Below are 144,179 nucleotides of genomic sequence, written 5' to 3' on the forward strand. Positions count from 1 at the left end.
CTTAGCTATTATTCAAGAAAATCGGTTGAGCCGTTCGGTATCAGCTCGTTTCTAGTTACTGTAACCTTCACTTGTCGAGGGTGTTATAAATTCAAATTTACACTTGTTAAACAAATAGAATAGTAACAAGTGTAAATTAAAAATTTATAACACCCCCGACGATCCAAAATATTTGAGTTTTCCAAAACATCATTTTCAAATAAATAATTATCTTGACACTTGTCAATTGACATAATATTAAGAACCTAACGGTTATCTAACCTTCTTTTCTACAAGAAAACTAGAAAAGAGCTGATAACTCTTAAACGGCTGAACAAATTTTTTTGGATTATAGCTAAGAACACTCTCGATCAAGCCACCTTTCAAACAAAAAAAACTAAATTAAAATCGGTTCATTCGTTTAGGCGCTACGATGCCACAGACAGATACACAGATACACAGATACACAGACACACAGATAAACACGTCAAACTTATAACACCCCTCTTTTTGGGTCGGGGGTTAGTAAAAATAATTTTAAAACAAATCATACCTAAAGGAAGAAATAAAGGGAGGATAAAACATATAAATATTTCACACCTGTCTAGTAAATACCTACTGTTTGAATTTAGCTTAACAGCCCTTTTGCAAAACTACTTTTTCTGACTAACTAATTAATTAACCATCTGTTCATGGAAACAACTACCCCAACTGACGTAACTTAGGTGAGTACAAAGTAGTTGGTTACCCGATTCCCAACTTTCTATTACATTGATAGAATAGTTGAAGTAACTCAATTCACGAGGGTCTTAAATGGAATAACTGTTTTGTGGAATGTTCAAATTCATTGTTGGGAACTATGTATTATGTCACACGTATCTAATGTTAAATTGAATCTAATAAATTTTACATAACGAATACGAACTATATGTTAACCCTAATATTATGTTGTGATAAACTTTATATGGAACTAGTATGCTCGCGACTTCGTCCGCGTGGATTTAGGTTTTTGAAGATCCCGTGGGAACTGTATGATTTTCTGGGATAAAAAGAAGCCTATGTCCGTCTTCGGGATATAAGCTAACTCTGTACCAAATTTCAACTGATGGGCCGTGAAATGGTAACAGACAGACAGACAGACACACTTTCACATTAATAAAATTAGTATGGACTAGCTACCCGTCCTGGCTTCGCACGGGTTGCTTATTACAATTTTCGAGATCTTTTAGAAATCTTTATTTTATCGAAAATAAAATATAGCCTATGTTACTCAAGAATAATGTAGCTTTCTACTGGTGAACGAATTTTCATAATCGATTTTGTAGTTCCAGAGATAATCCCCTACAAACAAACTTAGAAACTTTACCTCTTTATAATAAAAAAAAAATATAGAAAGACATGGCAGTTGTCCAACCGCCCGACATTTTTTTAAATTTTTATTCAGATACAAAGCGAGAAACGACGAACAATTTGGCGAGCATTGAGTAGCGAGTGTAGGGATAGTAATGTAGCTGAGAGATGAGCGAGTGTGCGAGTACAAATTAGGAATTAGGAATGCTAGATTAGAAATGAAGTTTTCCGGCCATTAAGTTAAAGTTTTCTATTGATATTAGATAAATCCGAATGCCTTTTGTAGTTTAAAGATGACCCTATATCTTTTAATTCATACTTAACTATTGCTTTGTAAAACTTGTCGCAGTCGTTCGCAACTAGCAATTTAAGTCTTGTAAAGCCAGACGATCGTTTCTCTTAAAGTGAGGGACTTCCAAGTAAATTAATAGCATCGCTTTATTAACTTCTGCTGTCTTGCCGACACTACGATTTGAAATGCTCCCCAGCGAGAGATTCCGATTTCCGACAACTATTTTCCGAGGTGTAAAGCTATGAGCCAATTTAACGTTATTGAATTTTAGTACGTAGACCCGGAAAATATTTACGTGTTCAATATTGAATGATAGCCATCGAGCTCATTTGACATTTATTTTAATCTATTGAAGGATTTCTACGAATTTATAACACCCCCGACAAGTGAAGGTTACTGTAACTAGAAAAGAGCGGATAACTTTCAAACGGTTGAACCGATTTTCGTGGATTATACCTAAGAACACTCTCGATCAAGCCACCTTTCAAACAAAAATGTTTTTAATGTGTCTGGCACAAACAAGTTAAAAACAAGTTAAAGTTTGTGATAAAGGTTTCATAGACAAGTTTGACCAAAAGGGCTAGACCGAGACAAAATTTTTGATTTAAGTACATGTGTATTCAAAAAAGCTTGTAATATAAATAAATAAACATGAAATTCATGTAAACAGTTACTTACTTTGATAAACGATAATATAAACATAATAGAAAAGTTTCTAGCATAATCCTTTAACAAGTGTAAATTAAAAATTTATAACACCCCCGACGATCCAAAGTATTTGAGTTTTCCATCGATGTATATTTCCAAAACATCATTTTCAAATAAATAATTATGTATTTAGGCAACGTCCATCTTGACAGCTTGACATTTGTCAATTGACATAATATTAAGAACCTAACGGTTATCTAATCTTCTTTTCAATAAGAAAACTAGAAAAGAGCTGATAACTCTTAAACCGCTGAACCAATTTTTTTGGATTATAGCTAAGAACACTCTCGATCAAGCCACCTTTCAAACAAAAAAAACTAAATTAAAATCGGTTCATTCGTTTAGGCGCTACAATGCCACAGACAGATACACAGATACACAGATACACAGATACACAGATACACAGACACACAGATACACAGATACACACGTCGAACTTATAACACCCCTCTTTTTGGGTCGGGGGTTAAAAATACCGAAAAATATATATTATTCATAGATTCGTAGAGACGCTCAGAAAGATGTAAGTATTGAATATCAAAAGAATCAAAGAACACCATGCGATGAATGATGATCGCATACTTAGACATTTCGCACATTTTATATTAACCTTTAATAAAATTGGTATAATGAAACAAAATACGGAGAGGACCCAAAACGCGCGTTGCCACGCTGTGCCAAAGTAAACAAAGCTTAGTTTGAGTTATTATCGTCTCCATTTCGCTATGCAAGTGTGCGCTGCTAACAGGGCTCTCTCCGTCACTTACTCCATCCAATCGTAGTCCCAATTTCATTCGAATATTAAGCAACCAAAGTCCATGAAATTTCGCAGACATATTCTAGAAACTAATATCTGTGCCTGTGGTGTTTTAGATTTTTTTTTTTTTTTTCTTTATTTATTTAAGGGCTTTGATACATTTAAAAGTACATGTCAGCCCTATTATAATCTAATTAAATACAACAATACAACAAAATTCTTAATCTAACAAAATAAGTCTTTCTCACTATCCATAATTTGATTTAGAAAGCTGCCATGTGCAGATGTCATTATCCCCAAACCAAACCGAAATATACTTCATAATCTCCTCAATAATTAAACCAATAAATGCTTTAATCTTTTCTTCGAAAGTGCAGTCCGACAAATATATCTCTTTCAATTTTTGAATTAATTTCATATAATTTATGCTACCTTTTTTTCTCTCGAATTTGTTCTTCTCATTGCCTTTGTTTTCATCATCACAATCATCCATGTACATGCCTGTATTACTTTCTTTCTTCTCTTCACCACTGCTTCCTGTTTTCGTATTATTCTTATTTCGTTTCCTAATCTTCTTATTTCGTTTTACACGCTGCTTCGTTTCCATTCTATCTTTTTCTTGTTGACTCTCTTCATCTGTGGATTCTTGCTTTTCTGTGTCCACCAGACCAGGCTGTCTTATTAACACATCTTTGTATGATCTTCCGAGACTTCGATTTTCAGTTACAATTTTAGTCGCAGAAATTTTTTCTTTTTTCAAATGCTCATTATCAGTCTTTTCATTCTCGCTAAGGTACACTGATAAAGCTTTTTTATATGTGTAATTAAAATCTCGCATTATTATTCTAATGTTCTTCTCTTTCAAAAACACTGGACAAGATTTATCTAAGGCCATATGGTTTCCCTTACAATTAACACACTTATATACGGCTATTTCGCAATTTGTATGGTATTCTGTACATTTTCTATGTGTTTTAGATTTTTCTAAAAATATGTAGTTTTAAAATTACAGGGGCTCCAAAATTTGTATGTGAATTTTTAAGACCGCGTAACTTTGAAACCGTATATTTTAACGGAAACCTGGAAAACCACAGGCTCAATTCTTAGTTCCCGGAACGTTTCTACAAAATTCCATTGAGCATGATTGGTTAGTATTCCAATGAGAGACGACCTACGTTTGTATGGAACGAGTGACAGAGAGACCCCTCTTAAGTCACACCCCATACCGCATCAGGTAAGTAAAAGAAAGTTGGATCACGCAAGTTGGATACGTCATGCATATTTTTAGTATCACATCACGCTATCACACTAATATTATAAAGGCGAAAGTTTGCGTGTATGTATGTGTGTATGTGTGTGTGTGTGTGTGTGTGTGTGTTTGTTACTCCTTCACGCAAAAACTACTGGACGGATTGGGCTGGAATTCGGAATGGAGATAGATTATACCCTGGATTAGCACATAGGCTACTTTTTATCCCGGAAAATAAAAGAGTTCGAGAGACAGAGAGATTTTTAAAAAACCTACATCCACGCGAACGAAGTCGCGGGCATCAGCTTGTTCTTGATAAGTCTCTTGCAGCTCCTGCGTCTTTGACTCTTGCAGTTCGTCTAGGATAAGCAGCACGTACGGCCCTGACGTAGTGTGTGACGAGCTTTACTTTCTTTCAAATGCTAAGTGGTAAAGGCTTTCCGGATCAGTCGCTCATACAGTCTACTCCAAAGTCTAAATCCCTCAAAGAACTGCTCTTAAAGATTCTTAATATAGAAACATAGTCTACAAATCTCATAAGATCTAAAATGAAATATAAAAAATGGTAAATAAATATTTCTTTTGATCGACAGAGGTCTCATATTTCTTTTATTCAAAATATTACAGTAAAACCTAAAGCTAGCCTTATACTATACAAATCATGCCCGCGTGGAATGGTGCCAAGAATACTGGCTGCATTTTCGCGCTGCATGTCTTCATTTTATATTATTTTTATAAGAAAATAAAGTATCACCGTCGTTGCGTGTTTTTACAAAACCGGACATATAAGTCGACAACCTGTATTCGGGTACCCGAATGAGTTCACCCGAAATTGGACACCCAATACGATATTTAACCTGACAGCTATGACCATTAACTCGCTATGTTTGACCGGGATTTGAGCTTGTTTGAACTATATTATGTGTCCCGGACCGAACTTTGGCCACACTACGAATCTCTATGGGGATTACTAGCCGAACAGGAGATATTATGGACATATATTATACTCTCTGTTCTCTTACTATCATAGTCCGAATAATATCATAGTTGGAACGGTAATCTAACACGACCGGAGAGAAGTAGGTGCAAGAAAAGCTAATTTACGTGCTCTGCGAGACAAAGGCATGTTACCCCGCCAACTTTCCAACATCGAGCTGTTATTGAGAATTTTTTGACCATAAAACTCAATAACTTCTATTTTTGACCCGACCTGGTACTCAAACCACTGTTAAAACTCGTTCGTTAATTTACAAATGTATATAAATTCAGCACGACATAAAAGTAAATCATGTAAACGACTAAATGTAATGCCGCCATAACGATTGCAATTCAAATATCTATCTCATTAAACGCAACGCATGACATCATATCACTTGTTAATATTCGTGTCGACACCAATATCCCTCCTGTGACGCGAACAGTAATTGCGTCCACAAAGTCAATGCAAAGGGACGAGAGCTAGTAGAAATGTTTGGAGAGGTGCTTGAAAACGCTGATAGACTGTACATGGTCAAAACATGTATCTCATTAAACGCAACGCATGACATCATATCACTTGTTAATATTCGTGTTAACATCGCGCCATTGATTGAATGGGAACAGTAATTGCATTTTGAAAGCTCTTTAAGAGGCCTTTGTTCAGCATGGACAACCATTGGTAAGACCATGAGCCATGTATAGTTTGCGACAGTCCGACATGGCAATCGGGGTACTAGGCGGGGGATGCCCTGCACACCCGTACGTCCCCCGTGGGTTAGCGCGGGAGCTGTGCGTGTGTGTGAGGCGTCCCCACTCCGATTTCCATATCAACCTGTCGCCTACTATACAGCCAGCCTATGGATAATTCATTATTTATGACTATAACATAAAAATACTATAACTCTTTCATACCATGTAGGTAAATATAAGTAGAAGTATACGTAGAACCAGGTAACGGAGAATTACAAACTTCAGCTTTGATCAAGCACCTCCTCAAAATTTCCCACTAACTCTCGAGCTACATTAAAATGATGAGGTGAATTATTTCAGGACCTATTAATAATTCTGCCTATCGTTTTTAATTAAGTATTCTTAATCGCTTTTGATCTGAATTAATTTCCTTTTGAACGAATTTTACATTTTGATTGAATATTTCTAGTCATCACAGAAGTAATTGACGTTTACAGCTAGAAATATTATATGTCTCTTGTAGGGATTTCCACACGCCATGCTCTTGTGCCGCCTAAATCCAGCGGCACCTTGAGACTCGTTTGATGTCGCCTGTCTTTTTAGGGGTCTTTCAGGTGTGGGTCATCATTCCAACACCTTGGGTCCCGTCTCCTTAGGACCCCAATGTCAAGTAGTTAGTTACTAGTTCTAGTAGTAGTGTAAAAATGGTGCGTATTAATTTTGGTAATCAAAATCAGTTGTTCCGGTAAAGCCCTGCCTGTTTCGTAGCTGGTCTACGACGCTCTACGCCGTAGTATCATGTACCCGTATACTCTACGATTTCAATGAAATAGTAGGTATCGAGTATCGAAGACGATGGCAAGCGGCCAATTAGGCGGTTCAGCTAATGGCTCTGGCGCACAGCCAAGAGTCCAAGATGGACATTTGTTACACAATTTAGCAACCATACAGTTGAGTAGACCATTTAATTACGCAGGACCAGTACTGTTTTTTTTTTTTTTTGGAAAGATTGTGTGATAAATGTCGCAAATAGTTAATCTGTATGTAATAACGTAATTTAATTTTGTTATTTAGTTGTAAGATTACTTGTCACTCTCTATTTGCATGCTGATTACCTATAATTAGCTTATTATTTTGCTAAAGTGTTTTACAAAATAAAAAATGTGATTGATAGATGTAAATGTTACAAGCTGTTGGTAAACATAATAAAGAAAATAAAAATACCGCAATAACGCCTATCTTTTTTTCCATGTAGGTATGTGGAAGGGAAGACATGGATCGATTTTCTTCTGCGATGTTCCCACTAAGTTTGATATAAGATAGGAATGATTCAAGAGGCGAAAAGACCAATTTTCAAAAATCGATTATTATTCCCTTTTTTGCATAGCATAAAATAATGATTGTTAAACGGTGGTAGTACCATTTTGTGACGTCATTAAAAAGCTTCGATTCCCTTTTGTGGGGTTGTATGTACTTTAATGGACGGTCGTAAATCCTGTGTAGTCTTAATACAAGATTTACGCCTAATTGATCAATTTTGTTGCATAATTGCACAATTTGAAAAAATTCTCTGCTAATGCTACAGAGTTTAGTAGGGTAGTTTGTAAGTAAATCGCTACCCATATTATTATAAAATGGGAAAGTGTGTTTGTTAGTTCGTTCGTCCTTCAAATAAGTTTGAGAGTTTCAAACTAAGTCTATGACGTAGATCAGCGCTATGGTTGGAATCGATATTCAGCCAGTTTGAAAAATATAATATAGTGGCCGTTTCAAACTACGGAATAGTCGCTGAGATGTAATATATATTACACCTGAGTGTGAACAGTTACATTTCAAAGTAGGGTGAGCGATATTTATATATTATATTATATTTCCGTAGTTTGAAATGAGTTTAACGTATAATTTCAACGGACAACTGTGAGCAGTCTCACTTTGAGCCCCAGTGTGAATATGAAGTCAGACTTTTAAGTGGATAGTTTTCGTTCACAATTGCGCTGTAACAACGCAGCCATTGCGTATTAGAATCAAGGAAAGGAATCGATTCATACGAGCCCGTGGAATTTCAACTATGTATATTGTATACTTACCCATACAGTACACCCTTCTCTTCCCGCATAAGATTTCAACTCCAGTTTTAATAGGTACCTTCAAGTCAAGAGTGAAAAGGCATCTTCTAGTCAAGCGCGCTCCATCTTAGGCTGCATCATCATTTGCCAGCAGATCTGATCTCAGCCAAGCACTAGTCTGTATATTAAAGTAAAATGCGTGCAGAAGTTTACTAGATTTTAAATGTAGGGTTTGGACGGAACTTTATGGTATTTTGTTATGAGATGAGCCCCAAAAATAGCTGTTATCATTCCAATCTAAATAACACGTAGTATTTTAGGCGTGGAATGGTAAAGGTCAGATTTAGTCTGGACGCAAATAGCATCGTATATTCGCGGGAATGACGCGGACGGTTTCATATCGAAATGGCGATCTGGGCTCGCGGCAAATGGAAATATATGCTTTATTTGTGCTTTGTCGTTATTTTTAATCGACCCTGAAATAAACGAAAGCTTCTGCCAAAAGTTTTTAGGATTCCGTACCTCAAAAGGAAAAACGGAACCCTTACAGGATCACTTAGTTGTCTGTCTGTCCGTCCGTCATATCTGTCAAGAAACCTATAGGGTATTTCCCGTTGACCTAGAATCATGAAATTTGGCAAGTAGGTATGTCTTATAGCACTAGTACATGAATAAATCTGAAAACCGCGAATTTGTGGTCACATCATTTAAAGAAATATTAATATATGTTTCAATTTTCAAAGTAATCAGATCAAAGTGGGGTATCATATGAAAGGGCTTTACCTGTACATTCTAAAACAGATTTTTATAAATTTTTATGCATAATAGTTTTTGATTTATCGTGGAAAATGTTGGAAAAAATGGAGTACGGAATCCTCAGTGCGCGAGTCTGACTCGCACTTGGCCGGTTTTATTCAGCTGAACTTCTCCATAATCGTCTTTTTACCGACTTCTCTGGGGCAGTTGTCTTATGAGTTTTTAATACCTGGCAGAGCCTGTTTATTGTTGTCATCAACCGATAGTGTCCACATTCCACAGCTGGATATCTGTCTCAAAGGAGACTTTCAAAGGGACATAATCCTACTAATATTATAAACGCGAAAGTTTGTATGTGTGGATGTTTGTTACTCTTTGACGCAAAAACTACTGAATAGATACGATTGAAATTTGAAATGGAGATAGATTATACCCTGGATTACCACATAGGCTACTTTTTATTCCAGAAACTGAATGAATTCCCACGGGATTTTTAAAAACTATAGGTACCCACGAGATTGAAGTCGCAGGTATCAGCTAGTATGATATACATATACATATTTAACACATCGCACCAAATGATGAAATGCTTTTAGACTTTAAAAGTTAAATGGATTTCATACCGGTGTAGAAACGTAAAATTGTTAATTCCACCCGCGTCTTACCGGGAAGTCGTTACTCCTCCAGTAACTCAATAAAACTGGAAGGCAGCCTAGAACTCTCCCAACGATTACTTTGAAAACACTTGTTCAACTATAAAAATACAAGTGCTAAAATGTCTGTAATTATCTGTTTAAGAATATCTTGTAGAAGAAAGAAAGAGTCCATACATAGACGTATTGCAGATAGACAGTCAATCAGACAGACGGACAGGTTTTCTTCTCACAACCCATCAGCTTAAGCTATTTTGTCAAAATATGGCACAGAAATAGCTTGCCTCCTGGAGACCGATACAAGCTACTTTTATCCTAGAAAATCAGCTATTCACGGGATTTTTAAGGACCCTAATTCCATGCGGACGAAATCGCGGGCATCATCACTAGATGATGCCTGCGGTTTCGTCCGCATTAAAAATTCAAAAAATTGTTTAGAAAATTATTATTTTTGTTCATATATTGACTATAGAATAGGCAGAGAATAGTCACCCGTGCAAAGTATTATGTTGACGTCATAAACTCTGTCAGTTTTTAAAAAGAGGGGTGTTATAAGTTTGACGTGTGTATTTGTGTATCTGTGTATCTGTCTGTGGCATCGTAGCTCCTAAACTAATGAACCGATTTTAATTTAGTTTTTTTTGTTTGAAAGGTGGCTTCATCAAGTGTTCTTACCTATAATCCAAGAGTTACTGTAACCTTCACTTGTCGGGGGTGTTATAAATTTTTAATTTACACTTGTATAAAGTAACAATCTGTTAAACCGCTTAGACATATTTTAATCTATTAACTTTTGTATCTTTTCCCTAAAAGTATCTAGGTCAATTCAAGGGCGATGTATTTTCTTTTATGCGAAAACAATAATATAATAAATTGTAAGAAGATTGTCTGTGGTAACTTTTAAAAGCCCATGCCGCTAATGATTGATGGTTTGCGAGTTGTAAGGAGATTTTGTTAGAGCTTACTAATGGAATGTCTGGGAAAGATAATAATTTATTATGATGGAAACGAAGGAGGGAACAAATTAATTAGATTCTTTTCATTAAGGCTCGTTTTTAGGGTTCCGTACCTCAAAAGGAAAAACGGAACCTTTATAGGATCACTTTGTTGTCTGTCTGTCTGTCTGACAGTCCGTCCGTCGTGTCTCTCAAAAAAACCTATAGGCGTTGACCTAGAATCATGAATTTGGCAAGTAGATAGGTCTTATAGCACAAGTAAAGGAATAAATGTGAAAACCGTGAATTCGTGGTTACATCACAGAAAAAAAATTTAAATGTGTTTTTATTTTCAAAGTAAGGTAACTACTAACTGGGGTATTATATGAAAGGGACTTACTTGTACATTTAAAAACAGATTTTATTTATTTTTATGCATAATAGTATTTGATTTATCGTGCCAAATGTTGGAAGAAATACCCGAGTACGGGACGCTAAATGCGCGAGTCTGACTCGCACTTGGCCGGTTTTTATTCAATGTTAAAGAATGTTAAAATCGGTACATTTAAATCAATCACGGGCCGTGAAAACGTAGCAGATGGACAGACTTTCGTATTTATAATATTAGTTGATTTGCCAGGGATTTCATTAAAAAGAGCTAGAACTTCAATGTAGTACAAGTTTAAATAAAAAAAAATTATAACACCGCCGACAAGTGGAGGTTACAGTAACTAGAAAAGAGCTGATAACTTTCAAACGGCAGAACCGATTTTCTTAGATTATAGCTAAGAACACTGTCGATCAAGCCACCTTTTGAACAAAAAAAACTAAATTAAAATCGGTTCATTAGCTTAGGAGCTACGATGCCACAGACAGATACACAGATACACACGTCAAACTTATAACACCCCTCTTTTTGGGTCGGTTTAAAAGGTCAACTTAACTTCATTGTAGCTTTATTGTTGCGTTGTGGACGATGCACTGTAGGATTTTTTGGAATGCCTTTGTACGGTGTGAACTCATGAATAGGAAAGGTTCATGCAAAGAAACTACTTGAAAATTCATAGAGAGAGTAAAAGGGGCAACGGAATGAAACAAATGCATATGTAATTTTTAGCTACCACCTTCTATTTAATTTTTTGAGAGCTTTGTAGTGGGCGGGCTATTTTTTTTTCGCTCTCGTCTGGCTTTACAAAGATTAGCCAATGTCAAGTTTGTAGTTATTCACAAGTAAGGGAAACTATATAAGTATGGACTTCGCTGTACCAGCGCTCGGCGACACACGCGCGGCGCCCGTTTAGAGCGCTTCCCAGTCAGTTCCACCACCAAAAACACCAGTAAAACACAAAACCCGGCCACTATTAACAAAAAAACACCCCAAAAAGGCAGAGCACGCGCGCCAGCAAACACCAACACAGGCGAAGTCTTTTACATAATTATATGGTCCGTTCCAAAAAATGTTCCTATTATATATATTTTATATATATTATATATTTTATATGCTTAAAAAACATCGGATATATGTTTTTTATATTTTTTTTATTAAATATTAGTAAAATTGTTTTGATATGGATTATGTACCTACTTCACGTAAGGTTTTGTATAAAGAACTGGTTAAACCGTGGAAATTTTAAAAATACTGCCTTAGTCTACGTTATAGAGTAAGCCTCTTTGAAAAATCTCATTTTCTGTGTGTACATTTAGAATGTGTAATACTCGTAGAGGCTCTACGCCTTTTTAAACTCTACGCTTTACTGCTACGCCGTTGCTACGTAATTTAACGTAGGTTAGCTTGGTCGCTGACTGAATTATTAAAAATATAAATGACTATCAACGTTTGAAAACGGATTTCACTTGTTTGAAAATTATGTGAGAGACTCACATAATTCTCAAACAAGTGAAAATACTAAAACTTAAAACTAGCAGTATAAAAATATTCACGTATATTTTTTATTACTAGTACTCTCTGAATTTAGGCACAGCCAGCAGGCCAAGCACGATCGGTGACAATTTTGTCGCAGTTTTTTATATCGATAGCTTTTGGCAAATTCACTGCTGCAACGATGAGCCCCCTAGTCATATAGTTGGATCCTAGTTCAATTACCGGCAGTGGCAATTTGGGAAGTTATTATTATTTCGTAATTTGTTACCTATTGAATATTATTAGAAAGAAGAAAGAAGAAAGAAAAACTGTTTATTTGGTACCAACAATAACTTAAAATAAATAAAATATAAAATGGGACGCGTGGTGTGTGGTGCCAAAATGGACTCCACTCAGCATTTGCTGCGCCTGTGTCGGGAACGCAGGCACAGCGCTGGTCTTCCGTGAAGCCAGAAGTTTCGGACGGTAACTACCTATAGAATGCAATATACAAAATACAAATACAATACAAAATAAATAATGTGGTTAGTAGATATAGGGTTAGTACAATAATTTAATGATAAAGTAGGTATATAATAAAATAAAGTAGAATTATAAAGATGTGGGAGGACCTGAACTAAGCGCCTTCCTCACCCTTTTGCTGACGCAATAACAAAATTCTTAAATTTGATTTGAACCATGTTTTTGATTTGCTTACATCGCGCAGGGGAGGAGGCAAGTTGTTCCAGCATTTCGTAGCGGCATATTTAAAGCTACCACGAAATGCTGCGGTTACATGATGAGGAGTTTTTAGAGTCCAGACTCTGTTGGAGCGAGTGTTGGTCTTTTTGGCCCATTCGATCTTATTAAAGAGGTAGTGAGGCTTTTGAGACTGTATCACCCCAAACAGTAACGAGGCCAAGTGCAACTCCCTTCTGGTTTTCATATTGAGCAGGTTTCCTTTATTGATGTAGGGCGAGATGTGCGATCTTGGAGGAACATTATAGCAGAATCGTATACAGGCGTTTTGAATTCGCTGAACAAGCCGTTGAGTGCGACTTAACAACCTGGGACCATACAGGGCGTCGGCGTAGTTCAATCTGGAGAGAATTAATGCTTCGCAAACCTTGAGGCGAGTGTCAGTGGTAAGAAATTTACGTACGCGGTAAAGAATTTTAAGTTTATAGAAACAGGTTCGGGCTACTTGAAGTATGTGGTTCTCAAATCGAAGTTCGCTGTCAATCAGAACTCCCAGATTTCTAGCTTCTGTGGTCCGTTCCAGCACTTCACCTCTGACGCACACTGGAGGAGCATTGAGAGGAATTTTTGCTATACTCTGACGAGTTCCGAGAAACATGTATTTCGTCTTACTACAGTTTAGAACGAGCTGGTTTGAATCCGACCAGTCTGCAATACTTTCCAAGTCTTCATTAATTAAAGTTACAGCTTGAGAGATATTACTTAGTTTAAAGGATGTATATATTTGTGTATCATCAGCATACATATGGTAATTACAGTTATTTATACTCTTAATGATATCTGCTGTGTATATAATAAACAAAAGGGGTCCTAATATAGATCCTTGCGGAACGCCGTTAGTCACTGGTTTGAGTGTCGAATCTACAGTATGGCCATTAGAATGTCGCAACTGTACAAACTGAGAGCGGTCATTGAGATAACTTGCAAACCATTGCAAGGAATTAGAGTCCAAGCCATAGAACGACAGCTTAGCGAGCAATAAGGTTGTATTGATGGTGTCAAAGGCACGCGAGAAATCTAGTAGTACAAGCAAACTCACTTCACCGGAATCTTGTGACGCTAGTATATTATCGACAACATCAATCAGAGCGGTGGCAGTCCCACAATTTTTTCTGAAACCAGATTGTCGCTCAGGCAGAATATCATGCTTCTCTACGTACTTAGTCAGCTGCTCACAGATTACTTTTTCAAGAATCTTTGATAGGCAGGGAAGAATACTGATAGGACGTAATTCTTTGAGAGTAGTGACATTCGCTTTTTTTGGAATCGGTCTGACTATTGCAGTTTTCCAGGCTTTCGGAAAAACACCCGTTTCAATTGACCGATTTATAATTGCAGTTATAACGCTTAGGGTTGTGGGTAAGGTTAATAAAATCATATCTAATGATATCGCGTCGATCCCAGTAGCGTTCGATCTCAGAGAACTTATGATTTTTCTTACTTCACCTTCTGTAACACAGTGAAGCTTAAACTTAAAATTGCCAAAAGTATTCGTTTTATAATAAACAATATCAGTTTCTTTGACATTTTTATGCACTTGTATGTCTAGGAAATGATTATTTATAATGTTTGGATCTTTGAATGTATTTATTATATCCTCATCAGAAGTATTGCTTTTTGGAACAACGTATTTTCTGAGGTTTTTCCATAATAGTTTTGAATCATTTATGTATTTATTTATATAATGATTATGAAAGGCCTCCTTTTCCCTATAGAGAGCGGTATTAACTATATGCTTAAGATCTTTATAATACTTCTTGCTAACTTCACAGCTAGCGTCTAGACGTGACTTTGCATGTGCATCATTACGTAATTTCATCATTTGTACAATAGTAGGAGTGATCCATGGGTAAGATTCCTCTTTAATAGTAATAGTTCTCAGTGGTGCATGGACATCAAATAACAATAAAATGTATGAATTAAAGGTCTCAAGCATGGTATTTACATCTTGCATGCCAATAATGAGATCCCATTCTATTTGGTTAAGATGTACATCAAATAAGTCCTTGTCTATATTTTTTAATGAACGAAAAGTGAGTTTCTTGGGTACTCGTTTGGTATTTACGACATCAACTTCACACTTCACAAATGCATGCCTACTCAAGTCGGGGATAAAATCAATGTGGATATTTGAGATGCTAATATCTGCACAAATGAGATCCAAAAGGGTTGAGCTATGGTCTGTAAAATGTGTCGGATCCGTGACATACTGCGTAAGATTCAAGTATCTTAAAAAGTCACTCAGCTTCTTGAAATTTGCAGTGTCGGGCTGTAACATGTCAATATTGAAATCACCCAGTAGAATAGTATGATCATAGTTCGAAAACGAACTTACCGAAGCAGTCAAAGCATCTATGAAAATAGTTGCATCGAGCCAAGGCGGACGGTATGCCGTACCAATGATAAGCTTTAAACCTTTAAACTGACACGCCAGCCACATCTGTTCCACCGGAGGGCTTTCCGGGTGAGCACAAAGTTTAACATTCACACCTCGCCGAACATAAAAACCTACTCCGCCTCCGCGCATGCGCACGCTAGACGGCCGCGGGATATGACATAACTTGTAACCAGGTACCTTTGGCGCGCGACAGTCTTCGCCCTCCTTTAACCACGTCTCATTAATAGCCATTATGTCCACTCCGTGAGTCTGCATTGCAACGATAAACTCGTCATGAGATGTACCTAAAGATCCTGGATTTAGTAAACCCACTAATAACTTATTAGTTTTGTTATTACCTTTTAATAATATAAAAATAATAAAATAAAACATTTAAATAGTTTTCTTTTAATATTATTATTACCATAAGTCTGTATAAAATATAAAATAAATTATTATTAGCATATAATATTATATAGTATAATAATATTGTATAGTATATAATAGTCATTATTGTATTAGTAATAAGTAGTAAACAGCTGCAAGGAAATATCATAATATTGGTTAATATTATTTGAATGTTCCATTTTGGTACCACAACACACAGGCTATAATGAGTCACAGTAATACATAATACACAAGTTAGTTTACAGCAATAAAGTAAGAAGTAAAAAAGTAATAGATTAAGTATAGTAGAACAGATTATTATAGTGTAGTGAGCTATTAACAGAAGTAATATTTCTAAAATTATAATATTATAGTATTTTAAGTGGTAACACAATTTTGAACATATCAATAATAAAAAAGTGATTTTCGGTTTAATGAAGTGTAACAATATTACAGTACAGAAAAAGGTACAGCCCTTCTGATTTATTTTATAGACTAAATATAGTTTAGAGAATTTTATAATTTTACATAGTAATCGCATGTGATATAAGGCCATAACGTTAATAAAAATAAATTGGGAAAGTGTTAATATTTTGTCATAAACAAACCTAAAGACAACTATGCAAGACATAAAGTAGAATAGTTTTGGTACATTATTTATAAAAATATTCCAAACATAACATATTTTTAAGTTATTTATAATAATGGTTGTTAGATTACGATGCGGTTTTAAAAATTGCTTCCAAGTTAACAAATTTTCTAAGATAAAATAATAACTTCTTATATTAGACACTTTGGTATGCAAATGTAAGTAGTATAACATCAAAGTTAGCACATAAAAACATAGGCTACTGGCAAGATCATTATTTACCCACTTCATTTCGTAGAATGTATCTATTAATGTCTTCCTCTGATTTGATATGACACACCGACGATTCTTCATCGCGGCGAGCAAAAATTCGACCTCGTTTTGTCCAGACAAACCTCCAGCTATGACCGCGGCCAGCATCACGGGCTTGCCGAAATAAAGCACGATTTTGTTTTGTGAGACGCTCGTTGATGTAAAACCTCCGTGGTGCAGTAGACAGACCCAAGTCCGCGGTGGTCGCGCCGCGGCGGACGCGCGCGCTCTGCAGCAGCTCAGCCTTGAGAGCCGGGTTGGCCAGGCGAGCTGCGATGGGGCGCGGACGGACCGGCACGGGGCCCTGGGGGCTGTCCGCGCGCAGGTGCCCACCGACACGAGATACGCTGACCACATCCCGCTCCTCTAGTTTTACACTAATCTTATTTGCGACCGTTAATAGTATATGCATAAGATTTTCCCCGGGCATCTCCGCTACATTTGTTATTTCTATGTCATTTGCCAGTAAATCCTGATCGCGATCGTTGATGTCGCTTTTTAGCTGGGACACCATGCTCTCCAGCTTAGAGAAGTCTGCAGCTGATTGATTGTTATTTGTCATGTTTTTTTCAAGTAATTCTACTTTTGATTCTACACTATTTAATCTATGTGTACATAGTAGTAGGGAAGCCTTAATATCGCTCATATCCTTACGACAGGCCCGAAATTCGTCACGCATAGCCCGCATTTCCTCACGGAACAAACGCAGCTCCATTTCTAACCCACTTTCCATTGGCGCATCACTCGCGGGCCCAGGATTGAGCTGGTCCGTGCTGCCTGCGTCCGGCATGGGACTGAATCCTTTTACGGGCGTCTCCGATCCTCTAATCTGCCTCAGACCCTTCCTGCACTCCGGGCAGCTCCAGGCAGGATCGACGTCGGCGCCGGGAGCCAGCGCGACACAGGCTCGATGGTAACTTGAAGTACATTTGCAAGAGACTGCATCCGAAGCTGTCGCTGATAAAAATCGTCCACAGGCCCCGCATTTTACCATGTTGAAATATTTGTTCACTATTTTTTATTTTTTCTTGTTGTTGGCGGTAGATTTAGAAACTGCACTCGACTAGCACAACTGGATGAGGAGGTTTTAACCTTGTTTAATTTGATTTAGCACAGTTTAAAACACAGTATAACGTTTATTGGGGTTTATTGTGACATAAAATTTTAGATTTTTTGTTTAACAGAAGTGAAACATAATTCAAACATTAATTTTAACCACTATTGTACTCGCGATAAAACGTGCGTACGCACCGCCCGAAACCGGAATGACTACTTATTACTTATTGTAAATTGAACAATTGAAAAGAGCAACCGCCGAGTTTCTTGCTGGTTCTTCTCGGTAGGAACGGCATTCCGAACCAGTGGTAAATTATTTGACGATTCAAAAGCACTTGTAAAAGTTTATTTGAATAAAAATCTATTCTATTCTATTCTACTCCTACCATTTTGCTGCCAAAAATATATTGCCAAGAGAAAAGATACCACTAGAGTTGGAGTATGGGTTTTATTAACACTATAACACCCTTCCAAGTTACCCTGCTGTAGGACTAAGGCTACATCACCTACATCACCACCAGATGATAGGCTCTGATAAGATGTCATGTAAAAGGCGATCACTGGCATGGGTTTAATAAAAAATGTCATACTGCCATAATGCCAGGGTAAACCATATCTATCTAAGGCTTCACTATCACTTATCGCAATTAAGGACTAACTTGTCATCGAGTAAAAAAAATAACAAAACGTCAAACTGATTGTGCTTGGGTTCCAAAGCAAACGAACCGTGAATTCCCCAGGGATGAAATTAAGGTCCTAAAAGTAATACGAAACGGCCTCTAATTTGTAACTTCTGTAAATCTCAAGTTATCTGGGGTAAGTTATGACTTTTTAGCCAATTTCGGTAGAGATGTTCGCACTTAATCTGCATGTCTCACTCCTTTGGGACACGATATCAAGCTTAATATAAAGAGCATGCCTAGGTCAAGCACAGACAAAATGTAAAGAGCTCTGTACATAATAACAAACGCATTCTGTCAAAGCACTCGGGTCATGTGTATAGAGTCCCTTATACACTATTTTGCCGTGTAAAGAGGTATGGTTTTAATAAAAACAGCCATACCTTTTCCAGGTTAGCCTGCTTTCAACTTAACTGCATCATCACTCACCACCGGGTAGATGGCAGTTAAGGGCTAACTTGTATAAATGTAAAAAGGCCAATTTTGGCATAGATGTTCGCACCTAAAACTTTGTGCCTCGCATCTTGGGACATGATAGCAAGCATAATATAGGGGGCACGCCTAGGTCAGACAGAGACAAAATGTAAAGAACTTTGTACTAAACACTCTATAAAACCATTCAGGTAACGTGTGCAGGGTACTTTATATTCTACAGATATAGCGATACTAGATAATGCCCGAGATTTTGTCCGCATAAGTTTTGGTTTTTAAAAATTCCATGGAATATGATGGGATGTCTTTAATTTTCCGGGATAAAGTAGTCTATATCCATTTCTGGGATGCAAGTTATCTTTGTACCAAATAGACGATGCTCGCGTCGTCTTCTGTGTGGTTTAAGATTTTAAAAATCCCGTAAGAATTCTTTGATTTTCGGGAAAATAACTAACCTATGTCCATTCCCGGGATGCAAGTTATCCTTGTACCACGTCAATTTCGTCATACGCCATAATATGGGCCATGAAAAGCTAGCTGACAGATAGGCATACTATTTATAGCATTAATATGGACTTATTCTTGGCATATGTTAATATCTATAGGTTTTTATTCAATCATCAAAGAATTTTGGCGAAATTCGCAAGCAGAAAACCAAACGAAAAGGATTTTCACGGCAACTTTTTCACGGTTCAAGTAGGTACTAAACCGATCTTGACATTTGTTATAGAAATAGGCTTCCATTCTGAAGATGGATCAAACGGAAATAGATTGTTAGCATTCCGGTAAAATAACAGTTGCCTGTGTATGTATTTGGATTAACAAGTGTAAGTTTTATTACATCCCGACAAGTGAAGGTTACAGTAACTAGAAATGAGCTGATAAATTTCAAACGGCTGAACCGATTTTCTTGGATTATAGCTAAGAACACTCTCGATCAAGCCACCTTTCGAACAAAAAAAAAAAACTAAATTAAAATCGGTTCATTAGTTTAGGAGCTACGATGCCACAGACAGATACACAAGCACACAGATACACACGTCAAACTTATAACACCCCTCTTTTGGGTCGGGGGTTAATATCGACAAGCAAAAGTTGAGTCTCAATAGCTCAACGGTTGAGAAGTAGACTGAATTCCGAAAGGTCGGTGGTTCAAAACCCACCCGTTGCACTATTGTTGTACCTACTCCTGGCACAAGCTTTACGCTTTATTGGAGAGGAAAGGGGAGTATTAGCACAGAGGAATTTTCCTCTGTGGTATTAGTCATGATTAGCATGGTTAATATTCTTAAAAAAAAAAGTTGATTCGGTTTATTTACAACAATTTCTTGGCAATCTATTTCTGCATATTGGTACATTCACTCAAAGTGTCTGTAAGATTTCACCAGCGAGTACTATAAGCGTCGATCAGACAAGAATGTCCTAAAATTGGATTTCCATGCTGAAATGGAATTCGTGGTATGGCGCGGGTATAGCTACCTACTTTCATGTTATTGGATTTCAAGAAACTCGACTTTCCTTTCAATCTATTTTTGTGCTCAATGTAACATGCAATTTCAAGATTAAAGCCTGGTTTTTTTTTTATAAATGTGAAAGTGTGTTGGTTTTTTGCTTTATCCTTCAATTATAAAGGGGTATTATATTTTTTTTTAAAAAGAATATTCGCCATGTTAAATGACTAATATTCCCCTTTCCTCTCCAACTAAGCGTCAGGTTTGTGCTAGGAGTAGGTACGACAATAGTGCTACGGGCGGGGTTTGAACCGTCGACCTTTCGGTTTTCAGTCCACTCCTTTACCGGTTGAGATATTGAGGCTTAATAATTGAAGCTTTAGTGCTAAAAAAATTTTACGAGACATTTCACTGCGTTTAATAGCCTCATCGGGTGACAGAAGGGCTGGCTCTTTTTTTGCGAAACGGTTCAGCCTGGCTGTCCAGCGTGGAAATGCAGCCAGTATTATTGGCACCATTCCACGCGACCATGATTTGTATATAATTAGATAAGGCTAGCTTTAAGTTTTAACATTGTATTAAATTATCATTAAAAAAAAAGGTTTGTTTCAATAAAAATGTATTCTATTCTATTCTATTTTATTCTAGCCCAACAGAGCTACGGATCGGTGATTTTTTGCATGGGTATAGTTGAAAACTTGGAGAGTGGCATATGCTACTCTTTAACTTGGAAAACAAAGAATTCCCATAGCATTTTAAAAAAAACCTTTAAAGAAATAATCAGTAGTCGGTAGTTCAATGATAATAATTCAACCCTTAATTATGATTTTTTCTTTATGATCAAACTATTAGCAAGCTGAAGTGGCAGTGGGCAGGCCATGCTTGTCGTAGAGGCGATGGCCGTTGGAGCCGGAAAGTCCTAGAGTGAAGACCGCGTTTAAGCAAACGTATTGTGGGACGCCCTCCAGCACGATGGACCGATGATATTAAGCGGCTGGCGGGAAGTGGCTGGATGAGGACGGCTGAGGACCGGGTGTGGTGGCGTTCTTTAGGGAAGGCCTATGTCCAGCAGTGGACATCCACAGGCTGATGATGATGATGAATTATGATCTTTACACATTTTAAAATTAGGAAAGTAAAGTAGGCGAAAAAGTTACCACTAAAACCTGAAAATCATTATGCCAATGGGCATTAAAGTTTTATCTCTACCCCTATAATACGCAGTTTAGGATAAAACAAACATCGAACGGCGTTTCTGATTTCGCATCGTACGCATTTTTAGGCACGTTTTCATTACAAATACGTAATTAACTGTGTCACTACCATCTACTCTCTAAATGGTATAAAACAGGTAATAAAATTAATCCGCGTGTTTTTTTCTTTCACCTTTCTTTTTCCTCACTTTTTCCTTTCACCTTTTCCTTTTATATAATTAGATTAAAATAGGACTTTTCTCTTAAAAACACAATACCCAAAGAAAAGCGACTACGTTAATCAATTACTTAGCCTTGATTTGGGCCATAATGCTGGCTATAAATATCACATTTCGTTGCGAAACGAGAGACATAGCATATTTTAATCCAATATCTATCCTACCTTTCAGCTTAATTAACTCGATAGAAGCTTTTTAATTACTGAATGTATAGTAGTCTATATTTATATTACTAGCTGATGCCAGCGACTTCGTTCGCGTGTATATAGGTTTTTAAAAAATCCCGTGGGAACTCTGTGATTTTCCGGGGTAAAAACTAACCTATGTGTTAATCCATGCTATATTATCTACCTCCATTCTTTTCAGCCAAATCCGTCCAGTAGTTTTGCGTGAAAGAGTAACAAACATACACACATACATACACACAAACTTTCGTCTTTATAATACTAGTGTGAAGCGTGATAAATAAAGAAGATTTTGTAATTTTGTTCGAACTGTTTAATTTTTGATACTCTCATCATCTCAACTCAATGCCAGCCCACTACTTAGCCAGATCTCTTCTTAGGATGAAAACGGCTTAGACCATAGTCCACGACGCTAGCGAGGTGCAGATCGGTAGACTGCAGAGAACTCTTAAACATGCAATTATAGATATTAGTTTCTAGAATATGCCTGCAAAATTTCATGGACTTTGGTTGCTTAATATTCAAATGAACTTGGAACTACGATTGTATGAAGTGAGTGACGGAGAGAGCCCTGTTAAATAACTGTTTAATCTGCTTAACAGTTTATATAAAGTTTCGTGGATGTTGTTACTGTGAATGCTGGCTCCTTGACATTACGTGATAACATAACATTCACATGCAGTACTAGTTATAGTACCGATCGAGTATTTGACAACTTCCTACGTAAACCTTCCCACCCACTGATCTCTAATACAAGTACCTACGCTGGACTTGCGATTGCCAACCTGTTTTTGAAGCAACTTGATTTGCGCCATTTCGCCGCTGATGGCAGCAGTGAATGTCATGTAAGCGTATTTGGAAATAATTGTTAATGATTTTCAAGAGTGCAACACGATGACCACCATGTTCAATCCTTCGCCGGCTCACTACTGAGAACGGGTCTCCTCTCAGAATACGAAGCGCCTCCACGCTGGCAAAATACGGATTGGCAGACTTTACACACTTTTGAGTACATTGTGGAGCACTCTCAAGTATATTTTTTTCACGATAGTTTCCTTTACCGTTAAATCATAAATTTCATAAAACGCACATTACTCCATTAGCTGTGATAGCCTAGTGGTTAGAACGTCCGCCTCGTAATCGGGGGTCGGGGGTTCGATCCCGGGCACGCACCACTAACTTTTCAGTTATGTGCGTTTTAAGCAGTTAAATATCACTTGCTTTAACGGTGAAGGAAAACATCGTGAGGAAACCTGCATGCCTGAGAGTTCTCCATGTTCTCAAAGGTGTGTGAAGTCTGCCAATCCGCATTGGGCCAGCGTGGCATACTATGGCCTAAACCCTTCTCATTCTGAGAGGAGACCCGTACTCAGTAGTGGGGCGGAAATGGGTTGATCATGATGACATTACTCCAACACGTTAGAGGTGCAGGTCTGGGATCGAACCCCAACCTTCCGAAAGGAGGCGGACGTCATAACCACTAGTCTACGGCTCAACATGAAAACCATTTGACTCAAAGTGTTAACTTTAACTCCAAAGCTTGGTGGGGCACTTTGAATCGGCACAAAAAATAACTTGCCGTTTTGTATGGCACACCTTTTCCAGCGTTCTTGTATAATGTCCATTTCAACGCTCACAGTGAAAATTGCATTCAACCTTTCTATAGTATTGTGGTACGCAGAGGAAAGGAAATAACGTAACGTACGTGTTTTTCATATTTTTCAACATTTTATTCAAAAATTTCTATCAACTAAAGTCCTTACTAGGTAGATATATGTATACTTACTGTAGTAAGAATGTTATAAATGCAAAAGCTGTCTGTCTGTCTGTCTGCTAGTTTTTCACGACTCATCTGTTTAATTTGGTGTAGTTTGTATCCCGGGAAGGAAAAAATGTCATAGATACCAAATGACGACGTCACGATTGAACTCCAAGGCCCAACTCCTCAATTCTGGCTGGAAGCAGCACTCCTAAAGCACATGGATTCAGAAACTGTTGATGGTGAAATAATATTTTAGGAGCCAAAGATAGACTTTTTTTTTTTAAAGATAAAGATAAATTTATTTGGCTCAGAAACAAATGTAACATAAACGTAACAAAACACAATTAGTTATAATAATAAACATTACTGCATGTGCACCTGTTTCCTGAACTAGTAAAAACTGTGTCTCGGAAAACAGGGCTTCCACTTTTTACCCGTTTATCGCAGTCGGGTTTTCGTTTTCAACTTTATCTTGTAATTATTTTAATCCCTCACTTTACCAATTGATTATCCTACCAACGTTATGAACAGTTTTTATTACAGTGGCATATATTTGTAGTTTTCGTAGGGGAAATAATTTATCATATTTTTATTGGAGGACTAAATTTACGGGCTGCTATCTGCAAGCCAATGTACATATATTTCACGAAAAATGTTGCGTATTTTCTCCTATCTTCCATATCTATAAAGAGGGTTTCCTTATCATCTCCTAATTTTTTTTTGCCCATTCATAAGTTTACTTTACGCTTTGCTTTGATATAACCTGATTTTTTTTATTATTTTTTTATTCAGAAGTGACTGTAATCTCACCTGATGATCTATACATATAATAAAATTGTAGAAAAGTGGTGTCTGTACAATGGAAATATATAAAAAAAAAGTAGCAGGGGTTGTTATTATATCGATGCCGAACCCGAAATTGTAATTACTTAATTTTTTTTTGTCTGTTTTTCTGTTTGTCTGTGTGTTTGTGCACGCTAATATCAGAAACGGCTTATTCGATTTAGATACGGTTTTCACTAATATATTGTAGTAAGCTTCACTTAACATTTAGTGTTTATTTCATGTCAATCGGTTCATAAATAAAAAAGTTATGTCAATTTAAAGAATCACAGCCAACATTTTTAACGTACGTACATGCTGCCCGAAAAGTCACTATTCCACGCGAACGAAGTCGCGGGCACAGCTAGTATGAAATAAATTCATTTATGTATTTCATGTACGGCAATTTGTTTCACTTTGCCAAACTCTACGACCGATTTGGAAAACAAATAATCTGAGGTCCAGTCTAGTGGTCTCCAAATCTGCAATACAAAAATATTAGTCCTATATAATTATACATGTATTGTAGTCAGTGCTATTTATAATTATAGTCGAGTTTACAATTGATGAATTTTATTTATGTCGAAAATGCGTAGAAAAAGCGACTGTACTTTCCAGTTGTCGAAAAGATAAGTAAGGGTAGTAAATTGCTACATTGATAATACAGCTATACTATATTATAACCTTTATCTGTGACTTTGTCTGTGTCGGTGTTGGCTGGCGGGTGTGCTCTGCCTTTTTGGAGTGTTTTTTTTTTGTTAAAACTGACTGGAAAGCGCTCTAAGGGGGTGCCGTGCGTATGTCGGTGAGCGCCGGCACAGACGGGGTCCATACTTGTATAGTTTAACTAACTTGTTACAAATAACTACAAACTTGACATGGGCTAATCTTTGTAAAGCCAGACGAGAGAGAAAAAAAAACCTTTATACTATTTTGGAAAGAGAAGGTAAATGCGGTTTCTTTTGCCAGCTCTTCTCAGTAGAATTTTCTTTCCGAATCAGCGACAGCGTCTAGATGTAGAATACACACGAAATCAATAAATGTAAATTTGGAAATCATAAATCAATTCTATCACGTAATCCTATCATAACTTTCGGATCAAGTATGCCCTAATTTATGTCTTATCGACATAATGTATCACAAAATTTCTGACACGAACGAACTAACCTGTCTATACGGCTTCTGCTAAACTAATTTACCCTCTAATATTGTGTTAGAACCTCGAGCGTGTATAGAAACTTGAACGTGATAAAATATACAAGCTCCATATTCTTTTAACAATAATAATGTACGTTTTTAGAAGAGTAAGTATTACCAGACCACAAAACAGATGAAATCCAACACAGAAAGATATACCTATTTTAAAAAAAATTACTACTAAGCTTATATTAATATTAAATGCTGAACAAGTCGGCGGCTACTGTAGTAGCTATACATTCTCACCATACCTACTGGTATTATAAATCTGGAAGTGTATGTGTGTTTGTTATCTTTGAGCGCTGACACAATATTGATAAGTACCTACATAGTCATAGACAAAGATGTTTTAAAAGTCTAGGTATAGTTAGGCAAAGCTTATACATTCGTATTTTAGACAAGCAAACAATTCTGGTGACCGATATATCTATTAAAACACTTGTCACATCGAAAATAATAAAGGCTACAGCTTAAAAAACCTAAACTCATGCGCGCTAAGTAGCATGTTAAAGCCAGTATTAAATAAATGGGAAATATATTTAAAAGTAGAATTTTTATCACACATTCAAAATAAAAAGAAATATTTTGAACTTTTGAATACACAAATGTAAATTAAAAATTTATAACACCCCCGACAAGTGAAGGTTACAGTAACTAGAAATGAGCTGATAACTTTCAAACGGATAAACCGATTTTCTTAAATTATAGCTAAGAAGAAGAAATCAAAATCGGTTCATTAGTTTAGGAGCCACGATGCCACATACGATACACAGATACACACGTCAAACTTATAACACCCCTCTTTTTGGGTCGGGGGTTAAAAATCGCAATAGTTTACGATTTTCATGCGACCATATTTTTTTGAAACCACTTTGAATTGAACACATACAAGCAGAGTACAAACAAAACTCAGAGAATAAGATTACAAGAAGCTTAAAGGTCGCCCTCCAAGAGCTTACCGAAGTCTACCTACAAAGCCGTTTAAACGGTACTCGATGTTTTTAAACCGGGCTATGGAAATGGAACGCTTTGACTCGACGAAACTGAGAGTCGATTTCCTTTTGCAAGTAAAATTTCCAATTATCGCTCTCATGGGGCGCTTTCGTTAGCTTTTAATGAAAAAAGTTTATCCTTGGTTTTGGTGTTCCTTTTTGATAACGGTTTGAAATCGTGTGTGTTTATGCAAAGTATCCTTTCGAGGTAGGTAGAATCAGTGGCATTTACATGGTTTAAGGCCAGGGTAAGCAGTAATTAGGTGTCTTCTTACTGGCAAGTCAAAAAGGTATAATGAGAATTAAGCTATTTCAATTTGGGTAAGTATTTCTTCGGTAAGCAGTGCTTTTATATCTCTATGAGCTGCACGCCACTGAATTGGGTATATAAAATACATATTTCTTTTCCAAGCTATACATCGTAATAAACCGTGAAAGAAAAAACCAAAAAAATCCGCACTAACTTGCTTCCGTGGATAAATAGTACGGAGGACATAGGCGTGCTTGGGATTGTTTGGTCACTCATAATGGTTAACGCCCACTGACTTTTTGTCCTTGTCATTTGTTTGGAATTACGTGACAGAGAGAGCCCTGTATAGTGTATTAACTTTTCTCCGTCTATAGAGTACAGAGCGGTGGGGTGACTTCTTCAATAAGTTCATGTAAGACAATACTCGAACCTGAAAAATACCTCACGAATAAGTTCGTACAAGAGTTTATTTTCAATCGCAGCGTCGTGAAATGAGACGTGAGTCCGGAAATGAGAAATTTCACGTGTAATGGGAATTCCGAACTGACTTTCAGACGTGGCTCTCGACTCTGTACGTAAAGTTTTGGATTCCGATTGTGTTTGGTATGTTAAACGACTATTGTTTATTGGAAATCAGATACCTAAGCAAACATACGTATGCCTTCCTGTGTACGTATTATTTTTGATGGAATATACCTTAATTAGTAGCTCTGATTCAAATTCAAAATACTTTTATTCAATCAAACTTTTAAAAGTACTTTTGAATGAAAGCATCTACCACTGGTTCGAAATGTCTTTCCTAGTGGTTAAGACATACGCCTCCCAATCGGAGGTCAGGGATTCGATCCCGGGCACGCACCTCTAACTTTTCTGAGTTATGCGGGTTTTATGTAATTAAAATATCACTTGGTTTTTTGATGAAGGAAAATATCGCGTGGAAATCTGTATACCAAAGAGTTCTCCATAATGTTTTCAAAGGTGTGTGAAGTCTGTTAATCCGCACTTGATCAGCGTGATAGATTATAGATTTCCATACCCTTGTCATTCTGAGAGTAGTCCCGTTTTCAGTAATGAGCTGGCACTGGGTAAGAAGATATTCTAAATTAGACTGCTCTAAACATTAGGTACGAGTCTGCGGTAGTTTTTACTATCTAAACTTTCGTATTTTTTTACACCTGGATTTGATTGCGAAAACAACAAGTGTAAATTAAAAATTTATAACACCCCCGACAAAGTGAAGGTTACAGTAACTAGAAAAGAGCTGATAACTTTCAAACGGCTGAACCGATTTTCTTGGATTATAGCTAAGAACACCACTTGTTTTCTTGGATTATAGCTAAGATCACGCCACCTTTAAAACAAAAAAAAAAAAACAAAATTAAAATCGGTTCATTAGTTAAGGAGCTACGATGCCACAGACAGATATATACACGTCAAACTTATAACACCCCTCTTTTTGGGTCGGGGGTTAAAAACAAAATAATACTTCACAGAAACATGCCTACTTACTTAATACTCTCAAAGAACCAAGCTTTATAAATATTTATAATATCAACCTGAATAAGACATTTTCTTTTCTCTGAAAAAGATATAAAACGTGGGCCGAAAACTGCTTACAAATCGAACAGTCGGCTTCGAAAGGCAATAATAAAATAATGTTGACGCCGTTAAAGGAATCCTAGAAATGCAATTCTTGTCACGTTTCTGTTTACGATAATCGCTTAAGTTTATGGGAAAGTCGCCACTGTGTAAATTCGATAAAAGATTTGAAAATTTATTTTCTTTGTATGTTATTTTTATGAACGCTGAAATTGAAAGCTTTGGGTTAAATCAATAAAATAAATAAGTTTACAATTACGTTCACGTAATTAATTATTTCCACTATATCACTATTATTTCTACTTCTTATATCATAATATCATCTTACAAATCTAACAATACTGACCATCAAAAGGAGTGCCATAGTACCTACCTACCTTCCTTGAACCTACCTACTTTGAATAAATGATTTGAGTTTGTGTTCGAGTTTATTTCACTCCGAGTCTATAGAATCAATTAAAAATGATGTAGTTTACTTTTAAAATAAACTAAATACTTTCTGAAGTAAACTACATAAGTTACAGTTGATTCTAACTTCTAAGTTAGGAGCTTCTAAGTTAAGAGTTAAGTAAGGCGAAAGTAAGCCCGAGACGTTAGTCCAACCAGATAAGAGAAGCGGTCGACTCACCCTTCTGCAATGCCTTCCGTACGGCCTCCAATAAGGAAAAATGGTGCATCTTCGTATATAAGGTGATATCCACGATCCTCAAAATTGAGGGACTGACGCGAGAAGAAGGGGAAAGAGGCTGGATAAGACATGTTTAATATCGTTAACATGGCCATAACTAGAGCAAGGTTGCTCTGGGAAATACTCAGCCCCACCCTCCTAAAATTTTTCCTTATAATGTTGGCATGCAAGTTTTCTCACAGGTAAAACACACAAGTGTAAATTAATAATTTATAACACCCCCGACAAGTGAAGGTTACAGTAACTAGAAAAGAGCTGATAACTTTCAAACGGCTGAACCGATTTTCTTAGATTATAGCTAAGAACACTCTCGATCAAGCCACCTTTAAAACAAAAAAAAAACTAAATTAAAATCGGTTCATTAGTTTAGGAGCTACGATGCCACAGACAGATACACAGATACACCGATACACAGATACACACGTCAAACTTATTACACCCCTCTTTTTGGGTCGGGGGTTAAAAACTCCAAAAAATTGGATCATGGGATTGAATCCTTTTGTGGTGTTTCCATTAGATTACAACGTGGGGTTATTCAAGAGGTAGACCAACAAATTACTGAAAGGCCGGCAACGCATTGGCGGTTCCTATGGTACTTCAAATGTTCATGCGCGGCGGTAATCACTTAACATCAAGTGACCCGCCTGCACGTTTGCTCGCTATTTTTATTATTAAAAAAACAAAACTCTGGACTCTCTAAATAGGACGTCTATATCTTAACCACTATGGCTATGAGTTATGACCGATTGTTATAAATTCGGAACAAACCTAAAAGTTTCAAGGCAAATAAATAAGAAACTAAGTAATTGGCTTACGAGTTACGTAGCTTCCGTTTCAAAACATCGGAAGGTCTAAACGTGACTTAAAAGGTCAAACTCACATCTGAGTTCGAAATCAACAATTTGGTTCAGTTCAGTTGGGAATCAAAGTTTCATTCAACCTTAGCAAAGGGGCGCAATTTTTTCTGATATTACACCTATTTATGATACCTACATTAACAAAACCATTACATTTGAGTTCCGGTATAATGCTGTGTAGAAGCAGATTAGTGGTATGGGATGGATTTTTAACCCCCGACCCAAAAAGAGGGGTGTTATAAGTTTGACGTGTGTATCTGTGTGTCTGTGGCACCGTAGCTCCTAAACTAATGAACCGATTTTAATTAATTTTTTTTTGTTTGAAAGGTGGCTTGGTCGAGAATGTTCTTAGCTATAATTCAAGAAAATCGGTTCAGCCGTTTAAAAGTTATCAGCTCTTTTCTAGTTACTGTAACCTTCACTTGTCAGGGGGTTATAAATTTTTAATTTATACTTGTACAAAGACCATTTCTAAATAACATTCTTGCTGTAACTGAGTACCTATAGAATACTGATAGTTGAATTTTCTTGCATACGAGAACATTTTCAAAGAGCTTTTTCAAATGACGTGTGACTTTTTTCGCAATTTGTTAAGCTTATGCGTAATTTACATGCCATTGTATTTGTCGTGCTGCAGTATTACATCTGCATACAAAACTCGGTTGTTTATTCACGACGACAAACATGGGCAAACAATATGGAAATTCAGAGGCAGCGTGAGTTGGTGACATGAGCGCAAAAGTTATAAAAGAACCAGCATACTATTTTTAGTTCAATGTTAGTTTAATTTTAGTTCAACGTAATATTTCCTCGCGGAAATTTCACCACGCTTCTGCATTCGTATGCAAATTGGTTTTAATATTTATAATTCAAATCTAATGAATTTTGATGTACAACCAACGCTGTCATGTGAGGTCATCCTCATATGCATCGCAATGACATGTAGCTATGTGTGACCATAAAATCAAAATCTACATTTAAGACCACTAGTGTCTCTTATGTTACGTCTGTGACTCTATCACCGGTTCGGAATACAGATTCTACTGAGAAGAGCCAACAAGGAACTCCGCAGTTGCTCTTTTCAAATCATAAAAAGTTAGTAAAGTTAGTAAAATACAACTACACCATCTTGAAGCTACACCAACTGAAAGCTCAGCGGGTTGCTTTCACGCAACTTTGTAAATAAGGTGTTCATCAATTGCATAATGGTCTAAAGCTGGAAATTGACTTGTAACATTTTTTTTTGTTTAATATATCGAGTTTCTGTAACTCAAACTGAAGACTGACTTGTAACGTTAGCTTGTCATGTATCATTCGCGGCGAGCGCTGCGTGCTCCACTCGACTGTAGGGGTTTTCGCGAATTCCCTTTGAGTGTTACATTACAAGTCAGTGCAGGTCTGCCATTTTGAGTAAAAACGGAGCACACTTGAGCCAAGAACTCGAATGATATCTTACAAACATACGTTACAAGTCATTCTGTGTTTCCGTATTGTAATAATATTGCCTCGAATAGTGCATGTTACAAGTGCACAATATTACAAGTCCAATCTCCAGCCTAATAAAAGCAATTACTAACAAGAACAAGCAGTATCTGCCGAAAACTACGCCAAAAACGATTCTTCCGCTGTATGGTAAAACCAGGTAAAACTTATTCAAGTGGAGTAAAAATTCAAAATGGCGGATTCGATCGACATGAGAACTCCTGAACTATCTCTATAGCGCTTTTGACCTCTTTGCTCTCGTTCGATCACCTCTTACGATGTGCTTGCGACGTCACATCGCTCTTCATAGGTCATTTCCCAGGCGGGTTAGCGCTCATGCAGACAATATTGCAGGAAATCTAGGATACTATAATGGCGGCACTAAAATCTATATTCTTTTGATACCAAGACGTCTGAACTTTATTTTATCTTTTCTTTATCTTTTTACCCCCCGACCCAAAAAGAGGGCTGTTATAAGTTTGACGTGTGTATCTGTGTATATGTCTGTGGCATCGTAGCTCCTAAACTAATGAACTGATTTTAATTTAGTTTTTTTTTTTGAAAGGTGGCTTGATCGAGAGTGTTTTTAGCTATAATCCAAGCAAATCGGTTCAGCCGTTTGAAAGTTATCAGCTCTTTTCTAGTTACTGTAACCTTCACTTGTCGGTTATAAATTTTTAATTAACATTTGTTGTATAGTATGCTAAGTCCTTATCACGCGTTGGTCTACTGGTTAGCATGTTCGATTGCAGAAGGCGATGTCCTGGGTACGAACGAGGACAACGGGATGAGTTTTTAATAATCTTATTCAAATACCACTGTCCCCGTTAAGCGGGACAGAGAACGGGCACAACGGGATAACTTTTCAATAATTTTATTCAAATCCCGTTGTTCTCGTTAACGGGGGTAGGTACGGCTAACGGGGACAACGGGACTACACGGATTCGGGTCGGGTCCAAAAATACATAGTTATTGAGAAGCTCGGCCGACTTCATACATACATTACACGTGTAGAAACAAAAATTATTTTTTACTTTTTAGTGTTTGTGGTTTTTGAAGTCGGTTTTATTTTTCTTTTGAAATTTTTTTATTTCACAATTTTTAGTGGCCTATTATTGGGTACTAATATAATATGCTATGCCCAGTTAAAACGCTTCTGTTTACTAAGCTATTACACTGATCGCGAGCAATTTGCTCTTATCCATTGAGGAGTTCTGTTCTCCATCTCCGAAGATATTCATCAGATCTTCACCTTTCAAACAAAAAAAGTGTTTCCCAATCGGCGTCTTTGAGTAATCGGGGAACATACATAAAAAAAAAAAAAAAGATTCCGATGAATTGAGAACCTCCTCCTTCCTTTTTTGAAGTCGGTTAAAAATTAATTGAACGACTTTGTCGTATTGAACTTTCATAAAAGTCTTATTAATTCTTATTTGAAAACACTTTTTGTTGTAGTTTAAAGAATACCAGACGTGTTTTTCCTTTGAGATCTTATAAAATAACAACAAATAAGCCGCAGAATCAAATTATGAATTCCGCTCTCGCAGTGAGTTATCGAGATGTCGTTATAAAGTCAATACAGCTCGGAAAAGCGAATATTTATTACTGTTAGGGAAACAAAATGAGAAGGCTTAATACACACGTGTAAATTAAAAATTTATAACGCCCCCAACAAGTGAAGGTTTACAGTAACTAGAAAAGAGCTGATAACTTTCAAACGGCTGAACCGATTTTCTTGGATTATAGCTAAGAAGACTCTCGATTAAGCCACCTTTCAAACAAAAAAAACTAAATTAAAATCGGTTCATTAGTTTAGGAGCTACGATGCCACAGACAGATACACAGATACACACGTCAAACTTATACCACCCCTCTTGTTGGGTCGGGGATTTGAAAGGGAGAGGGTTAAATAAACGCTTCAGTCTACCGTTACCCTTGACTTACACCCCCGTAGGGTTAGTTCAACTTGGCGTCTTGCTATCTCATAAATTACAAGAGTTCCGCGATTATAATATAAATTGACACCTCATGCGGGGCTGCATACGTAATTTAAGAAGGTAGCTTAACAGGGCTCTCTCCGTCACTCGTTTCATACAATCGTAGTTCCAATTTCATTTGAATATTAAGCAACCAAAGTCCATGAAATTTTGCACACATATTCTAGAAACTAATATCTGTGTCTGTGGTGTTTTAGATTTTTCTAAAAATATGTAGTTTTAAAATTACAGGGGCTCAAAGATTTGTATGTAAATTTTTAAGACCGCGTAACTTTGAAACCGAATATTTTAACAGAAATCTGGAAAACTACAGACATAGATTCTAGAATATGTCTGCAAAATTTCGTGGACTTTGGTTGCTTAATATTCAAATGAAATTGGAACTACGATTGTATGAAACGAGTGACGGAGAGAGCCCTCTTAAAGTTTAAAATTGTCTCCGTCCCCAACTAGTGGTTCAAGTGTACAAGTTCATATCGCTTATTTTATTTTACTTTATTACGGTTCCGTACCTCAAAAGGAAAAACGGAACCCTTATAGGATCACTTTGTTGTCTGTCTATCCGTCGGTCCACCCGTCCGTCCGTCGTGTCTGTCAAGAAAACCTATAGGGTACTTCCCGTTGACCTAGAATCATGAATCACTTAGCTTTATAGCTTACGGCAGAAAGACACTGGACGATTCCGTTAATCGCATAAGCTTTTATATTGCGTCAAATAGTGTCCTACTCCTAAGCTTTTTATAGTGGCTAACTGAAAGATGGTATAAAAGCATATGGTACGTTTCATACTCAACTTCAGAAATAAAAGTTAAAAGTAGTTATTACTTATGAAGTATGTATTACTTATATGCTTATTAATTTAACTTTGTGCAACCATCCCGCGCTCTGATCACTAAATCAGTACACCAAAGGTTGCTTGTCAGAGATTGCTATAGCAATAAGGCCGTCTTTGCACCATCTAGTATAGTGTCTTCTAATTTTTTCTGTATATATGTTTGTGACTGCAATGAAATTTTTTAGTTAACCCCCCCCCAGCTCTTTATTAGTATTTTGTTATTAGATTATATTGTATGCCTAAATCGCTTTAGAGTTTAGAGTATAACTTTGCTCCAAACAAAGAGTGCTCTACTCCTAAGCTATTTATAATAGCTAACTGGAGGACGTTATAAAGAGCATTCCAAAGAAGTAACAATCGAATTTTATTTAAATAATAAAAATCTTTCTTTTTCTATATAAGGAAATGCGCTCCAGCAATACACGGCGCTGCAATTGCTTGTATACAGTATGGCATATTATTGTAAATTATACATTTGAAAAGAGCAACCGCCGAGTTTCTTGCTGGTTCTTCTCGGTAGGAACAGCATTCCGAACCAGTGGTAGATTGTTTTGACGATTCAAAAGCACTTGTAAAAGTTTAATTGAATAAAAATAATTTGAATTTGAATTTGAAAGCTGATGTCGTAGGCCTAAACCGCTTGAGCGTATATCTTGCGCCAAACGAGTGTCCTACTCCTAAGCTATTTATAGTGGCTAACCGGAGGAGGGTATAAAAGCATGTGATACTTTTTACCCTCCTCCTGCAATAGCCTACTTTATTACACCATTACCCGCTTGATTACATTAGAGTGCTTTTTATGGACTGTTTTGTTGGGGGCTTGTTAAGTAAACGACTGTTATACCTACTGCCTCCTCTAATCTGATGTATTTTATTAACCTCCAACCCGAAAAGAGGGGTGTTATAAGTTTGACGTGTGTATCTGTGTGTCTGTGGCATCGTAGCTCCTAAACTAATGAACCGATTTTAATTTAGTTTTTTTTTTGTTTGAAAGTTGGCTTGATCGATAGTGTGCTTAGCTATAATTCGAGAAAATCGGTTCAGCCGTTTAAAAGTTATCACCTCTTAGTGTGTGGCGCGTGGCTGACCGGGGTCATCGGAATCACGCACCGTGTGAAGTCAGTGTCATATGTTTTTTATATTTGACTTCCTAAATTCTGTACGAAGTTTTTTTTTTAATTTATTGCGAGATAGGCTCGTGCTTAACCAATAACAACGCTTGTTAGAAAATAATTAAAATATTCTGATCTGATTTTCTCTAATGTTCATCTCAGTTCTGAATATTATATTCCGACGTCAGTTGCGGCTTAATTAGGCTCAGTTTGGCTGGTTTGAAATTCTACACTTATTTAGCTAATTAGGTATGCAGGGTAATTTTAATTACTGTAATGCTTTGCTCATTTCAATTAGGGGATTATTGCTATCAAATATAAGAACATTTGACGCTTGCCAGTGACGTCGAAGTCTCGACGTTTTTAACCCTCGACCCAAAAAGAGGGAGGGGTGTTATAAGTTTGACGTGTGTATCTGTGTATCTGTCTGTGGCATCGTAGCTCCGAAACTAATGAACCGATTTTAATTTAGTTGTTTTTGTTTGAAAGGTGACTTGATTGAATGGGTTCTTAGCTACAATCCAAGAAAATCGGTTCAGCCGTTTGAAAGTTATCAGCTCTTTTCTAGTTACTGTAACCTTCACTTGTCGGGGGTGTTATAAATTTTTGATTTACACTTGTATTACAAGTTCCCTAATTGTCGTGAACTATGCCTCTATGGTGCGTCTACTTAATTGGGGCCGGTCTTTGTGCTAAGTTGTATTGTGACTTGTCCAACTTGTTGAAACATTTCAATTAAGATTCTCTCAGCAATTCATATTTGTTGGACAAGTTACTGAGAGGTCTGAGTTTGAGTTTAATAAGATGTCAGGGTGGTAATAGCTTTGGAAAGTGTGGCGGAGTTGAGACATTGTTGTTGTTGCCGTGGGAACCAAATATTAGGTACTAGAGGATGCCCGCGACTTCGTCCGCGTGGTTTTAGGTTTTTAAAGATCCCGTGGGAACTGTTTGATTTTCCGGGGTAAAATGCCTGTGTCAATTACAGGGACGCAAGCTACCTCGGTACCAAATTTCTTACAAATCGGTTAAGCGGATGGGTGTTTAGGAATCCCGTGGGAACTCTTTGATTTTCTGGGATAAAAAGTAGCTGTGTCCGTCCCCGGGATATAAGCTAACCCTGTACGAAATTTTGTCAGAATCGGTTAAACTGTTGGGCCGTGAAAAGGTAGCAGACAGACACACTTTCGCATTTATAATATTAAGTATGGATATTGTTATAAAGGCTCCAGTAGAAATATATAAAAGAGCAATGCATTTAGGCTATCGGCCGGTAAACACTGATTTCGACAAAACCCTCCTGCAAAAGCTAGAAATCTAAATGTATAAAAGGAAAAGGTGACAGATCTAACACTTTCACTTCCACATTTCCATAGCTACTTAAGAGGGGCCTCTCCGTCACTCGCTTCATACAAACGTAGTTCCAATTTCATTTGAATATTAAGCATCCAAAGTCCATTAAATTTTGCAGACATATTCTAGAAACTAATATCTATGTCTGTGGTTTTCCAGATTTCTGTTAAAATATTCGGTTTCAAAGTTACGCGGTCTTAAAAATTTACATACAAATCTTTGAGCCCCTGTAATTTTAAAACTACATATTTTTAGAAAAATCTAAAACACCACAGACACAGATATTAGTTTCTAGAATATGTCTGCAAAATTTCATGGACTTTGGTTGCTTAATATTCAAATGAAATTGGAACTACGATTGTATGAAGCGAGTGACGGAGAGAGCCCTGTTAAGTACTTTAGCATAGTTAAGTTTTGCAGCTCGCAATTTTCCGCTACATTTATCCCCGGGTTAAACCAGTTAACTGTTAACTATGTTGTAATTTTACCAACTGTACTAGTCAAACATACCTTTTCAAGCTTCCTGCTAATTAAATAAGTTTATTACATACACTCCATAGCAGCTGTTCATCGCTGTATATTTTCGTGATATTTTTACTTAGTACCTATATACCTATACCGATGGTAGCAGTTCATTTATATAATATTTTTTTCATTAATTTTTCATTTATATTATATTTGAAGCCTCGATAGCTCAACGGTTGAAGAGCGGACTGAATTCCGAAAGGTTGGCGGTTCAAACCCCACCCGTTGCACTATTGTCTTAGTTGGAGGGGTAAGGGGAATGTTAGTCATGATTAAAATGGCTAATATTCTTTAAAAAAAAAGCTGAAAGCATGCGATATCCAACTAATACAGCCTTCGACTCACAATGCCTATAAATGTATCCAAAACCATCCAGTTAAAATAAATCCCAATCGATACAGACAGATGTGATTTCAGCCTGACTCGTTAGGCATAATGACGTATTGAATAAAATAATAAAGTCTTTCAAATTGGTTTCAGTCCCACGCAACAGTGATAACATTTAAAATTGTCTAATGAACCCAATTTGTAGCACATTTGAATTGTTCGACTGTATAAATTGCTCCAATTAGGTATTGACGTACCTACTATTGTTTGGAAAATAATGACGATCCATTTCACGATTTATTTTTAACTAGCTGATGCCCGCGATTTCGTGTGGGTTTTCCGGGATAAAAAGTGATTAATGTCACTCTCTAGGTCTTTAACTATACCTATGAAAAAAATCACATCGATCCGTTGCGACTTGATTGAAGGACAAACCAATAAACAAACGCACTGTCGCATTTATTCTATGGGATATGGGTAGTGAATATTTAATTTCGTCCGTATGGATTTACACTTTTAAAAGTCCCGTGGGAACGCATTAAAATAAAAAAACCGGCCAAGTGCGAGTCAGACTCGCGCACTGAGGGTTCCGTACCTACTCGGGTATTTTTTCCAACATTTTGCACAATAAATCAAAAACTATTATACATAAAATAAATAAAAATCTGTTTCAGAATGTACCCATGAAAGCCCTTTCATATATACCCCACTTGGTATAGTTATCTTACTTGAAAATTGTTTTTTTTTAAATGATGTGACCACAAATTCGCGGTTTTCAGATTTATTCCTGTACTTGTGCCATAAGACCTACCTACCTGCCAAACATGATTCTAAGTCAACGGGAAGTACCCTATAGGTTTAAACAGACAGACAGACAACAAAGTGATCCTATAAGGGTTCCGTTTTTCCTTTTGAGGTACGGAACCCTAAAAAGGGGAAGACAACAAAGTATTCCGACAGGATTTAAAGAAAACTTAATCCAAACTCACACGGACACAGTCACGGACAGAAGGTGATATAAAAACATAAGAAGACACGATCAATTAGACTAAGAAGCGAAAAACGGCAGTTAAACAAAAGAGAAATCTATTGTATCAGGTGGAGTTGACTCGACCAACAAATCTTTGAGTTTAAGCTTAGCAGCACTCCGTACAGCAATCGTCCAGAGGGATAACGTATATAAACTCTTGTAGAGCGACGGGGCCTTTCTGGCCAAATTAAGGTGTGGCTTATTCAAATGTGATGAGTGCTGATGCATGGCACCACAGTATTTAGAGATTTTTACCGATTTATTGGTAAATTATTTATTGATTTCAGTAATATTCCAAAGCAAAGTAAATTAAAATAGGTACAACGCTATGTAAAAAACCGGCCAAGTGCGAGTCAGACTCGCGCACTGAGGGTACCGTACTCGGGTATTTTTTCCTATCTAAAACTATCATACATAAAAATTAATACAAATTTGTAGGAACTCTTTCTTTTTTCGGGATAAAAAGTAGCATATGTCCGTCCCCGGGATATAAGCTAACCCTGTACAGAATTTTGTCAGAATCGGTTAAACTGTTGGGCCGTGAAAGGGTAGTAGACAGACAGACAGAGACACTTTCGCATTTATAATATTATAGTATGGATAGATATTCAACGTGGCGGTACTTGTGCCATGTTTTATGTATAACTAATACTTACTTACGGTACTTTGTCTATAGAGAAGACATTTCGTTCGAGCTTCTATTAAATGCTAAAATACCAACTTGATGGTGCAATCGCCCGCGGTTAGTGAAAATTAACTGTATGATTTCTAAACTGTGGCAGCACGTAGAGAACAGTTCATACAAAGTTGAAAGCTGTAGGTAACTTTTACTGTCTTCCGCTCATTCTCAATAGTTTAATTTAAAATTGCTTATTGCTAACTTCGAACGGAGATTCCTTTTAGATAAGTTGAGTATACTTAGAAAGGCTTTGATTTGTTACAGTAGGTACATAGTTTATATGCAAGGGCTAGTCTCCAGATCTAACGATCCAATTCTGAAAATTCTTTCACTGATAGAAAGTGAAAGAATGACAAGCACTACAATGAGCTAGATAGCGTCGAGCTATTAATAATATTACGCGGACGAATGCACGGGCAAAAGCTAGTATTTTATGGATATAATTGAAAAAAACAGCGTATCTATAAAAAAGCTATGTACGACAAACCTGAGAAACTTAGAAGTAATTGTACAAAGAAAGCAAAGGAAGATATTCAAACGGTTTTCCGTGTTTTATGATATTTTAAACGACGAAGCTCTGTAGACTGTAGTATTCCTAGTTGTCGCTTTTATTATTTATCCGAAAGCGTTTATGAAGGTGATGCTAGGGTTGTAACTTAAATGATGCAGCCTAAGATGGAACGCGCTGGCTTAGAACATGCCTATTCACTCTTGCCTTGAAGAATATCCATTAGAAAATTGAAGGGGAAAACCAATGAAGGTCATTGGGGAAAACCGATAACCGGAAGCGCGTTCCATATCCTAGCAGTTCAAATCAGAAACTAGGAGACAAATCGTTTCGTATGTGTCCGTGGAATTTCGACTTATTAGATTGGAATTTCGGTGCAGATCTTACCTTGCAATAGGATTACATACCTACTTGACCTAATTGTGAAGAGTAGGTAACTGCTTAGTTTCTCGTCGGTAAAATTAAGCCGGGTTCACTTGACCACGTGACCGTGAAATATAGGTAAGAGTTTACACGATAGAAAGAGAGGCGTTCGTTAAATTTTAGGCCGCAGTGCTGTGTCATAGGGGCATGACACTCAACAATTGGCAGACTGGCAGAATGTCGGATTGGCAGACGTATATTATGAAGAAAAATAATATTTTGGTCGGTTCAAAACTGTTTTTTCATACAAAACGGAAATATTAATGAAAAATTCTTATTTATAAGTTAGTTGTAGATATGTTTATATTGATAAGTGACAACCCTGTTCAGTACGTGAAACTGACTGCAGGTAGTTGCATTTTCAACGGCTGTTAGAGTTGTTCAAAGCTTTGAGACAAAAAAAAATAGAAAATAGTAGAACATTTCTACGTGTGAAGCACTCCACAATTCATACAATTTTTGCTAATCAAAGAGTGTGTTATTTGTACTCAATTTCGAATTCACGCTGCAACACGTTCGGTCATTTTTTACGAAATTTAATGATGACATAAATATGTGAAAACAAAGTGATCCTATCTGAAATGTCGATTTTAAAATACGGCAATTCAAAGGAAAATAATATAACTCAAAATTTAAAAAACCCCTGACACAAAAACCTCTATAAGTAAACTAAACTAGCGGCACGCTATGATGGCCGGTTTGACGTTTGTCCGCTCATGAAGTTCCGTATTAATTGATAACGACTTTGAAGGAAATAATTGTATTACTTTATTGACGATAGTGATGTGCAGAGATTCATAAATTTTATCGAATGTAGTTTTAGGTTTAGGACTCAAAATTTATTTATTAAATTGATTTCTTAAATGTATACAAGTGTAGAAAAATCAGTTTGCACCATTTAAGGGGTGAATGTACTTGTGAATATGAACAATTTTCACTATGTGGACAAACCTCTGAAATCGCAAAAAAATATCAATAAATTTTTAAAAATGGAATCTAATACGATCGTCACATAGGATCGCTGGCTAGCACAACTACTACCTCCGGCAAACTCGCGTCAATGCTCAATGCAAAACAAAGCAGTTTCGAATTGACGTTGCTTCGAAAAGTATAAACTGTCAGTGCAATGCGATTGTGATATAGTTTTGACCTGGCTTTGGATTTCAAATATTGATACTGCATTACTGTTGACCCTTGCTCGTTAATTTGGACTCTGTTCAAGCCCTTTGTTGTGGATTTCGTCGATATGACCGAACGTACGCAGAGAACTGTTCTAAATAGTCAGACACGTGAGTTCGTAATACGCCTTCGTAACTATTTCGATCGTGAAGCTCAAAATGGAGGGCCAATTTTACCTATAACGTCAGTGGTTGAACGCGTAGCTGATGCGCTTAATATTGGACAACGAACTGTTAGACGGATAACTAAAAAAAAATATGGCGAGACTGGCACAGAAGAAAATAAACTTCACACACCAAAAAAGAGAAAACGAGCAAAACCAGTCGTAGGCATCGATAGCTTTGATGCCGATGCTATCCGAAGACATGTTTACGGCTACTATTTACAGAAGGAGTATCCAACAAGAAAAAAGTTGGTGCATGCACTGAAGGAAGCTGGATTATTCTTCGGTGGGGAAAGTTCTTTAACGAAGATTTTGAAGACCATTGGATTTCGATACAAAAAATGTAACAAACGCAAAATATTGATGGAAAGATTTGATATAGCGATGGCAAGGTATACTTTTTTACGGCAAGTGAAAGAAATCAAAAATTGGCAAAATGTTGTGTTCTTGGATGAAACATGGCTTAATGCTAACCATACTGTAGGCCGTTCTTGGAACGATGACACAGCAGCATCTACTTCCAAAGTTCCTGTAGGAAAAGGATCGCGACTTATAATTTGTCACGCCGGAACCATCAACGGGTTTGTCGAAGGTTCTCTCATGGCTTTTGCGTCAAAAACCACTGGAGACTATCATGAAGACATGAATGGAGAAAAGTTTACTGAATGGTTTACCTCAATGTTGTGTAGCCTCCCTGAACCATCTATTATAATTATGGACAACGCCCCATACCACTCGATGCAAATTGACAAGCCACCTGCCCAATCCCAAAAGAAAGCTGATATCGTCGCATGGCTTCGTAAAAATGGCGTAGATGCCAACATGAATATGTTAAAAGCGGAATTAGTACGTCTTTTAAAAGAAAACAAACCAACCAAGATCCGATACGTCATTGACGAAATAGCATTAGAACATGGGCACAGAGTTATACGGTTACCGCCTTACCATTGTGAGTATAATGCGATTGAGTTGGTGTGGGCTCAAATTAAGGGATATGCTGCAAGACACAATACAGAACCCCCATTTACCACAAAAAAAATGCTAAAATTATTAGAAGAAGCTTGTGAACATGTGACTAAAGGAGACTGGGAAAAGGTTGTGAATAGAACTGTTAAATTAATAAGGGAAGATTATGAAAGAGATGTGAAAATAGATAATATTATAGAAAACGAACATATAATTATTAATGTATGTGATGATAGCAGTGACGACAGTGAAAATAGTAGTATGGACGAATCTGATTAATTATGGCCTTTTGTGGCACCTTTTTTGGTATCTTTTGTATTCATATGTTTCTTGTGTGCATATAAAGTATTTATATTCATTTTCGTTCAAATATTCAGTTCGTTCAAATAAATTAAATAAACATATACATTTTTGTTTTATTAAACCTATTTAATCAGGTACAAAAACAAAACTTAATTGTTTTTTGTTCGAGAATAAATTGACATTCCACATCACTATTGTAATGTGTCAAACCGGCCATCATAGCGTGCCGCTAGTGTAGAAATGAGCTGATAACTTTCAAACGGTTTTCTTCGATTATAGCTAAGAGCACTCGATCAAGCCACCTGTCAAACCAAAAAAATTCAAATTAAAATCGGTTCATTCGTTTAGGAGCTACAACGCCATAGACAGATACACAGACATACACGTCAAACTTATAACACCCCTCTTTTTGGGTCGGGGGTTAAAAAAAGAAGCCGTTACTGCATGCCTTTATGTTTAAATAGTAGATTTATCAATTTTTCGTACAGAGGATTCTTATTATTTATAATATAATATATAAAGATAATATATAGTGAAAAGGAGTGATAATATGAAGATTTTTATCCGAAAATTCTGAAAAGCACTCGTATAAATTTAAAATATAATAAGTATGAGAGATCTTTCAATACGTTACTGGACCCATGTCGTCCTAACTTAATAACTTTCCGATTTTCCGACCAATTGTATTTTTTGTCGGTCACGAGAGTCACCACGTCCCGTACATTGTGTGGGCACACAATTGGTTGACTCAAGGGTCAGGGAAAAGATAGCTTTATTTTTGTAGCTTACTGGATTTCTGCTATAAGTTTGGTCGCACTATAATCTTCAACATTACTAAATACTAACCCATCGCTTGCCCTCTCCTCTTAGAATGACAAGTCACCATCATCATCATCAGCCTGTGGACGTCCACTGTTGGAAATAGGCCTCCCCTATACAGCGCCACCACACCCGGTCCTCAGCCTTCCTCATCCATCCACTTCCCGCCAGCCGCTTTATATCGTCGGTCCATCGACATGACATGTGTAAATTAAAAATTTATAACACCCCCGACAAGTGAAGGTTACAGTTACTAGAAAAGAGCTGATAACTTTCAAACGGCTGAACCGATTTTCTTGGATTGTAGCTAAGAACACTCTCGATCAAGCCACCTTTCAACGAAAAAAACTAAATTAAAATCGGTTCGTTAGTTTAGGAGCTACGATACCACAGACAGATACACACGTCAAACTAATAACACCTCTTTTTGGGTCGGGGTTAAAAAGGGGTTTGGCCATAATGTACCTCGCTGGCCAAGTGCGGATTGGCAGATTTCACACACCTTACCATTTATGGAGAACATTATGGCATACCGGTTTCCTCACGATGCTAACCTTCACAGTTAAAGCAAATAATATTTGAAAAGATATAGACTGACAGTCTATATCTTTTGAGTTACATAGAAATTACTTTCGGTTTCCTACGAATCGCTTCATATCTGATTTAAGCCCATAGGGACTGCCGAGTATAGCTTTTTCCATATCTCAGAATAACTTTTGGGTCGCCGATAAAGTAAATACAAGCAGCTTCATATTTAATTACTACCGGCAAAGCCGTGCCGCTAAACGATTTAGCATTTCTGTCCAAGGTTTTTTAATGAAATTGCCATACCTCTTCTAAGTTAGCCCATTTACGTCTCAGACTGCATCATCACTTACCATCAGGTGAGATCGCAGTTAAAGGCTAACTCGCAAAGGAATAAATAAATGAAAATACTAAGTGGACCCCCGGTAATCCGGCCCCTGTCTAATCCGGCACCCCCTGTAATCCGACAAGTCTATTTTATTATTGAACTAGCTGATGCCCGCGATTTCGTTCGTAGATGTAAGATTTTTAAAAATCCCATGGGAACACTAATTTTCCGGGATAAAAAGTAGCCTATGTGCTAATCCAGGGTATTATCCATCTCCAATCTTAATTTCAGCCCAATCCGTTTAGTATTTTTTTGCGTGAAGGAGTAAGCAACATACATATACACATAAACACAACCTTACCCTTTATAGTATTAGTGTGATGTGATGTGATTTACTTTTGACATACATAGTGAAGTACCTATGACTTGTATTTCACAGTAGGTATGTATAACATATAGAATCTTATCATTGGATCTTTAATTTGTCGGATTACAAGGTACTCTTTTGTAAAAAACGCCGGACTATAGGGGTTCTTACGCAGTACTCTATAATCCGACAAATTCGATAGTCCGACACTGACCAGCAAAATGAATGTCGGATTACCGGGGGTCCACTGTACCTTCTGCAGATATACGCGAAACTCGGTAGGACTCTTAATTTTAACTTTCAGTGCGCGAATGTATGCTCTATCTCTTCGATCTCAACGAAACAAATACGTACCAAAAACAAATTACTTTTCAGGTAATTCAGATTTCAGGCCACCTTTTCTAAAGGTTAAACATTATTTTTATTTACACTGTATTGAACTGCCCACGCCGCAATAAAAAAGCCAAAAATAGCTGTAATAGCTTGTTGTTATAGCTTGTTAGTAAGATGGCTTATCAAGCGGGTTATTTGTAGTAACTTTTATTAATTAATCGTAGTATTTAACTAAGCATTATTTTTGTTAACACTCTATTGAACTGCCCACACCACAAAAAAAAGTAGACTTGCAACGAATAGTATATTCGGCAGTATACCGAATACCGAATATTCGGCAAAAGTATTCGGCTGGATTTTAGCGCCAAAAACTTGTACAGACGTGATTGTTTCGCGCTCCTTTGTTTTGTTCTAATGTACCTACTCATCGCTCGCGCGCCCGCTGTTGCTCTATTACCACAATAATTCAAATACATAGAATCCTCCATTTTTCCAATCCAGAAGATGATTATGTACCTGTGTTATGCACCAATGACTACTTAAATGATTATAACAGAAATGAAAATATGAATATATACGTAATCAATCGATTTTAATTTTTCATTTTACCAATTATTTCTCTATGACAAAATATATTATTTAAGTATTCGGTATTCGGCCGAATAATATGTAGATATTCGGTATTCGGCCGAATATAATAAAAGCAGCCGAATAGGCCGAATACCGAATAGTAACCGAATATTCGTTGCAAGTCTAAAAAAAAGCAAAAAAAATGCTATTGTATAGAAGCAGACCTTACTTTGGTGAAGTCCATGATATATTTTTGATATGTATTTTTTTTTTGGGGGGGTTTAGCCAAAGATGACTATGGCACCCCCGTAAGGTAACATAAAAAACACAAAAGCCACATAAAAATAATGCAGATGAGATAAAATAATCGATAAGAATATCGATTATTTCATCTCATCTGCATCCCTATTACAGATAAAGTATTAGCACATCTCTAAGAAAATGAAGGCAAAATTGGCAAACAAATTATAGTCCTACTTGACGTTATTCGTATTCGAGACACGTTCAGTAGCTTCTTAAGATGGGTCTCTCCGTCACTCGCTCCATACAAACGTAGTTCCAATTTCATTTGAATATAATAATAAGCAAAGAAGGTCCATGAAATTTTGCAGACATATTTTATGCCTGTGATTTCTGTTAAAATATTCGGTTTCAAAGTTACGCGGTCTTAAAAATTCACATACAAATCTTTGAGCCCCTGTAATTTTAAAACTACATAATTTTAGAAAATCTAAAACACCACTGGCACAGATATTAGTTTCTAGAATATGTCTGCAAAATTTCATGGACTTTGGTTGCTTAATATTCAAATGAAATTGGAACTACGAGTGTATGGAGTAAGTGACGGAGAGAGCCCTGTTAACGCTATTGAAACATTTTATGTACAGATCATGTGTGCTTCGTTGAGCATGAGCTTATCATCGCTTTTATTTGCAGAATTTGTATAATTTAAGGCTTGGACCACAGAAATCTAAATAACTATGGAAATGGTAAAGGACTCGAAGCACCAGTGTACGGTATTGCAGGACTAACATATGCATAGCGTTACAGCATATAATTCTAAATCTTATGCATGAAAATTAGTATCTGTCTATCTGTTCGGTACTATGCGTAATGCAGATCGTCCTGCGTCGGCTTACGATGCGCAGCTGCAAAATATATATGAAGCAATGTTACGCTTCTGTTGCCATCCGCTCGCTACGTAATGAGGAGTTTCATACTCGCATATAGACGTAGTGCGTACCATTGCGTAGTAATGTATGGAACTGTATGAAACATGGCACACCGCTTGCGTAAAGCGTGGACGTAAGCATAACCAGGTGTGTTAGAGGTTTACGCGCGTTACTACGCACGTGTCATGTGTACGCAATTGGTGTGAATCGGCCTTTATTTCTTGTTCAATAAATATATTTTTACTCAATATTGGGTTTGCCTGCTCGTCCCTCCGCTCGACGCACCACTCGACGCATCAATCGACGCGCCACTCGACGCGCTGCTAGTGTGAATGGGATGGTTTATAGTTTGTAGCTTGTCTAATGACTAACTTATGTACCTACTCATTAGCTTGCTGAATACTTACCTTGCATAAACCTATACCTACCTAGATTTTATTATTTATGTGATAAAATCGTTTGGTGTCCGGGTGAGCCTATATTTTATTAAATCACAAAGGGAAATGAAAAAGTCGGCCTTTTCTTTTCTTCAGGGTCATCGAAAATTTTATTTTTCACACTCGCACTCCACAAGGACTTAGCTCCTTTGTGAAGCTAATTTTATAGCTGCTAACCACTGGGGATGATTGCTATTTCCAATCAGAGAGTTGTTACATTACTAGAGCAGCAATGTCATACAAGATGGAGATGACCTTTGTTTAAGTTCGACGCTTGTGATTAGTGTCGTCAAGTTAACGCGTAAAAGCGTTAGCGTTCGCGTGGATATAATTTTTTTGAAAATCCTGTGGGAACTCTTTGATTTTCTGGAATAAAAAGTAGCCTATCCCTACTCCGAATTTCAGCCAAATCCGTCCAGTAGTTTTTGCCTGAAAGAGTAACAAACATACACACACAGACACATTCATGCAAACTTTCGCCTTTATAATATTAGTGTGATGACGCAATATTACATTAATGTTTACAGAGTAAATGAGTTAAAGGTTTACTTAAAAATGTTTATTTCTTTCTTTTAAATCTTCAAGACAAGAGTGAATTCAAGAATCTTCTAAGCAAGCGCGCTCCATCTTAGGGATGATCACTTAACAGCAGGTCTGATTGCAGCCAAGGGCTAATCTTAAAACTAAAAAAAGTACTGTTACTCTTAGTTTGTTACTCAATGCCTTCAACAACGTAATTTCAAATATGCTTTTGTTCTGGTGAGACGAGAGTTCATCTGCTTTTTTTATTAAAGCTTGCGAAAGCTTCTGTGGTTGAAGTTTTCGCGTTTAATTTTCTAATTAACAAAGACGCTGGATATGATTATACTATTCTTATTATATTATTCTTTTCATTCATTACATTATATATTAATTAAAAACTAAATACGAATTTGATTAGTCAAATCCATGTCAAATCTGTTTCAAAAAAATATGCGGACTGTACCACAGTTCATGACAGTTAGGAAAATTGTAAAAAAACGTGGTGGTTTCACCTACACTGACAACAGCACACTTGCAGGCGTCAAATGTAGGTAACATTTGACGCCTGCCAGTGTTCTGTTGAGAATACTGATTTGAAAAGAATATAGCCTTCGAGATATGGTGCTGGAAGCGAATGATATATATCAGCTGGACTAAGCACTGAACCAACATCTCAAAGGCGTAAATACTCGGATATCTACAATCTGTCTACGGAAAATAGGCTGCGTTGAAAAATATCATTATCAGGGTGTTATCAGAAAGGAGCCACGATCCTCATTCCTCAGTAATGAGTAGCGATGCAATGAAGAAGATTAAGGATGATAAAAAAAAAACAATTCGTCCATAAACATTTATTAATACAATATATCGTTTTCCATATTCCAATATTAGTAATAATACAATTATTATATTCCATATTCAGGAATATTATATAATATAAGAAACTACATATAGATGATTCTACTAGGCTGCAATACCATATACCCCCTGTCCGAGAGACGCATAGAGTACATTAAAGATTCGTTTTATATTTATCATATAAGAATTATACTTTGACACATTAATAAGTAGTTTAATATACTAAGTTGCCAATCGCAAATAAGTGGCGTTGTTTCATATTATAAAGGCTTATAATAGCGTCTTTCACCAAGTTTCTCTTTACGGTTAGTCTCTTAAATGACTAGAACATTTATTTTTAAAAGTTACATTTATATCTTTCTATTCTGTATCAGCTACTTCCTATAGACATAAGTTTACCACCAATTAGCTACTGCTTTCTACGATTAGCTTACTTAACTCTACATACATACATTGCAATAGAATAAGACTGCTTCGAGCCGCGGGTTCGCGTATTGAAATCAAAATGGAAATTAAATGGCCAAGAACCCACGGCTGGAAGCATTATCTAGGTTCTGATTGGCCGAGCTTAGTGTCAAAGCGTACTGATTGGGCAATAAGGCTGGGTGATTGCCCAACCACGTAGGCGGACACTCGACACAATCAGACAAAGAAAATTACAGAAACGAGACAGTAGATCCAATTTATCGAACACAACGAACATAACATTTTAGAAAGCGGCTATAATTTTTAGTAAAAATGGTCCAAAAATATCTCCGAACTAAAATCTACGTCCCTGTTTTCGATTAGAATTTTCTACTTTTCAAGGATATGAGGTTGGAGAGAAGATAAAGGTAAGACTTGAAGCTAACGCAACGGGTCCGGTGATAAAACGCAATGGTCATTGGGCGCTGCGCCTAGCTGCGGCCGGCGCGGCAGGGGTCGGCGCGGCTGGAGCATCACCCCCACTTCTGGAAGAGGCCCATGCGCTGGCAGCGACAGTTGGACCCCCACAGGTTGCAGCGGCAGGAGGACGAGTGGCAACAGTCGCCTGGCCGATGGTCACAGTTCCCTCCTCGCCGAATGCACGCACGCCTGAAAACGTAGATCAGCGACGAACGTCTGAAACCACATCATCGAATACTAGCCTAAGTCTGTGTCCGCGTTCCTTGCTGGCCGGTGAAGAGATTGAAGAACTAACTAGCCATAATATTGGTTACTTCAAAAGAAGAGTGAGTAGGAACCTTCTAAGCAGGCACGCTCCACCTTACACTGTATGATAAGCCTACTATTTGATGTGAAACGCAAGCCTATGTAATAAATAAAGAACACTCTTGCATGTACTGCTTTTTGTTCACCATTTTTAGGGTTCCGTACCTCAAAAGTCTGTCTGTCTATCTGTCTGTCCGTCCGTCCGTCCGTCCGTCCGTCGTGTATGTCAATAAACCTAGCGTCCGTCCGTCCGTCCGTCGTGTCGTCAAGAAACCTATAGGGTACTTCCCGTTGACCTAGAATCATGAAAGGCAGGTATGTAGGTCTTATAGCACAAGTACAGGAATAAATCTGAAAACCGCGAATTTGTAGTTATATCATTAAAAAAAATTAAAGTGTGTTTCAATTTTCAAAGTAAGATAACTATACCAAGTGGGGTATCATTTTAAAGGGCTTTACCTGTACATTCTAAAACAGATTTTTATTTATTTTTATGTATAATAGTTTTTGATTTATCGTGCAAAATGTTGGAAAAAATACCCGAGCACGGAACCCTCAGTGCGCGAGTCTGACTCGCACCTGGCCAGTTTTATAATAGTAAAGTGGTTTGATGAAATAGTTTGCAATAATATGTTTCGTATTTGGATTTATGGGAAACAGTTACCATATTTTCAATTTTAAAATAATAGATTTCGTTTCCTTCAATATTTTCTTTTCATTGTAAATTTGGCATAGATTCGTGTGTGAATTATTATATTTCTAAATAATTAATGAATTATGATTGTGTGATAATGGTTATGGTAAAAGAATATTTTGATGTACTCACTTCCCAACATTTTGAAGGATTTGAAGGTCAGATGGATCTTCCTCGTAATCAGGGCCTGTTATTTCAATATCCTCGTCACCTGTAAAAGAAATAATCATTATGACCCTCAACCAATCCAGCTGATGGTTAGTTTTAATTTAGATTTGATTTCCTTAGAATTGTGCTGCTTGAATTATTTAATCTTGGTTTCTATTGATCAAGTTGAAGCGATTCACTTTATGCGTGTTTGACAGTGAATGTAAAAAAATGTTCAATTCTATCGAATTTCGGTCACGGCAGCCAACTTCAACCACCTCAATGGAGTCTAGCCAATTATAGTATACTATAGAGTATAGTGCACAGTGTATGCGCAAACATCTTTACTTTTTAACCCCTGATCCAAAAAGAGGGGTGTTATAAGTTTGACGTGTGTATCTGTGTATCTGTCTGTGGCATCGTAGCGCCTAAACTAATGAACCGATTTTAATTTAGTTCTTATTGTTTGAAAGGTGGTTTAAGGTGGTAGCTATAATCCAAGAAAATCGGTAGAGCCGTTTGAAAGTTATCACCTATTTTCTAGTTACTGTAACCTTCACTTGTCGGGGGTGTTATAAATTTTTAATTTACACTTGTTCTATTCTATACCTCCACTCTTGTAGTCTGATGACTACGGCATATAAACGGATGGACTATAGACGGATGGACTATAGACGGCAATCCGACACGAACGGAAAGTGATAGGAGCTAAGGCTTACCAGGGTCGATGTACGAGGCGTTGATGCATTGGTCCGCGAGCATGAAGGCCGCTAGCGCCAGCAAGAGAGCGCTGGCGCGCGGCATGCTGCCCACCCGCCAAACGCTGCTTGCCTGTTAACAAACAAACTGATACACTAAAATGTTGAGGGACCGTTAGTATCCACCAATAGAATCTTTTAATTTTTATGGCTCATCTCCCTAGATTAAGATTTTCACAAAAGATGAGCGTCAATACCTGATAAGCTAACCAATGACAAGTGTAAATTAAAAATTTATAACACCCCCGACGATCCAAAGTATTTGAATTTTCCAAAACATCATTTTCAAATAAATAATTATGTATTTAGGCAACGTCCATCTTGACAGCTTGACATTTGTCTATTGACATAATATTATGAACCTAACGGTTATCTAACCTTCTTTATCACAAGAAAACGAGAAAAGAGCTGATAACTCTTAAACGGCTGAACCAATTTTTTTAGATTATAGCTAAGAACACTCTCGATCAAGCCACCTTTCAAACAAAAAAAAACTAAATTAAAATCGGTTCATTCGTTTAGGCGCTACGATGCCACAGACAGATACACAGATACACAGATACACAGATACACAGATACACAGATACACAGACACACAGATACACAGATACACAGATACACACGTCAAACTTATAACACCCCTCTTTTTGGGTCGGGGGTTAAAAATAAACCCATGTATTCTAGCACGACCCTGGTTAAATTAGGTTAGGTTAGGTTAAGGTTTCTACCGAGGGGATGTCGAGGATGGGGGACGTGGAAAGGGAGTAGCCCTCCCCTCGGACCCTAAGCCTCTGGAGGACTAGTCCGGATGATGGACGTGGTCCGTCGTACACAGTGTGGTCCTCGGATGGCGTGCCGTGCTCCCGGCATGCCTCTAACGGTGTTTAGGGGCACGTAGTGTCCCAGTGGTGGGTCTGCTGCGGCGGACATCCACTGGCGGAGTAACGACGTGTTTTTGGTCTCTTGTTCTCCGTCGTGATTAAGATGACCGCATTGCCTGCCCCGAGTAGAGTAGGCACTCAGGCATTACAATAGCTTTATTGCTGTGCTTTACTATCAAGTAACAGAACAACGAGATCATTGTGTCAAAATAATGACACCTTTGTTACGCAGGCATAGTCAGGCCGCACGCTAGACGTGCCTGCTAACCGTTCCCACAGTCGTCGCGGAACCTGACACCACGTGCGAGGACTGTGTGCCTGGTGGGTGATTTTTAACCTATTCGATCGCGTAAAAGTTAACTGCGTTTTGTATGGAATTGAAACAGCGCCATCTAGTGACAAGAAGATGGCGCTGTTTCAATTTCATACAAAACGCAGTTAACTTTTACGCGATCGAATAGGTTAAAAATCACCCACTAGGCACACTGGGCCCGACACATCACAATTAGCTTCAGAAGCCTCCGCCACAAATCGGCGGAGCAATTAGGATTATTTTATGTTATAGTTAGTTCATAATATGTAAATTTTAGTAATAAAATTAGGATAAGGAACTGGTGTTTCCTTTCGCACCCCCTGCAGCCGCCCTAATGTAACTCCTTCAATAACAAAATTAATCGTAGCAGAAAATAGATTATTAATTATTAATAGAAATCGTTTTGTTGAAATTACCTTATCAGTTATTATTGTAACCGCAAGGAACAATGTCAAAATTGCGCTTTATTAAATAAGAGTAACGGATACCTTAATTAAAATTAACAAATCGAGTTCACGTTAATTGGCCCTTCAATAAACGAAAACGTAAAGCCTTTGTTTTCATTTAATAATTTTAAGCGCGAACGATATTCATGCAGATGTTTGGCTCATATTTTTTGCATGGTTCAAAAATGAAGGATGGATTTGAGTGGATTTTTCGGAGTTATTGGATTCATTTTATTTTCATGCGCTTTTTTAAAGTGATGAAAGGATCAGTGGACTGAATCGACGAGTATAATAGGTACTTGGTATATTATAAAATATGAAAAACAAGCTGATGGCCGCGTCTTCGTTCGCGTGGATATACGTCTTTTAAACTTTTACTATCCGAGATAAAAAGAAGCCTATGTGTTAATCCAGGGTATAATCTATCTTTGTTTTAAACTTAAGCCAAATCTGTCCAGTAGTTTTTGCGCGAAAGAGTAACAAACATACACACAGACACAAACTTTCGCCTTTATAATATTAGTGAGATAAAAATGCGTTTGAAATATGAGGCGATCGTATGAAAATTTAAATATACTTATTACGAAAGGAAAGTCCTCACTCACTGACTGACTGACCCAACAAAACGCCCAGCCCAAATTCTACTGCAAATTCTACTTGAACCTAGAAAGTTTTTTTTTTAATAAATTTTATTTAAAGGGGTTTGGTCACAAAGTGATCATGTCACCCCTGTAGAATTAAACCGTATACAAAATCAACTTAAAAATATCTAAATTTCTACGCCTTAAAGCAATTTTAATACTAATTTGTATAGCATGCTTGCCTTCTAATTGAAAAGCAAGAAGTGCTTTTTAAATACCTAATGTACGTGTTCTGACAAAGAAAAAAATGCCGGATTTTTACAAAATATTGGAAGATAAAGAGGATTTAAGTAGATATATTTCTCCGGAGCTTCTAATTTATAAAAATTTAAAGACTTACAAAAATATTATACTCACATTTTCCTTCTAAATAAGTTAGTTTATCTGACACGAGTCAGAAACATTGTTTCCCAAATATAGTTTCCTTAATTTCGTCTTACGTAAATCTCACAGTCAAGTGTGGAGCAGATTCTACTATTCAAATATAACATGGAACATAAGTAAATTGAGCTCCGGTGTTTGACAGCTTCATCATAGTTTCATAATAAACCCAGTCATGTGCGAGTCGGAGAATAGGTTTGAAGTACTTAGTTTTTTAATTTGCATTGCATCCATTTTATAATCACCATTGGTTTTTTATTTTGTTGTTATAGCAATAGACAAGTGTAAATCAAAAATTTATAACACCCCCGACAAGTGAAGGTTACAGTAACTAGCAAAGAGCTGATAACTTTCAAACGGCTGAACCGATTTTCTTGGATTATAGCTAAGAACACTCTCGATCAAGCCACCTTTCAAACAAAAAAAAACTAAATTAAAATCGGTTCATTACTTTAGGAGCTACGATCCCACAGACACGTACACAGATACACACGTTAGACTTATAACACGCCTCTTTTTGGGTCGGGGGTTAAAAATAGGAATACACACTCTGAAAATGGAGATTGCTTATACCTGTGCTGCATTAATAGACAGGATTTTTTATTCCGGAAAATCGAAGAGTTCCGCGAGTTGCGAGTTTAAAAAAAAAACATATTTCTACGCGTACGAAGTCAAGGGTATCGTCTATTGGGTTTTTAATTTTTTTTATTCACACACAAGGTACTTATAATGTAAGTATCTTTGAAAATAATAATCTATTTATTCATTATTAACGTAACCGCTGACTGTACGATGAATAAAATATGAGGCATTTAATTTCTTGCAAAATATTCATGAACGCTTCTTCAATTTGTGTCTTAAACATAAATCTGGCTTAGATAATTTCCCTGGGAACTTTACATAGTTAAGTTTAGTAGATGCCGTTGTCTTAGTCTTATGTTACAAACAGGTCAGGAGGTTCTGTGATATCCACTCTCTACTTAGTACGGTTCAAGAGGTACAGTTCGACAGATAAACGGACGGACCGACGACAGCAGAGGTTTAATATTATAATAAGGGTCCCGTTGACACCCATCGGGTACGGAACCCTGAAAAAAAAATGCGAAACACTTGAGTGAATTTTATTTATTGCTTGCTCGTCCCGGCCTGGGAGCAATCTCGTATTGTTTGATATCAAACGATTGAGATTGGAAACCCGATACCTATACTCGTTAGAAGTACGAACGACGGAGTTATTGCACTAAAACCGATGTATTGTAGAGGTGTATTTGTTATTGTTAAATTATTGCCATTGACTACGAACCACGGGATCACATCACACTAATATTATAAAGGCGAAAGTTTGTATGTGTGCGTATGTGTGTGTGTGAGTGTGTATGTTTGTTACTCCTTCACGCAAAAACTACTAGACGGATTGGGCTGAAATTTAGAATGGAGATAGATTAAACCCTGGATTAGCATATAAGCTACTTTTTATCCCGGAAAATCAAAGAGTTCCCACGGGATTTCAAAAAACCTAAATCCACGCGGGCGAAGTCGCGGGCATCGGCTAGTTATAAATATAGCAATAAAAATGGCAACGGACAGACGGATGTCCAGTGGAGGTTTGGTAATAGGGTCCTTCGAGTATGGAGCCCTGAAAAGTCAATTCGAAACACTTGAGTGAATTTTATTTATTGCTTGCTCGTCCCGGCCTGGGAGCAATCTCGTATTGTTTGATCTCAAATGATTGAAACTGGAAATCCGATACCTACTGTTGTTAGAAGTACGAAATGTATTGTAGGGGTAAGTGCGTGGACAGAAACGTAGACACTGACTTCGTTGACTGGCTTCGTCCACAAACTAAAAGTCGCTCAGCGCGCTATGGAGCGAGCTATGTTGGGTATCACTCTCAGAGACAGAATCAGAGGTAACTCGCAGAAGAACAAAAGCGACTGATATAGCTCAAAGGATTAGCAAGCTGAAGTGGCAATGGGCAGGTCATGTCTGTCGCAGAACCGACGGCCGATGGGGCAGACGTGTTCTGGAGTGGAGACCGCGTACCGGTAAGCGCAGGATATGATCTCCAGGCCGCTGGACCGATGACCTGAAGAAGATGGCGGGGAGCGGGTGGATGAGGAAGGCGGATGACCATGTTTGGACGCACACAGGCTGATAGAATGTAATCAAATTGTAGAGGTATATTGATTATTGCAATTGACTACAAACCACAGCAGTAGGTATTCATACTTATGACAAAGACAAATAAGTCAGCTGGCGTTAACCATTTTGAGTGACCAATCACAAGCGAGCCTATGTCCTCCGTACCTACGAGGGCTCTCTCCGTCACTCGCTTCATACATAGGTAGTTCCAATTTCATTTGAATATTAAGCAACCAAAGTCCATGAAATTTTGCAGACATATTCTAGAAACTAATATCTATGTCTGTGGTTTTCCAGATTTCTGTTAAAATATTCGGTTTCAAAGTTAAACGCGGTCTTAAAAATTTACATACAAATCTTTGAGCCCCTGTAATTTTAAAACTACATATTTTTAGAAAAATCTAAAACACCACAGACACAGGTATTAGTTTCTAGAATATGTCAGCAACTTTTCATGGAAATTGGAACTACGATTGTATGAAGAGAGTGACGGAGAGAGCCCTGTTAATTCGGAAAACATAACTCGTTGATGATAATAATTAGTAGTCATTTTCATAAGTCGAGTATCAAACAGTCTCAGTCCATTTTTTTCTCTCAAAACAAAGTGTATCAAATGAATACTGTTTATGACTGAAATTCATATAAATATTCATAATAATATTTTATCTTTTATAGAATGGAGGAATAATTATTTATTGAGGTATTGTATTTATTAAAGCGAAGCACCATTTACTTTTGAATCAACGTTCTCATTTTGTTCTTGTGTCTGATAATTTTATTGTTGTTTTCTTATAAAGTCCTATTTATTATTCTTTAGAAAAGTTAATGGGAAACGTAAGAATACAGTTTTATCGTTAGATATTCGTTTTATTAGATTACTCTCAGTTGTAGTCTGGGGGTTCGATTTCGGGCACACATCTTTAACTTTTTGGAGTTATGTGCGATAGAAGCATAAAGATTGTGAGGAATGCATGCCTGAGAGTTCTCCATAATGTTTTTTTTTAATTGGTATGTGTACCAACCTGCACTTGGCCAGCGTGGTGGACTCTTGCAAAACCCTTCTCATTCTGAGAGGAGACTCGTGGATGGATTGATGATGAAAATTCAAGTTTGTTTGATGGTGGGGTACGAGGAAGTCATAATTGGAGGCTGCTTAGCTCCTTAAACTCCAACAATAGCAGTTCATAGAATTTGGGTTCATTTGACTTGTATCACACTAATATTATAAAGGAGAAAGTTTGTATGTGTGTGTATGTTTGTTACTCCTTCACGCAAAAACTACTGGACGGATTGGGCTGAAATTTAGAATGGAGATAGACTATACCCTGGATTAGCACATAGGCTACTTTTTATCCCGGAAAATCAAAGAGTTCCCACGGGAATTTTAAAAAAACCTAAATCCACGCGAACGAAGTCGCGGGTATCAGCTAGTTAATAATAATTTATGTCACCAAAGATGACATAAATTAGGTATTATTATTGTGATGGGTCATGCTATTAGGAGAATGAAGGTAAGAAATGAGGTCATAGTATTTTTTTATTGTCAAACAATAGTAAATCAGCGCTCTACTCATAAAAGCGAGTTTTATAGCTTACTAGAGGATGCCTGCGGCTTTGCCTGCGTGGATGTCGGGGTTTTTTAATCCTGTAGGAACTCTTCGATTTTCCGGGATAAAAAGTAGCCTATGTCCTTCCCCGGGATGTACCCAAGTCTGTACCAAATTTTATTAAAATCGGTTCAGTGGTTGGGCCGTGAAAATATAGCAGACAGACAGACAGACAGATATATAGACAGGCAGACAGACAGACACACTTTTGCATTTATGGATTAGTAAAGTATGAATAAGAATACGCAACTTGCTGCCGTAGATTATATTTTACTATCAATATTTTATAAGTGCACTCTTTGGTATTTCGACAGAAAAACATCGGATATAGATTGATGGGAAACAGGATAATCCGAAAAAAGAAATTGATGTTTATTTTGTACCGAAAGCGGATCAGAATAATGGGGAATATCCGGAAAACTAAAATAGACTTCCATTTTCGTGAAAAAGGCTATGTTAAGGTGACCGAACATCACGAGAGCCGCAAAAGTTTATAATTAGTATTTAACCTACCTACAGAGGTATAAGAGGAATGTGCAAAGTCCACATGAACTCACAGACGGAGTTTCAGAACGTGAAGCTGTAAAAATATAATGGTAAATAGTAAAATCTATCTTCCTGTAAAAAACAGTAAATACAATCGAGAAAGATGTGTTTAAAACAAGTTTTGTTTGATAAAAATGCGAGTATTGATTCAGAGCAGCCAAATTCACCGCATCGTTTGTATCGAAGCAATCTTGATGATTGATGATGTTAGGGTCTGACGTGAGCACTGCTCACTTATTTTCAAGATGCTACTGATGCCGCTGAATTCACTCAAAAATGCGGCTTTAGTGGCTCTTGTGGCTGTATGCGATCACCGTTACAACAAAATAAATGCCTGAAGAAAAGGTAGAGAGAAAATCAGTCAAATCGCTGAAGCGTAGAAATGCTACATTTATTCACGCAAATACGAGAACAAGAGTTATATCGCTCTACTCATTTTCTATGTAGTTGATACCAGAGAGTTAACATTACTAGAGTGTGCAAAATCTCACAGTAAGAGTCACCGAGTAAGTGTACTGCAGCCAACCTGTATTCGACCTATGCAATAGATTCCGATTTGCATTGATCTGGTTAGAAGCCGCAGCCTGGCTTGTCGTAGCAAGGCTGCCTAAGCCAGGCTGAAGCCTTAGAGTCCGGCGCACTACGCACATGGCCATACCAACCGGACTGCCTTATAGCAGTGTAGTGCAAAGTGATTATTCAAGGTTATTCTGAAACTATTATTCAGAACTAGATGATGCCCGCAGCTTCGCCCGCATAGATTGGTCAGATCCCGTGCAGCATTAGGATTGAGGAGTTGGAATCCAAATTTTTATGGAACAACGTCGCAAAGGTCCTCTATCGATTAAAAAAAATTACGCAAATCGGTTCAGAAATCTCGGAGATATCAGTGTACATAGGTAGAAAAACACAACTCCTCCATTTTTAAAGTCGGTTAAGAAAGTTGCCTATGTTACTCCTAGGTTAATCCTCTACTTGTCTGTGAAAGTCTCGTCAAAATAGGTTCAGCCATTTCGAAGATTAGCCCATTCAAACAGAAAGATACTTCAATTTTGTTTATTAGTAAGTATATAGAAGCATTTACTTTGAAACGCTCAATTTAGAGAAGATAAATTCCTGCGCCAGAGACCATGGCGTGTCTAAGTACAACAAAAGACCTACATATTATGCCCAAACAGCTGTTGTAGGACGGAATTTGCAAATAATCTAGTCCAGAAATAGACCCGAGGCTGCCCCACTTACGAAAACACAGCACTCACCAACACACAAGGAGCAAAGTTTGCTCCTCCAATAAGATATCATCTCAATGGCCCCAAAGTAAAATATCTCTCTATACCTATATATTATTAGCGTCTTATTATTATCCCTTGTCCCGGTTGATGTGGGGCGCGAACTTCTTTCATTATACGATTGATAGCGATCCGATAGGAATGCCAATATAATCTTCGGTATGCGTAGGTGATACGTATTTGGTTCGGGTTGCTATGTGAATGAAATGTGCGAACTAAAAGTTTCAAGGAAACTTGTAGAATAAAATCCATACTAATATTCTAAAAGAGAAAGTCTATCTGTCTTTGTATGTCTGGCTATCTGTCCCACTTTCTGAACAACTAATTTTGATTAGTGCATTCCGGAGATGGATATATGGGAAAAAGCAAACAGTTTTCACGGGATTTTTGAAAACCTAAATCTACGTAGTCATAGTAGCGGGCATATATCTAGATTTTGGTAGAATACTTTTTATGTAAACATATTTTACAAACTGCTTTAGAATCGTTAAATACATTTGTTAAATACTGCACTGGTTTGTTCACAGCAAGAAACTCTGCGGTTGCTCTTTTCAAATGTGTATAAAATCATCGTTTTTTCGTGTCCAGGAATCTACTATATTTTATGAAAATCCAGACTGTCTCTCATTCGGAAAGCACATTCTATTGAGAAGAGCTGGCCAGAAACGAAGTATACAGTAAGTAAGAATAATGAAACTGAAGTGTCTTTATGTGAATATTTATTATTAGAAGTATTTTATTAATGTCTTGATAAAGTTCAGAAGCATTAGCTCTCGCCAAGAAAGCGCTACAACTTAGCTGAAACTTGGTAAGTATTAAGTACATTGTAAGTAGCAGACTGTCGTTTTCTGAATTATTAAGCTAATCTGTTCCGTTAATTACCCTCCATCATTCCTGAGAATGATAATCTGAATTATTATTATTACCAGCTGTTTATTCTGAGCGCGGCTGTGTTCTAAAGCCTTGGGCAGACATCACGCGTGACAGCAACGTTTCTAAGACGATGTCTTTCGTAGGCGATTAAAAGCGATTTTTTTACTCCGACACAAGTTAGCCTTTGACTTCGATCTCACCTGGTGGTAAGTGATAATGCAGTCTACGATATAAGCGAGCTAACTTGGAAGGGGTAGACAGTTTCAGCAGGGCATACCACACGCCAAGCCAAGGCCATAGCTTATGAGGCACAGCCCGCTGATACACAGACGAACAGACAGATGGACGGACAAACGGACGGACAGCGGAGGCTTAGTAATAGGCATCCTTCGTATACAGAACCCTAAAAACGCAATAACTTTTTCGATCGAATCTCAATAAGCGAAACAAGATAGATAGATAGATAGAAACACTTAATTGCACACAAAAACACATGTAAAGGATCACAACACAGAAAGAAGAAAACAGAAAAACCAATTGTGTGCAAAGGCGGCCTTATTGCTTGGAGAAATCTCTACCAGGCAACCTTGTCATTAAACCAAGAAGTAGTTAAGGGCACGTCATGCTTTTCTCTTACTTTTGTAAATGGCAGCCGTCGCGGTTTGTCTGTCTAGGCCTTTATAATGTGTAGTAGATAATAGCTGCCGTTATAAATCTTGCGGCAAACAGAAGTTATTGCAGGCGATATTAAATCTTTGATATTGGTTACACAGACGTTTCATCTATATCTATACTCTAGTACTTGTAGTATTGTTGAAATGTATCAAAGTCGGGTTATTGCAAGCTTGATTGCAGTAGGTACAGTGAGAAAATCGGGACAAATCTCGAACAATAAAAAGAAAAGTCGTTATCAAAACACAGGCCAAGTGTGAGTCAGACTCACACACCGAGGGTTCCGTACTCGGGTATTTTTTCCGACATTTTGTAAGATAAATCAAAAACTATCATGCCTAAAATTAAAATAAATACTGTTTTAGATTATACAGGTAAAAGTCCTTTCATATGATACTCTACTTGGTAAGTATTTATAGTTATCTTAATTTGAAAATTGAAAATACCTACTTGTTGTTTCTTCATGAAAAAACTTAAATTTTTTTTGGTGATGTTGGTGTCCGGTGATGAACCACAAATTCAGGGTTTTCGGATTTTTCTCTTCACTTGTGCTATATGTGCTATAAGACATACCTACCTGCCATAATTCTAAGTCAACGGTAAGTACCCTATAGGTTTTCTTGACAGACACGACAGACGGAGAGATGGGCACAAAACAAAGTGATCCTATAATGGTTCCATTTTTCCATGTAGATCAAACAGAATCTGGATACAAACATACATACCCACCCACATACATACATACCCACATACATACATACATGCATACATAGACTGCCAAAATCATAACCCTTCCTTTTGGCTTTGCCGCAGTCGGGTAAAAAATAAACTTCCTAGTTACAGAGACTGTGACATAACGATGTGGTTTCCGCTCAAATGTTAAATTAACAAACTTTCTAAACACGCCGACGCATATCCGGCTCTATATTATGAAACTTCCCGTCTAATACCAACTCAAACACAACTAACCCTAACTCCTTGGGGACGGCTCAAAGTAAAATCCTAGATCAATAAAGATGGGTACAAAAGTGTTTAGCTGTTCGCAAAATAATATGTAAATTAAATTAATAACTCAAAATTTAAAAAACGCCCGGCACGAAAACCTCTATAAGAAAACTAGAAAAGAGCTGATAATTTTCAAACGGCTGAACCGATTTTCTTCGATCATTATAGCTAACACTCTCTCACACTCTCGATCAAGCCGCCTTCCAAACAAAAAAAAACAACTAAATTAAAATCGATTCATTCGTTTAGGAGCTACGATGCCACAGATAGATACACAGATACACAAGTACACAGACACACACGTCAAACTTATAACACCCCTCTTTTTGGGTCGGGGGCTTAAAATACTTTGATACTTGACTGGACCACCTTGCAACCTGCACCTTACCTAGAGATGCCCTTAAATCTTAGTTAAAAATTCCGCCACGATACCACAGAGAAACTAATAAGTCGCCATAGTGAATGAACGAATAAATTTTAATTGTACACCACAAAATTTGTACAGAAAAACACATACATAGCTAATCAAAAATATAAGTAACTAGACGATGCCCGCGACTTCGTCCGCGTGGATTTAGGTTTTTAAAGATCCCGTGGGAACTGTGTGATTTTCCGGGAAAAAAAGTTGCCAATGTCAATAACAGGGACGCAAGCTACCTCGGTACCGAATTTCATACAAATCGGTAAAGCGGATGAGTCTTTAGAAATCCCGCGGGAACTGTTTGTTTTTCCGGGATAAAAAGTAGCCTATGTCCGTCCCCGGGATATAAGCTGACCTGTACCTTTCGTCAGAATCAGTTAAACTGTTGGGCCGTGAAAAGGTAGCTGACAGACAGACAGATAGACACACTTTCGCATTTATAATATTAGCATGGATATAAGTACTAGCCATAATCTCTTCTAAGTTACCGCTACTATCTTAGAAGGCATCTTCATAATAATATTTTGCCATCAAAAGAGCTAACTTGTCATCAAATAAAAAGCCATAAAGTTCAAATTTCTTCGTCCTGGTAAGTCCCCGGAATTAGAATCTGCTTATTATTCTAAAGCCATTTTTTCCTCAATTTTACCTTACATAAACTCAAAGAGCCAATCTAACTCTTTGGAAACTTGGACTATCTATTGAATCAATAAATCTATGCAGCACAAGCTTATTCACTTAACATTAAATTACTTACTTGCACCGTAACTTTATTATTAAGCACTAAACAAACTTATTGAAGCGTTGATTGTAAGTTTCAAGTTTGAAAAGTTACATGGGGTTATTCAAGAGGCGGACCAATAAATTCCTGAAAGGCTGGCAACGCATTGGAGGTTCCTCTGGTATTGCAAATGTTCATCGGCGGCGATAATCACTTAACATCAGGTGACCTGCCTACATTTATTATTTTAAATTAAGCCATTTTTATTAAAAAAAATGTTATGTTAGTATACCAAAATTGTATGGAATTAATGGCAATGACTGATTGACAGATACAACCTATACCTCCCAGTGGAACTAGAAATCTAGAAATTTGAATATTCTCCAATAGGTACCCTTGGGAGTACCCAAGAAACCTTAAGGAACTATTTTGAGAAATAAGTACCTACCGTTTGAGGGCTGTCTCAAAAGTGGGCTGACGACGCGATGGATGAATGAAGTTTCATGCCTATCAAACAGTATCGTTTTTAATTTGCTAATCAATGCACAGAAGGCCCATTTTCTCTTTTGCTATAGTTAGGTAGAGATAGCAAGGACGTAAAATGGAATGAGAGCGGCAATTATTATTTTTATTACTATCCATCTTTAAAATCCATGAGATGTAGCCATTATTCTTCAAGTTTCGAAGAATTCCATATAATTTAAACACTGTCAATATAAACCAGAGAGGAAGTTATTACTCCGAAAGGTTCCGTATAATTTAAGCACCGCTTTGTCAAATTAAATTGTGAGCTTTATTATTATCAAGGGATATTAAATAGTCTCATTCCCACTAGGTCGGCTATTAAAGGCCCTAAAAGAAGGGTCACAAATGCATTTTTAGAGATCCTGTCCGCACTTCCCTCTTAACGCCACTTGCACTAAACTATTAAGTCTGGGGTCTGGTAATGGTTAATGGTTGTAATGCTGTCACTTTTTGCTTAGTTTATTCCAAGGTAGAGGACGAGGGTAGAAAAGGACAGGAAATCCATACTAATATTATAAATGTGAAAGTGTGTCTGTCTGTCTGTCTACCTTTCTGTCTGTCTGTCTGTCTGTCTGCTACCTTTTCTCGGCCCAACAGTGTAACCGATTGTGACGAAGTTTGGTACAGGGTTAGCTTATATCCCAGATATGGACATAGGCTACTTTTTATCCCGGAAAATCAAAGAGTTCCCGCGGGATTCCTAAAGACCCATCCACTTAACCGATTTGTATGAAAAGTACCGAAGTAGCTTACGTCCCTGTGATGGAAATAGGCAACTTTTTATCCCGGAAAATCAAACAGTTCCCACGGGATCTATAAAAATCTAAATCCACGCGGACGAAGTAGCGGGCATCCTCTAGTATATCATAAACATATATTTTAAAAGGGTTAAAAAGATATTTTTAAGAATATTTGGTTAGCAACTATGATTAATATTCTCTTTTTTCCACAAAGTGAGGCTTGTGCTAGGGTACATTCAAGGACACTGTTAAAACGAGACAGCGTATACCGCTGGCATAAATCTATCGTTTTAAATGAACCTTAAATCTTAGCAAAATCAAAGTGCACTCTATAGATTTCAACCTTAGTCAGCAGACAGTTTTTCCTCATAAAAAGGCCGAGTGTACGAACTCCGAGAGTAAAGTTAACGCCAGAAGTTTCGGGCTAATGTCGTGACATTTATGTGCGTCGCTCCATATACTTTTATGGGTCTGTTCATTAACTTTAATATAGTTTGCGCCAGACCTCAGGATAATGTTCTCCTGAACGAATTTCTGCCACGCCAGTCAATTTTAACGGGGATTAGCCGACAACGCAGAAGATGTTATACTGCTCAATTAAAGTTTGCGCAAATACAAGAGCACCCTCAATTCCCTCATTCCTATAGCGACGAGGTGACAGCCATTCGACACGACAAGAGAGAGATCAGGCACAAGACCAATGGCTTTACGCACTCTTTTAGATACGGGGTGTAAGTTGTAACTCATTAAAGCATTTAATTCCTAATTTCGGGTCGCTACTGAGAACTTTTTAAAGAAAAACCCGTACTCACTTAGTTTTCTTTATTCAGACCTTAAGCCTCTTGTTCTTGATCAAAAACTAATTGAACTAATCAACCACTAATTGAATTAATGAACTATTAGCCACTAGACCTGTCATCTAACGTACCTATTATTATAGATAAGGACATGAATGGCAGGTTGGTAATGGAAGGTTCAGTTTATTACCACTATCTATACCCATATTATAAACGCGAAAGTGTGTTTGTTTGATGGTTTGTCCTTCAATCACGTCGCAACGGAGAAACGGATCAACGCGATATTTGCATGGGTAAGTATGTAGGTACTGTTGAATACTTGGAGAGTGACATTTTATCTCGGAAAATTAAAGAGTTCCCATGGGACTTTCCCATTTAGCGTGCAGCTAAGTAGTTAGTATATTAGGTAATTTATTGCAAGATATAACTTTGAAGCTAATTTGCTGAACTACAACTAAACAATCTCGAGCTCTAATATTTCAGACATTCAGAAATTCCACCCAACTTATCCTCCTCAAAATTTCACCCAGTAGGTTCCTACTACTTAAGTCTACACCGCACAAATCTTGCGGAGTTCTCACAACTTAGTCCGTCACCACACTAAACTTTATAACACAATCATACTCGACATTATTTACCGCGAACACGACTATCAAGAATGAGAACCGTCTTCTTGGAACAAGTTTGATTACTTCGACGTTTGATTGGTTGAACTGTGAACGGGTCTGTTTTTAACCCCCGACCCAAAAAGAGGGGTGTTATAAGTTTGACGTGTGTATCTGTGTATCTGTCTGTGGCATCGTAGCGCCTAAATGAATGAACCGATTTTAATTTAGTTATTTTTGTTTGAAAGGTGGCTTGATTGAGAGTGTTCTTAGCTATAATCCAAGAAAATCGGTTCAACCGTTTGAAAGTTATCAACTTATCAGCTTTCTAGTTACTGTAACCTTCACTTGCCGGGTGTGTTATAAATTTTTAATTTACACTTGTTAACTTCCGACCCAAAAAGAGGGGTGTTATAAGTTTGACGTGTGTATCTGTGTATCTATCTGTGGTATCGTAGCTCCTAAACTAATGAACCGATTTTAATTTAGTTTTTTTTTTGTATGAAAGGTGGCTTGATCGAGAGTGTTCTTAGCTATAATCCAAGAAAATCGATTCAGCCGTTTGAAAGATATCAGCTCTTTGAAGGTGAATGAAGGAAGTTTATTAAAATCTATATTTGGCTCATTCGATTTCGAACCTGTGTTCTTCGCGTAGGTTTTGGGGGGGCATTCCAACAATTCGTAAAAATATTTAAATGGTAGGTACCTGTTTTGCTGAGTGACGCTTATAATCGGTAGAGAGTTGAAATTCACGCAAAAAGTACTTAGCATTACAAAATTTAACTAAATCAGTTTAACTGCCCTTGTGCAAATGGGCCTTAAAGAAGAGATGTAATGAGAAAATTCCAGCTGAGATTTTGTACGGGTTTGGCTCGGCCTCCATTCATTTCTTTCTAGAAAACAAGTAGAAATTATTAAAACTAAGATAGACTTACTTGTAAACGTAAATCTTGGGGGAGTTAGCTAGAACGTGTAAATTTTAATCAAAAAGCTGCACTGAAACTTTTCTTTCTTAGCAATTTTCTTGCTATTTTCATTCTTTTAAGCAATTTAATAAATTTTTAACGGTGTTTAAATTACGTTTTAGTTGGATACACCAGACCACAGAATTTAGAATAGACGTATAGTGCGTTTCATTGAATAGTACCTATGGCGTTATGTTGGCTCCCCTGTCTGTCCAAGTCATTGGCACCATATTGCATAAGAAGATGCAGATTTTGTTTATTTTCATTTGATTTTCCTGAATGAATGAAATGAAAATCAAATGAAAATAAACAAAATATGCGTCTTCTCATGCCAATATGGTGCCAATGACCACCCAACAGACAGGGGAGCCAACATAACGCCATAGAGTACTATTCGATGAAACGCACTATAGAAATGATCAAGGAGTGTGAGCTCGTCAACGACGCAGATAGAAGTCGTATTTGTATTTGTATAATTTAATTTACGTTGGTTACGATACTAAAAATGTGTAATGTGTCATCATCATTATTGTTGGCTCAATAAGTAGTTAAGTGCGAATTAGTAGATTTCTAGGCATGCAAGTTGCTTCATGACGTTTTCCCTTACCGTTAAAGCAAGTGATACCTATTTAATTGCTTAAAATACATATAAGTCTGAAAAGTTAGAGTCACGTGCCTGGCATCAAACCCTGGATTATGCGAACAGAAGGGCGACGACTAATTAATCACTTATCACCGGTTTTATGTGTATCGTTTATATTATAGGTAACTATTGCTGTATCTTCTATCAGTAGCATGTACAATTTATATTATCTTAATTAGAATTCTAGCAAACCAACATTTGTGATGCAGATGGATACGGCCGTACACGTAACAAAAAGTCCGTATGAGCTACAAGAAATCTACCATATACTAGAGTAATTTTATTTATAATCTACAATATTTAAGAGGGGTCTCTCCATCACTCGCACCATACAAACGTAGTTCCAATTTCATTTGAATATTAAGCAACCAAAGTCCATGAAATTTTGCAGACATATTCTAGAAACTAATATCTGTGCCTGTGGTGTTTTAGATTTTTCTAAAAATATGTAGTTTCAAAATTACAGGAGCTCAAAGATTTGTATGTGAATTTTTAAGACCGATTTTTAAGATTTTTTTTTAAACTGAATATTTTAACAGAAATCTGGAAAACCACAGGCATAGATATTAGTTTCTAGAACATGTCTGCAAAATTTCATGGACTTTGATTGCTTAATATTCAAATGAAATTGGAACTACGATTGTATGGAGTAAGTGACGGAGAGAGCCCTGTTAATTTAAATAAAAAATGTCATCCACAGGCTACATACTTACCTACTCGTCTGGTCTACGTAAAAACTAATGTAGTACATATAAAAATAACCTAGAATAAGCCGGGTATATTAACCACCAACAATGTTTCTACATTAGATAAAAGTTGATGTTTACATTCGAAACAATAAAGGTAGACCGTAGGCATAAACAAACAACCAACATCGTATGTTTTCGCATAACTGGTGGTAAAAGACAGAGTTTATTTCACTAGAGCAACAATGTTACCCAAAATACATTGAACCTGACCGGTTTACAAGTTTAGTGATCGACGTGCTTTTGATTTCGTAGGTAAATTGGCTTTGAAAATGCCCTTACTTTGTCTTTCAATAATATCGTTTAGTATCTTTGTCATAATAAGAGAAAATACCTTGGTATTAGTCTGGTTCGGTGTGAGGCTGCGGCTGTGGCTAGTTATCGCTCTGCTGCCAATTTACCGTGCAGCCAAGCGATGTAGCCGGTACGATGCCATGTAGAAACCGATGTGGGATGTGGGTTTAAAATTCCCATACCCCTTCCAAGTATACCAACCTAGCCCGCTACCAACCTAGACTGTATCATCACTTACCACCACGTGAGATTGCAATCAAGGGCTAGCTTGTAATTGAATAAAAAATGAAATGAAATGTTTTATTGTACACTAACACAAAGAAAAAGAATTACGAAAATAATAAACAATAAAAATAGAAGTACCATCATTGACAGCTTTATATCTTTGAGGTGATCTCTGCCAAGCAATCACATAACAGAAAGGAAAGGGATAGAGCCAATTTTTTATTCGCCAATAATTTATTTTTTAACTAATTAATTATTAAATACTAGCTGATATCCGTGACTTAGTCTGCGTGGATTTACGTTTTTAAAAATCCTGCGAGAATTCTTTGATTTTCCGGGATAAAAAGTAGCCCATGTGTTTATCCAGGGTATAATCTATTTCCATTCCAAATTTCAGCCAAATCCGTCCAGTAGTTTTTGCTTAATTGAGTAACAAACATCCAAACATCCACACTTTCACATTTATTAATACGAGTAATATTATTAGGATGACATTCAGAGTTTTGAGTGTTTTTAAAGTTTATTTGGCGTCTGAAAATACTCAGAGCGGATTTTAAATTTTGAGGTACGAGATTTGCTGCTCTATGGTCTAACTCTATGTCAAAGGTAATTCTGAACAATAAACACAAATCAACCTTTAAGGTATGAAAATTTGTTAGAGTTAGTAGGGGTACTAAAATGGAAATAAAAGTACATAGGTAACATAAAAAGGAAAAATGTATTCTATTCTTTAGCATTAGGGGTAACCGTTTTATGTGATACACATAAAAATGAGGAAAAATACGTAAGTAGGTAAATACATTAAAAAACCGGCCAAATGCGAGTCGGACTCGCGCACCGAAGGTTCCGTACTAGGGTATTTTTTTCGACATTTTGCTCGAATTTTGCAATAGATTTTTATTTCCTTTTATGTAATAATAATAAATATTAACATTGACATTTGATTAGAATATGTTTAAAAAAAAATTGTCATTCATAATGTACCCACTTACCTATTTTAATCTCATCAGAATTATTTGTATAGAAGATTGTTCCTGATGAGTAGGTATTGAATATTTGCATGCTATGTAGTCACACTAATATTATAAAGGCGAAAGTTTGTATGTGTATGTGTGTGTGTGTGTGTGTGTATGTTTGTTGCTCTTTCACGCAATAACTACTGAATGGATTTGGCTGAAATTTGGAATGGAGATAGATAATATCCTGGATTAGCACATAGGCTACTTTTTATCCCGGAAAATCGAAGAGTTTCTACGGGATTTTAAAAAACCGAAATCCACGCGGGCGAAGCCGCGGGCATCTTCTAGTAGAATATGAAGGTCGTTTATACGTGCTTATACTTCGGTATATTCGTACTCAACTCATATTCAGCAAAAATAAATCATTTCATTTCAAGAGCTTGAGCTGGGCGTTGATGAGTCAAATAATGAGTGAGTCAGAATATGTCTTTCATTTTTCAGTGCTTAATAAAGAATATAATATTATTCGTGCCCGTAGACCGTAACGATGTTAAATAATGATAATGATCTTCGGCTGAATTTTGGCCATGAAGGGCAATCTCAATGGAGACTAGCCAACAACGCAGGAGATTATAGTATGTTCAAGTGTGAGGGGCACTCTCTACTCACTCACTCTCATAGTCCAATGGGACGGCGATTCAATAGTTAGGGTCAGAAAGACCTCAGAGTTTAGAGCCTCAATAGCTAAACCGGTAAAGGAGTGGACTGAAAACCGAAAGGTCGACGGTTCAAACCCCGCCCTTTGCACTATATTGTCGTACCTGCTCCTAGCACAAGCATGACGCTTTGTTGGAGAGGAAAGGGGAATATTAGTCATTTAACATGGCTAATATTCTTTATTAAAAAAAAAAAGATCCAGCGTAGAATCGACCGCTCTTCGAAGTACGAAGGAGTAACACGAACCAGCAAGAAATTCGGCGGTTGCTCTTTTCAAAGATTTGATATACAATATTATGCCAAGTCTCCGTTGTCCCCCCGTCTCATATCATACTCCGTTGTATAGAGTTCCCATAGGTATATGTATGAACTTTTACATCTTTTCCCGAGGCTAGATACTTTAGAAACATTTTCTCGTCGAAGTTTCTACCATAGTGTACGAGTAGATATATCGTATCTACAACAATATCTTCATTCGACTAAAACCTTTATTTAAACGAAAGTGTAATTAAGAAAGGTTGTAAAAGCTACGCACAATGTTTCTCTTTCGAATAAAACGTAGCACCTATGTGCGACGCCAAGTTTCATTAGAATATAGGCTTTAAAGTAGCAGACAACCTTGACTTGGTAAGTAGGTATACTTTGCAAAGTTTTCCCGAAGGATATAAGGTAAAAGTTACAAATTATCTTATTGAATTAAGGTGATTTACATTAGCAAAAGCTCTTGAGTAAGGTATTAGTATTATTACCATGAAACGCTTGGAATATTCTCATAAATATTATTAACTAGCTTATGTTCGCAACTTCGATTACGTGGATTACACTTTAAATCCCTATTTTACCTCTTAGGGGTTGAATAAAAAAATTCTTAAGAGGGGTCTCTCCGTCACTCGCTTCATACAAACGTAGTTCCAATTTCATTTGAATATTAAGCAACCAAAGTCCATGAAATTTTGCAGACATATTCTAGAAACTAATATCTATGTCTTTGGTTTTCCAGATTTCTGTTAAAATATTCGATTTCAAAGTTACGCGGTCTTAAAAATTTACATACAAATCATTGAGCTCCTGTAATTTTAAAACTACATATTTTTAATAAAATCTAAAACACCACAGACACAGATATTAGTTTCTAGAATATGTCTGCAAAATTTCAGGGACTTTGGTTGCTTAATATTCAAATGAAATTGGAACTACGATTGTATGAAGCGAGTGACGGAGAGAGACCTGTTAACGGATGTCTACATCATTATCTGCATGCCCAACCAGATCCGTCCAGTAGTTTGAGCTGTGCGTTGATAGATCAGTCAGTCACTCTTAAGGTTGGCTTTCATTTGAATATTAATTGTACACACTCAGTTAAAATTTTGTTCAACCGTTCTAGAAACTCTGTATCCGTGGTTAGCCAGATTTTCGTACTGAGCTCGTGACTTTGAAATTAGATGTCTTAATCGAAATCTGGCAAAAAACAGACACAGATATTTGTTTCTAGAACGGGTCTAAAAAATCATTTAGTTTGATCGGCTAGTATTCAAAGAGAGCTAAAGAGAGAGTTTTTTTTTACCATAAAGCTCCATTATATAATGGTAGCTTTATTACTACTACGATCTAGCCTATGGGCTAATAAGTAATTTTATTCTAGCTTAAATTTCTACTTATGAATAATTTCTAAATCTAATTTCAGTCCAATAACTGTCCTTAGTTTATTCTAATATGCTTACTGAGAGAATATGCTATGAAGAGAGAGATGAGAGAGAGTTTGTAAAATGTTGTGTTTGTACTTATTGTTAAATTTCCCTTGAAAATATACAACGAATTAAATCCCTCCTTTTTTAAGTATAATCGAGAAAATTAAAAGGTTGTAAAAGCGACGTACAAATAGAAGTTGACTTTCAAAGGCAAGTCGGGCAATAAACGTGAAACGGCTTTAATGTGGAGTTATTTGCCGAGGTAACGAATGGCCGACAAGATTCATTAGAATAAGCTCTAAAACGGTTGACAACCTTGAATCAGTAAGTGTAGACTTTGTAAAGTTTTCCCAAAGGCCTTGAAGCATTTACAAAAGATCTTATTGAATTAGGCGATTTAAATAAAGCAACATAATTACCTATAATTTCCATCAAACGGAAAGGTATACCTACCTATACACATAAATATGTGTAATAGGTGCCCAATAACTTAAAAATATGCAACGAATTAAATCTCTTCCTTTTATAGTCTAATCGAGAAAGTTAAAAGGTTGTAAAAGGGACGTTCAAATAAATAAAAGTTGGCTTTCAAAGGCAAAGGAGGCAATAAACTTGAAACAGGTTTAAGGTGGAGTTATTTGCTTGGCCGTCAAGGTTCATTAGAATAGACTCTAAAACGGCGAACAGCCTTGAATTGGAAAGTGTTGACTTAGGTTAACTTCACTTTACAGAAGAGATTTTACTGAGGAAAGTTTGCTAAAGATCTTATAAATTAGGGCACAAATAACATTTATTTTAAGTAGGCTTCTGCAGAGACTCTTTTAAAACGAAAAGTCGGTCTGTTTGTTGTGATCTTTCGTCTTGAAAGCGGATTATTATAATGGCACAACGCTGGGAGGTACCTAAGTAATGTTTTATAATAAAATAATTATTGTCTACTAGCTATGCCCACGACTTCGTCCACGTAGATTTAGGTGTTTAAAAATTCCGTGGGAACGCACTCATTTTCCGGGATGAAAAATAGCTTATGCAACTCTCTAGGTCTTTATCAATACCCGTGCAAAAAATCGCGTTGATACGTTCCTTCATCGCAACGTGATTGACGGAAAAACCAACAAAGTAAATAAACCGACAAACCATCACACTTTTGTTTTTCTCTCTCGTCTGGCTTTACAAAGATTAGCCAATGTCAAGTTTGTAGTTATTTGTAACAAGTTACTTAAATTATAAAAGTATGGACCCCGTCTGTGCCGGCGCTCGCCGACATACGCACGGCACCTCCTTATAGCGCTTTCCAGTCAGTTTCAACAAAAAAAACACTCCAAAAAGGCAGAGCACGCCCGCCAGCTAACACCAACACAGACGAAGTCCACCATCACACTTTCGCATTTATAACACGGATAGTGATTGCTAGTTTTTTTTTTTATTTATTTATCCTGTGGCCCGTTACAAGGGTTGGGTCTATAGTGCGTTTCATCGAATAGTACCTATGGCTTTATGTTGGCTCCCCTGTCTGTCTAAGTCATTGGCACCATATTTCCATAAGAAGACGCACATTTTGTTTATTTTCATTTGATTTTCCTGAATGTATGAAATGAAAATCAAATGAAAATAAACAAAATCTGCGTCTTCTCATGCCAATATGGTGCCAATGACCACCCAACAGACAGGGGAGCCAACATAACGCCATAGGTACTATTCGATGAAACGCACTATAACCTCACTCGTATAGATTATACTATTGTACAAATACTGCTTACGCAACCTGCGAGTTTAAAGGATTGTCAAAATCCATTGTATAAATATAAAATATGTATGTGGGTCCATTTACCACTAATGTCTAACTAAATCATCTTACAAAATGTATTAAAAAGATTTCTAGATTTGTATTTACCTAGATTACATAGAATTTGAAACGAATTTCCTTCCACGAGTACGAAGAGGCAACAAACTTCATTAAAATTGGTTCTAAATCTTGAAACGAAACGACTTTGAAGCGCAGGAACGTTTTATAGTTTACTTCCTATTTAACGGAGCGTAGATTTAAAATCAGGAATGGTGGTGAAATAAAATACAGTCCAGGGACTTTTCACATTGTCTGAAAAGTCTTTTGAGTGATGGAATGAAGCTAATAACTGAATTGAACAATTCACTTTCTGTGAAGATGATCACAGCAATATAAATTTTTAATGGAGTCATCCGAAGCTCTAATGACTATTAATGAAATGTAAATGAACTTAAAATTGGAATTATTTGCTCCCGTAAGTTACGGCTTATACAGATATTTTAATAATACTGAAATGAGTCATTTGAGTTGCTGAATATTTGAGGTCAAAAATTTTCGAAGGAAATAATAACTGTTTAGTGTTACTTTATGAGGGCATTTCATACCGATTGGGATAAAATATTTACAAATAAACGTGCTATATATATAACCTGCTTGAATAAATATACAAAATCTTATGTAGGTTTAAGTGTAGTTGTGCAGTACTTTTTGAAGTCACTACGAGTTACATACTATGTTTTATGCATGTTATCTCAAAGATTGACTGGGTTTGTTTTACACAACACAAAAAGAGGGGCATTGTTCCCGCTCGAAAGCTTCCAATTTACGGTTTGGTCTTTTTTTGATCTGTCAATAGTTTTCCCTTCACATACCAGTTCAGCGCAATATTGCAAAACAAAGTTACAAAATGGGTTTCAAATACATTCCACATCTTGTATCGTTGAAATTTATACAGTTGTGTTAATTGTTATATACTATTGGAAGTTTAGGAAGAGTTTTAGGTTTTTAATAAGTTTTCTGAAACAAGTGTACCTAAATTTTAAATTTAAAACACCCTCGACAAGTAAAGATTACAGTAACTAGAAAAGGGCTGATAACTTTCAAACGGCTGAACCAATTTTCTTGGATTATAAAGTAAAAAAACAAAAAAAAGATGCTACTAGAAAGGAGCTACGATGCCACAGACAGATACACACGTCAAACTTATAACACCCCTCTTTTTGGGTCGGGGGTTAATAAAACATTACAACGCAACGTTCACATTCCCACTAATGCCAACTGTCCCTTCCGTAGACTGTTGTAGGATGCAGACAAATAATAATGACTAAGCCGGTTGCTATCTACAGATTTCCAATCAAGTCTAAAGCCAATAATCGAAGCATATGCAAACAACCTCTCAATCAGTTGCAAATGAAGATCACATGCTGCGAGCCGTGAAATAGGTCTTGAGGGAATTTGCATAAAGACCGGAGGTGCACTCAATTACCCAGCCTTACACCTGGGTAATTAAATGCTTTAATAGTGGCCTTAACACTACAAGCTCTTTCGTTCGCAATCGGAGTGTGCAGAACAGAAGTGATAGAACGCGTAAAAGCGTACGCGCAATCGCGAGGGATTGTTAATGACCATTTTTAAATCAATCGCGCGCGATTGTCCACGTGATTTTCACCCAAAAGAAAATTTGTTGGTTTGCTTGTCTGTTTGTCCGGAACAAATTTTGCATTCGATTTTAAGTCGGTCGGTCGTTCTGTCATTCGGCCGGTCGGTCGGTCGGTCGTTCTGTCATTCGGCCGGTCGGTCGGTCGGTCGTTCTGTCATTCGGCCGGTCGGTCGGTCGGTCGTTCTGTCATTCGGCCGGTCGGTCGGTCGGTCGTTCTGTCATTCGGCCGGTCGGTCGGTCGGTCGTTCTGTCATTCGGCCGGTCGGTCGGTCGGTCGTTCTGTCATTCGGCCGGTCGGTCGGTCGGTCGTTCTGTCATTCGGCCGGTCGGTCGGTCGGTCGTTCTGTCATTCGGCCGGTCGGTCGGTCGGTCGGTAGGTTGGTCGGTCGGTCAGTCAGTTAGTTAGTCAGTCAGTCACAGTCAGTAACTGACTGACTGATCTATCAACGCACAGCTCAAACAACTGGACGGATTGGGCTGAAATTCGGCATGCAGATAGCTATTACGACGTAGACATCCGCTAAGAAAGGATTTATGAAAATTCAACCCGTGGGGTAAAGTAGGGGTTTGAAATTTGTATAGTCTATGCGAATGAAATTGCGGGCATAATCTAGTCAAAGCATATGCAAACAATACCTCAATCTGTTGCAAATGAGGATTATATGCTCCGAGCTGTGAAATAGGCCTTGAGGGAATCTGGATAAGACCGTAGGTGCGCTTAATTACCCCAGTGTTAATTAATCGCCTTATTGGTCGAGTGTTTATGAGGAGTAAAGAATTAACGCATTCTTTATCAGTGAAATAGGTATGGCTATTAATAGTTTATCTACATAACTGAGTATGTGGTTAATTACCCCAGCTGACTTAACGTCTTTTTGGTTTATTAATCTGTTGTACGTAGAACAGTAAGTACTGCCTTTTGAAATGATTCAACACCAATCAAAGCATATGCAAACAATCCTTCAATCTGTTGCAAATGAGGATTGTACGCTGCGAGCCATGAAATAGCCCTTGACGGAATTTAGATAAAGACCGGAGGTGCGTTTAATTACCCCAGTATTATACCCGGGTAATTAATCACTTTATTTGTTGAGTTCATTATTAGAAGAAAATAATTGACACGTGAATTTATCAGTCAAATATAGCTATTAATAGTCTGTTTGCACAACTGGGGATGCGGTAAGTACGATACGATTTATGCAAACAAAATTTTAATCAGTTGCAAATGAGGATTACATGCTGCACTTCGATCACTCACTGTGCCAGATCCTTTTATCCACGCATATGCAAACTGTGGAGTCAACTTCCTTCAACGGTGTTTCCACTAGATTACAACATGGGGTTATTCCAAACTTATAAAAAAGTTTCACGTGTGTATCTGTGTATCTGTCTGTGGCATCGTAGCTCCAAACTAATGAACCAATTTTAATTTAGTTTTTTGAAAGGTGGCTTGATCGTGAGTGGTCTTAGCTATAATCCAAGAAAACCGGATCAGCCGTTTGAATGTTATCGGCTCTTTTCTAGTTACTGTAACCTTCACTTGTCGGGGGTGTTATAAATTTTTAATTTACACTTGTTGGTTTATTAATCTGTTGCATATTGTAGTGACTTTTGAAATGATTCAACACCAATCACAGCATATGCAAACAATACCTCAGTCTTTTGCTAATGAGGATTAGGTATATACGCTGCGAGCCGTGAAATGGGTTTTAAGGGAATCTACATAAAGACCGGAGGTGCGCTTAATTACCCCAGCTTTACACTCGGGTAATTACACGCCTTATTTGTTGACTTGATTGTTTTTTTTTTATTCACTATAGGCAAGCGCTTGACCACAATCACACCTGATGGAAAGTGATGATGTGGTCTAAGATGGGATGCGTTTACTTAGAAGGTGCCTATTCACTCTTGTTTTAAAGATTGGATTTTTAGGAGAAAAGAGTTGTAGCTTGATTGTTTTAATGCAGAATTAGATCTTAATAGCCTATCTGCATAACTAGCGAAGCTGTTAAATATCCCTGGGAAAATTAACGTTTACTGTTCTTTTGTAAAAAGAGAAATAGTAACGTTCAAGATTCAATACTCATCAAAGCATATGCAAACAACCTCTCAGTCAGTTGCGAATGAGGATAATACGCTGCGAGCCGTGAAATTGGTCTTGAGGGAATCTGTGTAAAGACCAGAGGTGCGTTTAATTACCCCGGGTAACTGTTGGGTAATTTATGGCTTTATAAGATTAATAGTTCAGTGGGTAGGAGTGACTATAAACACAAATGTGTTAAATCATAATTTTTTTATAACGAATTTCTCTGTATCAGGATATAGAGAGAGCCAGCACGTGCCAGACCTTCGTTATTTTATAAAAACTGAAGGTTTCTTTGCGAAACTATCAGCGACTATGAAGCTTCATGGTAGCTTTGGGAAATAACAGGTAAAAAAGGTGTAAAAGTAAGTTATTCTTCTTTGACGCAAGATTTTTTATACATTTTTACCTGTTATCTACCGAAGCCACTACGATCCAAACTTCATAATCGCTGATCGTTTTTCCCTGTGTTGCGGACAATACGCAGAGAAACTTCCAGTTTTTATAAAATAACGGAGGTCTGGCACACGCTGGCTCTTAATCAGTTATGTTCTTCTTTTATTGTTTAACGAAATACAATCTTCAATTGAGTTACCTAGGTAAAAAGTTTTTTTTGAATGGTTACGACTTACGGTTTAATGCAACCTTCAAAGAAATTAACTAATTAAGAGCTCCACGACATTAATTTGCATTTATTAAAAGCGTTGGTTGGTAAGCCCATTATTTATATTAACAAATTCCAACAATGAAGGGCCCTTGATTTAATAAAAGCCTTTCTGCCGCTATGTATAAATTCCTCATTAGGTTTTTGTCAAAAACACACAAAATTAAAAGCTTGAAATAAAATTTATATTTAATTAAATACAGGAACTCGTGTCTGTATGTCACTAACCCCCGACCCAAAAAGAGGGGTGTTATAAGTTGACGTGTGTATCTGTGTATCTGTCTGTGGCATCGTAACTCCTAAACTAATGAACCGATTTTAATTTAGTTTTTTTTGTTCGAAAAGTGGCTTAATCGAGAGTGTTCATAGCTATAATTCAAGAAAATGGGTACAGCCGTTTGAAAGTTATCAGCTCTTTTCTAGTTACTGTAACCTTCACTTGTCGGGGATGTTATAAATTAATTTACACTTGTACCTATTTGTAATTTTTTGTCGGATCTTGCCACCAGGTCTGATTGCAGACTCTAGTCTATAAATTAAAAAAAATCTTAGATTAGAGCCTTAGAAAAACGTTTGCTCCAGGCAATATTCATACAAAGTAAGGATACTGGACTTTCTCTGGAATCTAATCGAGCCCCAGGCATGGCGAGGCACACCGACCGGGCCTGGAGCAACCTCGTGAGACTGTGAGATTATCCTCTTGGCGTGAGAGCATGAGTGTGTGGTCTAGTAGTATCAATAGGGTCTTGGACTGTAGTTATAAAATGATGTGATGTTTTGTATAGCGGTAGTTTATGGGCGAAATTTGGTACAGATTTAGCTTATATCCCGGGGACGGACATAGGCTACTTTTTATCCCGGAAAATCAAAGAGTTCCCACGGGATTCCTATAGACCCATCCGCTCAACCGATTTGTATGAAAGGTACCGAGGTAGCTTCCGTCCATGTTATTGACAGAGACAACTTTTTATCCCGGAAAACCAAACAGTTTCCACGGGATCTTCAAAAACCTACATCCACGCGGACGAAGTCGCGGGCATCCTCTAGTAGAGAATAATTTAAAAAAAAAAAGTTTTCTGTATTGTTAACATAATTTATTAATTATTATTAACGTCACTCTGTACGGACCGCGATCAATGGCGTCGCAAGGCGTAAACGATAAATATATTTCATTTTTTTTACCCTAAAAATAAAGTAATTTCTGTGGGAAAATATTCGAATTTGATATGCATATGTACTATAACTATTCCCTATTTGAAAATCATTGACCATGAATTCAGATTAAATCAGTTCAATTAAGTATGCATAGGCCTTGCATCTAAATCCTAATTTCGGAAAATCGACGAGATCTATTTTGGAATATTATCTCGTAGTATCAATAGGGTCTTGGACTGTAGTTATAAAATGATGTGATGTTTTGTATAGCGGTAGTTTATGGGGCGAAATTTGGTACAGATTTAGCTTATATCCCGGGGACGGACATAGGCTACTTTTTATCCCGGAAAATCAAAGAGTTCCCACGGGATTCCTATAGACCCATCCGCTCAACCGATTTGTATGAAAGGTACCGAGGTAGCTTCCGTCCATGTTATTGACAGAGACAACTTTTTATCCCGGAAAACCAAACAGTTTCCACGGGATCTTCAAAAACCTACATCCACGCGGACGAAGTCGCGGGCATCCTCTAGTAGAGAATAATTTAAAAAAAAAAAAGTTTTCTGTATTGTTAACATAATTTATTAATTATTATTAACGTCACTCTGTACGGACCGCGATCAATGGCGTCGCAAGGCGTAAACGATAAATATATTTCATTTTTTTTACCCTAAAAATAAAGTAATTTCTGTGGGAAAATATTCGAATTTGATATGCATATGTACTATAACTATTCCCTATTTGAAAATCATTGACCATGAATTCAGATTAAATCAGTTCAATTAAGTATGCATAGGCCTTGCATCTAAATCCTAATTTCGGAAAATCGACGAGATCTATTTTGGAATATTATTAGAGTCACGGACAAAATTTACATTTTATGATGTAGTATCAGGTATACCTCAAAAGCTACTCGATGTGAAATTGATTCTAGAGCAAGAGAACCGTGAAATTAGTTAACACGTAGGAATAATTAAAATCCAAATTATTTGGATAGATACAGAAAGGTTACATACATACTTAGTGGAGTTTACGAGGATTGCTTTAAAAAGCGATAACTTTATTTTCCCCCTTTATTAGTAGTCCAATATTCATAATTTTTATAAACGTAGGGAACGTTTTAATTTTAAGGGTATAATGCTTATGTTAAAAGTTACTAGCGTCTAAATATCCATATTTTTGATCTGAAAATTTTCTTGAGTGTTTTTTTTTTTTAATTTAACTAAACTAAAATACTAAAAAATTGAGCTATCGAGGCTTTCTCTTTCTCTCTCTCTGTCGTCACATTGCTTCTGTTATTATTATCACACAGTTGTTAAGGTTTTCTCAAGATAATACAAGTGTGAATTAAAAAATTATAACACCCCCGACAAGTGAAGGTTACAGTAACTAGAAAAGAGCTGATAACTTTCAAGCCATCTTTCAAACAAAAAAACTAAATTAAAATCGGTTCATTTGTTTGGGAGCTACGATGCCACAGACAGATACACAGATTCACAGATACACACGTCAAACTTATAACACACCTCTTTTTGGGTCGGAGGTTAAAAACAGTGCAATGGGCTTCAAGATCCTTCCGCATACGACGGAAATACGTTGACTCTTGACTCGATTAATTAGTTATTAATTGATGTTAGTCTAAATTAACAATAAGCGGTAATAGCTTAGTGGTTAAGTTATTCGTCTTAAAGTTAATCACTTCAAGTTCTCAGGGTTATTTGTGTATTAAGCAATGAAGCAAATTACCACTTGCTTTAACAGTGAAGGATAAGATCGTGAGGAAACCTACATGCCTGAGAGTTTTCCAGAATATTCTCGAAGTTTGTGAAGTCTGTCAATCAAAACTTGGCCAGCGTAGTAGACTATGGCCTGAAGTCTTCTAATTCTGAGAGAGGAATCGGCTCAGTAGTGGGTTGATAATAACGATGATAATATATCCCACTTAATCTAAGCATTGAATTGTTAAATCATACAACAATTAATCTATATTCTGGTTTAGAACGCTCAACTGACCGAGACGAAGCAAATATTCCACATATTCCAATTACTGGTAATCCAATTAGTTTCACACTATTGATAACACAATAATACAGCTACATTGACGATTGAAGGATATCTCATAATTAAACGATAAAGGTTACGTAAATATATTTCGCATTCATATTAACATTACAAATGCGAAAGTGTGTCTGTCTGTTTGTCAATTTGTCTCTCTGTCAGTCTGTCAGTCTGCCTGCTAGCTCTTTATGGCTCAACTGTTTAACAATTTTTGACAAAGTTTAGCACAGAGATTGCTCTAGGCTTGAATCTTAGAGACGGGCATAGACTAATTTTTATCCCGGAAAAATCAAAGAGTTCTTATGAGCTTCTATAAAATCTAAATGCATGCGGACGACGTTTTGGGTATCAAATATTTGATACAAAGATAGCTTGCTTCCTAGAGATGGCATAGTCTCTATTTTTTATCCCAAAATATCAAAGAGCTCGGGATTTTAAAAACCTAAATCCACACGGACGAAGTTGCGAGCATCATCTGGTCTAATAATAATAATTAAACGATAAGTGTTTTGGAATTAGATTTCGAATAGGCAATATTCGAATACCAAGAACCTTTCCATATGACAGGATATCGATTTTAATATCACATCCGAAGCGGTATCGATGTAATTCGAGTACGCCCACATCTTATCAGTTGTTATCAGATAATGCTCGAAATGTAAAAGTCTATTGAGTAGGTTGGTAGGTACCTATAGCTTATCATTACAGACTAATCAAGTCCTTGATGTTAGAGTTAATGAGAAGATAGTGAGAATGCCTTGTAACTAGCATTATGAAATTCGTTGGAATTTTAGTATATTGCTGATTTGTTTTATTTTTGTAAAAGCCTTAATTACTTATTAATATGCATATAATATTATACGCGTCACATCATAATGCCCATTATTTTTAACCCCCGACCAAAAAAAGGGATGTTATAAGTTTGACGTGTGTATCTGTGTATCTGTTTGTGGCATCGTAGCTCCTAAACTAATGAACCGACTAAAATTTAGTTTTTTTTTGTTTGCAAGGTGGCTTGATCGAGAGTGTTCTTAACTATAATCCAAGAAAATCGGTTCAGCCGTTTGAAAGTTATCAGCTCTTTTCTAGTTACGGTAACCTTCACTTGTCGGGGGTGTTATAAATTTTTAATTTACACTTGCTTTATATGTATTGATGAATGTATTAGTGTGAAGGCCATAAATTACAATTTGATGTTGGTGAAAAATAAAAGATAGCGTAGGGAAACCATGGAACAAGGGAAATACGGGGAGACCAAATTACAGCCACAAAGGCTCTGCAGGAACAAATTAAAAGATAACCTTAATCTAACGGTTGGCGAAAATGCGAGAAAAAATATAGCTTTTTAGGCTGACCGCACATTGACTACAATCGGCTTAAGAACCAATTGCTATGCTCAATTTTATGTTGACGCAACACAAGCACGACAAAAATCGCGTCTAAGAAGTTGCTGAAGCAAGGAAGAGTAGATTTGCTTCAAAAAGGCCAAAACTGTAAAAAATCTACTGATTCAGATGCTTTTAAAGCGCTCGTTTAGGTAATAGTAGGGGGAACATTTTGAGAGCTGTGCTCAGTAGTGAGCCAGCGATGAATTTGATCATGATGAGGGGCAACCTAAATATAGATGGCTCAGCAATCGATCACACTAATATTATAAAGGAGAAAGTTTGTATGTGTGTGTGTGTGTGTGTGTGTGTGTGTGTGTATGTTTGTTACTCTTTCACGTAAAAACTACTGGACGGATTGGGCTGAAATTTAGAATGGAGATAGATTATATCCTGGATTAGCACATAGGCTACTTTTTATCCCGGAAAATCAAAGAGTTCCCACGGGAATTTTAAAAAACCTACATTCACGCGAACGAAGTCGCGGGCATCAGCTAGTAAGCAATAAATCATTATCGCTATAAAGATAGAATACCTTGGGTCGCGACTATCTACCTTAATCGTTAATTACTAATGTGTAGTCCGCCTTAGGAGAAACCCACACCGCCAGAGTGAAGTGGAGCCAAGGTGCGGCGTTTTTTTTATTACAACCCAAATCAACCTTTATTAACTTGAGATAAAGACGATGGCGTGCGACTCGCCGAGCTTCCTCCTGTTTTGAGTCTTCTCCATCTTTTCTTGTAGTTGTTAAAATAATTAAAAAACTCTTGCCTGGTGAGTTTATATGGGTGTTACAGAAGCTTCAAAAAGTACAATCAATTTCAACTTTATGTTAACGTAGACTCATAGAATTGAGTTTATATTTTTAGCATTTAATCTATAATAAAGCGGCTGGCGGAAAGTGGCTGGATGAGGAAGGCGAGGACCGGGTGTGGTGGCGCTCTATAGGGAAGGCCTATGTCCAACATTGGACAACAATCCACCGGCTGATTGTGATGATGATGATGAACTATAAGAAGTTATATTAATTATAAGTTTAATTATACATAAGTATATAGGTGTGCTCCACTAGTTTAGACTAAATCCCGGACGGGTTCGAAACTGGTTAGGCGTACTCCGAGAAACACGTGAGTTAAGTCGTCATATAAATTACGAGTACATATTTAATTGGGTTTTAGTTTTAACTTGTAGCTAAAAAGACTCCGTCTGTATGCGCCGATCCTTAATCAATTATAGGCAACAAAAAAAGATCGCTCTTTAATTGCGGATGGAAAAGAAAAGTCTTATTTCACTAAATTACACTAACTCAGTTAATTGACTTTTCGTTTTACGATAATTACAATTAAGTAACGAACTGGGGGCGTAAAATAATTAATTATGGGGCGCTAAGCTGATATGCCCGAGTGCCGAGTGTAATGATTATTATTTAGAATTGGTTTAGAACTTTTTACGTACGATTGTAATCGCAGTGGAGGCCATTTTCGTTGTTTTTCGCTTTAGCCAATTATTATTACAAACACATGGCTGCTAGCTATGGACCTCGTGAGAAAGCTCAGAGTCACTCAGCGGGCGATGGAGCGAGCTATGCTCTGCGTGATCAAATCCATACTTAATATTATGAATGCGAAAGTGTGTCTGACTCTCTATCTGTCAGTCTGTCTGTCTATATATCTGTCTGTCTGTCTGTCTGTCTGTCTGTTTGCTACCTTTTCATGGCCCAACAGTGTAACCGATTCTGACAAAATTTGGTACAGGGTTAGCTTATATCCCGGGGACGGACATAGGCTACTTTTTACCCCGAAAAATCAAAGAGTTCCCGCAGGATTCCTAAAGACTCATCGACTTAAGCAATTTGTATGAAATTTGGTACCAAAGTAGCTTGCGTCACTGTAATCGAAATAGGTAATTTTTTATCCCGGAAAATCAAACAGTTCCCACGGGATCTATAAAAATCTAAATCCACGCGGATGAAGTGGCGGGCATCCTCTAGTCAGAAAATATGACGAGATTCGTAGCAGAACCAGAGTTCGACATAGCTCAAGGAGTTGCGAAGCTGAAGTGATAATACGCAGGGCACATTGTTCGAAAAACCGATACACGATGATTTAAATCTTTTAGGGTCTGTTTAACCACCTCCGGATCAATTTTATCACGTTATGATAGTTTTTTTATAGGGTAATCTGTCAAAATGTCTTTATTCGTAAGTGAAATTATTTTATTTGTGCAACAGCGGTTGTGCAACAGCTGCTACTTTATAAAAATGGATTTTGTTTTAACAAAATTAGCAATATGACATGATAATATTATTATTTTAATACGATAATATTGTGACCAATAATATCATAATAATAAAAGGCCATGTATTTATTTAAGAGACCAAAATATTGTGAAAATAATGTTTATTTCATTTATAAATCATCCTTGTTAGGTAAAAGAACATCACAAAAGAATCTTATTACCTACAACTTTTCTAGGAATTTAGAAAATACGTAAGTAAATACTTGGACGAAAAAAGTTGGCGAACTTGCCTAATTCTTTATTAGGTTTTTACATAGCTTCGCATTTTGTTTTCACTATCTAAATTCGAGAGCCTTTTCTCTTAAACATTTTCAGATTAATAGATATAACTAGTGACCGCCTGCGACTTCACTTCCGGGAAAATTAAGAGGAATTCAGCCTTATTCTTTGTCTATGTTACAGTCAACTACATTAAAAGGAACTTTTGTGTAAAATTTCAGCTTTCTAGATCCAAGGGTTTGGACTGAGCGTTCATGAGTCTGCAGTCAGTGAGTGATTCAGAACTTATTTTTAACATGTATTGATTGGTCTCCTATATCGATCTCAAGTTTTTTTATGAAACTCACCCTAATTAATTGACTATGCAATAACTATGGGTCCAGTTGGAACAACTATGAGACTGTGCGGGGTTCATAAAAGGCTATATCCCGGCTAGTCATTAATTAACTGAATTTAAGTAAATTATTTAATTCTATCGTGATTTTAATGTAAATTTTATTACTCCGATCCGTCCCCGGGGTAAGCTAGGATTAAACATAGGGGGCGTTTTGTTAGAATTTCTTCTCTACGGAATTTATTGCGACCCTGTTTCAAGTCAACGTAAAAATATGTAGGGAATGTACGTACCTACTAAGTAAAGGGTTTTTATTTTTCAATTTCGAAATAAAATTTGATAAAAAAAAAATGTTTAGAATTTTAGTCACTAAACATTGCTTAATGCTTATACATAAAAGATTCTCTCACTGACTAACTCATTGAGTCCAGCCATTCTTCACCCTTGGTTTTGAAAGCTGAAATAATTGTCGTGCTAAAAGTGTAGATGTTCCTGTAGACAAGAAATAAGGCTGATTTTTTGGTATTCTTACGTAATGGGGCAAAAAGTGGATTTATATTTGCGCCGAGTAAAGCCACGAGCTGTCGCTAGTACGTATTATAACTGCTTCGTTAGTATCCAACTATCTAGAAATTCTCACTAGGTAAGTAGCCTTGAGTAACCCGTACCTTTGTCTCTCTCCGTTCATGTCAGATTGCCATCCTATCTGACGATGAGTTAAAAAATAGATAGATAATGTACATGTTTGGGAATACTTTTGGGCACTATAATATAATCTCCTGTGAAGTTGTTAGCAGCAGATTGACTGCCGTGGCCAAAATTCGTTTAGTAGGAGCTACATAGGCCCTATTTATCACTTGCTTTAACGGTGAAGGAAAACGTCGCGAGGAAACCTGCATGCCTAAAAATTCTCCATAATGTAATCAAACTCTGCCAATCCGCATTTGGGCAACATGGTGGGCTATATCCTAATACCCTTTTCATTCTGACAGGAGCCCGTGTTCAGACCGGATGGGTAGATATGATGAAATAGGCATTAAGTGTAAAGTTGACCACTGTAATAAATCATACACCAGTGTCACTTTCCCCATGCTTCCGCAATTCCAATATTCGCCTTAACAGGGCTCTCTCCGTCACTCGTTTCATACAATCGTAGTTCCAATTTCATTTGAATATTAAGCAACCAAAGTCCATGGAATTTTGCAGACATATTTTAGAAACTAATATCTGTGTCTGTGGTGTTTTAGATTTTTCTAAAAATATATAGTTTTAAAATTACAGGGGCTCAAAGATTTGTATGTAAATTTTTAAGACCGCGTAACTTTGAAACCGAATATTGTAACAGAAATCTGGCAAACCACAGACATAGATATTAGTTTCTAGAATATGTCTGCAAAATTTCATGGACTTTGGTTGCTTAATATTCAAATGAAATGGGAACTACGATTGTATGAAACGAGTGACGGAAAGAGCCCTCTTAAAAGCTCGGACGGCTCAGTACTTGACGGCTTACGATCAATCTCTGTTATGAAGAACAAAGGATCTATTCGATTGGATCCTTCTCAGTTCACTGAGGCCGCTTCATCTTGTTAAGTTGTATTAGCAGGATTATTAATTACATCCTAACCGATCCGCCCCGGATCGTTGCGCAAATAAAAGCGATGGAACATTTCACAGGTAGCATGTGAAAAATCACTTGAAAACCATTTTCATAGCACCTGCTACCTTGCTTAATGTTGCCTGTGAAAACGTCTCACAAAGTTTAAAAATTATTAAATTTTTTATAGTTTAAACTTCACGGGCGCACGGTAATGGATCCTAGCTAAGACTAGCTAACACTTGCATCGTTCCGTGTTAGAAAGAGGAAAACATGTAGTAAAGCCTAATAGATTTTTTATGAAGTAGGTATTAATAACCGGGACTAAGAGCCTCGATAGCTCAACGGTTGAGGAGCGGACTCAATTCCGAAAGGTCGGCGGTTCAAACCCCACCCGTTGCACTATTGTCGTACCCACTCCTGGCACAAGCTTTACGCTTAATTGGAGGGGAAAGGGGAGTATTAGTCATGATTAGCATGGCTAATATTCTTTATTAAAAATAAATAAAAAATAACCGGGACTGAAGGCTCAACGTAATCTTCAAGATATAAAAACTATTTGCTATCTTAAAAGCCTGAATAGTATTTCTGATGGATCGTCATCAATTCCATTGTGTCTAGAACAGAGAGGTCGATTTGATTGAACCCTGCCTTGATTGGGGCCTTGCGTGTCTTTATTCCGATAGTGGAGGTGCTAACTCAGTGATTTATTGGTTTTCCTCACTGTCTACGAGGTTTTAGGTGAATAAGCATTTTGGGTTTATTTCGGGCACTGTTTATATTATTGTGATCTTTGGTTTTAGTAGTTCCTAAAAGCTTTTTGTTAAGTAAGTAGTTTGACTAGATATATATTGTAATTCCGTCGAAATTGGTAACTGATTTTTGGCTACTTCCTATTGTTTGATTGTTTGAATCAAGGACTTTCCATGGGATTTTTAAAAAGCCTAAATCCATTTTGATAAAATCCATTTTGTTAAGTAAGTAGTTTGACTAGATATATATTGTAATTCCGTCGAAATTGGTAACTGATTTTTGGCTACTTCCTATTGTTTGATTGTTTGAATCAAGGACTTTCCATGGGATTTTTAAAAAGCCTAAATCCATTTTGATAAAATCCATTTTGTTAAGTAAGTAGTTTGACTAGATATATATTGTAATTCCGTCGAAATTGGTAACTGATTTTTGGCTACTTCCTATTGTTTGATTGTTTGAATCAAGGACTTTCCATGGGATTTTTAAAAAGCCTAAATCCATTTTGATAAAATCACAGGTGCCATCGTCCATCTAGTGTTCTTCTAAATATATAAAGAGAAAAGGTGACTAGCTGAGTGATTTATCAACGCAAGATCAAACTGCTAGACATATCGGGCTGTTTTTGGCATGCAGATAGCTGTTATGACACAGAATCCGCAAAGAAAGGATTTTTGAAAATTCAAAGTGGTAAAATAGGATTATGTTTATTCAGTTCACGCGGACGAAGTCGCGGGAAATATAAGATGTCTGCGCGTTAAACAAATCATAATGAGATAGGTAAACGTTCATAACCTCGCGACTTGCGGAATTTCATTAATTATGACCCACAAAGCCACCGTGTGGGTCTAGTTAATTAATAGTAAATATCAATACTACATAAATAGGTTTATTACCTAGCTACACTCAAATTATTATTATGGTAAAGATTTAATACAATATCAATTGAGTCAATATTTGCCTAATAATAATTAGGTCCACGATTTATGGGTAGGGTTGCCATCTGTCCTGGTAATCCCGGATTTGCCCTAGATTGGAGGGCGCCTGGCATGCGTCTGGCATGCGTCCGGAATGCATCCAGGTGGAGTTTGTATACTGCCTGGGTTTCAAAAAGTGAAACTTGTCACCGAAATACCCTAGCTAGAAATAGATTAGCGCCACTAGGATAATCATCATAATCATTATTTTTTATTTGGAAAACTTTATTGCATACACAAACATATATACAGAATACATTAGATGAAACCACATCAACCATACATTATGAATCAATCGCCAGATCAATACTAAGTACGGGTCTTCCCTCAGAATGAGAAGTGTCTGGCCACAGTCCACCACGCTGGCCAAGTGCGGATCGGTAGTCTTTACACTCCTTTGAGAACATTATGGAGAGCTCTCAGGCATGTAGGTGTGTTCTTTCACAGTTAGAGCAACTGATATTTAATTGTTTATAGCGCACCTAACTCCGAAAAGTTAGAGGTGTGTGTTCGGGATCGAACCCCCGAGCTCTCAAATAGAAGGCTAACAACTCAACCACTAGGCTATCACTGCTCAGGCAGGCAGCGGCAGGTATAGATGATAAAAAAGCCTACTCAACTAATCCGTACTAATATTATAAATGCGAAAGTGTGTCTGTCTGTCCGCTACCTTTTCACGGCCCAAAAGTTTAACCGATTCTAACGAAATTTGGTACAGGTTCAGCTTATATCCCCGTGATTGACATAGGTAACTTTTGTCCTAGAAAAATCAAACGGTTCCCACGGAATCTTTAAAAACCTAAATCCACGCGGACGAAGTCGCGGGCATCCTCTAGTTACAAATAAAAACTAAACAGCAAACATAAGGGTATTAACACGATAGTTGGTAATCATAACATCTAACGGGCAACGGGTTAACTAGATACGTGAAAATTATGATAAGCGGGTAGTTTGGCAACAATAAACGGTTAAATCCCCTGGTGCACAAAATATGCATTAGTTTTGGCAAACGGCGCACCGTATGCCATACGAATAGGTGAGTAAATTTTTTAGTAGTCCCTCGAGAGGTGCCATAAACTAAAGACGGCTGATGTTCGTCAAAACGGTAAAGTTAATATGAGATTTTATACTAAAGTTGAGAGCAATCAAACGTCAAAATACTTTAACTGTAAAATAGACTTTACGTACCTTGTTTCTCATTCATATATCTTCAGTTAGGCGGATACCTTTCGTATAAAAATCGATACTACAACCGTAAAATCTGTTTGTTTGCAAATATTTCAAACAGGATTTTTCAAATTTTGGGATCTATACTTAAAATCCCCGATCCATGCGGATAACGAAGCGAAAAATAGATAAAAGGTATTATCACACTAATATTATAACCACACTAATAACCATACTAATATTATAAAGGCGAAAGTTAGTGTGTATGTGTGTGTGTATGTTTGTTACTCCTTCATGCAAAAACTACTTGACGGATTTGGCTGGGAATGGAGATAGTTAATATCCTGGATTAGCACATAGGTTACTTTTTATCCCGGAAAATCAAAGAGTTCCCACGGGATTTTGAAGAACCTAAATCCACGCGGACGAAGTCGCGGGCATTAGCTAGTTATAGTTTACTTTTCAAGAAAACGGCACATTAGTGTGATAGTAGCTTAAGCTCTTTTCGGTGCAAAGAATAAATTTTCACTAAAGGTCCTTATCGTTGCGCAACGTTTTGTTACCTTAGTATGTTTCCGCCCTATAATTTATGCGATGTCACGTGGGTGGAGCTTAGGTATTTTTATTTGTTTGTTTTATTCAAGTGATGCTGTATGAAGCCAAATCACACAAAAGGAAGACCATCTATATATCTACCAATCTTTTACCACGTGTAACACAAATTTTCACATTGTTTATAGTAAATAAGTACTGTTTTTATTTTAAAATAAAACTTATAAAAATATAATAATTAGGAAAACGTCACTCGGAGAATTAATAAAAAAAGGCCTGATTCCGTGTCTTATCTACGCCCAGCCCAAAGGCTTGGATCTAGAAAGCTAAAATTTTGCACAGAGGTTCCCTCTGCATTGTAGACAAGGTATAAGGCTGAACTTTTGGAATAACTAGCTAACTAACTTAACTTCTCGAGATAAAAGCCGCGGGCGGTCGTCAGTTTCAAATATAACGATGCTCTTCTTCTTAGGCTGGAATAGTATCTACTACATCTGGGAAGAGAGCATTGAGTAAGACTTGAGGCGTGTCCCGTGTGGAAGTCATTACTAAGAGACAGTGAATGTCTATCGGTTATGTGAGAATCGATAGCAAGTAAGTTGTCCTGTAATTTAAAAGCATTTTATCATAGATGGAAAAACATTTTGTCCGTAAGAAAGTCAGTGGACATTAGTAACTCTATCCGACATACAGTATTGTTCTTGATAACATTGTGCCCTAGTTTTCAACAAAAGACGTCCTTTCTCCCTTAAAAGTATTACTCTTAAAAGCATGACTATGGGAAAAATGATCTTCACCCATCTTTTATTTTTCTGAGAACAATCACTATACATATTATGTTTATTTCTTAGTTTATTGGTTTGTTGGTTCATAAATCAGGATAAACCAGGCGGAGCAACGGATTGACTTTTTACACGGATACACTCGTAGTTGAAGACCTGGAGAGTGACATAGGTTACTTTTTATACCGAAATATCAAACAGTTCCCAAGGGGTTTTTAAAAATGTAAACCCACGCGGATGAAGATGGATCATTAATTTATATTATGACGATAGACACAGCGTTGGTAAACCCTCTACTAGGGTGATATCAAACGAGACGTAGGGAGCCGCTGGATTTTGGCGGCGTTAAAACCGTTATGTGTGTGGGAATCTCTACAGAAAACCTATATCCATCAACGTCCACGTGCATCGTTTGACTGTAATGATGAAAACTATTCAAGTATTTTTATCTTTTTTAAGTACATTATCTTTAAAAATCCAACTCCTTAGATACGGATTTTTCTTTGTTTTTGACACAATTCTCATAGTAGTACTATTTAATATGCAAACTGAAAGGCGTCCGGTATAGTTGCACTGAGCTTAAATATTCAAGCAATGTTCAGAAAGCTGACAACAAGCTGCATAGAGTGTACAAATACACAATACCGGAAAAGCTTGCACAGATAGCGCTTGGCTTTTGTTTTAATGAACAAAATAAAGGTAGGTAGATAAAGATGGGTATAGGCTTGGAGCCTGTGAGGGTCCGACCTTCGTTATGTTACAAAAGCTGAAAGCTTCTATGCGCATTGTCCCCAACACAGGGACAAACGATCAACTACTATGAAGTGTCGATCATGGTGGCTTTGGCAGATAACAGGTATTAAATAAAGTCATTTTTTTGTATTTTCTTCGGAATAGTATGAGAATTAATGTCATGCATTGCCAGACACTTAGCATCGCGGCAACCCCCTGCCAGACACCCAAGACATTAAAGTTTAAAAGGGCTCTCTCCGTCACTCGTTTCATACAAACGTAGTTCCAAATTCATTTGAATACTAAGCAACCAAAGTACATGAAATTTTGCAGATATATTCTAGAAACTAATATCTGTGTCTGTGGTGTTTTAGATTTTTCTAAAAATATGTAGTTTTAAAATTACAAGGGCTCAAAGATTTGCATGTGAATTTTTAAGACCGCGTAACTTTGAAAGCGAATATTTTAACAGAAATCTGGAAAACACAGACATAGATATTAGTTTTTAGAATATGTCTGCAAAATTTCATGGACTTTGGTTGTTTAGTATTCAAATGAAATTGGAACTACGTTTGTATGAAACGAGTGACGGAGAGAGCCCTTTTAAGGTCGCTGCAGAGCTGTGCCTGGAGCACAGACGAAAAACAAACAAATTAATAAACACATACACAAAAAAGCAAGTTAATGTTGTGCTTTCATCCAGTTCCAACCTATATTTTAAATTTCAAGCCTCTAAACTCACATCAAAGTCGTTAAAATCGATTTAAAATTCCAAAGCTAGCTCACAGGGAAGATAATTTAAAATCGATTTCCAGATTTGCTCTGGACAGACAAACAAACAATCAGACCGACAAGAAAGTGAGTTAATAAAAACGTGTTACAAGTGTAAATAAAAATTTATAACACCCCCGACAAGTGAAGGTTACAATAATAACTAGAAAACAGCTGATAACTTTCAAACGGCTGAACCGATTTTCTTGGATTATAGCTAAGAACACTCTCGACCAAGCCACCTTTCAAACAAATAAAAAAATTGGTTCATTAGTTTAGGAGCAACGCTGCCACAGACAGATACACAGATACACACGTCAAACTTATAACACCTCTCTTATTGGGTCGGGGGTTAAAAATACCGACACGTGATAGCCGAGCTAAATGCCCCACTTTATCAATAACTTTAAACAAACACAAGTTTAATATTCCAAGTAAACACAATCGCAGTTGCAGCGAATTTAAACACAGAATGTTTAAACAAAGACCTGACAGTGTATATGTAAACTATTACCACAGTGCAACTGTAAACAGGAGAAGCTTTTAGAAATAAAGTGATTTCAGCTTTGCTTTTACAAAAAGTCAAGTGCGAGTCAAACTCGTGCACTGATCCTACTCTATGACTGAGTTCCATACCTTTGAAGGAAATTCATGCAATTTTTAACCCCCGACCCAAAAAGACGGGTGTTATAAGTTTGACGTGTGTATTTGTGTTACCGTAACTGTAACCTTCACTTGTCAGGGGTGTTATAAATTTTTAACTGACACTTGTACACATCAGCACCGACTCACTACTTAGCATCGGTATCCTCTCAGAATGAGAAGGGTTTAGAGGCCATAGTCCGTCACGCTGGTCAAGTGTGGATTGGCAGCCTTCACACACCTTTGAGAACATTATGGAGAATCGTCAGGCATGCAGGTTTCCTCACGATATTTTCTTTCACCGTTACATCAAGTGATATTTAATAGCCTCACATGATAGTAATACTAAATGTCCCATTTAATAAGTAACACTTTTTCGACAACTTTAAACAAACATACCTAAATATTATTACCTATTTCAAGTAAAGGCAATCGTAGATGCAGCGAATTTAAAAACACAGAATGTTTAAATAAAGACCTGGCAATGCACACAGGACGTACCTAATTATAACCACAGCACACCACAGTACCATATGTGTTCAGTAAACAGGAAAAGCTTTTAGAAATAAAGTGTTTTCAGCTTTTCTTCATAAGAAAATCCAAAAAAACTGGCCAAGTGCGAGTTAGACTCGTACACCGAAGATTCCTTAACTTGGAAAAAATATGTAGACATAGATATAAGGTTATTATTTAAGATGTAAGTACCTACCTATGTTCTACACTAGCGAATTGGGAATCCTATAATGCTAGATGTAAGTTTTGAAAAAAAAAACTGGTCAATTTCATACAGTGCTTTTGTGTCAATAGAACCGTAAATATTTAAGTCAATAGCATACTATATTTATGTTGTCTGTCCATTAAAACCCTTTGATGTTAGGTCTGTATATTTTATTGCCTAACTAAAAACACATGGCATTTGAAATGCTGTTATTTCGCTGTATTTTATTGCCTAACTAAAATACATTCCGTTTGAAAAGCTGTTATTTAGTACTAGCTGATGCCCGCAGCTTCGCCCGCGTGGATTGGTCAGATCCCCTGCAGCATCAGGATTGAGGAGTTGGACTCCAAATTTTTTATGAAACAATGTCGCAAAGTTCCTCTATCGATTAAAAAAGAAATGACGCAAATCGGTTCAGAAATCTCGGAGATTTCGGTGTACATAGGTAGAAAAACACAACTCCCTTTTTCAAAGTCGGTTAAAAAAGTAGTTCCAAAGATTAGCCTTTTCAAACAGACAGACAGACAGACAGACAGACAGACAAAAATTTTAAAAACGTGTGATTCAGTTATGGTATCGTTCAAATAACCATATGAGCTTAATATGAGGTAGTTATTTCGAAATTACAGACAGACACTCCAATTTTATTTATTATATATTAGTATAGATTGTGCTGGATGAAGGTTGGTTAGCATAAAGGATTACAAAACAATGTAAAGTGCATTTAATCATCCCTAACGGCCCATTTACGCGTGACGCGTAAAACGAGGACATGTGGGGAACCGGGTGACAAAAGCAGAGCCTATGTCTGACGTCTGTAATGCCTCGTCAGACTGACAGCGTTTTAACGACGGGAAGACAGTTTTTTTATGTGTAACGACAGTTAGTTAATGTAGGCTTGCAATGAGAACTAGTTAATTCACTCGCATCGAAGATCACTTTAAGCTCCGGTTATTATTACTAACATGTAAAGGTTCGTTAACATGAGTCGAAAGTACTTTATTCATAGTCAAGTCGAGGTGGTTAGCATAAAGGATTACGAACAAATGTTAATTAAAAATTTATAACAGCCCCGACAAAAGAAGATAATTAGAAAAGAGCTGATAACTTTCAAACTGCCGAACCGATTTTCTTGGATTATAGCTAAGAACACCCCCGATCAAGCCACCTTTCAAACAAAAAAAAAACTAAATTAAAATCGGTTCATTAGTTTAGGAGCTACGATGCCACAGACAGATACACACGTCAAACTTATAACACCCCTCTTCTTAGGTCGGGGGTTAAAAATGTAAAGTGCATTTAATCATGATTTACAAGTATTTACCGACTGGAACTGGACTGGACATTGAAGATTTAATTAATCTAGGAGTAGCAGTAAATCCTTCAGTACCACGCTGACAAGCTAGAATGCTGTACCATTTATAGTATCCATGCATACTGTGCTATACAATGCAAGCTTTGATTAATGACTACTGGGGTAGCTCGTCACACGTCTGAAGCTTTTGAATAATATATAATATGTCCTCACAAACCGTCTATGGGGATATTAGCCAACACTCTCTATTCCCTCATTCTCATAGCCCAATGGGACGGAAATCTGACACGACCTTAGAGAAATCAGAAACACCACCAACTCTCTAGCAATTTTTTTGGTCCTACCCGGGAATCGAACGCAGACCCACATCATCTACAGTCGAACATGCTAACCACTAGACCAACGAGGCAGTTATATGCATAAATGTGTTATTAGAGAAGGAGCCAGCGCGTGCTAGACCTTCGTTATTTTATGAAAGCTAAAAATTTCTCTGCGTAGTAGTGTCCCCAACACAGGGAGGAACGATCAGCGATTATAACAGGTAATAAGGTTAAAAATCTTATTATTAGAAATCACGTCATGCATTTTCGTCGTGGTCGTGGCAACCTCCTGATTTTAAGTTTAAAAGTTTTAGCTATTAGCTTTTAGCTGACTGCTAGAGTAGTACGTCTCCCGTCTGAAACTTCCTTACACTCGGTCGTTAATTGACGTCACAGAAAATAAATATTTTTAATTAACCTCGTAGGAAATAAACTGTATGCTACCATGTACACGAGGGTCACCAGCAATAAAATAGTGAATAAAAAATGTAGAAACGTTTTTCAACGATTAATGTGTACAAACGAGCAATGTTAGTTTTTTATTGGTTTCGTACAATTGTAAAAGAAAATACTTTGCCGCAATTTAAGGGTATACAATGTCAGACGTATGCTGTCCTGGAGGGTGGCGTTTGGGATTGAGTAAGCCGTATTACAACCGTGCGTAGTATAAACGCTCTGCAATAGACAATATGTTTTGGCATTAGTTTAAATAGATTTAGGCCAGAGGCCTCATGTAACTACAGGAGAAATAGAACAAAATATGTATTCTAAAGTATCAGTTCACACGTAAAAAAGCGTTGACGTGTGAGCAGATACTTGGGAATAGGTATATTTGTTCTATTTATACGCTTTTTTAACAGACGATTTTTTTTTTACTTTAAAAAAGCTCTCGTGTATTTGAGGCCTTAATCTCTCAATAACGTCTACGCGTTGTGACCTATATCCCTCACGCATTTTAGGAGGACAGTTTTATTATTATTTGTTAAAAATATTTCAGTAATACCTACTTTTCTGAGTGACGCCTTATAATAGGAACCTAAATTGGTCTATCAATTCTTAACGACGCTAATTTCTTTCATTTCAATTATACTAAGCCCGACTTTACTTTTTATGGTGAACTAAGCGAAATAAATTCTTATAAACTCCAATTTTCCTTTCGAAACTAAAATTCCTAGTGTAACCTAGCAGCCATTTTCTCATTTAGCCACACGAAATTGGAAATTTCAAAACACTAGATCAATTTGGCCGACTGCAATGTCCAATTTAGACCCACAGTGTAGTTTATGTCCAATCAAAGTTTACTCGCTTCACTATATTTTGAATTTGAGTTCACAAGACTTAAATTCAACTGACTGTGTATCTCATAGGTACTCAAATCGTTCTTTAAGATTAAGAGGAGTGGAGGGATTGAATAGTATACATTAAAGATGAAAAATAATAGTTTTCGAGCCAATTGTTTATCTGTAATAAAGATAATGAGAATAGCTGATAAACTGCATAATCACTTACCACCAGGTGAGATTGTAGTTAAGAGCTAACTTGTTCTAAAAAACCTGATTATATCACAGTCTTAAATGATCTAAAAGCCTAGTTTAGATCCACCTAGTTTTAACTGGCTACAAACACGTGCGAACGGTAGCAGCTGGTTAAACTTAGATCTACCTTGTTTATTTACGGCTAAGGCTATATGTAACCGGTTACAATTTACATTTGACTAATCAGTTTTATCAGCAGCTGACATGAATGATGCGAGTCTGAGCGAACCGAGTGGAGTGGAGTGGAGTGATGGGGCAGGTAACGAGCGATCAGCGAAGCGAGCAGCTGGCATCAGGAATAACGAAACGAGTCTTCTGTATAGTCCATTTTAGTCGAACGCAACCAATACATATAAGTTTGACCAACTGCTATCTCCTGCACATCGTTGTAGCCAACTAAAACTAGATAGAAGGTTTTCAGGATTAATAGGTATAATACCCGAATTCAGAAAACAAAGATCTCCAAACAAGCCAGAAATCTTGACTGTCTCAATTGTAATAAACCTTAAGTTCAAAACAAATCGTTTAGAGACACCCATTCAGTTTGTTGCTGACGGCAAAAAGGGGCTACCCAAGAAAATTTCCGAGCAGAAATTTATGGGCCTTTCTAAGAGGCTTAAATTTCGATTTTAATTCTATTTACATAGAGTTCAAATTTGATTATTTTAAGGACCAGGTCGTGTCAGCAGCCGCTGTCAATATTTATTGTTCAAAATGAAAATTGGTTTTGGTACCATCTGGTAAATAAATCGTAAGGAAAACGTGAAATGCGTTAGTTCCAAAATTCGAAGCAAGCCCTTTGAACTATTATTATTGTCGTTCCTACAACTCATAAAGATCTAAATCTTGGATTTTTATTAATAATAATTATAGTATCTATGAGACATGGAATGCAAACGGAAAACCAACTATTTCTTATTTATCAAAAACTATCCCCTCTCGGTTTCGAGATAGAGGTCATAATTATCTCTTCCGTAGCCGTGTTAAATCTCAGTTCATTAATATTTCGTTTTGTAGAATTTACTTTAGTAAAAAAATTAAATCGCTGAGTTGTATCACTATATACTACAATCTACATCGTACAAGTGTAAATTAAAAATTTATCACACCCCCGACAAGTGAAGGTTACAGTAACTAGAAAAGAGCTGATAACATTCAAACGGCTGAACCGATTTTCTTGGATTATAGCTAAGAACACTCTCGATCAAGCCACCTTACAAACAAAAAAACTAAATTAAAATCGGTTCATTAGTTTAGGAGCTACGATGCCACAGACAGATACACACGTCAAACTTATAACGCCCCTCTTTTTGGGTCGGGGGTAAAAAACCACAGTAAAACTGTGGCTGTATTGTACCAACTTTTCACCTTTCAAACCGCTCTCAGTTCTCAGTTCTCACCTACAACGCTTTAGCGCGACTTTTCCAAAGCTTCGTCGGTGAAAAAGCCGCGATATGCATGCAAAAGTTAGTAATACAGTTACGTAATAAAATGCAACACAGCTCTCTCGTAGCTTTTGCATCGACCAGTGGTTGCAAAAGTCGCAACAAAGCGTTCGCACTGATTTTATTTGGTCTGCTGTGTAAAGCTTCATTTATACCAGGAAAAAATGAAGTACTGTGTTTTTTCTAGGCTTTTGGGAGAGCTTGAATAGAAACACAGTTACATCATTTAAAAAAAAATTAAAACGTGTTTAAATTTTCAAAGTAAGATAACTATACCAAGTGGGGTATCATACCTATGAAAGGGCTTTACCTGTACATTCATTGTACAGATTTTTATTTATTTTTATGCATAACTAGCCGATGCCCGCGACTTCGCCCGCGTGGATTTAGGTTTTTCGAAATCCCGTGGGAACTTTTTGATTTTCTGGGATAAAAAGTAGCCTATGTGCTAATCCAGGATATTACCTATCTCCATTCCAAATTTCAGCCAAATCCGTCCAGTGGTTTTTGCGTGAAGAAGTAACAAACATACACACACACACACACACACACACACACACACACACATACAAACTTTCGCCTTTATAATATTAGTGTGATAGTTTTTGATTCATCGTGCAAAATGTCGAAAAAAATACCCGAATACGGAACCCTCTCTCGGTGCGCGAGTCCGACTCGCACTTGGCCGGTTTTTATACAATAAGCAGTTTACTCCTCTGGTTATACCTACTATTTGTTTTGTGAGCACTTGATATGGTTTGTAGCATATCTAACATCTTGTGACGTTTATGTCCAAATAATTGCAAAATGTTTTATGCGATTTGGCAAAAAAATTATTATTTTTGAATCCAGTTACGACATTACTAAGCGTGTGAGATGTTAACTTTGCGGTTAAAAATATGATGAGCAGATAAAGAAGAAATCTTATTTCAAGACCTCTTTTGTATATTCTGCAAGAGATTGAATAAATATTTCTCTTTGTTTGAGCTCAACTTTATTGTGACGGAATAAGGAGCAACCATAATGTTACATAATTTCCCGAGAGACCTTTGAATACGACTGTACGTCACGCGATGGGTATCAAGAGATATATTTAGGCCTTTTATTAACCCCCGACCCAAAAAGAAGGGTGTTATAAGTTTGACGTGTGTATCTGTATATCTGTCTGTGGCATCGTAGCTCCTAAAATAATGAACCGATTTTAAATTAGTTTTTTTTGTTTGAAAGGTGGCTTGATCGAGCTATAATCCATGAAAATCAGTTCAGCCGTTTGAAAGTTATCAGCTCTTTTCAAGTTACTGTAACCTTCACTTGTCGGGGGTGTTATAAATTTTTAATTTACACTTGTAGACACGTCTAGCTGAGATAGCTTAGGCAATTACTTTACTGTTTTGTAGCATTGCATTGTGTTCGTGTTGTTTAAAACGGTTAATAGTTCTACAAAACTTAAAAAAAAATATAAAAGAACTATTTAACTTTTTATACAAAAAAAATAATTGTTCAATGTAATTTATCTTTATTATTAGAAAAAAGAACGTTAATTCCACATTTACGAGTTAGTTCTTCATCCAAAACGTTTGTAATAAAGCTTGGCTTAAAAAAAAAAAAAACATTTGAAAAATTTCGTGAAATTCAAGCTTTCATGTGCCACAATGGCATTAAATAATATGAGCAATAAATAAAAATGAAACTCAATATTGTTTTCAATAATATTCAACGAGTGCATTGGCTCAGAATTATGGTATAAAACGTTATTTTAAAATATAAGTGTCATTAAATTAATTGTTTTTTGACTACAAAAACTTGTTTTTCAACGGCTAGGCAGTGAATATCTACTTAGCTGACAGACTAACATACATATTACATATACACTTTCGCATTTATAATAGGTAAGTATATAAGTAAGTATGATTAGAAATTGATTCCATCGTATTCTTCAATATACGTATGCAAAGTTTAAAAGAATGATCGCGGACGGCGGAATTGAAAGAATTACAGCATTCCGAACAATTTGAAGTCAAATAAGCAGAGAGCGGACAAGAAAATTTTTCATTGAAAAATACGCTTTGAAAGAAAGCACCACTCCAGTTTGTTTTGAAACTAAATATTTCTTCTGTTACGTCTGTGATTTTTCAAATAAAACCTAAAGACTGTTTTACGCTGGAGCAACAACATGCGACAATGCAGCATCCTATTATAGAAACATTAATTTTTTTGCAGCATGCGGTAGTTTATTTTATGCTGAGGCCACATCGTGCTGTATCATTTGCACGGATACGCGTCTTATAGCGAGAAAACGTGCAGGGCGAGTCACCTGCTGTTAAGTGATTACCGCCGCCCATGAACATTTGCAGCGCCAGAGCTGGCTTTTCAGGAATTTGTAGACCCATTCCTTGAATAACTCCATATTGAGATATTGTGGGGGCACTGCCGAAAAAAATTGGTTCCAGAGTTTTGATGTGCGTGGAAAAAACGGTCTAGTACAACGGGTGGTCGAAGTGCACTAGCCACCCAGGTGATGAGGGTGAAATTGTGTGTGGTGGCCATAGATATGTAGTGGTGGCATGCGGTGAGGTTGTAGAAAAAGGAGAGTGGAATAAGGTCAAACAATTACTCAGATTTCTACCCACTTTTGTAGGCATGGAAATCAATATGCTAAGCTTTTAGATTTTTGCTTCTATTGTATTCGCAACTACCTATTATATTTGGCCATTATAGGCAGCGTCCTGTAAATGACGCATAAAATGGACGTATGACAAGATGGATCACAGTTTATTATGTTTTACGAGTGGCCTTTGATAGATAGTGGATACTGGATAAGCTTTCCCCCTCCCTTTTTCCCTCCCTTACGCTATAAATCAGCTTTCAGGTCGAACCAATTTTTATTGTAGATAAGTGCACTTAGTATGAAAATGTAAGATGATCCTTTTAGAATGGAGTCATGAAAATTTACTTTTACTGAGCTCGTACTCAGTAAAAATAATAGAAAGGTCTGAACCCTTATCGTTCTGAGATAAGATAGGGGTTTCAATTACGGGTCATAATCCACCACGCTGACCAAGAGTGGATTGACAGACTTCAGAGTGATTATTTATCACAGTAATATTATAAAGGCGAAAGTTTGTATGTGTGTGTGTGTGTGTGTGTGTGTGTGTGTGTATGTTTGTTACTCCTTCACGCAAAAACTACTGGACGGATTTGGCTGAAATTCAGAATGGAGATAGATAATATCCTGGATTAGCACATAGGCTACTTTTTATCCCGGAAAACCAGAGTTTCCCACAGGATTTCGAAAAACCTAAATCCACGCGGGCGTCAGTCTACTATAAACCTAACTTTACAACTCAATTTAGTGAACTAAATTAGCTAAAATGCAAGTACGTTGGAGTTCGTAAAGCGACAAGCATCGCGTACGTAGCGAAAGTCAATTGGTACGATAAATTCGTTCGGAACGCGGTTTGACTTACGGTATAACTCGACTAGAACTTCAGTGCATTTAGTTTCCAGCTAACATCTAGGTTAGGTTAGATTGGAATTGGGTTAGATTTAAGATTTGGTTATAGACTGAGCGTAGCAAGGTCTTATCTGTCTTACTTGAATGAATTTGCAATTTGCTTGTCCGTCTGTCGGGGCCAAGATTAAAATAACATTATTATGTATTTTGAAATTCAAGAATCAAGGTTTATACAGCACTTATAGGGGCAAATAGGGTTCAATCCTTTATAGTTATCGTAGAGAAAAACTTTTTTAGAAGAGCACAATACTATTAAAAAACTGACCAAGTGCGAGTCAGACTCGCGCACTGAGGGTTCCGTACTCGGGTATTTTTTCCAACATTTTGCACGATAAATCAAAAACTATTATGCATAAAAATAAATAAAAATCTGTTTTAGAATGTACAGGTAGTCTTTTCATGTGATACCCCATTTGATATAGTTATATTATTACTTTGAAAATTGAAAACATGTTAATTTTTTTTTACGTGAAATAACCACAAATTCGCGATTTTCAGAGTTATTCCTGTGTTTGCACTATAAGACCTACCTACCTGCCAAATTTCATGATTCTAGATCGACGGGAAGTACCCTGTAGATTTCTAACAGACACGACGGACAGACAGATAGACAGACAACAAAACAATCCAATAAGGGTTCCGTTTTTCCTTTTGAGGTACGGAACCCTAAAAATCGGCCAAGGTCGAGTTGGAGTCGCACACGAAGGGTTCCGTACAATCGTACATGAAATAACAGTCTATCGGATGATGATGTTGATTGTAGATGCCCCAATCATTTACAGTTCATGGGTCGTAATAAAACCAATTTCAATACCCATGTTTTAAACAATAAGGGCTTTCAAGTTTCAGTCATAGTCTTGTTTACAGCACAAATTGACCCGATCTTTATTTACGAGTTTCATCTGGAAAATCCGTTTTTGTTTGAAAAAGGGTCGATTTCGTCCCATGATTTATAACGGGATTAGGTACAATTTTATTATGTTTACACGGATAAAGAGTTTTTATTGCTTGTTTGTAAGGACATTTTGATAAAAGTACCGATTATGAAAAATAGTGATGAAATATGAAACAATATAAACCATAAAATTACAAATATTATAAATGCGAAAGTGTGTCTGTCTGTCTGTCTGCTACGTTTTCACAGTCTAAACGCTGAACCGATTTTAATGAAAGGTACATACAGCCTTGGGATACATACTGGGGAAGGACATAGGCATAGGCTACTTTTTATCCCGGAAAATCATAGAGTTCCTACGGGATTAAAAAAAAACTGAAATCCATCGGGCGAAGCCGCGGGCATCCTCTAGTAAATGATAAAAAAGTGGTGATAGTTAGATATTAGCTTCCTATTCAGGTAGTAACCTGACCCTTTCAAACAAAAAAAAATTCCAAATCGTTCCAGGGGTCTATGAGCAATGGGGGAGCATACTTAAAAAAATGATTCCGACGAATTGAGAATCTCGTTTTTTTTTTTTTTGAAGTCGGTTAAAAAGGTGGGATACATTATTATCAAAGAAATCGTTTAATACTTTTTTCCAACGTCTTCAAAGTCCCTAAAAATAACACGACTTAATTATATCATTATGGAAAAGTGTTATCGCCAACAAAAAAGGCACAAGATCAAAGGGACCCTAAAAAAGTGAAAATAAGAGCTTCTATAGCAGTGAGGTAAACAGTATTTTGACTTGAGCTTATAATTCAATGAAAGGGTATCATCCCGGGGTTTTTTTTTGCTATTTCAATTAATAAGATTGTTATTAGTTCTTCTTCTAAGTTGTAATAGGGGGCTTTAGGTATGTCAAAATAAAGAAATTATTTCATAGTGACTATTAAATAAAGTCTTCCACAATTGTAAATTAAAAATTTATAACACCCCCGACAAGTGAAGATTACAGTAACTAGAAACGAGCTGATAACTTTCAAACGGCTGAACCGATTTTCTTGGATTATAGCTAAGAACACTCTCGATCAAGTCACCTTTCAAACAAAAAAAACTAAATTAAAATTAGTTTAGAAGCTACGATGCTACAGACAGATACACACGTCAAACTTATAACACCCCTCTGTTTGGGTCGGGGGTTAAAAATACGTAAACCATTTCGTCATTTTAAAGCACGTTAAATGTTTATGAGTATTCCACAGCAATCGTAAAGCACTTTATTTGAATGAAAAAAATCTCTGTTTCTGTTTCTATTTCTATTGTAACCTCATGTTTTCCGCACAGTAGGTATAAGAGAATACTGTCATCCAGATCTCTTTTTAGCGAAAAAAACTGTATTAAGTAGGTACTCTTCGCATCTTACGCTGAGTTGTTCGAAAAGGATTCAAAAATTTAAATCAAGACTAAGCTAATTGAATCCCGAAACTCCATAGAATTCTTTTGATTAATTAATTATTAGTTCAATCAACATTTGATTTTTTAAATTCTTTCGAACAATTGAGCGTTGGTCCGCTCTCCGACTACAATTAGTCGACTTTTAGTCGGCAGTATAAAGCTTATCACAAAATATCAGCTCCCCGATCTTAACGAACCAGCTGCTATCACAGAGATGGGTCTGTTTAAACAAATTTTCATTCCTCACACAATCGTAACCCAACGGAACTTCATTTCCATTCACACAATCAAGTTAAAATTGTGTTTTCCGAAGTGATTCCGCAAGAAAAGTTTAATTAAATTTCACGTAGGTATAATATGCAAATCTAATCCGTTTGCATGATATTTTGCAGGAACTTGAGAGAATCGGTTTGTAACTGTAACGGAGATCATTTTACCTACTAGAGAAGCAACATGTGTAAATTAAAAAATTATTACACCCCCGACAAGTGAAGCTTACAGTAACTAGAAAAGAGCTGATAACTTTCAAACGGCTGAACCGATTTTTTTGGATTATAGCTAAGAACACTCTCATTCAAGCCTCCTTTCAAACAAAAAAAAAAACTAAATTAAAATCGATTCATTAGTTTAGGAGCTACGATGCCACAGACAGATACACAGATACACTCGTCAAACTTATAACACCCCTCTTTTTGGGTCGGGGGTTAAAAATAATTTGAACAAACTATATGTAGAGCAATTTGAGGCTTTAAGAAATTTTAAAAACCTTACTAAGTACTTACTACAAGTTTGGAAAGTAGATTCTACTGAGAAGTGCCAGCAAGAAACTCAGTAAAAAAAACCGGCCAACTGCGAGTCAGACTCGCGCACTGAGGGTTCCGTGCTCAGGTATTTTTTCCAACATTTTGCACGATAAATCAAAAACTATTATGCATAAAAATAAATAAAAACCTGTTTTAGAATATACAGGTACAGCCCTTTCATATGATACCCCACTTGGTATAGTTATCTTACTTTCAAAATTGAAACAAATTTTAGTTTTTTTTAGATCATATAACCACAAATTCGCGCTTTTCAGATTTATTCCTGTATTTGTACTATAAGACATTCGTCCAAGTATAAGACCTACCTACCTGCCAAATTTCATGATTCTAGGTCAACGGAAAGTACCCTATAGGTTTCTTGACAGGCAGACAGACAAAAAAGTGATCCTATAAGGGTACGATGGTGCAGAATACTTCGTGTGCGAATCTAGACTCACACATGATCGGTTTTGTTTAATTTAATTTGAAAAATGGCAAACAAACTTAAACCTTTTTAGCGCTCAAAGTTTGGAGTACTTTTGACCCTGGGATAGTAAATTACAAGCCCAGTAACAGATGCTTTCACGAACAGTTTTTACTTCTTGCGATAACTTTCCTTTATGAAGGCCCTGGAGATTTGCGACGTACGCACTTGATTCAATATAGTTTGGGGCACTTTTAGAGTTCACTTTAGCGAGTAGAATTACGAGTATTAGAACGTGTGGAATGGCGAAGTGGTGGTTAGTATATTATTATTTCAAATCTTAGAAGACCATAGATATTTTTTTAAGATATATTTATTTTTGAGAATTCTTGCGCTTGACGACAATAATGCCTGATTAAAAGCAATGATAATATTATCTAGGTTGGCGCGTGCTTGCCTAGAAGTTACCTAAATAACTAATTAACCTCCGACCCAAAAAGGGGGGTGTTATAAGTTTGCCGTGTGTATCTGTCTGTGGCATCGTAGCTCCTAAACTAATGAATCGATTTTAATTTAGTTTTTTTTGTTTGAAAGGCGGCTTGATCGAGTGTTCTTAGCTATAATCCAAGAAAATCGGTTCAGCCGTTTGAAAGTTATCAGATCTTTTCTAGTTACTGTAACCTTCACTTGTCGGGGGTGTTATAAATTTTCAATTTACACTTGTACAGTTTGTTACAATTCTATGATGGATAGCGTTGGTGCGAATAAATACATGCGTTGGTGCATGGTAAAATTTTTATCATGCCAAAATACGTCTATGGTCAAAATAATGATTAAAGGGATTCTTTAAAGAATACGAACAAAACATAATATTTGAGGGAAGACAAACTATTATTTGAAGCTCTTACGGTAGAAATAGAAAGGTACTTAGTGAAGAAAAAGGTTTTCTTACATAAATACACGCCTTTAAGGCTTTTTTACTTATCAGCGAATGAAACCACCAACCCTTGTCCAATATTGAGCGTTTTCGGCGTATCGTTACTAAAATATTATAAGAAACAAACTGCCAAAGTTATCTTTAGACATTTTTACTCTTTTTTCCTTGAACCGTATCTTTATTAGCTCACCACAGCCTTAATATATTTTCGTGTACAAAATGAAGATCTACTTAATCAATTTATCACACTAATTATAAATATAATAATATTATATAATAAATATTATATTAATATAATATTATAAAGGCGAAAGTTTGTATGTATGTGTGTATGTTTGTTACTCTTTCACGCAAAAACTACTGGACAGATTGGGCTGAAATTTAGAATGGAGATAGATTATAGGATTAGCACATAGGCTACTTTTTATCCCGTAAAATCAAAAAGTTCTCACGGGATTTTTCAAAAACCTATATCCACGCGAACGAAGTCGCAGGCATCAGCTAGTTTTTATTATTTACTAGATGAAGCCTTCGAGCTCATCCGCGGGAATACCTGTAGTTTTTTTTGAAACTCTCGCGGGAACTCTGTTTTTTTTTTAAACATAGAGTAAATGATAAAAAAAGAAGCCTATGTGTCCTACAATAGCAAAAAAAAATTTTTTGGAGACCCCCACTGTTTTGACCGTTAGGTAAACTTTTTATGTCCGTCTGTGTTTGCCCGATTTCCGTAAAAAAAGAGCTTTAACTTACAATTTTTTTTTGCGTATGACGACAATCAGGCTTAATAAAAAGCAATGATGATGTCTAGGTTGGAATGTAACGTGCTAACCTAGAAGATTACTATCCACTATTCCGTCGAAGGTATTTAGATTATACGTGACAGCAAACAGGACGCCGGAAGGGCAAGAAACTCTGGCAGCAGCTCAGAAAGCAGGAAATTCAAATATTTGTATGCAAATCTTTGAGCCCGTGTTACTTTGAAACTAAATATTTTACCAGGAAGCTAGCAATCTACATACATAGATATTAGTTCTAAGAACGTGTCTGCAAAATTTCATGATGGGTTAGTATTCAAATGAGATCGTCTTCTTTTTGCTCGTTCTTATAGCTCGTTTACACAGGCTGCGTAAGCGTTGCGTAAGCATAGACTTAGCGCATACCACTGCGTTGTAATGTATGGAACTATGAAATATGGCACACCGCTTGCGTAAAGCGTGGACCTTTGCGTAACCCGGTGTGTTAGGTTTACGCGTCGGGTTTACGCGCGTCACTACGCACGTGTCACGTGTACGCATTTGGTGTGAATCGGCCTTATGTAGGTATAATATGGAGCACGCTAGGAGTACAGTTCATGAAACACATACGACTTGTTTTCCTGCGGTGCCAATGTGACCTTAAAGAAACTAGACACTTTCCTAGGGAATTTCATAAAGCGATTCCGAGTTTGTGTCTGCCTCAAAATTAGTAAATTCTCCAAAGAAGCCTCAAAGACTCGCCTAAAATATTCAGCGCCATACATCTACAGTCTACACACACCACCGACACTTTACGATTATGACTCTTAGTTAAGTCTTAAGAGTGCTTACGTCAACAACATTCGCTTTAAGAGTTGGTTAGGAATAATTTGGGCTTTGTTTCGTTTTATAGAGACTTCCTTGGCAACTTTGTTTTGCTTAAAACGGTTGTTTATTTCGATTGGCGGACTTTTTGACCCCCGACCCAAAAAGAGGGGTGTTATAAGTTTGACGTGTGTATCTGTGTATCTGTCTGTGGTATCGTAGCTCCTGAACTAATGAACCGATTTTAATTTAATTTTTTTTGTTTGAAAGATGGCTTGATCAAGAGTGTGTCTTTCTATAATCCAAGAAAATCGTTTGAGCCGTTTGAAAGTTATCAGCTCTTTTCTAGTTACTGTAACCTTCACTTGTCGGAGGTGTTATAAATTTTTAATTTACACTTGTTAACCTATAAACTATAGGTACCGTATAAACTCTAGTCTCTTCTAACTAATTTACTGAAACTTTTTCAATAAATATATCCATTCCACTGAAAACGTTAGAACCTCGGTAATAAGTATTAAGTAATCCTCAAGAATTAGTGGCCATATCGAAACATGTTCTGCGTCGGGAGAAGGATTATATCTAAACAACTAATCTTATCTATCTGTTCGAGATTAATCCTTAAGTCCCGGTAATACAGACCATATTACAGTATCGGTTAACTTGAAATTTTAATTGGAACATTGCTCAAGATGGATTAGATTACTATTGGACCTCTGGTATCTGCAGTGATCCTTATTGTTCCGCAATCATCTTATACTTAGGGGAAAATTCACAGTAAGTAAGCAATGAAAAAAACCGGCCAAGTGCAATTCGGACTCGCGCACAGAGGGTTCCGTACTCGGTTATGTTTTTCGACATTTTGCACGATAAATCAAAACCATTATGTATAAAAATAAATATAAATCTGTTTTAGAATGTACAGGTAAACCCTTTCATATGATACCCCACTTGGTATAGTTATCTTACTTGAAAATTGAAATGCATTTTTTTTTCTGTGATGAATTCACGGTTTCCAGATTTATTCCTTTATTTGTGCTAGAAGACCTACTTACCTGCCAAATTTCCTGATTCTAGGTCAACGGGAAGTACCCTATAGGTTTTCTTAACAGACACGACGGACGGACGGAGACGGACAGACAGCAAAGTGATCCTATAAGGGTTCCGTTTTTTCTTTTGAGGTACAGACCCTAAAAATGAGTATTATTTATTTGAGCTGTGATAGATAGCCTAGTGGTTGGGACGTCCGCCTCCCAATCGGAGGTCGGGGGTTCAATCCCGGGAACGCAACTCAGTGACAGTTACGGAGTTACAGTCGAACTGCAGATTCTTGTGGTAGAGTGTATAATATCCACAGCTCGACAGTAGAGTTTTTGTTACGCCATAATGGAAAGAGAGTACTGTAAGGAAAGCTTCTATGCTTTGTTATTCGATGTCTTTTCTTTCAAGTCAACTTTGCAACGATGTCTAGGATTTATTTAAATTCTTTGAAACAAGACCTTTTTCTATCCTACAACTTGTCAAAGCCAGTGAGATGGAAGAGATTTGATTTCAACTGTAAAGTTAATTTCGAATATTTATCATGCTCTATCTGCCATTTTTAGGGCTCCATACCGTGTCCATACCGTCCGAAGGGTGCTAAGGAAAGGGGGAAAGGGATCCTATTACTAAGCCTCCGCTGTCCGTCGGTCCGTCCGTGTGTCTGTCAGCAGGCTATATCTCGTGAACCATTATAGGTAAAGAGTTAAAATTTGCATAAAATGTGTATTTCTAATGCCGCTATAACAATAAATATTAAAAATTTCAAAATGGCCGTCATGGAAATTTAAAAAAAATTAAGTGTTATTTCTTATACGATGATACGGAATCCTTCGTGTGGGTATCCGACTTGCACTTGACCGAATTGTCTTACTATTTACATTCTAACTCCTTTCGCTAGGAGTCGTAAAATTTTATTCATGTAATTTTTCTTTCAAATCCTTCCTTTTATTCACATTTGATGATTCGTTGTTTTAAATGGTTCTTATTATAGTTTTGTTTGTGTGTAGTTTGTATACCTACAAACTATAGAATGATATTCGAAGGTTATCCTTACAAACGTTTAGAAAAGCATATTACAAAAATAAGAACATCCTAAATACAAAGGATGGTCACTAATCACTATACCTATCTATGAAAATCCCACAATTTTTTTTTCAGTAAACCATAACCTACGTGACGTGTGGAAGTCCATACATCTATGTCCAGCTGAGAAAGTCTATCAGTTGACGATAATAACGATGATGAAACCAATTAATTGTATTGATATAATATATAAAATATATTTTTTTCTCTCTCGTCTGGCTTTACAAAGATTAGCCAATGTCAAGTATGTAGTTATTTTTTGTAACAAGTTAGTTAAACTATACAAGTATGGACCCCGTCCGTGCCGGCGCTCGCTGACATACGCATGGCACCCCCTTAGAGTGCTTTCCAGTCAGTTTTAACAAAAAAAAACACTCCAAGAAGGCAGAGCACGCCCGCCAGCTAACACCAACACAGACGAAGTGTATAAAATATTTTCCTTTTACCAATGATTGTATGATGTATTTCTTTCTCTATGGTAGTTTTTTTACTGACTCGGTAACAATACAATGTCAGTTTATATAATTACGTCTTTACCTTGTATGTAACACGACATGACTGAAATGTGTCCAAATGGCACAAATATTATAAATGTATTACGTTTCCGTAGGTAGGTATGTTAGAATGCGTCTCCAGGGAGTCCAACACGTGTTCATGATATATCACTTCTGCGAACAATACTGTAGATGTAATTATATTTGGTAAAATGGAATTATGTTTACACCCAACATAAACGAGGTGGAATTAGTAGGCTTAACGAATATAATACCCGAAAATTTCTCTTTCATTTTAATTTTTAACCCCCGACCCAAAAAGAGGGGTGTTATAAGTTTGACGTGTGTATCTGTTTAGCTGCTGCTGCTGTGGTCTGTGGCATCGTAGCTCCTAAACTAATGGACGGATTTTAATTTAATTTTTTTTGTTTGAAAGGTGGCTTGATCGAGAGTGCTCTTAGCTATAATCCAAGAAAATCGGTTCAGCCGTTTGAAAGTTATCAGCTCTTTTCTAGTTACTGTAACCTTCACTTGTCGGGGGTATTATAAATTTTTAATTTACACTAGTATTTAAAAGATAAAAGAATTATAAGAAAGATAAGAAGAAGATATTATGAAGGTACAAAACCTTCTTTAAAGTTTCTTCTGTATTTCTTCTGTACATATGGGCAGGTACAAAGATTCCTAACGAAATAAAAAATTAAAATATATTTCGACGTCAAGGTTTTTTTTTTAATTTTAATTGAATCTATGTATAAGTAGATTGGAATTTAACGAGACGTAATAAAAAAGCCAAAAGGCCGAAAACGTTTCCAATTTTACGTATACTCTACTAATACACTCAGCAAAATTGTTGCCACCGTCATTTTTCAAGTTCATAACGTCACACATAAACAAAAATGAGGGCTTTTTTCATCCATGTTTTCTTTTGGATATGTTGCTTCTTCAGAAATGAAAGCTTATGAAACACAATAGTCATGACTCAAGGCATCTAGAAGGTATAGGTGACGAAAGATTACCTGAGTGTTTCAGAAATTTATTGATTAGTTTTAAGTATTATACTTATGTATTATCCATACTAATATTATAAATGCGAAAGTGTGTCTGTCTGTCTGCTAGCTTTTCACAACCCAACAGGTTCACTGATTGGGACAGTATTTGGTACAGAGTTAGATTAAATCCCGGGGATGGACATAGGCTACTTTTTATCCCGGAAAAGCAAAGAGTTCTCATGGGATTTTCAAATTGTACCCCAAAAGCTGTTATATAGGCATAGGCTATGGCTATTAAGGAATTTTGAGAAATTAGAGGTGTGAGTGGATATCACAAAGCAGATGTTCAGTGATTTTTTTTAATAATTAATTAAATTGTGTGCTAACGAGGAGGTGGGTCACCTGATGTTAAGTGATCACCGCCGCCCATGAACATTTGAAGCACCAAAGGTACCGCCGATGCGTTGCCGGTCTAAGTTATAACTATATTACTCAGTATACCATCTAAACAAATGAGGATTGTATTTAACGAGGTCAAGTGGTCTTCATGACACCTCATAAGAACCTATCGCAGCTATAGCTTGCTTGCTATCTGAATTCTGAGAATAGTCATGTAAACGCGCTTTAAGATTAGAACTATATTAAGGCCGGTTGTCTGACCTTAGGACCCATCATAACCCAAAGTAGATAGGTATACATTAAGTGAAAATATATCAAATCTTTGAAAAGAGCAACCGCCGAGTTTCTTGCTGGTTCTTCTCGGTAGGAAAGGCATTCCGAACCAGTGGTAGATGCTTTTGACGATTCAAAAGTAGGTACTTACTTGTAAAAGTCTAATTGAACCAAAATATTTTGAATTTGAATACCAATAGGACTACTTGACTTTTATTATGCTGTTTTGGTTTAAAGGTCATTGGTTTGAACACATAATAACGGTCATTTCTTTACGCATAATAATACATGTAAGGTTCTGGGTTCGATTCCCAGTTGAGCCAAATTACGAAAAAAAGACGAAAAATTGGCATAAGTAGTAGGGATGTTAAAAATATATGGACGAAAGTATGTTAGATTTCTAAGAACCTATTAGAGACGAAATCAGCTTCAACTTACTATATAAAATGTATTTTCATAATCTTACACTAAATATTGAAACAAATACAATATTTTTCAATATGAAATTTTATAAACGGCATTGGCCAAAGCGTTTGAGCGAATTTTTCAAAACTATTCGCGTCCCAATGGATCCATACTGAGCGTGCATATTCCGTAAAATCCTCAATAGCCTCCATAACCAGCAAAATAAATTACGTACGCGAATACGTAAAAGCAACAAGAACAATTCCGTACACGAACCGCCAACACGTAACTCACCGATATCTGGCACAAAACACTTCAAAATAAATAAACAAATAATTGGAATAATTACGTGAGGGAAAGTATGACGTAACGTAATTTTTTCAAAAATGGAACGTAAAAATTGTTGAATACGTACGCGCGCGGTCGTTCTCGTTCCGTGTGCGACGCCACCCCGTTCGGGAGGGGAGTCGAGTCACGAGTGAACGCCGGGGCACCGCGTCCGCCCTTATACGTCCGCCCTAGCCCCAACGCTAAGGCGGTAGGCGGATCTATATAGAGCTGCGCGTCTGAAAAAACTAATGTTTTGGACTGATCACACTATCAACTAATATAAAGAGGCGAAAGTTTGTGTGTAAGTTTGTTACAATTCCACGCAAAAACTACTGGACGGATTTGGCTGTTTAGAATGGAGATAGATTATACCCTGGATTAACACATAAGCTACTTTATATCCCGTAAAATTAAAAAGTTCCTACGGGATATGTAAAAAACTTATATTTACGCGAACGAAGTCGCGGGCATCAGCTAGTACCTACTACAATAAAGAAATTATTATTATTAAAAAAAATCAGTATCAGAACGTGTTGCCAGTGTTGACATACTGATCCAAAACAAGGTTGTTAACTATGGGCCTCATAAGAAAGCTAAGAGTAACTCATTGGGTGATGGAGAGAACTATGCTCGGAGTTTCTCTACCAGATCAAATCAGAAATGAGGACATTTGTATAGAAAAATCAAAATAACCGACATATTTCAACGGGTTGTGAAGCTGAAATGGCAAAAGCGGGACAGTTAGTTCGAAGAACGATATACATTGGAATTGTAAAGTACTGGAATTTTCCACTGGAAAGCGCAGCGTACCTCTACTCGGTGTAAAGATGCCTGTGGCCTGTGAAAAAGACTGTGGCCAAGTTCCTACAAGAGACATACGTTTTTGGTGGATAACGACGACGACGTAGTATATGGGCCATATTGATTTTTTTTTTCATGATATCATTTATAATGTAAGGATTCTAAAGATACCCCCCTCATACATCCAAATCTGTTCAGGAATTAAGAAGTTATGGTCAATAAAGTACATTACATACATACATGAACCCTAAAAACATTACACTCTTTTTTGGCCAGTCAAGTAAAAACTTAGTTGTAGCAGCTCGTAGTGGTTTTCCAGTGCCATCTCTGTCACACCACCGCAGGTTGTCAACAAAATGTTATTAGTCCTCATCTACGCCACCGCCCGTCGGAGAAAAATTCCAAGAGCACTATGAGAGCACACTACAGTAAGTTTGAACGAATGGCCCTCGTTCAGCTGATAAAGTGCCCACGAACTGTCCCTACTTAATGACCCTAAGTGTAAATTTTCCCTTAATTTTTCTTTAAGTAGTAATAGACTAATCATGTTAGAACATACCTAAAGCTAAATAGTGTTAAATGTAAACTTAGTTTAAACGATTTATTATACTTTTATTTATACCCAAATTACCCATATCTATTAAATACTAGAGTTATTATATTTAGATCAGTAGGTACAACGTATTTTTTTTATTATTCAGACACAAGTTAGCCCTTGACTGCAATCTCACCTGGTGGTAAGTGATGATGCAGTCTAACCGGAACATAATAGAAGCGGGCTAACCTGGAAGGGGTATGGCAGTTTTTTTTAAACCCATACCCCTTTGGTTGTACACGCATCGTACCGGAACGCTAAATCGCTTGGCGGCACGGCTGTCCTGGTAGCGTGGTAACTAGCCACGGCCGAAGCCTCCCAGCAGACCAGACCAGTGATTTAGAAATTCCCTACTCTGCCGTGAATCGAACCCGGGACCTCCCACTAATAGGACCACAGCACTTACCGGTGCGCCAGGAAAGTCATCAAAATACGCTGTACTGATCTAATTGACCGATAAAATTTCATTGTCCTACTAGGTAGGAACCTAATATTTAGTTTGTATGTATGGATGTATGGATGTTTGTTACTTTTTCACGCAAAAACTACAGGACGGATTTGGCTGGGAACGGAGATAGATTATACCCTGGATTAACACATAGGCTACTTTTTATCCCGAAAAACCAATGAGTTCCCATGGGATTTTTAAAAACCTATATCCTGAGAACGAAGTCGCGGGCATCAGCTAGTATAAAATATGTCCGAAGTTGAAAAGGCTAACTAGCATACTTATGCATTTGTAAAGTCCATAAAGTGAAGACGAACTGTAAATAAAATAACTTGTTTAGCACCCTGAAGTCTACATCAGTAAAAGTAGTCATAACTTATCGGCGTCTGCTCGCCTTTAAAGATATTGAATTTGAAATTAGTTTTGACATCGCTCTTAGTACTAGAACGCACTACGGTTAACCGCAAATGTGATTGTGTTAACCCCCGACCCAAAAAGAGGGGTGTTATAAGTTTGACGTGTGTATCTGTGTATCTGTCTGTGGCATCGTAGCTCCTAAACTAATGAACCGATTTTAATTTAGTTTTTTTTATTTGAAAGGTGGCTTAATCGAGAGTGTTCTTAGCTATAATCCAAGAAAATCGGTTCAGCCGTTTGAAAGTTATCAGCTCTTTTCTAGTTACTGTAACCTTCACTTGTCGGAGGTGTTATAAATTTTTAATTTACGCTTGTTAGTAAATTAATTTTACTCCGAAATTAGTATACTCAATCTATCTGTAATATGTCAATAGTATTGGCGTCACTCAGAAAAGCAGGTAAGGTCAGGTGGGGTAAGAGGGACGCGGGGGGAAGAGAAACTGTAACTAGTAAAAAGAAAACTATAACGGCGAGCTCTATGGTCACTACGTTGATATAACAGTATTAGGCGTAGTTCATATATTCTTGGATAGATTGCGCTACAACACGGCAGATAAGCGAGTAAAAGAGAGAAAAAAAAATCAGTTGTCAAACTAAAAAAACCAAGACCTAGCGGCGTTCCTTGTTTGTGTTATTAAAATATTAAAAACATCAGTTTTGTGGTTGATTGCTATGGTAAGTGTAATTATTACGTTTAATCTTTATTTTCTACGTATTGTATTGTTTGTAGTGTGTGTTTTTAGTGCTTTTTCGATGTCAATAAAAACATAACCTTCAAAATGGCAAGCTGGGAAAGAGGAACGGCTGTACTAGGTTAAGAGAAACATATGTTCCTCTTTCCCGGTTTCAGGGGGTAACAAACATTTTTAAAATACCGCTAAAATTCCGGCTGACTTTTAAGTACTGGCCAAGATTTGTAGGATAAACCTACCTATGAATATGAACAACTTTTTCTAAATAAAAAGTCAGCTGTTCCATACAAAAGTATCGATCAGCTGTGACCAAAATGTATGAAATACTTAGTAGATTTTTTTTTTTTCGAGTACGAAAGTTGGTCCCATACAAAAGGTTAAGGTTTATCCTACAAATTTTGGCCAGGACTTAAAAAGTCAGCCGGTATAACACGCTCCGTAAATAGCCATGATTTGTTTAACTGTTTATTTGTTACAGAAAAAGCAAAATGCCTCGAGCTTACGAAAAAAAGACCGATAGAAGTTCTTACCCGTAAGAAAAACTATTAGAAGCAGTTAGGGCCGTTAAAAGTGGCGCTTTGTCAGGTTATGCAACCTCAAAACATTATGTTATAGTTATATTTCAAAACATTATGTTATAGTTTATATTTCACTACGAATGTTATTGTTTGTGACAGTATTTTTGTTGTGATACATTGTTGTTTACAATTACGCGTATAGGCCAAAGTGAGAAAAGTTCAAAATTGTTAGAAGTTTGTTTTGTTTCTTACGAGTTAATTTTTTAAATTGTAATTAAGTAAAGAAATTTACTAAAACCATATCTGTTTTTAGAATACATTTCTATCCCAACTGTTCCGACCAATATTATAAATGCAAAAGTCTGTCTTTCTCTGTCTGTCTGTCTGTCTGTATGTCTGTCTGTCTGTCTGTTGCGTTTCCACGCCTAAACCACTGAACCAATCTTAAGAAATTTGGAAGGTAGGTAGCTTGACACCCGGGGCTAGGGCATAGGCTTCATTTTAACCGATCACGGGACACTAAAGGGGGTTCATGTTTTGAAAAATTGTGCCAAGCGCGATATAACCAAAACGCGGACGAAGTCGCGGGCGGAAAGCTAGTTTTTAATACGTTCATTTAATACCAGAAAAAGTTTAGCACCTCTGACCTTACCTATATGTTCCTGTTACCCCAAATTTCGTTTTTGTATGCTGTCAGCCTAAATAAGACCTTATTTTAAACGAGGTAAGGTTTTCATTCCCTTAACTCAAAAAATAATTTAATACATGCTATATAAACACTTAAAAACACGAGTTATTACTTAAAAGTATCGAGTGTTCCTCTTACCCCAAATCTCGGGTAAGAGGAACATTTTTATGACCTAGCTTTGTTGCTAAATTGTGCCGTAATTATACGAACAATCTAGTTCTGTATCAAAAAAAATGTTAGTATATTTCAAAAGCGAAGATTTGTTTCAATTAATATCGAAATAAATGTATAATTTTGATAGCTGAAGGCCAAAATGTTCACAAACCAGTAAAGTATGTTTCTCTTACCCCACTTGACCTTATTATTTAAATATTTTTATCGAATTATTGGAATGTCCTCTCAAACCAACACAAAAAACACTGGTTCAATGTGTAGAGGTTATCCGAGAGTTTTAATCTAAAAAAAACTAATGCCAAAATAAATAATTTAATTAGAGCGTGATTGCTATCACAACATCTAATTATCCAGTTCACAATCCAAATACCGAAAATATGCGATATCGCCCCGAATCTCGGAAGGAGACTAAACTAAAACCTTCGAAACACCCGTATTTATGCAAGTTCAATCTTGTTGGCCTCCTAGCAACAGATTGTATGACATCAAATGAGCAAAATATCGATTTTATCAAACTACCTGCATTAGATAAATTAATAATTTTATATTATTTTTGACAACTCAAATCAATTTTTAAAAATAACCTTACAGTTGGCAACGCTGTTATTTAACATACGACACTGTAACATTTTTGGCATTGCTAAGTACCTTATCAACAGACAGATAAGATTGATTAATTTATTAATTTTGGCCGTTAATGACATAAATAGAACATCTTTTCCCGAAAAACAAAACACGTTAAACACGCGTAAATGTGTAAGCAACGGATGATCGACATCGTATTTTTGTCGATCGATAAATCTACAAAATATCTACGAAAGCTCGATTTTAACCTGAATATTTATCGATCATTAACATACAACAGTAACGATCAATAAAATTAAACAAATCTGTAAGAAGCTGACAGAACCAATTAATCGTAAAAATAGCATATCAAATCGATCTCAAAAATCAAAAAATTTGGGGGCACATTTACAAAACTTTTTTTGATCGTGTGCAGCCAAGCCAGTGTTCTGGTAGTAGTACTAGGTAATTAAATCAGTTCACTTATGTATATGGAGTGTCGGGAATGTGATATTTTACTTTAAGTATACTATAACCGCCCGCGGCAGATCCCCGTAGTGCGCACTTACACTAATTTTGCTCTGTCCTGCTTCTTCAGTGAAATTTACTTGAAGCAATTTTCTTATCCGATGTTACGGGAAAAATTAAATCATTTTCCCTTAATACTTAACCTAAGTAAGTAAGTAAGGTTATAGGACGCGACATGGCAATCGGGGTATGAGCAGTGGCGTGCAGATCATCACACTTCAAATCACACTAATATTATAAAGGTGAAAGATTGTGTATGTGTGTATGTGTGTGTGTGTGTATGTTTGTTCCTCCTTCACGCAAAAACTACTAGACGGATTTGGCTGAAATTTGGAACGGAGATAGATAATATCCTGGATTAGGACATAGGCTATTATCATACATATATTTATGCCGGAAAATTAAAGAGTCTCCACGGGATTTCGAAAAACCTAAATCCATGCGGGCGAAGTCGCGGGCATCGGCTAGTACAGGCATAAATGCACTGTTTACCTCAGTTGTAATAGCTCAATGTATATTTTTCATTATGACCTGCCAGTGAACAGATTTCTACCTAATGCTCATCCTGGCTTCAAACCTGTGCACGCCACTGGGTATGAGGCGGAAGGACGCCCCGCACACTCGCACGTCACCCATACTGGACCACCAGTATTAACCAGTCAATAAATTGTGTGTTTGTTGGTTTGATCATCACGTCGCAACGTGGCAATGGATCGACCTGATTTTTTGCATGAGTAAATGAGTTAAAGACCTTAACGTCGACATAGGTTACTTTTTATCCCGGAAAATCAAAGGATTCCCACGGGATTGTTGAAAATCCATGCCAAAGTCGTGAGCATCAGCTAGTGTACAATAAAACACGGGCTAACGACATGGCCAACATGAAATTCATGGCAAAATTGAAACAACACAGTTACAACCTTCAATACCCCTTCACGCCCACAGAGTTTGTACGCTAGGGGTGGCAATTATTGCATTCGACGCGAATTTTAATATTTATCGAATGCCTTTTTGATGAATCTAAAATTGATTTATGCGCAAATGTTTTTTTTTTTGATGAATTTGAAATTGATTACTTTATTGATTGATTGATTAATATCACTATCGATACCATGAATACGAAAGTGCGTTTGTTTGGTTGTTGGGTTTTTCTCTCATGTCGCAACGGACCAACGTGATCTTTTACATGCATGGTAATTTAAACACACGAAGAGTGATACATGTTAGTTTTAATCCCGGAAAATAAAAATCTAAATTCGCATGGCTGGATTCGTTATAAATAAACTACGTTTGACAAAGAGCCTAGTTTAATGATATTTTATGGGTTGCATTTGACGATACTATGTAGGTACTATGCTCGAAAATTAAAGCTTTGTTGGAAAATTCTATCAATTTTCTAAGAATCGACAACCCTAATATTAACAAAGTAAAATAATGATTGTGCCAACGCGACTGTTGGCTTCAATTATCTGAAAAGGTATTTTATTACCTACATTATTTATTATATTGCCATTTCTCTAGATGCAATTTGCCGCACCTCGTTTTTGCAGCAGGGTATTAGGTATTTCAGGCTTATATTATAGGTACAAGTCGTAGCTTTTTGCACTCCTACGTTTTATTTGTAAGGCGCAACGCATACCTACAGAGTGAAGTGGAGTCAAGGTTCAAGTTACTCCAGACCCGTCGTTTTTGATTGATACTGAGCACAGGATTTCTCTTACAATGAGATAGTTTAAATGGTGCGGATTGGAGGACTTCACACACCTTTGAGAACCCGGGCGAGTAGGTTTCCTTACGATGTTTTCCTGATATTTCATAACTCCGAAAAGTTAGTGAGTTAAAGTTGAAGTCTTACCCACTTATAGTTTATCACCGATTTTCTTCTTCTAATTATTTATTAAAAAATACAAATTACTTACAAAAAAATGTATATACTATTTTTTTTTACATAAATTAACCTACCGCTAAAAATTCATATTAAAACATACATAGACTGCTAAAATCATAACCCTTCCTTTCGCCTTTGCCGTAGTCGGGTAAAAAATATATACCACCCAAGTGATCCTTGATTGGCATGGTTCCTGATGATCATGAATGTTTCATGAAGTTAAGAAATAAGAAGTTTACCAGATGGAATATCTTACGTAGAGTTGAACTGGCAAGATAGTTCGCCAAAACTTCATATTTATTCTAAAATGGGGACGCTAAAACTTTGAATTCATATCCAAGTTCATATTCACAATCCGTTATCAAAAATTCACCTACGCTTCTAAACTTTGTCTGTACGGATTCAAGGCCTGGGCAAACATGACGCGTGTCGGCAGCATTGCGCGATTTCTACTATAATCATAAAATGCTTTAATGAAATCAATTAATTATTTATTTAACGTAGGACAGCCTGTGCCACTTATCATATGTGTGGACTCCATCAGCGCACCGCGCTGGTTCGGAAAATAGAATGAGTATAATAATCTACAAAAATTTAAATACTACACAGTAGAATGTTAACCATAAAACTAAAGCCAACAAAAAGAAGAGATGAAATGTATGATGCAGGCCTATCTGAATTTTGAAATGAAAACTTCTTTAGGCGCGAGCGATTTTGGAGTGGGTAAAAACTTCAAGGTTAATGTTAATAGGTAGTTCAGTACCGATACCTACATACAGTTCCTCGTAAGTATTATAACTTCTATAAAGAAGATTCTTGGTAGGATTTTTAGGACGTTTCCTCTACGCGTTGTATGTGTCCAAGCCCAAAAACATTATGAAACGATCGTATCTGATAAAATATTCATATCCATTGAAAAATGTACCCTCTGTGTAGGTAATACCCTCTGTAAGGTCATAAATTGTGTTTGTCAAAGCCACGTAGCCTCAACGTCGATGCAGCGACAAAAGGCCGGAATTTCACAGACTGGGAAATAGTTTACGAAACAAAGCTCCCGCAAAGAATGCTAAAAGGGTCAGGGTTTCAAGCTTTTCGTGAATGTTTGCGGATATTTGTGTTTTTTGACATTTATTTTTTAATTAAATGTAAATGTTTATAGTAGGTAATATGGGTATCTTCAAATCAAGGGTGAATAGGAATCTTCTACACAAGTGCGCTCCATCTTAAGCAGCATCTTCACCAAACGTTAATAAATTGAAAAGTAGGTAGATCGTGGGTGGAATAATATTTTAGAGGCTTGATGGTTCAGGTGAAAATCGTGTAGAGAATTTCTTACTTACATAGGTTAGCGTTAAATGCTAATCCATACTTCCATAATATTATAAATAAGCGATCGCCCGCGGCCTCGCTGCCGTGGGAATTTCGGAAAATTCGGTATTATTCCTTGTCTACATTATAAAGGGACCTGTACGGACAATATTTCAGCTTTCATGTTATGCTTTATTACTCAATGAGTGAGTCAGAACTTTTCTTTTTGTTGCAGTGAGATGCAAAAGTGTAGGTATGTTTTGTCTATCTGTCTGTTACCTGAATTCCATTTCACCAATTTTGACGAAATTTGATACAGGAGTAGCTTATATTATGTCCAAAGCGGACTTAGGTTAGTTTTTATCCCGGAAAATCAGTCTTTACGGGATTTTTAAACCCCTAAATCCACGCGGACCATCATCTTGTATAATATACAAAAGTAGAAATTGACTGACATAAACATCAAAGAACAGTTTAAGCCACTGGTTCTAAAGACTTGAGATTTTACTTGCAAGTTTTTTATCCAACTTAGAGTCCTACTAAGAAAGTATTTTTAGAAATTACACACGAGGGGAGCTGGAGCGGGTTCAGTATAAAATCTCAATATAGGCGGGTCTACAAACAGAATTTGCTTACGCAACAAAGCAAAGTGTTATTTCTATAAAGATTCCCACAAAAGGGATAAATATCCGGTTCTCGTTTACACTGAATTCAATACGTATCCCTTTGTAGGCGCATGTTTGATGCTTGAAATTTCTATTTATATTTGGTATAAAGGATATTATAATGAAATTGCAACCACGTAGGTAAGTATAAATATTTTAATATCTTAGTTGCGAACAAAAGTGAACATCACAGGTGTGAGAAAAAAACCACCTCCAACTTTTTTAAATCCTTTTGTTTCAAGTTTTCCTCTTCACGTTTATACAAACAAGTGTAAATTAAAAATTTATAACACCCCCGATAAGTGAAGGTTATAGTAACTAGAAAAGAGCTGATAACTTTCAAACGGCTGAACCGATTTTCTTGGATTATAGCTAAGAACACTCCCGATTAAGCCACCTTTCAAACGAAAAAAACTAAATTAAAATCGGTTCATTAGTTTAAGAGCTACGATACCACAGACAGATACACAGATACACAGATACACAGATGCACACGTCAAACTTATAACACCCCTCTTTTTGGGTCGGTGGTTAAAAATGGTCTGAGTCTCGAGTCTCGTGCTAACCTAGAATAAAAAGGTCCCTATAGATGATTAGTTTTCGGCACTATAATGACTAGCAACCTATTATAATTACTTCAACTACCTACTTCATTTACAAGTTATTCAAGGACGGCCTCAAGTAGGCGAGAAGTCTACGTAGGTGATTAGATGATCTGAAGCGGATAGCTGAGAGCACTAAACACAAGCGGGATAAAATTGTGTTCTGTAGAGATCCTTTTGTACAAGACCTTCACCCAGCAGTGGATGTCTATCGGTTGAGACGACGACGACGTGATCTAGACGAATATTCAGTTTGCTTTCCATATTTTTTAGGGTACCTCGAAAGGAAAAATGGAACCCTTATTGGATCACTTTGTTGTCTGCCTGTCTGTCGCGTTTATCAAGAAAGCCTATAGGGTATTTCCCGTTGACCTAGAATCATGAAATTTGGCAGGGAAGGAAGGTCTTATACCTCAAGTAAAGGAAAAAATCCAAAAACCGTGAATTTGTGGAAAAAAAATGAGTTAATGAACAAATAATAATTAGCATTTTCTATTTTCAAAGAAAGAGGACTATACCAAGTGGGGTATCACCTGTACGTTCTAAAAATGTCGGAAAATATATTCGAGTACGGAACCCTCGGTACGCGAGTCTGACTCGCTCTTGGTCGATTTTTTTTAAATTAATAAATCGAGCACTGCATTTAACTCAAAGTGCATACTTTTCCAGTTTCAGTAATACAATTATTTGATTTCAAGCACTGCATAGTGCAGATATTTGCGTTCGCGGACGTTGCGAGGAATGCGATAACGGAATTATGAAGACGTGCCCTCCCTCCCTCTTAAGAGATATTCCTTGAAGACAAATGACAAACATAAATAACACTGGCATCATTCGTAATGGAGCAATGTGCTTTTAAAATAAAATGTTCTAGTTCTACAGATGCTTAGTGGAACGTCCGTTTGTAAAATCCGTGTTCTCAATATTTTAAAGCATCGTTTCTCAACCTGAGTTGCGGCCACTGGGTGGTTGCGTTTGTTATTAAATTAAAAAACAAATAAGAAGAAAAGAAGAAGTTTTACATTTTTGCCGCTTGCCATATTGAAATACATACCTTCTTACTTAGGTATCTGTTCTTAGTAAACGTTTCTTAACAATGTCTTTCACCAAAAGTCATTTGAGAGAGATTGCCGAAGACTACCTTTGCACGATAACTTACTTGTTTATTTCTCCTCTTGTGTCTCTTTATTTTTGTACTAGCTGATGCCCGCGACTTCGTTCGCGTGGATGCAGGTTTTTATAAATCCCGTGGGATATATTTAATTTTCTGGGATAAAAGTAGCCTATGTGCGAATCCAGGGTATAATCTATCTCCGTTCTAAATTTAAGCTTAATCCGTTCAGTAGTTTTTGCGTGAAGAAGTTACAAACATACACACACACATACACAAACTTTCCCTGTTACAATATTAGTGTGATAAATGTAGATGTGTAAATAAGGAATTTAGAAAAAGCATCTTGGTGCAATTCTGAATCAGCAGTTGCCCGGCACTTTCCCGGGAATCCGTTTAAAGAATTTTATTCTTAAAAACATACATATATCTACTGTTCACTTACATTAAGATTCTAGAAGTATACATTTTATTACTTAAAATGAATGCATTTACAATTTAATTTTACTGTATCTAAACTATATCTAGGTACTATTTGTAATGTAAGTGCCTACATTTGCCGAACGTAATTGGCCATTAAAATTATCTTTGCTACTTAACTATAAGTAAGTATATTATTTTATTTATAAGATATATTAGTACTTATATCACACTTGGGTACAATGTCTCGCTGCGGTGGTCTTGATGAGGTTTTAGACTTAATTTGGTTCATTTTAGTTTTTAATTTAATTTAATTGTTTTTATTTGTTTTTAGTTTTAATTTAGATGTAAGTTTATTTTGTTAAAAAAAACTCATAATATGTTGATGACAATTTCAAATAAATAATTTAGTACTTAAATATAAAAATTATATATCAAAAATATGATCTAATCCACTATAACGAGACAAGGTGCCCAGAAACCTGGCAGCATTACCTCGCTGAATGGTCAGACTAATATGCTGACCGAGGTAAGTGCCAGCGCTCCGGTCACCCGTGGATTTCTCAGGAATTGGCCATTGCGTTTTGTCCTTTAATCATTATTACTTGTAAAAAGATCCTTTATAATGTAGGTTAGCTTCATCAAGCAACATTCTTACACAGTGACACCAAAAAGGGTAAAATCACGATCCTCGTCAAAATCTCTGACGACATGAAAACGTCATTTAGAGCTTATATTCGTATACCAAATCCTAGCGTTAAATAACCAACCTTATGCCCATAATAATTGAGTTAAAGTTCCAATGATTTCTATATTTTCTCGTGATAACAGAGGTTTTGAGAAAATTGCATTGATAACACCCTACAGGGGTTAAATACTCATAGAACACTTGATAGGTACTTTGAGCTTCAGGGATCAGCGATTTAATCGCTTTGAAGAGGCTACAGCGAATCGCAACTAAACCTTCCATACGGAAGGCAGCTATTGTTAGGGTTCTGCACTCCCAACGGGAAACTGTTACTAACCCTCCGCTTTCCGACCGTTTGCCCGTCCATCCGTCCGTCTGTCTGTCAGAGGACTGTATCTCGTAAGCCGTAATAGGAGTGAGAATCCTTAGAAAATTTGCTATTTTCTAAGGATACTTTTAATTATTACGAGGACAAATATAATTATTGGTTTAAATTTTGTTGATGTCGGCCTTGAGATGTCAATATTCTGTTATCAACATAACTCGTGGTTTCTATGCTTTATGAACCAAATAAATGCCCGCATTTTATCAAAAAAAAAAAACGCGCTGAACTTTGTTGGATTTCAGCTCAGATTCCATACTATTGAAAAATCATAAATTTCACCGCATTTCATGCAAACGAAAGCGTGGGCGATCCGTTTGGTATTTCATATTTTTTATTCTTCATATATTTTCACGGATGATAGCTATATTTCATTCCTTACTTTTTAATAACGCCAATATGGCACGTAGGATACTTTTAATCCTTAATTGATTTCGTTGTACATAGTTTTGATTTATTATATCGTACCTTATGGATGGTATGGTCAAGTACCTAAGCTTATTTAAAGTTAAGTTTAGTATACAAACTTTGTAATAAAATATAAATCGGTCTTGTATTCATTTATTTATTTATAATTTAATGTACTGAAAAATTGCGAAAAAAATAAGTATAAATGCATTAAATTGCTGTAGTAGACTTTAGGATTCTTAAAAGACAAAACGTTTATAAAATAAGCTTGTAGGTACATATTAATTCTATATTTTTAATGACTTGAAAAAGGGAAAGAGCGAGTGCCTTAAGGTTTGCATTGCCCAGGGGCCTCTAAATAGCTTAATCCAACCCTATCTTTACTAGGCATATAGATTAGCTAAAAAATGATATCACACGAAAGTGGAATGACGTTTACTGCGCTATTTTTGGTAAAAAAATAATATTACCACGTCAATTTCTTATAGTGATTGATTGCCTCTTTAACTTAATATGACGCGTGAAAGCGCGTTATATGAGCAAAACATATTAGAGACTTTTGCGGGAAATTTTGTCTTAACCTACGAAGATATAAATAACATATGTAATAGATTTTATGATAAAAAAATCTTTATTTAACTATAATTTTAGATGGATCCTTTAAATAGGATAGTTGCTATTATAACTAGCGAAATCCTGCTCATTCTGAGAAGAGACCCGTGGCCGTGTTCTGTAGTGAGCCGGCGAAAATCATCAAAACATCAAATATACCTATTTCACTGCTAAACATTACTTGGCTAATCCACTTGGTCCTTACTCATAAAAATAAAAATATTGTCGTTTTATGTATGTAGTAGGTAAAAATATACCCTTTTGGGCAAGATTTTATCACACATAGGTCTACTTGCATGACAGGCGACTAAAGTTACCTTACGTTCACGATTTAATTTTGACCAACCATAAAAAGTGCAGTGGGTTGCTTAAGTCAGTATTCATACCTACATTATTAAAGTAAAGGCTATTATTTTGGTCTAAAGTTACAAACCCTGACTTATACAACCCATTATGATCAACCCATCACCGGTCCACTACTAAGCACGAGTTACCTCTCAGAATAAGAAGGGGTTAGGCTATAGTCCATCACGCTGCACTGCAGGCCCAGTGCAAATTGGCAGACTTCAGATACTCTTACACTATGGATAACTCTCAGACATGCAAATTTCCTCACGATATTTTCCTTTACCGTAAAAACAAGTGATATTCAATTGCCTAAAACGCACATAATCCTAAAAATTGAGGTGCATGCCCGGAATTGAGCTCCCAACCTTCTGAAAAGATGCCCGTTTTAACCACTAGGACTAGACTATCACCACTCAACTTTTATTGTGGTTTTGCTTTTATTGACGGTCACAGTTCAACCGTTATCCGTAATTTTAACAGCCTGTCACACAACTGGACCATAGAGACGTCAAAGGGAAAATTCCTAGGGAGCAAAAAAGGTTTCCTCAAATTACTGGACACGCCAGGGCATCATTTCCGGCCCATTATGTGTTATTCAGTGGTTATTACAGTTCTCTAGCCTTTTGATGCCGTTCCAAGTATCGGACTATTCATGTACTCGACTCCATTAGGTTCCCCATTAATAGCAATGGTGTTGTAAAGGAGAAAGATATCAAAGTTACCCTTTGAAACGAAATGGAGGGAAATGAAAAGATATGAAATTAAATGAAAATGTACTTAAACGTATACTGCTTCTATTTTATTTTACTAATCATATAAAAATATTGTTATAATAATATGTTATTTATTCAATTATTTATTCGAAAAAATCGTATATAATTCGTGAAAATTGCCACTTTTTTGCAGTAAATCAAAGTTCTGTTGTTTTTTTTTTATTTAAACTAGGTGTGGGAGATTGTTCCTACTAAATAAATAAAATAATTATTGTAAATATGATGCATCAAATATCAATTCGAAAGATTCAACCTAGAAAAATCTTTGTCCTGTTATTTATTTTTTCTTTTCATTCATTGTACCGACGCGTATTATCATTCTAATGTTCGGTTCCATTTACGCCATCCGTCACTCCGAGGGTGGCACAAATGTTTCCTTGGTGTATCGGTTTTACATTTCTTATTAGTTAGGTCAGTTACACAATACTATTGGACTTGAGGCAAGCGTAGTGTAGGACGCCCTCCAGCGCGATGGACCGACGATATAAAGCGGCTGGCGGGAAGTGGCTGGATGAGGAAGGCTGAGGACCGGGTGCGGTGGCGCTCTTTAGGGAAGTTATCTTAGGCTCCATCATCACTTGCTAGCAGGTCTGATTGCTGCCAAGCGCTAGTCTGTCAATTTAGTGTGTGACACAGATCATATTTATAAGTATTGTATCGCAAGATTTACGTACATTTTAATATCTGCGAGCGTGCTTCAAAAAAAGGCAACGCATTAGCATGCTTGAATTTTGGGTTGGTTAGTTATTGTATGTTTTATAGTGGGACATATATGATTTGTTTTATAAGTCCCACTGCTAGAAAAATGTCCATTGCTAGGATCTATACAGGATAGCCATACAGCTAGTGTCTAGCTGGTCTACCGATCTCATGTGAGTCTGTTATAAAAAAACTATTTTAAAGTTTCAAACCGATAGTCTGTATAAGTCCTTACAGACTAACTTCCTTCCTTGCCTTAGTAGGAATTAATGTCACTGAGGACAGCTCAAGACGGATGATCGGACACTTCCTTTGAATTAACAAAAGGCTATTTTGAATTCAATGGATGGCTTGAAAAGTACAAAGGGCCTGTTAATTACTTACTTAGCTTACTTTTAAACTGGTTATCGATTTTGACATAATACTACAGTTATTGTTAGTAAAATATGTAATTAACCCCATAACATGACCATAAAAAAAGCTTTTGACCGGAAATCCAAGGCCTTATAATGTGGAAATTACACCACGCGACCGATGTCGCGGGAAAAAGCAAGTTCCATAAATCACAGAGAGTGTAATTGTACTTGTAAATTGTCGTTGTAATTGTAAATGTAACCCTTTTTTACTTGACTGCGGCAAAGCCAAAAGGAAGGGTAATGATTTTAGCAGTGTATGTATGTATGTATGTTTGTGTCCAAATTCTGTGTGTTCCACCGTAGTGTCTAAACTACTGGGCCGATTTTGATGAATGAGGTGTCAATTGATTAGTTGTAAGTGGCCGGGTGACAAAGGCTATATTTTATACGAAAAAAATTGACCTAATGGATGTTACTTAAAAAAGTGGAGATCTAAAAAATTTTTTTTTTTGCTATTGTATCTAGTGGGATGTCAAATAAAAGTGGAGAAAATATATATTAGTAGTGTAATAATAGTTCAGCGTTTATTACTATGATCGCAGTCGGGTTTTAGTTTTAAACTTTATCTTGTCTTCTATAAAAAATGTTACATAAACTTATACCTATAATACGCGCCAGGTTGAGATGGCAATCTAGGTATGAGGCGAGGGGACGCGACGTCCCGCACACCCACACGTCGCCCGCAGCGGGGTAGCGCGGTGATTGTACGGATGTGTGGGGCGTCCCCACCCCGGTTGCCACTTCAATCTGACGCGAACTATACATACTAACGTAATTATGTTGGGTGGGTACGACAGAGAACTACTTTCAGGAGACGAAAGTGAACAACTTTCACAAGAACAAGTTTTTCTAAATGTACGAGTATGTCAGAATCAAGGTGGAATCGCTCAGAAGTTTTGATAGAGTCGACAGCTGTAGGCGTTCCGAAGTTTTTCTATTTTCTATTCTATATATTTACATTTATTATTATTTGTATTTGACACTTTGAAAATGTTTTGTAACTTCAGGACACGAAAGAAATAGTGTTAGATTGTAAGTTCTTTCTAAGTCGTATCCCTCATTGTTGTGGGTTGTGACCCCTTTTTCCCATTAATTATAATAGTAGGAGTTTTCTCGACATAACAATAATTAGATTAAAGTAATAAACATTTCTTCAAAACAGTGTAAAGTATGATAATGAAAATACAGTGCAATATTTTGTTAAGTTAAGTTAATATACTTAGTAGAAGTGTAGCTATATAAATAACGAATTATCATAATTTTGTAGCAACTGTATAAGTACGCGACAGATTGAGATGGCTATCGGGGTATGAGGCGGGGGTTGCCCTATGGTAAGGTAAGTAAGTCTTCATTTTTAACCGAAAGCTCAAATACCAAACAAATTCATACAAACTTTCAATTTTTTATTTAATCCCCTTGTGTACGGAAATTTCAAAAACCATGAAATCAAAAATACCAACTTTCAATACTGAAATTTATACACATTTTCACCCCTATTTAATACCCTCGAAAGTGGAATTTTAAAAAATTCTTTCTTAGCCTATGTCGTAAAGAACCTGCCGTCAAAATTTCAGGTGTCTGTTTTTGAGTTGAAAGATCAGTCAGTTAGTTAGGATCAGTTTTTTTGTATAATAGATTTTGTGGAACGTACTCTCTCGTAATACAATTTGAACTGAAAATTAACCATCGACGTAACCTTTCCTCAAAAAATAAAAACATGGCCGGCTGAAAAATATTCCTGCATCCCACATCCTCGCTAAAAATAGCCACTCAACATTTAAAATTCAGCTAAAAATTAAGGTAAGCGTTCTTCTCCAACTAAATTATACAGACTAAAATTACAGAGACTAAATGCGCACCTGCTCTCTGAACTTTATTTAACCTGTAAATATAAAGTCACGTCCACAAGAATAAAAATACATAAATACATGTATTAATATACAAATACATGTATATAATAATATAACATAATATTTATTAAGCTTTTTTCATGTATACTTTCTATATTTGGTGTACTTATTCGACTTACTCTCTTTACATCCTCTCGCACTGCCAAGGGTCACTGGTAGAGACCTCTTATAGAGATAAGTGCTTCCCTATCCACTTTTTTTCTTTTTCTTTTTATTATTACAACTTTCTGGTATAAATAAAAAAATTAAAAAAATTGCGTTCGATAAAAATCATGGAACAGTATATTTTTAGGGTCCCATCTTTCTGGTACATATAAAAATTGAAAAAAATAATTGCGTTCAAAAAATCATAGAATATATAATAGTTATAGAGTTTAGGGTTCCATACCATAGGGTGCCTAAGTGATTCCTCCAAATCAAGCCTCCGCTGTCCGTCCGTGTGTTTGTCAGCGGGCTGTATCTCATGAACATAATAAGTAGAAAGTTGAAATTTTCACAGCACGTATTTCTATTGCCGCTCTAACAACAAATACTAAAATACCAAGATGGTGAGTTTCAAAGTAGGGTAAGTAGTATAACTCGAGACATTTTCTCTCTCATTTATTATGCTGCTCATATGCGGTTTGGCAGACTTCACACACCTTTGAGAACATCGACATTTCCTTACGATCATCCCGCCCACTGCAATGTTCAGCTATTTGAGGTCATATTTTTTTGAGTTTGTCCGAAAATAGAAAACAAACAATTAGAAAGCGAAAATAGATTGGATCAATACAGTGTCTTTTGGACGTTCATTATGTTTTATTTAAAGGTGAAAGGTGAAATTCTGTTAGTGTTTGAACTTTTAATTGAAACTTCGAGTTGTTGGCGTAACACAATTAATTAGGTAAATTGTAATATATTTTCATAATTATTATTACTTCGTAGCTCATGCCTGTTTCGTAGCAAAATTTAGATCTTCGAAATCCATCCAGTTACCGACTTGGGTCAAGGTTACTTAACTAGCACAATCGATTGATACGAGCTTTCATAAAGGCCTCTTTATCCTCAAAATAGAGATACACCACACGTTTCCTTTTCCTATGGATAATTCATGAAAACACAACGAAAGAAGCAGTTGGTAACCGATGTTTCCGATGATTTATAAATTGCCCCGAAACTGGGGCAGTATTACAAAAAGTATCGTTGAAATGTTCAAATATTAGTTTTACTGAATAATGTAGATATAATATGTATCGATACAGGTATAATGAGTTTATGACGGGTTTGAGTTTTATCACAATCACATCACATCACACTATTTCACACTAATATTATAAAGGAGAAAGTTTGTATGTGTATGTGTGTGTGTGTGTGTATGTTTGTTACTCCTTTACGCAAAAAGTACTGAATGAATTGGGCTGAAATTTAGAATGGAGATAGATTATACCCTAGATTAGCACATAGGCTACTTTTTATCCCGGAAAATCAAAGAGTTCCCACGGGAATTTTAAAAACCTACATCCACGCGAACGAAGTCGCGGGCATCAGCTAGTGAAGTTATAAGTTTGCCTTATAGGCGCAAATCATATAGAATCACGAGCGCATAGATACCTAACAGTATAATCATAATGATCAACCCATCACCGGCCCACTATTGAGCACGAGGTCGACTTTGCATACCTTTGAGAGCATTATGGAGAACTCTCAGGCATGCAGGTTTCCTTGCGATATTTTCCTTCACCGTTAAACCAAGTGATATTTATTTGCTTAAAACATACATAGCTCCGAAAAGTTAGAGGTGCGTATCCGGGATCGAACCCCTAGCTTCGCGAATAGGAGGAGGACATCTTAACCTTTAAGCTATCACGGCTTATTGGAACTGGCTTATATGAACTGCGGTACCGTGGTCAAATGGTTGAGGGCGTGAGTCCTAGAAAGATTATTTCTGGTGGGAGACTTCGGACGTGGCTAGTTACCATCCTACCAACAAAACCGGGCCGCCAAGTGCCGTGATTTAGCGTTCCGGTACGATGCCGTGTAGAAACCAAAGCTGTATAGGTTAAATAATAACTCAAAAAAAAAACCCCGACACAAAAACCTCTATAAGAAAACTAGATAAGAGCTGATAACTTTCAAACGGCTGAACCGATTTTCTTCGATTCGATAGCTAAGAACACTCTCGATCAAGCCACCTTTCAAACAAAAAAAAAACTAAATTAAAATCGGTTCATTCGTTTAGGAGCTACGATGCCACAGACAGATACACATACACACAGACACACAGATACACACGTCATACTTATAACACCCCTCTTTTTGGGTCGGGGGTTAAAAACTGCCATACCCCTTCCAGGTTAGCCCGCTTCCATCTTAGAGTGCATAATCACTTCCCACCAGGTGAGATTACAGTGAAAAGCTAACTCATATCTGGATTAAAATTACAAAGATGCGGTTTCAATTCAAATCCCGCTGGTTCTGCGAAAAATTTCAATACGTAAAACATTACTATAAACCTAAACATCAAATACGATAATACAATATTAATGCGTTTTCTAGAATCCTATTCTATTCATATTTCTGTTATTGAAGTGAAAATTCACTAGCCAGTTCAAATTCAAATCGAGGAATTGAAAATGGTGACTTGAATGCACCGATATGATCAAATGAAATCTCAAACGATTTAAAATAGTGCCCAATGTGGAAATAATAATGCGGTTGCAAATATAAAGGTTACATTCATACTAAAATATTAAATGCGAAAGTTTGAATATACAGCGTTAAACGTGTCCACATGGATTTAGATTTTTTAGAAACCAGTGAGAGTTTCTGATTTTGCGGAATAAATTCGGGATGCATGCTCTCTCCAAATATTAAAATTTTGAGAAATGGGCCAGAAAAGACAGCAGATGGACAGACTGAAGACCAAAAGTGTGTCTGTGTGTCTGTATAGATTTTTGTATTTTATGAACATGCTTTTCTTACTCTTTCAACTCTCATTTCATTGATTAGCAGCGATGTAAATGTGTAGGTGCTAATTCGCCTACGCACTGCTACAAGATATGCCTGGCCGAAAATAGCTTGAATCAAACAGAAACTAACTAGGTATGTGGCCAAATTGTAAGCGAACTTGTATTTGACAATGTGAATACACACTTTGCGTAGGCCTCTGAAAGCATCATTATGAAACATTCTCTCCACGCTTCCCTGTTGAAATAGCAACTCTATATTTACTACAATAGAATTCATTTTCCATTGTTTGACCGCGCCACATGATGCTGAAAATTTAAACGAAGGCTGTTGTCATATTGTCATAGGATTTGATAAAGGTTCGTGACTTGTGAGTTTGCTCTTTTAGAGCTCTAACAGACTCGATCGCCATGGTGACGTCGCCAGCTACGTAGCCACGGCTACCACTGACTACCTACCGTAGTCAAATTAAGTTGGCAAATAAGTAGCACTATAACACCAACACACAAGCATAGGTCCTGGCGATCAATTGGCCACTGAATGAAGAAGGCCTAACTTATTTGTACACAAATTATTATTGGCGACTTGACTACTCGTCGCCAGGTCGACAGAGTATCCAGTCTCTACGCAGAGGGTGGTTGGTCGTAGCTACTTTCAAATTGGCAACGTTGCCAGACCGTAGCAATATGAATTATTTGCATAATATGTAGCCACGAGGTCACTATGGCGTCCCAGTGTGTTAGCTCTTTTAGCCTTTTGGAATGAAATTAGAATTGTGTTTGAAAGGAATGTTACTATTCTACAGTAAAATTGGTTCATTTTAGTGTCAATTATTCTTTGAGCTTTAACGTCTTTACGTTGCAGATTTGGGTATACATAAAGCAAATTGCGTAAAAGCATTGTGAGAGCATAGATACCACTAGGTATGTATAAAATAGGTATTAGGTATTTCTGTTAAGAAATTCTCAGAACTAGCATTTTTTTTTAATTTATAGACTAGCGCTTGGCTGCAATCAGACCTGCTAGCAAGTGATGATGCAGCCTAAGATGGAGCGCGCTTGCCTAGAAGTACACACAGCATGATTTTAGCAAGTTGGTTGTCACCCACGTGCCTCGAAGAGCACGTACGTATAGCCGTCGGCCCTTCACCCGTTCTCCGTATGTATGGTCACGACGGATATCCGTCCCATCGAACTATGAAAATGAGGTAAAAGAAAGTGCACCTGTGCACCTGTGTTTCTGCACTATTGTATTTCCCGCACAGTTGGCTAATCTCTATAGAAATTAACCGCTGCCGTGGGCGAAATTTGGCTGGGACGATTATAATATCGTCATATCACTTAACCTTTGCGTAGGCGATGGCACAAAGGGATGCGATGTGTACATTGGGTATTGAAAACATGACCTACACCATGTAGGTGGCTCATAATATTATTAGCTCTTTTGTGCGAATATTTATAGAACCTTTGCTTTATAATAAAGAATAATGTACAGTTATAATAGTCCTCCTACAATTGCTACGCCGTAACGGGGATGTTCGTAGCAAAAAACAAATTGCACAAAATGTGTAGGTTACTAATAGGTATTAAATTAAGCGAATGTTAATATGAGATGGCGCTGCACTTGAGTTATTAATTCATTTAATTTCATTCATTTCAATGAGATGATCAAAAAATTAAATTGAAATAGTTAAAAAGCTTTGAAATATATGGTTCTACGTACGAATTGGTATCGATGGCAAAACTCCAATTTCCATTTTATAGAAACCACATTGAATACCGCTTTTGGGATAAAGCATTCCGCAGCGGCTGTCAAATTCATTTATGTCCCATCTCGGATCCACTCAGATAATGGGCATTACACGTGCACCGATTTTCACTTTATATGATAATTTTGTGCCTACTTTACCTAAGTACATACCTGTGAATTAGGCCTAAAACTCATGAAATTCACGACACACAAGTGTAAATTAAAAATTTATAACACCCCCGACAAGTGAAGGTTACATACAGTAATTAGAAAAGAGTTGATAACTTTCAAACAGCTGAACCGATTTTCTTGGATTATAGCTAAGAACACTCTCGATCAAGCCACCTTTCAAACAAAAAAAAACTAAATTAATATCGGTTCATTAGCTTAGGAGCTGCGATGCCACAGACAGATGCACAGATACACACGTTAAACTTATAACACCCCTCTTTTTGGGTCGGGGGTAAAAAAGCGGTACGACGACCACTCTGTGATTGCACTTTACGTCACTGAAACAAGTTTCATTCACACTACCTGGATACCAATCCACGGTAAGTTTGCCCATCCCCACTTGACCAGCGTGGTGTTGTAAATGCTTGAATCTTCATTCTGAGAGAAGACCTCGGCTCAGCTCAGACCTTGCTCGTACTCATCGCAAAAACAAGTTTCATCCTCACCAAGATTCCTGGTACCTTACTTTCTTATAGGCACTTTCCTTGCTAAAAACATTTCCGCCTATTGCAGTGCGCATTCTCGCCTAAATAGTCACTCCAGCCATCCAAACTTGCTCCAAAAGTCTAGTAGACCGCCCAGGTTACCGAGGACTTCCAGGAGTGAGGCTACAGATCCGAGCTGGTACTCTATTACCAGGACGTATTTTCTGTCACGTACTTGCAAATTGTGGAACCAGTTTCAACCAGTTGTTTTCCTTCAAACAACAATTCCATTTTATAGAAACCATACGAATACCTACCTGTTAAATACGGTTAAAATGAAACGTTACGAAATTAAAATTGGTGGTACTTTTTTGACTTTAAATCAAGGATATTTGGGTCACACATTTCTTTATATTATTACAACTTCTAGGATTCTACGTTAAGTGAAGATATCCCCAACGCGCCACGCACCCACCACGCGTTCTGTTTGTTTTAGTTTGTTGTAGCCCTTAGATTCACATTTTTTGAACAGATTACGGAGTTACTTTGTCGACTTTTCTTCGCTACAGGAATTTGCAAGGAATTCATAAGCTACGAAACACCTGTTACTTAAAATTTATTCGGTAAAAGAATATTACTTAAAATTAATATTCGCTATGTTCTTTTGGGTAAGGTCTGACGAAATCACAAACACAATCTTTATGATAAATTATTATACTTTTATTTCATATTTAAATTTATTAACTTTTACATTTGTGTCAAATAAATGTTGTTCCTCTTACGTTAGTATATTTTCGAATGTCGTCGTTTTAAAACCACTCTTACAGGTAATCTCTCCACGTTTATTAGCCACTCCCCTTTTTATCTTATCGTTATCGGCCAATCCAAATTGTACAATGAATAAACTTAGTGACTAATATACAAATCATCAAGCTCGTTTAACAAATCATCTAAGTAATAAAGATGTTTTCATCTTATATATTGATTACAAATATTATCCTTTATTATGCTACAATTCATCAACTAAAAACTATAAGAATTTTATATACAGTACGTTTATCGATCAGATGTTGAACAACTTCAGCCAATCAATGACGCCTTCTAATATGATGTTATGATTTGTTATGGTTTGAGTGGCGCCAACTATCTAATCAGTAACTTCTACACGTTTATAGATAATTAATATGGGCCAAGCTTACAGTTCAAAGTACAAACCAACGTTTGTTTTAACCCCCGACCCAAAAAGAGGGGTGCTATAAGTTTGACGTGTGTATCTGTGTATCTGTCTGTGGCATCGTAGTTCCTAAATAATGAACCGATTTTAATTTAGTTTTTGAAAGGTGGCTTGATCGAGAGTATTCTTAGCTATAATTCAAGAAAATCGGTTCAGCCGTTTGAAAGTTATCAGCTCTTTTCTAGTTACTGTAACCTTCACTTGTCGGGGGTGTTATAAATTTTTAATTTACACTTGTCTTTATATTAAGTTGGCATCACGGAAAAAGACCTAAAAGCTGAACAGTTGATGATTTTGTGATCTATTTGGTGGTAAGCTGCCTTATTAATTCTGGGTGCCCATCGGCTATGTCAAAGGTATTTTAAAGGGTTTCAGAAGCGGCTCGGGTGTCCAAACGAAAAATTTGACCTTGTTTTTAAACTCCATGACTGCTCGAACTTAATGAACATACTGCCAACTTGCGTCCAGTGTTTTCAATAATCTCAACGTCAGAGTTTGGTATTATGAGGAAGTATCTGTGAGCCCTTCGTTGTAAAACCCAACTATTATATTATTTTTTTATTAAATACTTTCAACAGTGAGGAATATTATGATGTAGAAAGAAAGAGAGAGGTATTATTCAGTGTAAATGATATTTTAAATTTAATTGACTGCTACATAAAGTCAATTTTTCCGTAGTTTCTCTAATTTAAGTAAAATTTCGCCTTTCTGCATGCATGCTTACCAAAATGCATGAGTATGTTGCTCGAGAATAATGTTGCACCCTTTTCAATTTTACAACGTAGAATAAATCAAAAACCTATAAAAATTCAAGGTTCTAGAAGATTAAAAACTAACTCGTATAACAAGATTGCTGAGCTGTTCCTGAGAAACGAGTAAAAGAAATAAACTATGTTATTGTGGCTCGTAAAATTCAGCACGTTAAATCTCGCTCGTAAACGCAGCGAGAAGTGTTATTTGGATTAAAGGGATGAAAAATCACTGGCGTTAGTTTCTGACCTCCTTGGACCGACTGTGGCTTTAGTACCACGTAAACTAAGTCTCGGATAAACAATTAGGTCACTCGAAAAGGGATGAAAATGAAAAATCATATTCCTTAAGCATCTAACCGATTTGCCGTCCTTGGTAGAGACCATTTTATAGGTAGAATGTGAAAATGTTTCTTACTATAACGCTAATTGCTGGCTCACTTATAGAATCACGACGTAGCTCACGTAAAATTATTGCATTTAATCTCATTTTATTTTTGAAATTACGCGCAGGCATGGCCATTGACCCGAGTTAAAGAGTGTACGAACGAGAACACCTGCACCGCTACGTGTAACAGCGCTGCGAGAGAAAAACAAAAAAAAACATCTAGGTAGTTAAATTAATATAGAAAACTTTTGTAAGTGCGAAAATTAAAAAAAAAATCTTGAAAAATCACCTTTGAAATCACTGTGAAGGAACAAAATAATATCACGAAATAACAAGTGTAAATTAAAAATTTTCAACACCCCCGACAAATCATTTTCAAATAAATAATTATGTATAGGCAACGTCCATCTTGACAGCTTGACATTTGTCAATTGACACTTGAATATTATGAACCTAAGGGTTATCTAACCTTCTTTTCTACAAGAAAACTAGAAAATAGCTGATAACTTTTAAACGGCTGAACCAATTTTTTTGGATTATAGCTAAGAACACTCTCGATTAAGCCACCTTTCAAACAAAAAAAAGTAAATTAAAATCGGTTCATTCGTTTAGGCGCTACGATGCCAAAGACAGATACACAGATACACAGATACACAGATACACAGACACACAGATACACAGATACACACGTCAAACTTATAACACCCCTCTTTTTGGGTCGGGGGTTAAAAATGATAAAAAACGTAGTAATAATGGGCATTTGTACTTAGCTACTACTAACACTACTACTTTTACTTTTACTATTAATACCACTAACTAGATTAGCTTAGCTTAGCTGTGTTAGCTTAGTACCATCTACCTAGTACATGACATGTACGCAGGGTCTTAGATTTTGATTTCCAATTGAGGTGGTCAAAAAGGGATTTAAAATCATAGATTTTTAACCATTTGACCTCCATAAGTCACTACGTATTTAGTACCTACCAGTTACCACGTAAGCAATCGCGTAGGTCAAAAAGTGATGAAAGATCACATCTGACCTTCTTAGGCCAGCTGTGTCTAGTATATATAAGCTAGATTCCTAAATTTGATTTGGGTCGGTTGAAAAGGGTTGGATAAAAGGACAGCTTCTTGAATTTCTTATTTCCTTAGGTCAACTTTCTTAAGTTTCTTACCTGCTTTGGTCAACTGTGCGCTCTATCACTCGTTTAATATGAATTTTCAATTTCGGTGTTTGTTCAGTTTAAGAAACAATAGGCTAGCTCAGGTTTATACTAAACTTCGCCCGTGGCTTACTAGTCACCACCTTAATGACAAAGCCGTACCGCAAACCTTTTGAGTATGAGTTCTATGCAAAATATTATACTTAAATTTAATTTTAAATATAAATTATATTTTTTGTTTTTTTTATTATTAAAAACTAAACCATATAGGCAAAACTTGTACAAATGTATTTACAAAAGTGAAATATTATACAACAGGCACAACTTATTAAAAAGTAAAGACAAATTCGAACGCTTGTGAGCAAGACAGTATGTTCGTAGCGGCATAATAAACATATTGGTGTGAGGTTTAACGCAACTTATGAAATAGCTCGCAATACCAGGATTAATTATAAATTGAATTGATTTAATAAAGGTATCAAAAAATCTTCAAAATAGTAGATAAGCCTTTCCAATTATTTTCCAAACGATGAACCAAATATTTTTCGACAAATAATGCTCATTCGGGGCAATGTCGTTCGTGGGTCGCCTATATATCTTCAGTTAAGCCTATGAAATATCGCCCCAGTCGTTTGGGTGGAGCAAAACTACTTAATGTTCGTACAATGTTCCTAATCTTAATTTTATTCCGTTTGACGCTAGTTTTTCTACGCGATAACCACTTAGAATAGCACTTGGAGATTTTATTAACCCCCGACCCAAAAAGAGGGGTGTTATAAGTTTGACGTGTGTATCTGTGTATCTGTGTGTCTGTGTATCTGTGTATCTGTCTGTGGCATCGTAGCGCCTAAACGAATGAACCGATTTTAATTTACTTTTTTTTGTTTGAAAGGTGGCTTGATCGAGAGTGTTCTTAGCTATAATCCAAAAAAATTGGTTCAGCCGTTTAAAAGTTATCAGCTATTTTCTAGTTTTCTTGTAGAAAAGAAGGTTAGATAACCCTTAGGTTCATAATATTCAAGTGTCAATTGACAAATGTCAAGCTGTCAAGATGGACGTTGCCTAGATATACATAATTATTTATTTGAAAATGATTTGTCGGGGGTGTTGAAAATTTTTAATTTACACTTGTTTATCTTAAGGTGTATGGAGATGTCCAGATTGATAAAAGCTTTCCTTTTAGCTCGGGATTTTACTTTAACAAGTAGGTACTATTATTACATAAAAATATGAAATAACAAGTGTAAATTAAAAATTTATAACACCCCCGACAAGTGAAGCTTACAGTAACTAGAAAAAAGCTGATAACTTTCAAACGGCTGAACCGATTTTCTTGGATGATAGCTAAGAACACTCTCGATTAAGCCACCTTTCAAACAAAAAAAAACTAAATTAAAATCGGTTCATTTGTTTAGGCGCTACGATGCCACAGACAGATACACGATACACACGTCAAACTTATAACACCCCTCTTTTTGGGTCGGGGGTTTAAAAGGTATCTATTTGTTTGTTACTTCTTTACACCTCAACTATTCAACTAATTTCTACAGACATAAAGCTTAAACATCAAGACTCTTTTCGAGAAAATTTATACAAAATCTAAATCCATACGGACAAAGTTTGCAGACAATACCTAGCTATTGGAGAAAATATACTTATGCATTACAATTTCTTCCAAATTGTCATGGTTGATATTTAATCTACCTCATATTCTCTCTATAATCCGACTTTACCATAAACTCTCTACAAAGATGATAGAGGTTAGGCTGTAATATATTGCACGGTTTACAAAAAAAAAAACAGGTTGAATTGAGAACCTTCTTTTTAAAAGTTGGCCAAAAATCATTATTATAACCTTTATTAGTATTACCTACTTTTGATTACAATGAATACCTTCCTACAGTAATTGAATGAGCCACTTAATCATGAAATCAATGTTAACGCTTTTACTAATGAAATAAACTCTCTTTATTACCTATCCTTTTACCAGTATTTAGGTCTGTTTTTCGCAAGGGACCCTCTAAAGCGTGAGGGACTTAATCAAAACAAATTGTGGGACACGGTTGGACCCTTCGAGGTAAAATGACCTCTTAATCAGATTTAGTAGACGTAATCGCCGGTAGCTACTAAACGAAACACGATGTTTTCTGTTTTCCTCCGTCGAATAGCTTCAGGATATAGGCCGATTTATTTTATGACTAGCTTTTGCCCCCGGTTTTTCATCACATTAGCCTGTGGACGTCTATGATCGAACATAGATCTTTTCTAGTGAGCGCCACCACACCCGGTCCTCAGACTTTGATTCCCGCTAGATTGCCTTTTTATATCGTCAATCATACTTCTCACAGTTTTGCGTCGTCTGTGTGCCTAGTGGGAGATTTTTAACCTATTCGATCGCGTAAAAGTTAACTGCGTTTTGTATGGAATTGAAACAGCGCCATCTTCTTGTCACTAGATGGCGCTGTTTCAATTCCATACAAAACGCAGTTAACTTTTACGCGATCGAATAAGTTAAAAATTTCCCACTAGGCACACTGAATGCAGTGACTCCATGTTACTCGTATAATGTCGTCAGTTAGTCAGTCTGTCAGTGGTTAACAGAGATATCGACCCTTTAAATAATATTATTTACTAGATGATGCCCGCAACTTCGTCCACCTGGACCTTTTTTTAAGAATCATGCGTGATCTTGATTTTCTAGGATAAAAAGATGTCTATATCCATCCCCAAGATGTGCGCTATTTTTGTCAAAATTCGCTAACCAAGTTAAAAATGGGTCTTAAAAAGGTAACAGACGGATCAGCAACATTCGCATTATCAATATTAGTAGCGATTATGTAAATTATCTTTCAGCACGCATACGTGCTAAAATTTTATTATTTGAGTTATATTCGAAAGTTTCATAAGCCTCCCTCTAATTTTGCTCAATTTGCCCTAGTTGGTTTTACGCATCGATTAAGCCTCGAGCCCTGAGGCTCTAGTATATAATATAACTTTTCAAGTTTTCGTTATCTGTACGTTCATATCACAGTATAGGGATTTGAAATGAACCATGTAAAACTGAGATCAGTAGGTACTTATATAGGTATCGTATCAAATGGCAACCCCCTGCCAGAACCCTTATAAATTGTTAGACTTTAAGGGTGTCTGGCAGTGAGTTGCCAAGATACAAAATGTCTGTCAATGGATGACGTGATTTCTAATACTATTCCGAAGAAAATATTAAAAAAAAAAACTACACTTTATACTTTGACTTTATACGTATACTTCCTGTTACCTGCCAAAGCCACCATAATCCAAACTTCATAGTCGCTCTCTCTATTTATTTTTTAATTCATCGATGTTCGATGTCCTACATATTATGTGTGGAGATTTGCTAAGTCGTACTAAGGGTGTAAGTAGGATTTTTTGCTTGCCTTGTAGGTATAGCCATCAAGCCCGTAGCACAAGCAGCTCAAGCGTAACCATTGCGACAAATCTTTCTCGCAGGTTTTTGCGCTGAGCATTGCTATCAATGCTCGGCCATGCTGAGTTTGCGGCCTATTGTTAATTGTTAGTT

The 144,179-nt window shown here is 36.7% G+C and overlaps 1 protein-coding gene and 1 long non-coding RNA gene across 4 annotated transcripts; both read right to left on the reverse strand.

Annotated features, from left to right (window-relative positions):
- Positions 1-47,149: 47,149 nt before the first annotated feature.
- LOC123876207 lies at positions 47,150-52,060 on the reverse strand. Its single transcript, XR_006798285.1, has 3 exons — positions 52,050-52,060; positions 47,498-47,501; positions 47,150-47,209 (listed from the first exon to the last, which is right to left on the reverse strand). It is a non-coding gene; the product is annotated as an uncharacterized LOC123876207 (long non-coding RNA).
- LOC123876206 (U8-agatoxin-Ao1a-like) lies at positions 48,890-114,256 on the reverse strand. 3 transcript variants are annotated; one of them, XM_045922383.1, is made up of 4 exons: positions 114,163-114,256; positions 51,663-51,774; positions 50,929-51,007; positions 48,890-49,985 (listed from the first exon to the last, which is right to left on the reverse strand). In XM_045922383.1, exons 2-4 carry the CDS (start codon positions 51,745-51,747, stop codon positions 49,850-49,852), a joined length of 300 nt encoding a protein of 99 aa, XP_045778339.1. In that variant the 5' UTR covers positions 51,748-51,774; positions 114,163-114,256; the 3' UTR covers positions 48,890-49,849. The 3 variants fall into 3 exon arrangements, with proteins under 3 accessions (XP_045778339.1, XP_045778337.1, XP_045778338.1); XM_045922381.1 differs by having other exon boundaries at positions 48,890-50,012; XM_045922382.1 differs by having other exon boundaries at positions 48,890-50,012; positions 114,042-114,177.
- Positions 114,257-144,179: the final 29,923 nt, after the last annotated feature.

Source organism: Maniola jurtina, chromosome 21, assembly GCF_905333055.1.
Source record: "Maniola jurtina chromosome 21, ilManJurt1.1, whole genome shotgun sequence".
In the NCBI taxonomy this organism is placed as follows: domain Eukaryota; kingdom Metazoa; phylum Arthropoda; class Insecta; order Lepidoptera; family Nymphalidae; genus Maniola; species Maniola jurtina.

Excerpts from the sequence above, each read along its gene's own strand:
- LOC123876206 (XM_045922381.1), bottom strand. The coding sequence starts at position 51,747 with ATGCCGCGCGCCAGCGCTCTCTTGCTGGCGCTAGCGGCCTTCATGCTC. Across the intron at positions 51,008-51,662 it reads CGCCTCGTACATCGACCCTG|GTGACGAGGATATTGAAATA; the intron begins GTAAGCCTTAGC and ends TTTCTTTTACAG. Across the intron at positions 50,013-50,928 it reads ATCCTTCAAAATGTTGGGAA|ACGTTCGTCGCTGATCTACG; the intron begins GTGAGTACATCA and ends ATGTGGTTTCAG.